Source organism: Neomonachus schauinslandi, chromosome 15 (genome assembly GCF_002201575.2).
Source record: "Neomonachus schauinslandi chromosome 15, ASM220157v2, whole genome shotgun sequence".
In the NCBI taxonomy this organism is placed as follows: Eukaryota; Metazoa; Chordata; class Mammalia; order Carnivora; family Phocidae; genus Neomonachus; species Neomonachus schauinslandi.
Window position 1 is genome coordinate 44,057,975 of NC_058417.1, and position 144,179 is coordinate 44,202,153.

Below are 144,179 nucleotides of genomic sequence, written 5' to 3' on the forward strand. Positions count from 1 at the left end.
AGAGAAAAAGGCACAAAAAACTCCACTTGAAGTACTCGCTTACCCCCTGGAAAAGTTCAAGGCTGTTTGTTGTTCATTGTCTGAATTTTCCCCTTGTGAATCACTTGTATTCCTTAAATCATCTTTAGGCGTCAGAGCAAAATACAAAGTTGAGTATTTGCATTGAAGTCTGTGTCCTGGCTCCTAGGAGTCGGTTAGAATGGGCTTTTTTTTTTCTCCTTTGGTGCTGCTGGGTGATCAGAGTGGGCGCCTCTTCCTATGCAGGAGGCCCTCCTTGCTGCAGGGGCTACTGCGCACCAGAGCTCATCCCTTCCTATTTCTCATTCCTCAGCAGCCGTCCTGTGAGGGGCAGGCCTGTATTTTCCATTCCAGTACTTACCCGCAGGTCCCGCTAAGTACCTAGGAGGGCCGTGGTTTGTTTGTTTTTTTTTTTATCAGAGATGGAAATGGAACCTCCCCCCTGGGTGCCCGGGGTGTCCCTTTGGGGTAGCGCCCCCCCTTCCGGAGGGCAGCATCCCGGCGGGGTTGGGGGCTCAGCTTTGATCCCAGGGCACCTTTTGTCCCTAGAGGCGCCCTCTGCCAGCCAGGTATGTGGAGGGAAAGTGGCTGTCCGCTTTCCAGGGCGGCCGGTGTGGGTTTGGGGAGCCGGACGGTCCCTGTGGAGAGTGGCGGGGCGTGCGAGAAGCCAACGCGGTGGGCACCGCGAACTCACTAACTGGGCGTCTCCGAGGAAGTTCGGGCGGGGTCCGCCGGCTCACGGGCTTTCTTCCTCTAAAATCCATCCCTGGGCAGAGCAAGCCCACTTCTCACCCAAACTCGTGGAGACGAGGGACTAGGCGGGCGCGGGTTTCGGCGAGGCGGATCGGGGAGCGCCCGGCCCAGGCGGCGAGGCCCCTCCAGCGCCGGTCCGCGGCCCAGGGCGCCGGCTCAACCGCCTTGGCCGGGCCGGTCCCGCGGGTGGGGGCCGGTTACACACGGACGGCGGCGGGGGCTCCGGGACTCGGGCCCGGGTCGGGCTCGAGGCGGCCCGTCGCCGGCGCCGCCCGGCGAGGCGGCGGCCTCGTCCGCCGGCGCGGGGTCCCCTGGTTAACCCCTGCCCGCCAGCCTGGCCGCTGATTGGAGGAGGCGGGGCGCCGGGGCAGCGGGGACCCCCCCACCTTCCTCGTCCCCTCCCCCTCCTCCCCCACTGTCGGCTCTTCCCCCACCCCCCCAGGACCCCCCCTGCCTCCCAGCCGTGCAAATCTCGCGAGGAAACACGCGGTTTCACTAGTGTGTTTACACCGATCACTACTAATCCGGACCGAACCGATCCGGATTAAGGGGCCGGAGGCGGGTCCTGGGCACCAGCGGTTCCGACCCCCCCCCCCACCCCCCGCGCCGCACCCGAGTGGCCCCCAGCCGAGCGGGCCCCCACCTCCCGGCCGGGCCTGGGCCCTCCTGCGCCTCCCTTGGCCTTTGTCCGGCGCCAGGAGGCCGGTCCCGCGCCCCCCGCGGCCGCCCCGGCCCGGGCCCGCGTCAGGCGCCTGGCTCTGTACGCGAGCCCGGGGATCTGCGGCCTCCGCGGCCCCCCTCCCCCGCCCGCCCTCTCGTGGAGCCCGGCGCCGGCGGCAGCTGCCCGGGCGGGGGGTTGCGGCGCTCAGGAGAGGCCCCGGCTCCGCCCCGGGCCTGCCCAGGGGGAGAGCGGAGCGGTCCGCGACCGGGTCGGGTCGGGGCCCCTCCCGGGAGGAGCGTGGAGCGGCGGCGGCGGCAGGTGAGAGGCTGAGCTCCGGGCGGGGGAGGGCGCCGGGCCTGGGGCATTAACCGTCCGGGGGACCCCCTCAGCTGAGGAGGCTGCGGCCCGGGCCCACCCGGGGACCGGCTCCGGGCCGCAGCTCCTCGGCGCTGAGGCGGGAGGGGCTCCCCGAGGGCTGCGGGTCGCCGAGGGGCCGGGCTGAAGATGGGGGAGGCCCAGGCGGCCCCGGCCTGGGAGTGGGGCCGGCGGCCGCCAGGGCGAAGGGGACGCCCCGGCAGCTGGAGGCCCCGGCAGCCTCCCGGGCGCCCCCGAGAGCCGGCCCGCCCTCCCTCCGTGACAGGTGGGCCTGGAGTTGGGGAAAGTTTGGAGCCGGCGGGAGGCGAGGGGCGCCGGGACCAGGCCCCATCGGTTCTGCTTCCCGGCTGTAGGGAGGGCTGCAGGGAGGATCCCAGTCCAAGGCCCCGCTGGAATGAGACAGAGTGGAGATTTCCTTAACATGAGTTGACATTAAATGGAATAACCGCTGGGGCGTCATTTTCCGGCCCAGGCCTGGGGATGGAGGTTTAGGAAATGTTCCGAGAGACCCTTGGGTGTGAGGGAGGCTGCAACCTCTGCCATTCCGGCCTTGATTAGGGCAGGGCGAGACGCGAGGAAGGCCACTTAGGAGAAGCACTCTCTCTCAATCCCCTTTTTCCTTTCTTTTTCTTTTTTAAGATGCCTTTCTGCCTTTTCGAGAATTTCCTTATTCCCTCGCTAACCTGCACTTGTTTGTGTGGGTGAAACTTTAATTTGTCACCCTTTCATTCCCCTTTGCCCCAGGCTCTCAATCCAGGAAGGGAAATGAAACTGGAGGACTGGTAGGGGTTGTTACAGTTAATGTGGAGTTGTTAGATTGCAGAGGAGAATGTTTAATTCATGTTCTCAGTGAACTTTTAAATCATGCCAATCGTTCCAGTAGCTGTTTAATAATATGCTCAAAAGGGTTCTGTGTAATGGTGTATGCTCCTATTCCACTTTTAATATTAGAGAGGTTTCCAATGGATTCTACAGGAGTTGATCTCTTGCAGTGGATGGACATATTTGCTGAAAGTAGCCTGTGCATTTATTGGTCGTGGAAGGAGTTTAAAAATGGTGTCCTCCTGTCCTTCCCTGCTTGAAAGAAGTGCTCAGAGCAGATGTCTAGAGAAACCTACTGCTCCAGGGAGTGGTCAGAAAAAGATTTTGTAAAGGGATGGTTATGGAGCTCTACTGATTTCCTGAGTGAATGCTGGTTGATGGTTTTACCATGGGTTCTCTATTAAATTTAAAATAATTAATTCCTTTTTTCGTGAGCTCTTCAGAGCAAGGAGCTATATAATAGAGTTATTTGAAGTTATTTGTAGCTTCTGATTCATGCTACATTATTTTTAAGTTATTATTAACGATTCATATTTTTAGTTTGAGAACTAGTTCCCATGGGTTTTGGAAACAAATATCCAAAAGTACTTAGTTAAATTTAAAGGTTGATAGAAGGATTTTGTTGTTGTTGTTGTTTTGCAAGTTAGTCCTTGCTCAACTTTTACTGAGATTATATGAAGGGTTGGAGGTTTTTTGCTGTTAAAATCAGACCAGAACTAGACAAGGGTAAGTAGCCCTCGGAAGAGGACTTCTGAGCCATTTTTGACTTTCAGTGTGTTGCTGTTTGAGGCAGCACATTGTAGTTTATCACTTGTATGCTGTGTTTACTTGAGGTTTACCTGTGTGTGACCATTCAGTGAAATAATTACTGCATTTTGTTGTATCTAAAAATTGGTACCTCCTGTTTTTAGCTTTTATGGTCTTACAACTTACTTTGTCTTTTTCAGTAGAAATGATGGAAGAATTGCATAGCCTGGACCCTCGACGGCAGGAATTATTAGAGGCCAGGTTTACAGGAGTTGGTGTTAGTAAGGTGAGTAAAATGCTGATAGTGAACACTGTTCATAGACTAATTGAAACACATTTAGAAAACAATTAAGATCAGTTTGGGTGGGCCATGCTGATAGATTGCTGGGGAGATCAGCTCATGGTTCCAGTGAACTTTTCTTAGGTCCTACCAGTTACTCCCCTAACTTAACAGTATTGAAGGGATTCTGAGTGGGAGTATATGCTTCTCTTTCCCCTCTAATGTGGGAGAGGTTTCCCATGGGTCTTGTTGCAAGGATACTGATGGGGTGTATATCTGGATTTTGTGCCATATTTTGTCAAAACTCCTCAGTCATTCAAAAAAAAACAAAAGCTGTTAACAAAAAGATATTGGCATAGATTCATTACATGGCTTTTTTTTTTGGATAGTTACATGCTAGAGTTTTGAAAAATCTGCTTCTGTTAAGTTTGTCATTCTCCCAGTCTGCAGTTCAACAGATTCCTCCTGGTTGCACCCCCAGACTGCCTTCTCTCTCCTCCTGTTTTTCCTTTTTACTCACTCTTCATTTTTGTTCTGGGAGCATAAAGTAAGATCAAGCCCCCATTTAATGGTCAGGTGGTTAAGTTAAGCAACGTTATGGCTTCCTGTGCGTCCTCATGTCGTTCACCCCTCTGCTTTCATAAGATGGTTTTAGTGCAATATATTTATGATTTTAATACAACATGTAAAATATATTTGTGAGGTCTTATTTCAAAGCTTCACCAATCCGAGATTGTTGCATTACTTGGGCTTGAGACTTGTGAATTTTTGATCTTTGACTTCATGCGATACATTTCTTTCTGTGCTATTTCTTACGGTGACCTAAATGTTAGTCTCAGGCTTTGGTTAGTAGCTTCTTAAAGGTGAAGGTGTTGGCAAGGTTTAGTGGGAAAAACTGGCTGCTTTGAGGGGTCTCATAGTTTTGGTGAGCTGAACAGCTTGATAGTTTTTTGGTTCATTCAACAGCTGTTAAGTGCCTGCTGTGTAGGAGGCCTTGTGGAGGGTGTCAGGAAGGACAGCTCAGTGCCTCCAAGCCTCCGTTGTGGAGAACGTGAGAGGGAGATGATACTTTGGTGAGATTTGTATTAGAACTGTGACCAGGTGCCATGGGAACACAGGATTCGTTACATATTTTGTAGTTCCTGGTTTCTTTGGCCACTTTTATTAAATGATTGACTTGTGGCACTTTGGAGTGGCTATACCGACTGTCAACATATATTAAAGACACTGTACGTATAAATATGAGTTCTCTGATCTAGGAGAAGTAGCTTCAGCTGGAAGTGAGCAGTTTATTTGAGTATTAGATTGATCTCTGATTCAGTTGATTACCTAATAATGTCCTTTGACGTGTCTTTTAATTTGGGAACTCAGCAGAAGGTTCATATCCAAATCTTCTGTCTCTGCAGGTGGGCACCTATGGAATAAAAGTAAGTTTGTATTCACATTGTATGTTGTTTAAATTCATTGGGTTTTGTTGTTAGCATGCCTTTCTTTTCTTCAGTTTTTTAAGGTCATGATAGCTATATCCAAGTATACTTCTGATGGAGTAGGGCATGAGTGATGGGGATAATTGACATTGTGAATCTTGCTGCCCGGGCCCAACTTAAAATCATGTAATTAAGGTGTCAGAAAACTTAATCTGCCTGTTTAATAGGAAGTTCTTCCTTTTATATATGAAGAAGTTTATTTATATCTAAATGTTTTAATGTCACTGATTGTATGTTATTTTGATGTTTTTAGTCATAGTAAGTATACTGATTACACTAAATGTTGTTCAAGGACCAGCAAGCGATTGATTTTTTCCCATAGCAAAGAAACGTGGCGGGGGTGGGGGGAAGCAAGTAAATTTTTCTGTAGTTTGGAGTCAGGAAGAAGAAAAAAAAAATCTCCATTTTGTATGACTTCTTTTGCCTACAAAATATGGTATCCCTCAGACCACTGATTTGAAATAGGACTGGGGAGGAGGAGGCCATGCTACTGGGAGGGAAGGTGCTTTGAGAAAAACTCCTCCTTCTAGCTTTGAATTCCTCATTATGGGTCATAATTTCCCAACGAGGATGTCATTGAATTGGTAGTTTTCAGTTTTGCAAAGATCAAGAGGCTTTCAGCCCTTGCGCCAAATGGGAGAACCGAGTGCCTTTCCTGTGATAGTGCCATCTAGTGGGACTGGTGTAGCCCTCAGGGGCCGTCTTTTGAGTCTCTCCTAACTATTCATATCATTTTCCGTACTTTTTGATGTCCATAGAAGGAAGAAAGTTAGTGCCACTGTGGATTCTTTCCTAGTGGACAAGAGTGTTTTAAGTAGCTGCGGTGTTTGAACTTCTGGTTGTTAATAGATCTTCTGTCATCTTGCTTCAAGTTTTTTACACCTGCAAATTAGATAACTGCGTTACAAAACTTAGGCAAAAACAAAATGGTAAAGCCACCACATTTATCATTTATGTTTCATTTGCTCTTCACTGATGTATAGGATTTTAATTCACAAGTTTTAAATTTTCTTGCATATTGCATTTATATACATTCAGTTTCTGTTAGCGTATTTAATTTATAATTGGTTAACCAAAAGTTTGTGCCTTGGGATGCACTGCATGGATTTTTTTTTGAGATTGGTGTTTTCTGTCACTAGTGAGTTAATGATAGAGGAAAGTAGCCTAATGTGCACTGAGAAAATACAGCTGGTTTTCCATCTCTGTCTAGTGCCACTTTTTAGGAGGGCATGTAACCATCCTCTTAGCATTTTTGAGGTGAGGAGGTTAAATTGGGTTGTGAACCTACTTTTTCATTTCTTGTTGACCTGATATGTGAGCTAGCCTACTTCTTTTTTTAAGATCTCCTCCCTTAAGTACTGGATAATCCACTTGTAGTTATGTGAAACTGACTCTGCCTTATATTCATGTTTTCAGTGAGGACCTATTGCAGTTTCTATTCCCTACTCTGTTCTCTCTCTTTTTTTTTTAACATTTTATTTTTTTAAGTGATCTCTGTACTCAACGTGGGGCTCGAACTCACAACCCCAAGACCAAAAGTAGCATTCCCCACCGACTGAGCCAGCCAGGAACCCCATTTTGACAATTTAAGTACAGGTTGTCTCTGTGACTCCAGCGGCTGTGTAAAGTAGGTAGAATTCCACCGTTGCATGCACTATATCTGTAGCTAGTTTAGGGTTTCTTTTTGTTTTTGTTTTTTAAAGATTTATTTATTTATTTAGAGAGCATGTGAGAGTCAGAAGAGGGGCAGAGGGAGAGAATCTTCAAGCAGACTCCCTGCTAAGCATAGAGCCTGATGCCAGGCTCGATACCAAGACCCTGAGATCATGACCTGAGCTGAAACCAAGAGCTGGATGCTTAACTGACAGCCATCCAGGCCCCCCTAGTTTTTTTGGGTTTTTTTTTTTTTTTTTAAGTTTGTGTATTTATTTATTTATTTAAATAATCTCTATACCCAATGTGGGGCTCAAACTCATGAGATCAAGAGTCGCATGCTCTTCCTATTGAGCCAGCCAGGCACCCCTGTAGCTAGTTTAGTTTTAACGCTAATATAGTAGCAAATACTTAGATAGTACTTCCTATGTGCCAGGTACTGTTCCAAGTACAATAGAAGCAGTAAGAAGTGATTTTAAATCTTTTGTAACAGGGATGCTAGTCTTAATAAATTGTGTTCTCTTTTTGTAAGACATACTGTTGCCCATTGGTTGGATCACATTATGACAACTTGCACTTGTAATATAATTATATAATTTAATATAAAATTTTGTAAGCCAAAGAAAAATAACTAAAATGTAAAAATTGTTGATTCTGTGAAAACTAAGTTAACTGCCTTGGAAAGACTATAAGGTGAGCCAATAAGGAGATACCTATAGATGTTTACAAATTTTTTTTTTTTTGTAATCTGGAAGAATTCTTCATTTAGATCCTTGGCAAGTATTTTTAAGTCTCGCTTCACTTTTAAAGAAATTGAAACTAGAAATTGTGGACGATGCATTATGGGTGTGGTTTGTGTGAGACTGGAACTATAGTCAGTGGATCTACAACTCAAAAGGCCTGCGTCAGAAGACTGGCAACAGGGGCGCCTGGGTGGCTCAGTTGGTTAAGCGACTACCTTCGGCTCAGGTCATGATCCCAGGGTCCTGGGATCGAGTCCCACATCGGGCTCCCGGCTCAGCGGGGAGCCTGCTTCTCCCTCTGACCCTCTCCTCTCTCATGCTGTTTCTCTCTCGCTCGCTCTCTAATAAATAAATAAATAAAATCTTAAAAAAAAAAAAAAAAGACTGGCAACAGAATATACATTTATAGGTTTGAAGTTCAAAGAAAATGTTAAAGGTGTAATTTTATTTTTGTAGATTCCCCTTTGCAATCTACTGTTTTGATTAATATCATTAGTTTCAGTTGCATTGAATAAAAAGGATTATGTAGTATGTGATGGTATTGAAAAGAAGAATAAAATGACAAGCCATGAAAGTGGGACGGTCTGTTCTAACACAAGAACCTTCGCTTTGTAGAGCCTGAAGTAAGACCAAAGACTTTTAAGTAGTATCACATAGTAGATTTTTGATGTCTTAAAGAAAAATGATCTATTTTTCTACTTGTATAAATTTGTGTTACATGAGCACCTTTTTTTTTTTTCTTTTTAAGATTTTGCCTATTTTGAGAGAGCGTGTGCACGTGAGCAGCGGGAGGGGCAGAGGCAGAGGGAGAGAGAGAATCTCAAGCAGACTACACGCTGAGCGCTGAGTGCAGGGCCCCATATTGGGCTCAGTCTCATGACCCTGAGATCACAACCTGAGCTGAAATCAAGAGTCAGATGTTTAACCGACTGAGCCACCCAGGCGCCCTGTGATCACCTTATTTAAAAATTTTATTTTTATTTTTTTCTGATACATGATCATTTTAAATGATCAAATTTGACTTTTTTTTTTTAATCAAATTTGTCTTCTGAAAAGATGTTTAACCAACTTACACTTTTTCTCCTGTCATTTAATTAATTGCATCAATTAGAAGGTACAGTTATGGGGGGCGCCTGGGTGGCTCAGTTGGTAAAGTGCCTGATTTTTAATTTCAGCCCAGGTCATGATCTCAGGGTCATGAGTTTGAGCCTGGTGTTATGCTCTGCACTGGGCGTGGAGCCTGCTTAAGATTCTCCCTCTCAGGGCGCCTGGGTGGCTCAGTCGATTAAGCATCTGCCTTCAGCTCAGGTCGTGATCCCGGGGTCCTGGGATTGAGCCCCACATTGGGCTCTGCTTAGTGGGGTGTCTGCTGCTCCCTCTACGTCTGCCCTGCCCCACCCCCCCCATGCTCGTGTGTGCGCCCTCTCTCTCTCAAAAAAATAAATAAAATCTAAAAAAAAAAATTCTCCCTCTGCCCCTCCCTTAAAAAAAGGTGTTAGTTATGGATATCTAGTGTTAGTTATTTTACATACCAATCCAGTAATTTAAAAAAATGTATGTTTTGGTGTTTTGCATTTAATTCATAGTTAGTGCTCAATAAGCATAAATTCAGAGAAATAGTCTACACTTACACCATTGAATTTTAAAGCACTGTTAAATTTATTATTATGTTTGGCTTTATGTTGTCTTCTCCCTTTCATTTACTTAGTATTTGTTTAATTTTCCTCTCATTTCACATGTAGTCAAGTATCAACTCATGTCTCTTCTTTCTCTGAAATTTCTCAAGCAGTTGTCTGTCCTGACTGCTTTCTCAGTCCTTCCTCATTCATAACTATAGTAGCCAGTCTCTCCTGCCCCATTTATCTTTCCGTAAACTGTCCCCAGTTAGATTTCTAAAAATAGGGGTGCCTGGGTGGCTCAGTAGGTTGGGTGTCTAACTCTTGGTTTTGGCTCAGGTCATGACCTCATGGGCAGTAGGATTGAGCCTTGCATGGAGCTCCATGCTCAACGGCGAGTGTGCTTGAGGATTCTTTCCCTCTGCCCCTCCCCCCCACCCACTTGTTCTCTCTCTCTCTAAAATTAAAAAATATATATTTCTAAATATACCAGCATTATTGTTTTACTCCCTTGTTCAAAGGCTCCCATTGCCTGTTGGACAGAGCTAAAACTCCTATCCTAATTTTTCTACTTCATTGACAGTTGTGTTCTCTCTCTCTGGTATATTCTGCTCCCTTAAACCATGACTGATCTCCTAACCTGTAATATTAGCAAACAGGCTCACACTTTCTCCTTTACCTTTCCTTTTTTATTTGCCTGATGAACTTTCAGCTTGTTCTTCAAAGTGTAATCTAGATATGTCACCTTTATAGCTTTTCCAGATACCTGCACTATTCTAGTTGCATTATTTTATTAGCATTTGAAAACCTTTTATTATAACATATGATTTGTTTCCCTTATTAGTCTCCTTGGGAACACATATGATATCTTTATCTCTGACTATTGAAATGCTCAGCACACTGTGTACATTGAATGGAAAAGAGTATTGAGAAGATCAAAGTAGAGTTAGTTGTCATCCATATAGGCATGGTCTGCTCTAGCTTATTGTTTTACTCCAGTCTCAAAATTCTTTTTTTTTTTTTAAAGATTTTATTTATTTATTTGACACAGCAAGCGAGAGAGACAGAGACAGAGACAGAGAGCAAGCACAGGCAGGGGGAGTGGCAGGCAGGGGAGAAGCAGGCTGCCCGCTGAAAAGGAGCCCGATGCGGGGCTTGATCCCAGGACCCTGGGATCATGACCTGAGCTGAAGGCAGTCGCTTAATCGACTGAGCCACCCAGGCGCCCCTCCAATCTCAAAATTCTTGTCTTTCAATTAGAAGATTTAGTTCATTTACATTTAATGCGATGACATATTTAGGCTTTAATCTTCCTGGTGTTTCTTTTTAAATCTTTCTTACGCCTTTTTTACCTTCTTTTGAAATGATTTTTTTTTCATTAATTTTCTGCTATGAAAGATAGAGAAATAAGCACTTCCTACTTTTTCTTTCCCCTACCTTCAAATTTTTGTCAGTTATCTTATTATTTATTTATTTATTTATTTTTTAAAGATTTTATTTATTTATTTGAGACAGAGAGAATGAGAGACAGAGAGCATGAGAGGGGGGAGGGTCAGAGGGAGAAGCAGACTCCCTGCCGAGCAGGGAGCCCGATGCGGGACTCGATCCCGGGACTCCAGGATCATGACCTGAGCCGAAGGCAGTCGCTTAACCAACTGAGTCACCCAGGCGCCCCAGTCTTATTATTTATTTTTAACATGCCATTTTTCCATCTTCTAGTTTGAAAGTTATGCACCCTTTAATCGGTTACCACAGAAATTACAAAATGTTATCAACTGTCAAAGGTTAATGTTAATCAGCACCTTTGTCCTGTTCTTTATCAGTACAAGGGGCTTGAAGATTTAACTCCATTATTCCTCTTCCAACTCACATGCTATTCCATATTTAATTATACATATATTTTTAATTATAAACTTTACTTTTTAGAACAGTTTTAGGTTTATAGAAAATTGAGCAGATAGTACCAAGTTTTCATATACTTCCTCCCTGCCTCTCTAGTTTCTGCCCACTTTTTTTTTTTCTTTTTTTTTTAAAGTAAGCTCCATGCCCAACCTGGGCTTGAACTCATGACCCTGAGATTAAGAGTTACATGCTCTATGGACTGAGCCAGCCAGGCACCCCTAGTTTTCCCCCACTATTAATACTTTATATTAGTGTGGTAGATTTGTTACAACTGATGAACCAATATTGTTACGTTATTATTAACCAAAGTCTATAGTTTAACATTAAGGTTTACACTTTGTGTTGCACAGTTTTATGGATTTTGATAATTGCAAGAAATGTCATGTACCCACTATTTGTATATATATATATATTTTTTTTTAAGATTTTATTTATTTATTTGACAGAGACAGAGACAGTGAGAGCAGGAACACAAGCAGGGGGAGTGGGAGAGGGAGAAGCAGGCTTCCCGCTGAGCCGGGAGCCCGATGTGGGACTCGATCCCAGGACCCTGGGATCATGACCTGAGCCAAAGGCAGTTGCTTAACCAACTGAGCCACCCAGGCGCCCTTGTATATATATTTTTAAGACTCACATTATTATTGAATTTGTTTATGTAGTCATTGTTATTTTAGCCTAACCTACATAGGTAAACCTGTGTTTACCACTTTGTTCTTCATTCCTTTTTGTGTCTCTGACATTTTATCTGGAACACTTTTTCTTCTAAGATATTATAAATATTTACATATAAATATAATTCCTAAAATACGTCCTTTGGAACTAATGTGGGTCTACCAGTGATTGTCTCCCCATTTCATCTGCTTTAAAATATCTGGGTTTTTTGCTTCATTCTTTTTTTTAATGGGGAGGGAGGGGGGAGGAAGAGAGAGGGAATCTTAAGCAGGCTCCACGCCCAGCGTGGAGTACGACGCCGGGCTCTGTCTCACAACCCTGAGATCATGACCTGAGCCGAAATCAAGAGTTGGGCACTTAACTGACTGAGCCACCCAGTTGCCCCTTTGCTTTATTCTTTGATGGTATTTTTGTTAAGTTTGAAATTCTAGGTTGGCTATTATTTTCTTTCAGTACATTGTTCACTGTTGTCTACTGGCTTCCATTATACCCTTTTTATTTTTAGTCTCATTGCTGTCCTGTTGAAGGTAATCTATCTTTTCCTTGTCCATTTTTGAGATTTTCTCTTTGTCTTTGATTTTCTGTATTATAAAGTGGGAATGGGTGATATGTATAGGCTGGATTATTTTTTTTCCTTTATTATTTTTCCATGCTTTATTTACATTTGAATATTTTTTGGGAACCTGAGCATACACTTAAAAAAATAGATTTTACTTTTTTTTTTTTAAGGATTTTATTTATTTATTTGGGAGAGAGAGAATGAGAGAGAGCACACGAGAGGGCAGAGGGTCAGAGGGAGAAGCAGACTCCCTGCCGAGCAGGGAGCCCGATGCGGGACTCGATCCAGGGACTCCAGGATCATGACCTGAGCTGAAGGCAGTCGCCCAACCAACTGAGCCACCCAGGTGCCCTAGATTTTACTTTTTAGAGGAGTTTTAGGCTCAGGGCAAAATTGAGTGGAGAGTGCCTAGATTTTTCATATACTCTTTGACCCACACATGCATCGCCTGCCACAGTATCAACATCTCCCACAAGAGTGGTACATTTGTCACAATTGATGAATCTATATTGACACATCATTATCACCCAAAGTCCATAGTTTACATTAGGGTTCAGTCTTGGTGTCATACAGTCTATGGATTTGGTCAAATGTATAAGGATCTTTCTCTATTATAGTATCACACACAGTAGTTCTACTACCCTAAAAATCCTCTGTGCTTCCTTCCTTCCCCTAAGCCTTGGCAACTACTGATCTTTTTACTGTCGCCGTAGTTTTATCATTTATGGAATGTCATATAGTTGGAATCACACAGTATGTAGTCTTTCATACTGGCTTCTTTCACTTCGTAATATTTAAGTTTACTCCATGGCTTTTCATAATTTGTTAGCCCATTTCTTTTTAGCACTGAATAATATTCCATTGTCTAGATGTACCACAGTTTATTATCCATCCAGCTTCTGAAGGGTATCTTGGTTGTGTTCAAGTTTTAGCAATTATGAAGAAAGCTGCTGTAAACATCTATGTGCAGATTTTTGTGAATGGTTGAATTACTTTTATTTATTCTGTTGGGATTCATTGGGATTCTTGAATCTATGGATTGCTGGTTTTAATCAGTTCTAGAATATTCTCAGCCATTGTCTCCTCATATATTGCCTCTGCCTTATTCTCTGTCTTCTCCTTCTTGCCCTCTGTTTAAACATATTAGACCTTCGTACTGTATTTTCTCTGCCTCCTACTCTGTTTTCTGGATTGCTGGTCTTTATTTCCCAGGGCTGTATGCTGGGTAGTTTCTTCTGACCTACCTTCCACTTCTTTATTTTTTTTAATTTGTCTAATCTGCATAAACCTATCCATTGAGTTTCCATGAAGGCTGGTTTGTTTCTGGGTCACTCTTGTCCTGTAAAGGTAGCCCTGTGGTCCTTGTTTAAAATATGGGGTGGATTTCCTAGACTCCCCTCATTGGGAATGGCCCAGGCTTTGAACTTCATTCTCTCCCCACACCCTCGGGCATCCTCAAGTTACAGCTCATTTTCAGTTTTACTTTGGAATTAAATCAGCAAATGACCTCAAATAGAAATAAATTTTTTTTTGAGTGCTGAGCTTACCTTTCTGAGTTTTTGTCTTCTCATGGATTTTGGTACAGTAATTCCTCATTTCACTTTTTTTACAGTCAGTAATACAAGCCTATTTAACACTTACAAAGTGTGCATGGACTCTTTCTTGTGCCATAGTGGGTAAGAATCCATACCTAGGTTTCTCCCTTGTGAGTTTTCACTTCTCATCTGCTTACTTACTTCCTAGGTGAGGTATTGTCATTGTCATCATTCCTGGCCATTAGAGTCATTTTGCTATTTCTTATTCTCTGTTTACTTTTAGTTAAAAATAAAGCTGAATTGAAATATTCCCTAAAACTGTTTTTAAAAAGGCAAGGTGAAGGGGAATATATATTATCAGTGATTTTGTATTTCATCGCTGAGTCTAGGGATGATTTGGCTTGGTCAGTCTTGTTCTTCTTTCTCTACCTTGTCTGGGTCTCAAATTGCTAGGTCCCTCTTGGTGGTAGGTTTCACTTGGCCCTCACTACTACTAGATGTGATGGGATTGGATTAGTGTAAATCTGCTTCCTACTGTGTTAGCCATGTTAAGTGCTTCTTGGGCTATTCTTTTTTACAGTGCAGTTGCCCAGTTTCCCTAGCCCAGAAAGAAACTTTACTTTTTCTAGTCCCAGATAATCCTTCCTTAGACTTAAGACATACTAAAAATAAAATCATTCCTGGAGTATTTGGTAACTTTGCCCTACAGAGTGGTTTGCCTTCCCATCTCTCTGTTCTCTTTGGTTCATTTGAGGGTAGTCTTTTGGCTTCGTGTGGGGCCACAGAGCTTCTATTGTAGGGTTATTTGTCTTAGCACCTGCCTGCCCCCAGTCAGCTTTTTTGCCCTTACAGAGACTTTCATAGGAAATCTTGTTTCATAACTTGGACTGTTCTTTTTTTTTTTTAATTTTTAATTTTAATTCCACCATAATTAACAGTGTTACATTAGTTTCAGGTGTATAATATAGCGATTCAGCAATTCTCCACATTACTCAGTGCTCATCATAAGTGTACTTTTTTTTTCTTTTTAAAGTAAACTCTGCCCCCAATGTGGGGCTCAAACTCATGACCCCAAGATCAGGAGTCGAATGCTCTACCAACTGAGCCAGCCACGCACCCCATGATAAGTGTACTCTTCATGGACTGTTCTTGTGTTCTGCCCAAGGAACACTCCTTTGCAGATTAGAGCAGTCTAGAGGATCTGGAGTACCAGTGGGTGCTCTTCTCCATTTGGCTTATGAGTTTTGCCTGTTTTCCAAGGTTCTCATGACTATATCAGCCTTTTTGCTTTCCTAAATTTCTTGGTCATTAAACTTTACTTTTTTTCTTATTGTGGTAAATGCACATAACATAAAATTTACCATTCTGATCATTCTTGAACGTATAGTAACATTAAGTATATTCACTTTTTTGTGCAGCCATCACTACCATCTCTCTCAAGAACCTTTTCATCTTGCAAAAATAAAACTCGGTACTCATTGAACAATAACTCCCCATTTATCCCTCCCCTCAATCCCTGGCAACTACTATTCTGTTTTCTGTTTCTGTGAATCTGACTACTTTTTTTTTTCTTAAGACTTTATTTGAGACAGATACAGTAAGCATGAGCGGGGAGGGGGTGGTAGGGGCAGAGGGAGAAGCAGACTCCCTGTTGAGCAGGGAGCCTGATGTGGGGCTCGATCCCAGGACCCTGAGATCATGACCTGAGCTAAAGGCAGACGCTTAACCAACTGAGCCACCCAGGCGCCCCTGAATTTGACTACGTTAGAAATCTCATCTAAGCAGATTCAAAAAGTATTTGTCTTTTTGTGATTGGCTTATTTCACTTAGTATAGTATCCTCAAGGTTCATCCATGTTGTAGCATGTGTCAGAATTTCGTTCCTTTTTTAAAGTTGAATAATACTCCATTATATGTACCACATTTTATTTATGTTTATCTGTCATTGAACACTTGGGTTGCTTCTTCCTTTTGGCTAGTGTGAATACTGCTGCTGTGAACATGGGTGCACAGATGTCTGTTTGATTCCCTGCTTTCATCTCTTTTGGGTACATATGCAGAAGTGGAATGACTGGATCATATTAAACTTCATTATTTTGTTGGAGTTTGACCCCCTCAGCCCTTATAATCGACAAAGGGCAGACAAAAATGGTGATTCTTTTTCTTTTAGTTCATATCCAGCAAAAGCCTGCAAAGTCTTAGCAATTTCATTAACATCTGTAGAAGAACTAGTAATAATACTCAAACTGCCGTTTTTGCAAATCATACTGTTGGCCTGGGAAATGGAAGAACTAAGCTGTCATGTAATTTGGTGAGTTATATAGGATAGCCTTTTATTTGAACCAATTTTATTTTATTTTATTTATTTATTTTTAAAAAGATTTTATTTTATTTATTTGTCAGAGAGCACAAGCAGGGGGAGTGGCAGGCAGTGGGAGAGGGAGAAGCAGGCTCCCCGCGGAGCAAGGAAGCCCGATGCAGGTCTCGATCCCAGGATCCTGGGATCATGACCTGAGCCGAAGGCAGACGCTTAACCGACTGAGCCACCCAGGCGTCCCTATTTTAGCCAGTTATAGAAAAATAATAGCAAGCTATCCAAATTTGGCGTTCTCAGTTTTATTTTAACCAGTATTGCCTTAAGTATTAAGTCCTATGAAGACTGTTAATGTTGCCCACATAAAGATAACAAGATGTTGGCATCTGCTGTAATGGATGCGACCTGTATGACTGATAACTGCTTCTCTGAAGAATAAATATGTGACTTATCCCATAAACTGCTGCCAGAGTTGGTGTTAATTTAGTTTCTGTTTTGCCTGACTCCAGAGGAATACTAAGGATTAATTGTGGAATTAAAATGTAATCTGAAGGGCCGCTGATCTCAGGAGATGGTGCCTCCAGTTCAGGATATCTTCTGTTAATTAACTCTAATAGACAGACTTAATGTTCAAATTTAGCAGAAGCTACTAGCATCAAACCAAAACTAACTTATCCAGTCTGTGTTACATTACCAATTGACCAGCGAGAACCAAGACACAAAATATTCCATCAATATCTTATGAACCATTTGAACCACTTGTATGCTAATCTGGATAAGATGAAGGAAAAGAGACATAATAGCTATATTGAAATTTTAATATTCAAATTTTTCAGCGACTGAGTTCAACCAACTTTTATTGAATCTGTACTATGTCTAGGTATTACTGAGGATTTAAAAAAAAAAAAGTCAGCAAGATGCACTGTATTCTCTTGAGGCACTTATAATCAGGCAGACATGGACCCAGACGTATAGGGCACACAGCTGAGGGTGGATATAGAGATGTGAAAAGTACCGTGAGCCTAAAAGAAGGTAGTGTAATTTGCTCAGGAGTCAGATTGTGTGTGGAGAAGATGAGACTTTTTCTGTGTTGCTCAGAAAGGTCACGTAGGATACACTATAAATAAACAACCTAAGAAACATTCTGATAAAATATCATTACAGAATAAGTCACAGAATGATGGTACAGATCAGCTTGGTTTTATTTTTATTTATTTATTTCTTTTAAAGATCTTATTTATTTATTCGACAGAGAGAGGGAACACAAGGAGGGGGAGTGGGAGAGGGAGAAGCGGGCTTCCCGCTGAACAGGGAGCCCGACGCTCGGGGCTCAATCCCAGGACCCTGGGATCATGACCCGAGCCGAAAGCAGGCGCTTAATGACTGAGCCACCCAGGCACCCCTAGATCAGCTTGGTTTTGAAGCTTAACAAAACTGCTTAGCGTCCAGGGTAGAGGTTCTTTTTTAAATAATTAATTTAGATTAAGCAATATATTCAGTTAATACAAAATTCAAAAGATTTCAGAGATGTACAGTGAAACATCTCTTTGATCCCTTTCCCATGTCCATCTGGTTTCCCTCCCTAGAGACAGCGATTAGTAGCAGTTTCTTTTATTTATATGTGTGATGATATATGTGATACAAATCATATATATTTGACATATATGTGCGTGCGTGCACGCAAATACATTGGTATATTAGTCCCCTCCGTTTTTAAAAAACACAGTGACAAGTATATTATATACAGTATTGTATGTTTTGCTTTTTGTGCTTAAAATCTTAGAAATTGTTTTATAGTAGTATATGTAGAGCTTCCTTGTCCTTTTATCCAAAGGCTGCTTAATATTCCATTGTACAGCTGAACCATAATATAACCAATTTCCTTTTGATGGACACCTAAATGGAAAACAGGATTTTGTTGATATAAGCAGTGCTGTAGTGAATAGCCTTGTGCATAATGACATTTTACACATGTTCATATATGTTTACAGGATACATCTCTAGAAGTGGAATTGCTGGGTCAAGGGATGAGAGCATTTGTAATGTTGGTAATTATAGGCACATTCCTCTCCATAGAGAGGAGGAATATATTTTTATTATCTGTCCATCAATCAGTCAATCCGAGTATGTATCAGTGAATGAAAACATTGGTTTCTTCATGGTCAGTTAATGGCAAGGGAGTCCATGGACAGGTGTTAAGGTTTTTGATTCTCATAAAATGGTAGGCAAGGGGTGCCTGGGAGGCTCAGTCGGTTAAGCGTCTGCCTTCAGCTCAGGTCATGATCCCAGGGTCCTGGGATCGAGCCCCGCATTGGGCTCCCTGCTCAGCAGGAAGCCTGCTTCTCCCTCTCCCGCTCCCCCTGCTTGTATTTCCTCTCTCGCTGTGCCTCTCTGTGTCAAATAAATAAATAAATAAATAACAAATCTTAAAAAAAAAAAAATGACAGGTAAAATTTGTATATACTTATGGATGTATCTTAGGTAAAATTTAAATGTATTTACTGATGTATCTTTTTTGGGAGGTAAGAGTTCCATGGTTTTCATACATTCTTAAACAGTTTTGTGACTCACAGTAGGGTTAAAAAATACTATCTAGCATTTAGTTACCTCAAATTAGAACACATATTTGTCCTTTACAGGAAGTATTTGAGCATGTGTAGTTATTAGAGATGTTGTATGCGGAGTTACTATACAGGAGACTTGCCTCTAATTCCCAACCTTTTATTAGTCTTCCCTTTACTCCCAGGGAGACCATGTTTTAAAAGGTCTTTTTTTCTTTTAAACTGAGTCTATTAAGCAATATTTTGTTTCCTTAATTTTATTTATTTATTTTTTTAAGATTTTATTTATTTATTTGAGAGAGAGAGAACGAGAGAGAGAGAGCATGAGAGGGAGGAGGGTCAGAGGAAGAAGCAGACTCCCTGCCAAGCAGGGAGCCCGATGCGGGACTCGATCCCGGGACTCCAGGATCATGACCTGAGCCGAAGGCAGTCGCTTAACCAACTGAGCCACCCAGGCGCCCCTCCTTAATTTTATTAATCAGCACTTTTGAGAAGTATGTGATGAGTTTTACTGCAAGGATTTGAAATTCATCTATATGGAGTTGATAAAATTTTAGCTAATGTCAAGTCAGTTTGGCATTTCATTTATTTATTTGTAAAAGATTTTATTTATATATTCGAGAGAAAGAGTGCACATGAGCAAGGGGGAGGAGGAGAAGTGGACTCCCCTCTGAGTGGGGGGCCCCCGATGCTGGTAGGTCCCAGGACCCTGAGATCATGACCTGAGCTGAAGTCAGATGCTCAACTGATTGAGCCACCCAAGCGCCCCTCAATTTGGCATTTTATTTTTAATTTAAATTTAATTTATTTGGGAGAGCGAGAACGCACAAGCAGGGGGAGGGGCAGGCAGAGGGAGAGGGAGAAGCAGGCTGCCTGCTGAGCAGGGAGCCTGATGCAGTGCTTGATCCCAGGATCCTGGGATCATGACCTGAGCCAAAGGCAGACGCTCAACAACTGAGCCACCCAGGCGTCCCAATTTGGCCTTTTAAATAGACTGTGTAGGTAGATGGTAGTTCAGAGACCCTGTTGGGGAATCTAAGGAACAGGCCTCTACCAGATAACCTCCAAGGCTCTTAGGAGTTCTGTGTGTATATGTGTCAATAATATGTATTTTGTGATTTATTTTTATTTTTAAAGATTCTATTTGTTTATTTGATAGAGAGAGAGAGCAAAAGCAGGGGGAGCAGCAGGCAGAGGGAGAAGGAGTGGGAGAAGCAGGCTCCCTGCTCAGGGAGCCTGATGTGGGGCTCCATCCCAGGGTCCTAGGATCATGACCTGAGCCGAAGGCAGACACTCAACTGACTGAGCCACCCAGGCACCCCTGTTCTGTGGTTTAGATGAGGACCCATATTAATTTCTGCTCTAAGCACTATTACAGATCAACTCTCACCATAACAAATTCTATAGTGCTTTCATGGTTTGGGATAATGGAATTAATTGGCGATATGCATAGTATTGCAAGTCATAATTCTGTAAGTCCTGGAGAGAAAACAGAAGCTCCATGTAATGAATTAGAAAGTTAAGAGATTTTATTTATTTAAAGTAGGCTCCATACCCAGTTAAGTAGGGCTAGAACTCATGACCCTGAGATCAAGAGTTGGATGCTTTACTGACTGAGCCATCCAGGTGCCCTGAGATTTAATTTATTTAGACCTAGTTGATGGTGTTATATAAAAGCTCTCCTTTTTAATACTGCATTGTTATTTGGTGGGTAATCTTGAAGGAGGATTTTTCTAGAGATGATTTGGAATATTTTATGTGAGGTGAGCATGTATGTCATGCTAGATACTGGAGCAAAACTAAAAGGTCTTAGCTGTTAATAGAACTCAGTAAGGAAAATTTTTAAAAATTGTGACATATTCTGGAACAGAACTGATGGAACATTTGTTATACAGAATTATTTGTGGTAGATAACTTATTTTTATTTTTTAAAAAGATTTATTTGAGAGAGAGAGCGGGAGTGGGGGTAGCAGAGGAAGAGGGACAAGCAGACTCTGTGCTGAGAATGGAGCCAGAGCCCCGATGTGGGGCTTGATCCCATGACCCTGAGATCATGACCTGAGCCGAAACCAAAGAATCGGGCACTCAACCGACTGAGCCACCCAGGTGCCATGGTAGATAAGTTGTTTTAACTAGTTCTCCAAAGTTTTATTTATTTCTGAAATACAAGCTTAGAACAAAATTCTTATTATGGGGTATCCTTGTAGAATTTTTTTTTTTTTAAGTTTTTTATTTAAGTAATGTCTGCACCCAGCATGGGGTTCAAATGCACAACCCTGATATCAAGAGTCACATGCTTTTCCAACTGAGCCAGCCAGGTGTCCCCTAAAACTTTTTTTTTTTTTTTTTAAAGATTTTATTTATTTATTTGAGAGGGAGAGAATGAGAGAGCACATGAGAGGGGGGAGGGTCAGAGGGAGAAGCAGGCTCCCCGCCGAGCAGGGAGCCCGATGCGGGACTCGATCCCGGGACTCCAGGATCATGACCTGAGCCGAAGGCAGTCGCTTAACCAACTGAGCCACCCAGGCGCCCCTCCCCTAAAACTTTTTATAGTGACATTTGCTATAATGGGATTCTGCTTTTACTACCAAACCTTTGATTACAGTGAATTTCTCCCTCCCTCCCTTCCTTCCTTTCTTTTTTTTTTTTGAAGATTTTATTTATTTGAGAGAGTAAGTGAGCAAGAGAGAGAGCACGAGTGGGGGCAGAGGGAGAGGGAGAAGCAGACTCCCCTGCTGAGCAGGGAGCCTGACATGGAGCTTGATCCCAGGACCTTGAGATCGTGACCTGAACTGAAGGCAGATGTTTAACCAACTGAGCCACCTAGGGCCCCTACAGTGAATTTCTAAGATCTGGTCTATGTTATTAATTTCAGATAATATTATTTCTGGTTATTTGAACGTAAACTATGATAAGTTAAATACCACTAAAAAAAATAAGGCAACAAAGAGGTAATAGCTAATAATCCCTCAGTGGAGATAAAGTGGAATACTTGAAAAAGAATACGCCTCAGTCTTAAGGAAGGTAGAGAGGGAAAAGAAACAAGAAGATGTGACAAATAAGGAGAAAATTAGCAATATGGCAGATTTAAATCCAAATATATTGATATTAAAGAAATTGTTAATGGTCTAGCACTCCATTTAGAAGGGAATGTCAGGTTAGGTCACTGTTATATGACCCATCTGTATGCTGTCTACAAGAAAGTCACTTTATTATCAGACAAATTAGATTTTATTTTATTTTTTATTTATTTATTTATTTTTAAAAAAGATTTATTTATTTGAGAGAGCGAGAATGAGAGAGAGAGAGTACATGAGAGGGGGTAGGGTTAGAGGGAGAAGCAGGCTCCTCGCCGAGCAGGGAGCCCGATGCGGGACTCGATCCAGGGACTCCAGGATCATGACCTGAGCCGAAGGCAGTCGCTCAACCAACTGAGCCACCCAGGCACCGCAGACAAATTAGATTTTAAACCAAAGACTATAATAAGAGATGAGGAAGGACACTACATCATACTTAAAGGGTCTATCCAATAAGATCTAACAGATCTAACATATGCCCCTAACATGGGAGCAGCCAATTATATAAGCCAGTTAATAACAAAATCAAAGGAACACATTGACAACAATACAATAATAGTAGGCGACTTTAACACGCCCCTCCATCAAATGGACAGATTATCTAAGCAAAAGATCAACAAGGAAATAAAGGCTTTAAATGACACACTGGACCAGATGGACTTCACAGATATATTCAGAACATTCCATCCCAAAGCAACAGAATACACATTCTTTTTTTTTTTTTTTAAGATTTTTATTTATTTGACAGAGAGAGACACAGCGAGAGAGGGGACACAAGCAGGGGGAGTGGGAGAGGGAGAAGCAGGCTTCCTGCAGAGCAGAGAACCTGATGCGGGCCTCAATCCCAGGACCCTGGGATCATGACCTGAGCTGAAGGTAGACGCTTAACGACTGAGCCACTCAGGCGCCCCAGAATACACATTCTTCTCGAGTGCGCATGGAACATTCTCCAGGATAGATCACATCCTGGGTCACAAATCAGGTCTCAACCAGTACCAAAAGATTGGTATCATTCCCTGCATACTTTCGGACCACAATGCTTTGAAACTAGAACTCAATCACAAGAGGCAAGTTGGAAAGAACTCAAATACATGGAGGCTAAAAAGCATCCTACTAAAGAATGAATGGGTCAATTTATTAATTCTTAAAGAAGAATTAAAAAAATTCATGGAAACCAGTGAAAATGAAAACACACCTGTTCAAAATCTTTGAGATGCAGCAAAGATGGTCCTAAGAGGAAAGTATATAGCAATACAAGCCTTTCTCAAGAAACAAGAAAGGTCTCAAATACACAACCTAACCCTATACCTAAAGGAGCTGGAGAAAGAACAAATAAAGCCTAAACCCAGCAGGAGAAAAGAAATAATAAAGATCAGAGCAGAAATCAGTGAAATAGAAACCAAAAGAACAGTGGTACAGATCAACGAAACTAGGAGCTGGTTCTTTGAAAGAATTAATAAGATTGATAAACCCCTGTCCAGACTTATCAGAAAGAAAAGAGAAAGGACCCAAATAAATAAAATCGTGAATGAAAGTGGAGAGATCACAACCAACACCAAAGAAATACAAAGTTATAAGAACATACTATGAGCAACTATATGCCAGCAAATTAGATAATCTGGAAGAAATGGATGCATTCCGAGAGATGTATCAACAACCAAAACTGAACCAGGAAGAAATAGAAAACCTGAACAGACCTATAACCACTAAGGAAATCAAAGCAGTCATCAAAAATCTCCCAAAAAACAAAAGCCCAGGGCCAGATGGCTTCCCAGGGGAATTCTACCAAACATTTAAAGAAGAATTAATACCTATTCTTCTGAAACTGTTCCAAAAAATAGAAATGGAAGGAAAACTTCCAAACTCATTTTATGAGGCCAGCATTACCTTGATCCCCAAACCAGACAAAGACCCCATCAAAAAGGAGAATTACAGACCAATATCCCTGATGAACATGGATGCAAAAATTCTCACCAAAATACTAACCAGTAGGATCCAACAGTACATTAAAAGGATTATTCACGACAACCAAGTGGGATTTATCCCTGGGCTGCAAGGTTGGTTCAGCATCCGCAAATCAATCAATGTGATACAATACATGAATGAAAGAAAGAACAAGAACCATGTGATCCTCTCAATAGATGCAGAAAAAGCATTTGACAAAGTACGGCATCTTTTCTTGATCAAAAGTCTTCAGGGATAGAGGGTACATATCTCAATATCATAAAAGCCATCTATGAAAAACCCACAGTGAATATCCTTCTCAATGGGGAAAAACGGAGAGCTTTTCCCCTAAGGTCAGGAACACAGCAAGGGATGTCCACTATCCCCAGTGTTGTTCATCATAGTACTAGAAGTCCCAGCCACAACAATCAGACAACAAAAAGAAATGAAAGGCATCCAAATCGGCAAAGAAGAAGTCAAACTGTCACTCTTTGCAGATGATATGATACTTTATGTGGAAAACCCAAAAGACTCCACCCCAAAACTGCTAGAACTCATACAGAAATTCAGTAAAGTGGCAGGATATAAAATCAATGCACAGAAATCAGTTGCATTTCTATGTACCAACAAGACAGAAGAAAGAGAAATTAAGGAGTTGATCCCATTTACAATTGCACCCAAAACCATAAGATACCTAGGAATAAATCTAACCAAAGTGGCAAAGGATCTATACTCAGAAAACTATAGAATAGTCCTGAAAGAAATTGAGGAAGACACAAAGAAATGGAAAAACGTTCCATGCTCATGGACTGGAAGAACAAATATTGTGAAGATGTCAATGCTACCTAGAGCAATCTACACATTCAGTGCAATCCCTATCAAAGTACCATCAACTTTTTTCAAAGAAATGGAGCAAATAATCCTAAGATTTGTATGGAACCAGAAAAGACCCCGAATAGCCAGAGGAATGTTGAAAAAGAAAAGCAAAGCTGGCGGCATCACAATTCTGGACTTCAAGCTCTATTACAAAGCTGTAATCATCAAGACAGTATCCTGCTGGCACAAAAACAGACACATAGATCAGTGGAACAGAGTAGAGAACCCAGAAATGGACCCTCAACTTTATGGTCAACTAATCTTCGACAAAGCAGGAAAGAATGTCCAATGGGAAAAAGACAGTCTCTTCAACAAATGGTGTTGCGCCACATGCAGTCTCTTCAACAAATGGACAGCCACAGGCAGAAGAATGAAACTGGACCATTTCCTTACACCATGCACAAAAATAGGCTGAAAATGGATGAAAGACCTAAATGTGAGACAGGAATCCATCAAAATCCTTGAGGAGAACACAGGCAGCAACCTCTTCGACCTCAGCCACAGCAACTTCTTCTTAGAAACATCACCAAAGTCAAGGGAAGCAAGGGCAAAAATGAACTATTGGGACTTCATCGAGATAAAAAGCTTTTACACAGCAAAAGAAACAGTCCACAAAACCAAAAGACAACCGACAGAATGGGAGAAGATATTTGCAAATGACATACCAGATAAAGGGCTAGTATCCAAAATCTATAAAGAACTTATGAAACTCAACACCGAAAGAACAAATAATCCAATCAAGAAGTAGGCAGAAGACATGAACAGGCATTTCTGCAAAGAAGACATCCAGATGGCCAACAGACACATGAAAAATTGCTCAACATCACTTGGCATCAGGGAAATGTAAGTCAAAACCACAATGAGATACCACCTCACACCAGTCAGAATGGCTAAAATTAACAAGTCAGGGAACGACAGATGTTGGCGAATATGTGGAGAAAGGGGAACCCTCCTATGCTGTTGGTGAGAATGCAAGCTGGTGCAGCCACTCTGGAAAACAGTATGGAGGTTCCTCAAAAAGTTGAAAATAGAGCTACCTTACAACCCAGCAACTGCACTACTGGGTATTTATCCCAAAGATATAAATGTTGTGATCCAAAGGGGCACATGCACCCCAATGTTTATAGCAGCACTGTTCACAATAGCCAAACTATGGAAAGAGCCTAGATGTCCATCAACAGATGAATGGATAAAGAAGATATGGTGTATATATACAATGGAATATTATGCAGCTATCAAAAAAAAAAAAAGAAATCTTGCCATTTGTAACAATGTGGTTGGAACTAGAGGATATTATGCTAAGCGAAATAAGTCAGAGAAGGACAAGTATGATATGATCTCACTGATATGAGGAATTTGAGAAACAAGACAGAGGCTCATAGGGGAAGGGAGGGAAAATGAAACAAGACGAAACCGGAGAGGGAGACAAACCATAAGAGCCTCTTAATCTCAGGACACAAACTGAGGGTTGCTGGAATGGAGGGGGGTTGGAGGGATGGGTGGCTGGGTGATGGACATTGGGGAGTGTAGGTACTATGGTGAGTGCTGGGAACTTTGTAAGACTGATGAATCACAGACCTGTACCCCTGCAACAAACAATACATTATATGTTAATGAAAAAATTTTAAAAAAAGGGGCACCTGGATGGCTCAGTCAGTTGAGCATCTGCCTTCGGCTCGGGTCATGATCCCGGGGTCCTGGGATCGAGCCCAGCGTTGGTCTCTCCTCGGCGGGAGGCCTGCTTCTCCCTCTCCCGCTCCCCTGCTGTGTTCCCTCTCTCGCTCTCTCTCTGTCAAGTAAATAAATAAAATGTTTTTTAAAAAAAGAAACTCACTTTATTTTTAACCTGTATCTTTGTAATTAAAAGTATGGGAAAAGGTACTATATAAACACTGAGAAGGCTGGAGTGACTATGTATTAGATAAAGGGGACTTCAGAACAAGGAAAATATTACAAGGGATAAGAAAGTACATTTTATAATAAAAAAAGGATCAATTCATTGGGAAGACCCAGCAATCCTGAATGTGTGTTCATCCAATGCTAGAGCAAAACAAAAACTGACAGCTGAAAGGAGCAATAGACAAATCCATAATGGTAGTTGGAAATTGCAACAGTCTCTTTAATAACTGATAGAACAAGCAAGCAAAAAAATCAGCAGACATGACTATCAATGGACTGTACCTAATTGACATTTATAAAATACCATGCCCATATTCCTTTCAAGTGCACAAGTAACATTTATCAAAATGGGCTATATGCTGGGCTATAAAACGTGTTTCAACAAATTTAAAAGGATTTAAATTATAAGGAGTCCTTTGACTAAAATGGAATTAAATAAAAAGAAAAAGAAATCTGGAAAATTGCTGAATATTTGAAAGTTAAATAACATACTTCTAAATAAACGTAGGTCAAAGATGAATTCATAAGGGAAAAAAAAGGAATTCACAAGGGAAATTAAGAAATATTTTGAACTAAATGAAAATGAAAACATAGTATATCAAAATTTGTGGGATGCAGCTAAAGCAGTGTTTTAGAGGGAAAGCTTAAAGCTTCAAAAGAAAGCTCTAGGGCACCTGGGTGGCTCAGTTGGTTAAGCATCTGCCTTTGGCTCAGGTCATGATCCCAGGGTCTTGGGATCGAGCCACACATCGGGCTCCCTGCTCAGTGGGGAGTCTGCTTCTCCTACCCACCATGCCCCCACCCCCCCACTCATGTGTGCTTTCCCTCTCTTTCTGTGTCAAATAAATAAATAAAATCTTAAAAAAAAAAAAAGGTCTAAAATCAATTACCCCAAGTCTGCCTTTAGAAACTAGAAAAAGATCACACTAAGTAGAAGGAGAGAAATAAAAAGCTGGGATGAAATAGCAAATCTGAGTAACCCTGTATTTATTTTTTTAATTGGATTTATAGTTAAAAGCCTTTCCGCAAAGAAAAGTCTAGACTCACATGGCTTTATTGGTGAATTCTATTGAACATTTAAGGAAGGAATAGTAACAAAATTTTCACAAATTTCAGAAAACTTACGAGGACAACATTATCTTGATATCAAACCAGGCAAAGACATGAGGAAAAAAGAAAGTATAGCTCAGTATCCCTCATGAATATATACTCAGAATCATTAAATATTATTAGCAAATTGAATCTACACACACACACACGCACATACACACACGCGCACACACACACGATAATACATCATGACTAATTGGTTTAATCCCAATTGCAAGGTTGATTTAACATTAAAGTCAGTGTAATTCACTATATTAATAAAGCAGAAAAGCCAAATGACCTTGTAACAGATGCATGAAAAGCATTTAAACAAAGTTTACTAATTTGTGATAAAAGCTCTCAGTTAACTAGGAATAGAAGGACACTTCCTCAGTCTGATAAAGGGAACTTCCTCAATCTTATAAAAGGCATCTGTGAAGAACCTATGGGTGAACCTCATGCTTAATGGTAAAGATTGGATGCTTTCAATTTAATGTCCAGAACAAGTCAAAGATATTTATATCACAACTTCTGTTTAACCTGTTCTGAAGATCCTAGCTGATGTATTAAGGCAAATAAAAGGGATAAGCTCACAGAAAGGAAAAGTAAAATTATGTTTATTTTTTAGATGTCTTATAAATGACATGATTGCACATGTAGAAAGTTCTACTTCTAAGCTGCATCCCGCAAATTTTGATAAAAAAAGCTACTAGAGTTTAAGTTTAGCTAGGATACAAGATCAGTTTATGAAAACCTGTTGTATTTCTGTATACTAACAATACATAGTTGGCAGTTGAAATTTGAAAAGCAATACCATTTGTCGTAGCATCAAGTAATATAAAAACATTCCCCAAGAACAGAAGAGTGAGAGTATTTGTTAGAATTCCTTGTGTTTTTTCCCACTTTATTTTTTATTTTTTTAATGTTTTAAATTTAAATTCAATTAATTAACATATAATGTATTATTTGTTTCAGGGGTACAGGTCTGTGATTCATTGGTCCTACATAATACCCAGTGCTCATTACAACACATACCCTCCCCAATGTCCATCATCCAGTTACCCCATCCCTCTACCCACCCCACCCCCCAGCAACCCTCAGATTGTAAAAATATGGAACACTTCATGAATTTGCTTGTCATCCTTGTGCAGAGGCCATGCTAATCTTCTCTGTATTGTTCCAATTTTAGTATATTTCCAATTTTAGTATATGTGCTGCTGAAGTGAGCACTAGAACTCTTTGTAATAGAAGTTACCTTGTATTCTCATTTCATTGGTGAGGGCTTTGGAGTACAAAGGATTATAGTACATTCATTTGTTTAAGTAATCTTGATACCCAACCTGTGGCTCAAACTCACAACCCCAAGATCAAGAGTTGCATGTTCTGCTCACTGAGCCAGCCAGGGCCCCTGGTTTAGCATTTCTAAATTAAACTCTACACCCAGTGTGGGGCTTGAGCTCATGACCCCGAGATCAAGAGTCATATGCTTTACCAACTGAGCCAGGCAGGCACCCTGCATTTTTAATTTAGGTGAATGGTTCAAAGTCTTTACCTTTTAGTTATATCTGAAATATTGCAACTTGCTGAATAATCTGACCTTTGTGTGAGGCAAACCATTTTATTGTAATACAGGCTTGACAGTTTAAAGGGTGATTAAAACTGGAATGCAGTTGGTCATTGTGGAAAAGAGTATGGAGGTTCCTCAAAAATTAAAACTAGAACTACCCTGTGATACAGGAATTGCACTACTGGGTATTTACCTGAAAAATAAAAAAACATGAATTCAGAGGGATACATGCACCCCTGTGTTTATTGCAGCATTATTTACAATAGCCAGTCTATGGAAGTATCCCAAGTATCCATCAGTAGATGAATGGATAAAGAAGATATGGTGTATAGATATAAAGGAATTCAGTCATAAAAAAGAATGAAATCTTGCCATTTGCAACAACATGGATGGAGCTAGAGAGTATAATGCTAAGCGAAATAAGCAGTCAGAGAAAGACAAATACCACATGCAGAACAAATGAGCAAAGGAAAAAAAGAGGGAGAGAGAGATAAACCAAAAAACAGACTCTTAACTATGGAGAACAAACTGATGGTTACCAGAGGGGAGGTGGGTTAACAGGTGGGGGAAATAGAGAATAGAGATTAAAGAGTACACATATCATGATTTTAAAAAAAGGAGGGGCGCCTGGGTGGCTCAGGTGTTAAGTGTCTGCCTTCAGCTCAGGTCATGATCCCAGGGTCCTGGGATCGAGCCCCACATCTGGCTCCATGCTCCGCGGGAAGCCTGCTACTCCCTCTCCCACTTCCCCTGCTTGTGTTCCCTCTCTAGCTGTGTCTCTCTGCCAAATAAATAAAAAATCTTAAAAAAAAATTTAAAAAAAGGATGTACACCTTTGTCCTAGCGATGAGTCCTTTTTACAGTGCTACTGGGATAGACATTAAGTTGTGCAAAACTGATAGCAATGTGAAGAAAAAAAACCCCACAAAACTGGTTGGTTTAGTTGGCTAAAGTTTCATGTTAAAGATGTACCTTAAATATCCTCCTGAACTCTCAGAGAGGGGGAAAGCAATAACTAATCTTCATCGAGTACACCTATATTTCAGGCATTGTTTTCCTCCCTCCCCAATATATAGTAGTATTTTATTTAATCCTTGCAGTATCCCTAAGGTGGGTCTTCTTTTTTATCACAGTTGAGAAGACCAGAGCTCATATGTCATAGAGTGATTTGCCTTGTTTCATACAGTGACTCAGTGATTCAGTCCCACACCTATCTGATTTTAAACTGTTGGTACCAGCTGTTCTCAATAATTTTTCTATTGCTCACGCTCCTGGGCCATCCCATTCTTTCCCATTCAGGAAATGCAAGTAAGTGAGATTAATTTTTCCAGTGCTAACTTTGAATTCCTTATTTTAACAGTAAATCACAGTAAATCACTCAGAAAAAAAAGTCAGGGATGTAATTTGTGATACTCCTCACAGCTGATATGTTAAGACATTAGTTTGTTTTTTTTTAAAGTTTTTATTTATTTATTTGACAGAGAGAGACCAGCGAGAGAGGGAACACAAGCAGGGGGGTGGGAGAGGGAGAAGCAGGCTTCCCGCGGAGCAGGGAGCCCTATGCGGGGCTCGATCCCAGGACCCTGGGATCGTGACCTGAGCAGAAGGCAGACGCTTAACGACTGAGCCACCCAGGTGCCCTGTTTTTTTGTTTTAAGTAAGCTCCACACCCAGTATGGAGCCCAGTGCGGGACTTAAACTCACGACCCTGAGATTGAGACCTGAGCTGAGATCAAGAGTTGGACGCTTAACCACATGAGCCACCCAGGTGTACCCCAAGACACCAGTTTTATGTTTTTTAATTGCTGTGCTTAACTCTGAGCCATGAGCCATCATGTGCCTTAGGAAATAATGTGCTTTAGGGGTCTAAGTAACAGTGACCTAGCTAAGAGTATTTACATGGATTATACCAAATGTACCTACCATCTTGATGATAGGTTAGTAGTGTAATTTTTGGAATTGGAATTGGAGGGTGAGTAAATGAGATTGCCACGCCTTAGTGGAAAATCTCTGAATTATCTTTCCCAGACTAGATAGGTAGAAACTGGGAATGGCTAAGATGTATATGTAGGAGGTAGAGTCATGGATTATATAAACTTAAAAATTACTGTGTTAAATTCTAGCTTTTGAAGGGGCAGAGAGGTGCATTAGGGTTATCTGCCTGGCTTTTTCTTTTTTTTTCTTTTTGGTCTGCCTGGCTTTTTACAGATGAGTAAATTGAGGCTCAGAGAGAGCAGTTGACTTGCTAAAGGTTGTGCCACAATCAATATACCAATATATTGGGCTCTGCAATGGAAATTTTGTTATAGTTTCCTCTAGGAGATGGTAGTAGGTTTGTTTCTTACAGATTAATTAATGATCTCTTCAAAACAGTAAAAGCCAGGAACTTAAACTTACTGATCATCAAACTTTCTTCAGGGTTATGTACTTCTTGGATATTTGAAATCTGGATTATAGTGATCTTTATATTTTTGTTCTTAAGACCATTTCTTCTGTGTTGTCTTTACTATGAATGTGCCCCCAGGATTTTCTACAGAACTTCTCCTTTCTGTCTAAATATTGAATTTGTAGTTTTTATTTCTTAATTTTTTAAAGATTTTATTTGAGAGAGACAGAGAGAGAGAGCACGAGCCGGGCAGAGGGAGAGGGGCAGGCAGAGGGAGAGGGACAAGCAGACTCCCCGCTGAACAGGGAGCCTGATGTGGGACTCAGTCCCAGGACCCTGGGATCATGACCTGGGCCGAAGGCAGACACTTAACCGACTGAGCCACCCAGGCGCCCCTGAACTTGTAGTTTGTTTATTTGTTTTTAAAGATTTATTTATTTCTTTGACAGAGACACAGCGAGAGAGGGAACACAAGCAGGGGGAGTGGGAGAGGGAGAAGCAGGCTTCCCGCTGAGCAGGGAGCCGGATGCGGGGCTCGATCCCAGGACCTTGGGATCATGACCTGAGCTGAAGGCAGACGCTTAACGACTGAGCCACCCAGGCACCCCTGAACTTGTAGTTTTTAATCTATAAAGGATTTTCCAAGCATAAGGAGAAAGGCTGAAGCTAAATTGCAAGCTTTATAATGAAATACATCGTAGTCCATATGATTGTTGCTTCTACATATGTTGAAGTCATATTCCTTTCCCTTATATTTAGTTTTTTAATGATTAATTTTTAGTTATATAAGGAATGCATGCATACTTTTGTAATAATGAGAACTGTAATTGCTCTGAGAAGTTTGAGATGTATCTATCTAGATTTTTTTAAATACTGTATTTATCCACTTTCATATATATTTATGCATAGAAAACATTACTGATTTTTGTGTGTAATTTTTACAGAAATTGAATCATACTATTATTGTTCTGCAACTTGTTTATTTTTCATGCAACAGGTGATTTTGAGATCTACCATTTAGGTGTGGCTACATGTTCTTTAAACAATCATCCTATAGGGCGCCTGGGTGGCTCAGTTGTTAAGCGACTGCCTTCGGCTCAGGTCATGATCCTGGAGTCCTGGGATCGAGTCCCACATCGGGCTCCCTGCTCAGCAGGGAGTCTGCTTCTCCCCCTTACCCTCCCCACTCTCATGCTCTCTGTCTCTCATTCTCTCTCTCAAATAAATAAATAAAATCTTAAAAAAAAAAAATCATCCTATAAACACATATGTTAGGACAGTGCTTTGTCCCTTATTTAAAGAAATATGAGGGGGCGTCTGGCTGGTTCAGCCAGTGGAACATGGGACTCTTGATCTCAGGGTCATGAGTTCAAGCCCCACACTGGGCATGGAGCCTACTTAAAAAAAAAAAATAGGGGCACCTGGGTGGCTCAGTGGGTTCAGTGTCTGACTCTTGGTTTCTGCTCAGGTCAGGTCGTGATCTTACAGTCATTAGATTGAGTGGGGAGTCTGGTTGCAAAGAGTCTCTCTCCCTCTTCCCCTGCCCCTGCTTGCCCGTGCCCTCTCTCTCTGGAATAAATAAATAAATCTTTTTAAAAAATTTAAAAATATATGAAATGAGGTAAAGGATTTGAAAATTAGAGGGAGAAAACCTAATCCTTTCCATAGATGATCAGGAAGCTCTGGAGGGCAGGATTATGTTTGATGCTCTTCTCTGTCTACCATAGTCGCGGTACCTCCCATGGTTGTAAGTACTTCCTGTATCTAGCAGAATTGCACTGGATTTTTTTTTTTTTTTTTAACATCCTTATAGAGATACGATTCACACAACATACACTTCATCAGTTAAAGTGTACAATTCAGGGCGCCTGGGTGGCTCAGTCGGTAAACGTCTGCCTTCGGCTCAGGTTGTGATCTCAGGATCCTGGGATCAAGTCCTCCCGAATCAGGCTCCCTGCTCAGCAGGGAGCCTGCTTCTCCCTCTGCTCATGTGCTCTCTTTCTCTCTCTTTCAAATAAATAAATAAAATATTAAAAAAATAAAAAATAAAAATAAAGCATACAATTCAGTGGGTCAGTATATTCAAAAATTGTGCAACCATTACCATAATCAGTTTTAGAACATTTTATCACCTCGAAGAGAAACCTTTATGCCTTAGATGTCACCCTCAAAACCCCCATCCCTCTCAAATCTAGTCAACCACCAGTCCATTTTTTGTCTCTGTTTGCATATTCTGAGCATTTCACGTAAATGGAATCATACAGTATGTGGCCCTTTGTGAGTGGCTTCTTTCATTTAGCATCATTTTCCGTTTCCAAGGTTCATTCATGTTATAGCATGTATCAGTAATTTGTCTTTTTATTGCCAAATAATGCTTCACTGTATGGATATGCCATGTATTTTTTTTTTTTACCCATTCTTCAGTTTGATGGACATTTGGGTTTTTTCCCATTTTTTGGCTATTATGAATAATGATGCTGTGAATATTCATGTATGTATTTCTGGGTGCACATATGTTTTCATTTCTCTTGGCTGTATTCCTAGGGGTGGAATTGCAGGATCTTATGGTTAAGAGATACTCTGTTAAAGGCTGGAGCTAATGTAAAACTTGAAGGATCTTTTGTTTCAGTTATTCATTTAACCAATTTAAGAGCTGCCAGACTTTTCCATTGTGGCTGCACCATTTTATATCCCCACCAGCAGTGCATGAGAGATATCCTTGCTGACACGTTATTATCTGGTTTTTTTTTCTTTTTGTTATATGCATCAGATCTGGAGTGAATTGTCCAGGAGAGAAGACAGTTAAAGGATTTTTTGTTTTTCTTCTTACTGTTGAGCTTGCTTGTTGTCTGGAAATGGATATTATTAAATTACATGATAAGGATTTGGCATGACTAAATATTACTAAAAATCATTAATATTAATTAAGGATTTTCTTGACAGTGTATTGTAATATTTTTGTTTCCTTACTAAAACATAATTATTATTTAAAATAACTTTTGGGGGGGGGTTAAAGGCTGCCTTTGTTGTTTTGACCTCGTATATTCACTATAAATTTCAGTTAATCTGATTTTTCATTTGGGAGGAGGTTGGGTTTTTTTATTAAGTTTTTAATTCCACAATATAGTTAACATAGTGTTATATTAATTTCAGGTGTACAATTGGTGATTCAACAGTTCTGTATATTACTCAGTGTTCATCATAAGTGTACGCTTAATGAAGGCTTTTTTTAATGAGTTGTAATTGACAGACAACATTATATTAGTTTCGGCTATACAATAAAATCACCCCACTTTGGTCATAATTAAATGGAAGTAAAAAATGAACGTCATTGTACTTATGCTACCCAAGTATGTTTGCTACAGTTATTATTAGAGTTAAGCCAGTTGATTCACTTGAACATTTTTTTCTGGTTTTCTAGATTAGATAGCTTCACTTGGAATTGAGATTGATTATTATAGTAAAGGAGCTACCTCAGTTTCCTCGGCTTATAGTTATAAAAGTTATATTGGAATAGATTGAAATGGTGCCGCCAGTTTTTAAATACATAAAATTGATTTTGTTCTTTAAAAAATTTTTCTTGAGAGTGTTGCTGAAGATAATTTTATAAGTTAAAAGGGTACGGTGCTCCCTGCTAACTTGGGAACATTCTGGAAGTAATGGGATTCTGCCAGTTGCTGAGTATGTTTATTCTAATTATGCATTCTCAACCTGGGGAAATAACCATATCAGTGTTCATGACCCACTGTTAGGTGGACCTGAACTAAGATTCCACTGATCAGCTGACATCTATAAGCCCCTCTTCTGACTGGTGGACCACAGTGATGTTTTGGGTTTTCTGGAATTAGTGTCTGTTCAGAGACAGAGCCAGTGTCTCGTAATGCTCAAAGAGTCTTTCGATTATTTCATTTTCCCCCATGCAGAATCACCTTGGTAAATGGCAGTGGTAGTCCTTTTGGGGAAAGCTTTCGGGGAGAAAGATTAAGGTGTGAAGTTGTGGTGGTATAGTGGGATCCTTCCTCAAGGAGACCCCTTCATTCACTGGTTCTGGGTCTATAAAGTGACTCAAATGTTGGGATTGATTTAGGGGCCCTGGCTCTGTGTTTTTAATGATTGAAGTTATGCTTTTGTTCACTTGACTTAGACTCTCCTGCTTATACCGATCAGGTAAGAATTTAGCAGACTTCCCATCTATTTAACTGCTAGGAACACTGATCAACTAGTCAGTGCCCGAGGTCTCTGGGAGTCTGACTGTTCAGATTGCTGCCTTGACTCTGCTATGGTATGAAAAGGTGGTGCTACTAATGACTAAAAAAAAGTACGGAGACCCTTAGTTTTTATTTTTTCCTTCCAAGTTTTTATTTAAATTCAGATTAGTTAATATATAGTGTAGTATTGGGTTCAGGAGTAGAATTTAGTGATTTGTCACTTACATATAACACCCAGTGCTCATTGCAACAAGTGTACTCCTTAATGCCCATCACCCATTTAGCCCATCCCCCTCCCCCTGCCCCCACCATCTTCCAATAACCCTCAGCTTGTTCCCTGTGGTTGAGAGTCTCTTATGGGGCCCCTGGGTGGCTTAGTCGGTTAAGCGTCTGACTTCAGCTCGGGTCATGATCCTGGGGTCCTGGGATCAAGCCTTATGTCTGGCTCCCTGCTCAGTGGGGAGCCTGCTTCTCCAACTCCCTCCTACTCTCCCTGCTTGTGCTCTCTCTCTGTCAAATAAATAAATAAAATCTTTTTTAAAAAGTCTCTTATGGTTTGCCTCCCTCTCTGTTAATTTTATTTTTCTTTCCCTTCCCCTGTGTTCACCTGTTTTGTTTCTTAAATTCCACATGAGTGAAATCATATGGTATTTGTCTTTCTCTGACTAATTTCACTTAGCATAATACATAATACACTCTAGTTCCATCCACATAGTTGCAAATGGCAAGATTTCATTCTTTTGATGGCTGAGTAGTACTGTGTGTGTGTGTGTGTATATGTGTGTGTGTCTACACACACACACATCTTCTTTATCCATTCATCAGTTGATGGACACTTGGGTTCTTTACATACTTTGGCTATTGTTGATAATGCTACTAAAAACATTGGGGTGCATGTACCCCTTCGAATCTGTATTTTTGTATCCTTTGGGTAAATACCTAGTAGTGCAACTGCTACGTGGTAGGGTAGTTCCATTTCTGACTTTTTGAGGAATTTCCAGAGTGGCTCACCAGTTTGCATTCCCACCAACCATGCAAGAGGGTTCCCCTTTGGAGACCCTTAGTTTTAATTTCCATTAGGTATAGCCTTTAATGGATTATCTTTACTACCTCAGGTAGTTTGACCCTTTCATCAGCTGTGTTCCTCTATACTTAATCAAGTTTAACTTTTGTCTGCTGTTCTCAATTCCTAATTCCTTTTAACATGCCAGTTTAGTCCAAGGAGGAAATGAGAACTTTAGAAACTCAACAAATGTTGACATTTTAAATTTTTACTGGAGTGAAAAGATTAACCTTTGGTCCCTACTTCTACAAGTTTTTCTTAGTTTACATGGGCTTTATTCTTGTGCTAAAAGCTGGTTGTCAACATTTGTATCTTAATCTCAATTTTCATGGTTTTATAATTTAAAAACGAAGTTTTTTTTAGGCTTGTAACTAAAGTATTTTTTAAGCCCCCCCCAAAAGTACATTTTTAAGTATATTAGAAATGAGTTTTATTTTGTTTTTGGAAACCATACTTCTTTTAAAACAAGAAAATTATCTATTTTTTAAAACTTCCATTTGGTTTTTTACTTTGAAAAAAGGATTAGTAGCAGGGCACAGGGGTAAATAGTTTAAATGTTGGCATAGAAAATGGGGCTTTTGCTAAGGAGTCTTATTATCATACATTGTTAAAAAAAATTATTTCTAGGGGCGGGGCGCCTGGGTGGCTCAGTTGTTAAGCGTCTGCCTTCGGCTCAGGTCATGATCCCAGGGTCCTGGGATCGAGCCCCGCATCGGGGGGGCTCAGTGGAGAGCCTGCTTCTCCCTCTCCCGCTCCCCCTGCTTGTGTTCCCTCTCTCGCTGTGTCTCTCTGTGTCAAATAAATTAATTTAAAAAAAAATTATTTCTAGCTTCTCTTTGAGCCTGAGATGACTCTTTGGACAGTTTTCCCTCCCCAGTGACTTGGATGTTAGTAAGTGTTCTTCTCAGCTATTGTATATCAAATATCAAGTGACAGACTGTTTTACTTAGAAAATAAGTGAGAAATATGATGTAGTTATTAAAGTTAACCTAATGTGGATGAAAACATACTTAACATACAAGAGTATGAGTTTACCGTTAGAATTTAAGGCTTCAGAAAAATTTTAAAAAAGAAACAGAGAACAAAATAAAATATATTCCAAAACAGAAGACTAGGAATTAATCCAGAGTTGGAAAATTGGGGAACAGCAGGAAAAATTGAGGGAAAAAATTGGGTATAACAAAAGATACCTACTAAGTGAGGACCTACAAAGTGAAAAAACTGGAAATGGATGCGTTATATCCTATTAATATGAAAGTCTCAGCAGAGTAAATAATTTCATTCAGAGTAGGCATTCATGTTGACAAAATAAGATGTAAAAATCAGGATAGATTCCGGGGCACCTGGGTGGCTCAGTTGGTTAAGCGGCTGCCTTCGGCTCAGGTCATGATCCTGGGGTCCTGGAATCGAGCTCCGCATCGGGTTCCCTGCTCAGCAGAGAGCCTGCTTCTCCCGCTCCCTCTGCCTGCCTCTCTGCCTACTTGTGCTCTCTCTCTCTCTGTCAAATAAATAAATAAAATCTTTTAAAAAAAAAATCAGGATAGATTCCTATAACCAAGGAAAAATCAAGATTATAAAATGATTTTTTCCTCCCTGTCTTATTCTTTGAAGTAGGGCAAAAATCCACTACCTAGTTATTGGTGGTCTATCCTATTCTATCCTATCCTATCCTAGATAGTTTTCATGTTAAATAATAACATAGAAGTAATAAACTCCAGTAGCAAAATCTGACAAATATGAGGAATTAAAAGTATAGCCTAATCTCATTTATAAATATATAGATGTTTAAATTCAAATAAAACTACTAGCACATGGCTAGGAGATAATTCCTTTTTTTTATGTTTCAGGTAGTTTATCCTAAAAATGCCAGACAGGTTCGTTATTTTAAGAATTGATTAATATGCTAGAGTTAGTATAGCTCAAAGGCTAGTAGTACATATTTTGAATAAGCCACATTGCTTAGGTCTAGATCCTGGCTCTGCTTTTTTTATTTTATTTTTTAAAGATTTTATTTACTTGACTGAGAAAGAGAGAGAGCATGAGTAAGGGGAGGGGAAGAGGGAGACGCAGATTCCCCCTGAGCACGGAGTCCGACGTGGGGCTCTATCCCAGGACCCTGGGATCATGACCTGAGCCGAAGGCAGACGCTTAACCGACTGAGCCACCCAGGCGCCCCTCCTGTCTCTGCTTCTTACCAGCTGTGTGATATTGGGGGATTCACTAAGTTTTCTTACAGTTTTTTCATCTATAAATAAGAGTAATTGTAGCAGCAATCTTACAAGGTTGTGCATTAGTTTGCTAGGGCTGCCCTAATGGACTGGGTGGTTTAAAAAACAGAAAATTATTTTTCACTATTCTGGAGGCTAGAAGTCCAAGATCAAGGTTTTAGCTGGGCTGGGTTTTTTTTGTTTTGTTTTGTTTTGTTTGAGACTTTCCCTCCTTGGCTTACAGATGGCCACCTTTTCACTGTGTTCTCAATATGAGCTTTCCTCAGTGTGTTTGCATGTTTGGTGTCTCTGTGTCCTATCAGTTATATTGGATTAGGGCCCACCCTAACAATCCTATTTTAACCTAATTACTTCTTTAAAGGCCCTATTCTCCAAATACATTCTGATGTACTGGGGGTTAGGGCTTCAACAGAAATTTGAGGTGGACAGAGTTGAGCCCGTAACAGGTTACCAGGATTAAATGTGCTATAGAATGCTTTGCCTATGTAGCAATTGTTAGCTAACTATTGTTTATCATTATTACTTAACTATAGCAAGTAAATAATACATAAAAAGTAAAAACTCATAAAAACTTTTTATTTCAAAATAATTACAGATACAAAGGGAATTGCAAAAATTGTACAGGGAGGTTTCATGTATTCTTCTTCCGCCATTGTAACCATCTTGCATAATTATGGTACGGTACCAAAACCAGGAAATTGACATTGGTAAAATCCACACAACTCATTCAGATTTCACATGATACACCGACCATTTGTGTATGTGAATGTGCACATCTATGTACTTTTATCATTTGTGTAGCTTCTTGTAACCACAGTCAAGGTGCAGAACTGTTCCATCACAAGGCTCTCTTGCTACTCCTTTGTATTCACCCCTACCTACTCTTCCTTGAAATCCTAACTCCTGACAACCACTAATCTGTTTCATCCCTATAAATTCATTATTTCAGGAAGTACATATATGTATATGTATAATATAAAATATAAAAATGGAATCATAAAGTATATATTCTTTGGAGATCGGGTTTTTTTTAAGATTTTATTTATTTGAGAGAGCGAGCAAGAGAGAACATGAGTGGGGGAGGGAGAGGGAGAAGCAGACTCCTCTACTGAGCAGGGAGCCCAACATGGGGCTCAATGCCAGGACCCTGGGACTGTGACCTTAGCCAAAGGCAGACGCTTAACCAACTGAGCCACCCAGGTGCCCCAGAGGGATTGGCTTTTTTTTACTTGGCGTAATTTCCTTGAAGTCCATCTAAGTTGTTGCATGTACAAATAGTTCATTCCTTTTTATTGCTGAGTAGTATTCCATGGTGTGGATATACCACAATTGTTTAACCATTTACCCATTGAAGGGCATTTGATTTCTTTCCAGGTTTTGGTTATCACGGGTGTTGGTTTTGTAAGTTCTTTGTAGATTTGGTTACTAACCCTTTATCTAATATGTCATTTGCAAATATCTTCTCCCCTCCTGCCCATTTCTTAACGGATTATTTGGTTTTGGGGTGTTGAGTTTGATGAGTTCTTTATAGATTTTGAGGTTTTGGCTATTAAGAATAAAATCATTATGAACATTTGTGTACAGGCTTTTACATCAACATTATTTCTCTGGAACAAATGTCCAGTAGTATACAGTTCCTGGGATATGATATGTACATTTTATGTTTTAGTACATTTTTTATTTTAAAAGAAACTGGCAAATAATTTTCCAATTGACTGTACCTTTTTACATTCTCACCAGCAGTATATGAGTGATTCAGTTTTTCTGTGTAGTTGCCAGCATTTAGTCTTGTCACTATATTTTATTTTAGTATTCTGATAGGTGTATAAAAAATTTAATTGTGGTTTGAATTTGTATATCCCTAGTGGCTAATGATGTTGAACATCTTTCTCATGCTTATTAGCCCACCTTTATATGTTTGTCAGTGAAATGGCTGTTCATGTCTTTTGCCCGTTTTCTAATTGGATTAAAAATTTATTGAGTTTTGAGTTTTTTATATAGTCTAATTTTAAGCCCTTTGCCTGATATGTGGTCAGGAAATACTTTCTTTTAGTCTATGATTTTTCTCTTTGTCCTACAAGGTCTTTTGCTGCGTAAAAGTTTTTCATTTTGAGGAGGCTTCATATATTAACTTTTCCTTTTATAGATCGAGATTTTGGTGTCAAGTCTAAGACCTTTTCACCTAGTCCTGTGTTGTGAAGATTTTCTCCCATTTTTTTCCCTAAACATTTTATGATTTTGTTTTACATATAAGTTCTTTTTTTAAAGTTTATTTATTTTTATTTGTTTTTAAGATTTTATTTATTTACTTGACAGAGAGAGACACAGTGAGAGAGGGAACACAAGCAGAGGGAGCGGGAGAGGGAGAAGCAGGCTCCCTGCTTGGAAGCAGGGAGCCTGATGCGAGACTCGATCCCAGGGCCCTGGGATCATGACCTGAGCCAAAGGCAGATGCTTAACTGACTGAGCCACCCACATGGCCCTACATTTAAGTTCTTGATCTCGTTTGAGTTAATTTTTTAAATAAGTTATGAGGTTTAAGTTGAGGTTCATATTTTTGTCTGTGTATGGCTGATTGCTCCAGCACCAGTTTGTTGAAAAGTCTATCAAATTGTTTTTGTGCTTTTGTCAAAAATTTGTTGGGCATATTTGTGTGGGTCTGTTTTTATCAGTCATGAGAATTAAATGTGCTAATATAGAATGCCCAGCCCCTACGAGAGCTGTGTAAGTGTTGGCTATTACTATTCTTACAATGGCAAATACGTAATAACTCTTAAAAAAGCATTTGGATAAACTCAGTAACCATCCCAGCTTTCTAATTTAAAAAACAATACGGTTATTTATTTATTTATTTATTTATTTTTAAAGATTTTTTTTTTATTATTTATTTATTTGAGACAGAGAGAATGAGCGACAGAGAGCATGAGAGGGAGGAGGGTCAGAGGGAGAAGCAGACTCCCTGCCGAGCAGGGAGCCCGATGTGGGACTCGATCCCGGGACTCCAGGATCATGACCTGAGCCGAAGGCAGTCGCTTAACCAACTGAGCCACCCAGGCGCCCAAACAATACGGGTTTTTAAAAATATTTATTTATTTATTAGAGAGAGAACGTGAGTCCACACACACATGAGCTGGGGTAGGGGCAGAGGGGGAGAGAATCTCATGCAGGCTCTGTGCTCGATCCCACGACCCTGAGATCATGAGCTGGGCTGAAACCAAGAATCAGACACTTAACCAGCTGAGCCACCCAGGCGCCCTAATGCAGTGTTTTAAAACAGTTTTAATTGTGGTAAAATACATCTAAAATTTACCATTTTACATTCTAACTAAGAGTGCACAAAGGTTCCAATTTATCCACATCCTTGCTAGCACTCATTACTTTCCTTTTTTTTGGATAGTAGCCATCCTAATGGGTGCATGGTGGTATGGTATTTCGTTGTAATTTTGATTTGCATTTCCCTAATGATTAGTGGCATCTCTTAATGTGCTTGTTGGCCCTTTTGTGTATCTTTGGAGAAATGTCTATTCAAGTCCTTTGTCCTTTTCTTTATTTTATTTTTTAAGTAAATTCTATCCCCAACATGGGACTAGAACTCACGACCCTAAGATCAAGAGTAGCAAGCTCTACCAACTGAGCCAGCAGGTGCCCCTGCCCAGTTTTTAATCACATTGTTGTGTTCCTATTGATTGGTAGGAATTCTTTGTCTGTTCTGGATATTAACCCCTTATCATAGGCTATATGATTTGCAAATATTTTCTCCCATTCTGTGGGTTACCTCTTTACTCTGTTGATCATGTTCTTTGATGCACAGAGGTTTTTAATTTTGGTATAGTCCAATTTGTCTGTTTTTTGGTGGTGTTGCCTGTGCTTTTGGGGTCCTCAATTTTGAGTTAATTTCTGTATGTGGTATAAGGTAAGGGTCCAGCTTCATTCTTTTGCATGTGGATATCCAGTTTTCCTAACACCATTTGTTGAGAAGATTGTTCTTTCACCGTTGAATGGTCTTGGCACCCTTGTTGAAAATCATCTTATATCAAGTCATTATGCATTACACCTTAAATTTACACATAGCTATGTATCAATTATATCTCAGTAAAAGTGAAAAAAAAATCCGCAAAGAAAAAATTGGCCGAGGGGGAACCATTTGACCATATATGCAAGGGTTTATTTCGGGGCTTTCAGTTTTATTCCATTTGTCTGTATGTCTATCTTTTTTTTTTTTTTTTTAAGATTTTATTTATTTATTTGACAGAGAGAGACGCAGCAAGAGAGGAAACACAAGCAGGGGGAGTGGGAGAGGGAGAAGCAGGCTTCCTGCCAAGCAGGGAGCCTGATGTGGGGCTCGATCCCAGGACCCTGGGATCATGACCTGAGCCGAAGGCAGATGCTTAATGACCGAGCCACCCAGGCGCCCCTGTATGTCTGTCTTTATGCCAGTGCCATCTTGTTTTGATTATTACAGTTTTATAGTAAGTTTTGAAATCAGAAAGTGGGAGAACCCTACCTTTGTTCTTTTACAGGATTATTTTGGCTATCAGAGAGGTCTTAATACAGCTTTTAATGGTGTAAAGCACTAGCGGAGTTATGTTGAAAAAGAACAAAACAATATTCTTTATGCTTATTATTTCTGTTGTTTTATTCGGTTCAGTAAAATGTGAAACAAGATATATAAATTGTGGAAAAGAAGATACAAACTTACTATTTTTAAATGCTGTGATTTTATATCTAGACAACTAAATCAAAAGGAACAAACTTAATGGATGATTAGAAAGAATAATAATTCAGTGAAGTGACTGATTGAATGAAATACATGAAAATTACATAATTCCTGAATGTCAGCAGTATAAGAAAAATCAGAAAAATTGAGTCCCGGTTATTATAGCTTCATATATATGACAATGTTACAGTGGTGGAATGGGAGTTAAACTTGATGGTCCATAAGCTTTTATGCCTTGGGGTTTAATTTACCCCTGGGGATGGTAATTGAGGCCAAAGGCCTGAACTGGATCTGTGTAAAGCTGGGAATTGGGAAGGGGTAAGCTTTGCCTATGAACTAGGACTGGTAAAACTGCCCACTGGCCCAGGACGTAGGACAGAAGTGAGCCACTTATATTTGGATTGTTGTTAAAGCCACCTGCAGGAAATGGGGTGCTTGACTGGCTCACTTGGTAGAACATGCGACTCTTGATCTCAGGGTCATGAGTTCGAGTCCCATATTGGGTGTAGAGAATACTTTAAAAAGAAAGAGAAGGGGCGCCTGGGTGGCTCAGTCGTTGAGCGTCTGACTTTGGCTCGGGTCATGGTCCCGGGGTCCTGGGATCGAGCCCCACATCAGGCTCCCTGCTCGGTGGGAGGCCTGCTTCTCCCTCTCCCATTCCCCCTGCTTGTGTTCCTGTTCTCGCTAACTCTCTCTCTGTCAAATAAATAAATAAAATCTTTAAAAAAAAAATAAAAAGAAAGAGAAAAAATTTAAAAGCCACCTGCAAGAAATGGAAAACTTCAACCTTGTGTGGAAATCTTGGGTAAGGCAACTAATGTATAAATGTTTTGGGAACTAATGAATGTTATAGGCCACTGGCAGAGGCAAACATTAAACTGTTTTTGGGACTGCTCCTTAACCTCTGAAATCTGGAAGACTCTCCCAAAGCTGAGCATGAACTCATACAAAACTTAAAAAGCACCTTATTACAGGAGTGCCTGGGTGGCTCAGTTGGTTAAGCGATTGCCTTCGCTCAGGTCATGATCCTGGAGTCCCGGGATCGAGTCCCGCGTCGTGCTCCCTGCTCAGCGGGGAGTCTGCTTCTCCCTCTGACCCTCCTCCCTCTCATGCTCTCTGTCTCTCATTCTCTCTCTCACAAATAAATAAAATCTTTAAAAAAAAACAAAAACAAAGCACCTTATTACAAAGATGCATCAAATGGGAAAATTAACCATTGAGGAACTGATACTAATAGACCAGTTTGTAAAAGCATTTGATTAATATATAGTCCATATTCAGTTTCTGCCTTTTTCCCAATAATGCCCTTTTTAGCTGTTTGGTTTTGCCTTGTTTTGATATTCAGGGTCAAATCAAAGGTCATTCATTTTAATTTAGACATACCTTTATCCTCTTTTAACTTAGTTGAGTTTCCCCTGCCATTTTTGTTTGTTTTTTAGTGAGAGTGACATTTTTGAAAAATAACATTGTTTGCCTAAAACCTTTTGGTTAGCTCTCTTACTAGACAGTAAGCTGTTTTAGAACAGGGAATATTTGTCATTTATCCCTGCTAATTAAATTTAATCTAAAGATTTTATGATAATTTGGGATGCTGTGCTTCAGAAAAGGACAGTAAAAGGGAGGACTCAGTAATTCTTTTTTTTTTTTTTTTAGATTTTATTTATTTATTCATGAGAGACAGAGAGAGAGAGAGAGGCAGAGGGAGAAGCAGGCTCCCAAGGAGCAGGGAGCCCGATGCGGGACTCGATCCCAGGACCCTGAGATCATGACCTGAGCCGAAGGCAGACGCTTAACCATCTGAGCCACCCAGGCGCCCCTGACTCAGTAATTCTTAATCCTTTTTTCTTTCGGTTAGACAAACATACCCAAGGAACCATAAGGATCCTTGGGCCTCTTGTGTGACATTTCAGATAATACAGTGTCCATCGCTGTTATGGGCACTTTATAGTTTTTCATTATCAGTAATTGTGAGTAAAACACTAGGTTCTTCAGTTCTGTCTTGTTTGTAGAGTTAAAATATAGTATATGGTTTTATTACTATCCAAGGGGGAAAATGGTTCATAATGGTTACAATAAAGGTAATTCATGAACAGAATATTTTTAAAATTTGGGCGTAGGAATATTCAATTTAAATTATTGTAGAATTCTTATGCAAATAAAACTTTTCTCATTCAAAACATCGTGCAACTCTGTATCATTATAGGATTAAGACTTTTGTTGAGTCATCACTGGGAATCACATGATTTGTTCTCCCTAGTTTCACTTTATTAATTTTCTTTTTTCTTTTTTTAAAAAGATTTTATTTATTTGGCAGAGAGCACAAGCAGGGGAAGTGGCAGAGGGAGAGGGAGAAGCAGGCTCCCCACTAAGCAGGGAGCCAGATGCGGGGCTTAATCCCAGGACCCTGAGATCATGACCTGAGCCGAAGGCAGATGCTTAACCAACTGAGCCACCCAGGTGCCCCTCACTTTATTATTTTTCTTTGCAGCTTCACAAGTATCTCACTATGAAGCTCTCTGTTACTGTGTGTTAATTATACTTTAAAAGTAGCGCTTTAAGAATATGGTGAAAGGAATACTTAATACACACTAGTAGGAATGCAAACTGTTTCTGAACTGAGCCTAGTAACTTTTTTAACAGCTTTATTGAGATATAATTCGTTTACTGTGCAATTTACCCCTTTAAAAATGTGCAGTTCATTGGTTTTTTTTTTAGTATATTCATGGATACATACAACCATCAGCACAGTTGTAGAACATTTTTTATCACCTCAAAAAAACCCCAATATTCTTTAGCTGTCACCCCCATTCCCCCTCTCCCCCCCCACCCAACCCTAAGCAACCACTAATTTACTTTGTCTTAGCTTTCCCTAGTCTAGATTTTCATATGAATGGAATCATTTGATATGTGCTCTGTTGTGACTTTTTTACTTAGCAAATGTTTTCAAGCTTCATCTGTACTGTAGCATGTATCAATGCTTCTTTTTTATGGCCAAGTAATATTCCATTGTATGAATATACCACATTTTGTTTATCCATTTATCATTTGGATATTTGGGTTGTTTCTACCTTTTGACTTTTGTGAATAATGCTGCTATACATTATTGTGTCCAAGTTTTTGTGTATATTCATTTTTCTACATTATATACCAAGGAGTAGTGTTCTGGGTCATATACTAATTGTGTGTAATTGTTTGAGGAACTGCTTGTTTTTGAAAGCATCTGCACCATTTTATGTTCTCACCAGTATTATATGAGGGTTCCGATTTCTCCACTTTCTTGCCATCACTTTTTTTAAAAATCAGGTATAATTAACACAGTGTTATATTGGTTTCAGGTATATAATGATTCAGCAATTCTGTACATTTCTCAGTGCTCATTGCCAGCACGTTCTTCTGTCTTTGTTAATATAGCCATCCTAGTAGGTGAGAAGTGGTGTCTCATTTTGGTTCTGATTTGTATTTCCCCATTAGCTAATGATGTTGAACTTCTTTTCATGTGCTTATTGACCATTTGTGTATATAGTCTTTGAAGAAATGTCTGTTCAGATCTTTTGCCCATTTTTAAATTATTTTTGCTCAGAAGTCAGCTGTTAATCTTATTGGGATTCCCTTGTAAGTGATGCGTTATATTTCTGCTTTCAAGATTTTCTCCTGGGCGCCTGGGTGGCTCAGTTGGTTAAGCGACTGCCTTCGGCTCAGGTCATGATCCTGGAGTCTCGGGATCGAGTCCCGCATCAAGCTCCCTGCTCGGCAGGGAGTCTGCTGCTCCCTCTGACCCTCCTCCCTCTCATGCTCTCTGTCTCTCATTCTCTCTCTCTCAAATAAATAAATAAAATCTTAAAAAAAAAAAATGATTCAAGATTTTCTCCTGTCTTTTTGCCTTTGAGCAGTTTTCCTGTGATGTGTCTGTTTGTGGGTCTCTGTGTTTATCCTGCTTGGAATTTATTAATCTTCCTGGATGAGTAAGTTATTGCTTTGAATAAATTTGAGAAGTTTTCAGCCATTATTTCTTTGAATTTTTTTTTTTTCTGCTCCTTTCCTGCTCTCCTCTCTCTCTGGTACCCCAGTTATGTGCATGGTGATGTACTTAACAGTTTCCCACATTTCTCTGAAGCTGTTTATTTTTTCTTCCATTTTCTCTCTGGTTTTCAGCTTGCATAATTTCTATTGGTCTGTCTTCAGATTTGCTAATTATTTCTTCTGACAACTTCACTTCTACTCTTGAACCTCTCTAGTGCATTTTTTAAAAAATTATTTATTTATTTGAGAGAGAGAGAGAGAGAGAATGCCCGCATGTGCCCATGAGCGGGAGGGGCAGAGGGAAAGGGAGAGAGAATCCCAAGTAAACTGGCTCAATCCCAGGATCCCAATACAGGGCTTGATCGCAGGTTCCTGAGATCACAACTTGAGCCAAAACAAAGAGGCAGACGCCCAACCGACTGCACCACCCAGGCGCCCCCATTTTTTATTTCGGTTATTGTGGTTTTCAAATCCAGAATTCCTTTTTTAAAATGTATATGATTTCTGTTTTTCTATTGATATTCTCTGTTTGATGCAACATTGTCATTCACACCTTTCTTACTGCTTTAATTATGGTTTCCTTTGGCTCTGTGAACATATTTATAATGGCTATTTTGAAGTATTTTTCTGTTAAATTCAACCTCTGGTCACTCTCAGGCAGTTTCTTTTGCCTGCTTTTTTCTTTTTCCTGGTATGTGGGTCATACATTTCTATTTCTTTGCACGCCTCATGATTTTTTGTTGGAAACTGGTCATTTTAGATAATATATTGTACCAACTCTGGATACTGATTTTTCATCGCAGTCTTGGGACTTGTTACTGCTATTTGCTTGTTTATTTGTTTGGTGACTGACTGGATTATTTTAGTGAAGTCTGTTCTTTCTTTCCATTCCTCCAGCATCAAGCCTCTGGTGGTGGCTTTAAGGGAGACACAGCTTTAAGTCTGTAGTCACCCTGGGATGGCTGGTACTAATAGGGCCTTCTTTCCCTGACCAACCCAGCTGTTAAATTCCACTAATTGCCCAGATTGCTCTATTGTTTTCAACAATACCCCGAGGCTTAAATTCCTCCACAAACTAATCAGATCAAATTGGGGCTCCTTGGAAGGAAGAGTTTCTGAGGTCAGTGTTTGCTATTTTGTTCTGACCCCAGGAGGACTTCTCCCAAATGTCTTACTCTTGGGTTCTTTTCTGCAAACTAGCTGGCTTGCAGTGTAAGCTGTATGTTTATTACCTTCACAAATCTTCTAATTGCCTTTTACCACAACTTCCACTGTTCTTGAGAATACCTTAGAGTTAAACTTATCCCTGCTCTTTGGGAATATGAAGTCAAGTCTTTTGGGAGGAGATTTGGTAGCATGTGTTCTTGCCTTTTTCCTGAGGCAAAATGTGAGTCAGGGTTCTGGAGCTGGGGATGGGGACAATGGCAATCTTTTCTGAGTGACATTCTGGATCTGGGAGCTGAGTGCTGGAGGGGGTGGGGGGATGGGAGTAGGGTGGGAATGAGGTGCATGCAGCAGCTTGCTTCTGGTATGGAACTACCATCGTCTCATAAGCTGGGCAGAAGAGCTGTTTGGGGCCCCGCTGTTCTCAGTGTGCCACACTTGAGGTATAGCTTGTGTTCCACAAGTGGGGGTTGTACACGGGGGAGCCCCTGCTTTTGATGTACTTGCCTGGGACTTAGTACGGGGCTGGGGACAGTCCTGCTCCTTGCAGGAAGAAAGCTCTTGGACTGAGAGTTGGGGGAAGAGGGAGCATGTGTTCTTGGCCACAGCAAGAACTGGAACCTTGCTGATATGGGAGAGGGGAGGAGTGAGAGTGGTCTTGGTTCAAATACCACAGACTTTGACCTTTCAGTCTGAATTTTCATAGATTTTTATTGAATAGTTGTTTTCTTCATTTACTGTTTCCCCTCAGGGACCATTTTCAGAGGCTTTGAATGGTTGTTTTTTAAAATAATTTTCACCAGTTTCACTGAGGAGCGGGGCCAGAGAGCTCCTTGTACTGTGAGGCTAGGAGTCAATCTCTTGTAATTTTTTTTTTTTTTTGAGCTAGTGGTCATGTCTCCTTAAAGCATGACTCAGAAAAGCATTTCCTTCATTATGATCCCTGACCACTCTTCATAAGAAACCCTTAACATGCTCCTGAACATACCAACTTTCAGACGATGCCTGTATGATACAGGAGACCGAGAGAATTTATTTCCCCTGCTGTTTTCCTTAAAAAATGAATTCACTACATGTGGAAGTACTCTAGAAGGGAAAATTTGCACATGACTACAGAGTTGGTGAAGGAAAGGAAAATTAGTAGTAACTAGAGAATTTTCTTTTTTAAGATTTTATTTTTTACACTTCTTTTTTTTTTTTTTAAGATTTTATCTTTTTTTTGGCAGAGAGAGACAGAGAGCACATGAGCAGGAGGAGGGACAGAGGGAGAGGGAGAAGCAGACTCACTGCTGAGCAGGGAGCCCAACTGAGGGCTCGATCCCAGGATCCCAAGATCATGACCTGAGCTGAAGGCAGACGCTTAACCAACTGAGCCACCCAGGCGCCCATTTAAGATTTTATTCTTAAGTAATCTCTACACCCACCATGGGGCTTGAACCTACAGCCCTGAGATCAAGGGTCGCATGCTCTACCCACTGAGCCTAGAGAATTTTAACATGAGGGCACCATAGTATAGTTGATTGAATTCTTTTCAAGTTGACTTGCACGTGTTACAGTTAATTCTTGATTTCTTTGACCTGACTTACACATCATAACCAGCAGGCCCTTCCTCAGTTTTGCTGTCATCTTAAATTAGTTTCCTTTCATTCCCTTTTTTTTTTTCCCTTTCCAGGGGCCGCTCAATAGTGAGTCTTCCAACCAGAGCTTGTGCAGCGTGGGGTCCTTGAGTGATAAAGAAGTAGAGGTAAGAGGCCACATCCACTGTGAGACTTTACATATTCCCACACTTCCAGTCTGGGTTCAAGGACGGCACTGCGTAACTCCAGGACACACTGATTTAGGATTTGTCTGTGCCTTGTATTGCCTTTTAAGTTCAATATTTTGTACATACTCTCTAATTTTCATAATGTGAAAAATTTAACAAAATGCTAATTGTGATGTATATGGTATTTAACAGACTCCTGAGAAAAAACAGAATGACCAGCGAAACCGGAAAAGAAAAGCTGAACCATATGAAACTAGCCAAGGTAGTAATAATTTCACACCAATAAAAATATTAAATTCTTATGTACTTAGAATTTTCCGACTCACAGTAAATAATTAGTTCAGATACAGGGATTCCTAACAAAGGAGATTTGTGTACCTTAAGGGAATACCAGGCTGTTTATTATAGACTTGCCATTTGATATACACCTGACAAAAGTGTCAATTCTCTGGGGACTCTCGTTTTCCCTGTTGTAAGTTAGCGATCTTCTCACCACAGGTTTTTCTTCAGACTAAGCATGTATTATACAGAAAAGAGGTTACATTGGCATTTTAACCATATCTTGCATTAGCTCAGTGATTTGTTAATAATAGGTAACCAGAAATGGTTTTATTTACATGGCTGTCTCTACCTCTTTTTCTTCTGTGGCAATTATTTAGTTGAACATTGGCACCCAGTGGGATAAATCTGTAAATATGATGGTTCTGATGCCAAATATCCGTATATAATTGAGGGAATAAGTGGTTTGCTTCATCCACCCCTCTGAGGAATGGAAGTCGTAGTCTTTTTTTTTTGCATTTTTCTTGTTTTTTTAATCTACAAATTATTTTTATTTTTGAGAAAAAATTCTCCCAAAGTGACATGGTCACAGAGTTTTTTGTGATACAGAGTAAACCCTCTAGTTCTGATGAGTTTGTTTTGAATTCTATGTTCTCTTAATTGAGGGCATGGACTATAAATTAGTTTTATTTTGATTCACAGTTGTAGCATAGATTTGTTAGTGTATTATAAAAGAAAGATTAGCAAATCTTAAAAGAAGGCAATCTCAGAAAAAGTCTTCTTTTCACTGCTTATTAAGTCTTTTATTAGATGAGGAAACTGTCTCTGTTCTTACGATACAGGTAATTTGGCTTACTTGTTAAAAGTGAAGCCAACACTTGAATCTATGATAACGTATACAGTTACTGAATACATAGTACATTTTAGTGAATGATGGTTTACGTATGTTATTGGAAAAACTATACTTACTTTGGTTTCATTTTCAGGGAAAGGCACTCCTAGGGGACATAAAATTAGTGATTACTTTGAGGTAAGTTAAATTTTTGGAAAAAAAAAATCTGTAGTGATTTTTACAAAACTAAATCCTTGCATTCATTTAAGGCTTTAGAAAGCAATATTTTGTCTTTACTGTGCTCTCCTTCCCTTCCTCCCCATCTTCATCAATCTGATGTTGCCCCATCTCTCTATTAAGAGGAAACTGCTGCTGACTTCCTAAATTTAAATGTGTTTATGATGTGTCTTGTCTGTGATGATATAAAAATTCACAAATGAGGTGATTTTTTCTCTCGGCTAGACTAGGTTTCGGGTCTTACAAAGATTGAAATGGAGTGACTTGGACTCTTCTTTTGTCCTCTTCCCTTTAGTGCAGTGGGACACATAGTGAGCTCACTGACCCATCGTTAGTGGTTCCTAAAGAAGACACTAACATCCACTATACCACTGTATTCCTGCTTTCGGGTATTTTGAGACAAGAAGGGAAAACATTCTTCTCTGATGTCCTTTCAAAACCATGTGTACCTTCAGCTTTCTAGCCATGTTTTCTTTATATCTTGGTACATTTCTGCTGGAGCTCCTTCTTAAAATCTCATTGAAAAGATAGCAAAATTTGACTTACATGGCATTTTCTCTTTAGCATAAGATGTATTGACTTATTAAAGGGTCCATATAATTAAGACCTGTTTGTGTGTTAATCTTTTACTCTCCTTATCTGAAGCATAGTACTGTTTTGAATTATTCATATCCATTTCTCCCTGTTGGCCAGTTTGCTGGGGGAAGCGGGCCAGGAACCAGCCCTGGCAGAAGTGTTCCACCAGTTGCACGATCCTCACCGCAACATTCCTTATCCAATCCCTTACCGGTAAGCATTCACCTGGAGAAATTTGACACCTGTTGTAGGAGACGAGAAGCCCAGGAACACTCAAGCAGTTTCTCTTCCATTAATCACCCAAGGGGAATGAGGCATTAAGGAGAAACATTCACAGTATTACCTGTGAACTACTTAGATTCAAGTCTGTATCTATAAATTTATGTTTTACAAGAGCTAACCCTGTTTCTCAGTATAATAAGTTATCTCTAAGCCTACAGCTCAGGGTCCTGTCAAGGAAATAATTGCCAGTTCAAATACTAGGTTTTTATCCTTGCCAAGCTTATATAGTCCTATAATTCTGTTTTTAAAAAAATTTGGTCAGCTCCTGGCATTTGATTGATTTTTCAAGGCTTTCTCAGTGATGTGGTAGAGAAGCTAATGTTAACACAAATATGAGATAGGTTTGTTTCCTTTTTTTTTTTTTTAAGATTTTTTATTTTTAAATAATCTCTACACTCAACGTGGGGCTTGAAGTCACAACCCTGAGATCAAGAGTCGCAGGCCCTACCAAATGAGCCAGCCAGCCCCCTCCCCCTCCCACCCCATTTTCCTTCCATTAAGTGAGAGTTGAAGGTCCTAAAAAACATTTTAGCCAGGTAGTGGTTCTCAGCTGGGGGTAGTTTTGCCTCTCAGGGGATGTGGGGCAATGTTGGAGTAATTTTTGATCACAACTAGAGGATCGGAGGAGGGAGCTGTGGGCATCTAGTAGGCAGAGACCAGAGATGCTGGTAAACATCTTAAAAGGTATACAACAGGCCTCACAATACATTTACCTGCTCCAGATGTCACTGGTGCCAAGGTTGCGACTCCCTGAGCTAGCTAGCGCATACGGGATTTTGTGTTAATTTACTTGAGTGTCGTGGGATAATTTGTTGATACCATACAAGATCTTTGTACTCAAGAGTATGTTCTGGCCACTGATGCCTCAGGTATTGCTTTGGGATCTTGGAGAAAAGGGGTCTCCCTGAGATCAGTTTCTTTTTAGGAACATTGTTGGACTCTGCTGCCTCAGCAGAGTTGGGTAATAGTGCTCTTTCCCTAAGTGAGTCTTCTGCGTTAAAGTATTGAGCATGCACTTCTTCCTCTCTCCTGTCTCATAAAGTCATGCATTCGTTAGGATGACTACAATTATTAAAGCACTTAGGAAAATGTATTCAACTTGAAAATTTGGCTATTTTGTCATCCTTGTCATATTTAAACATGTTAGAAATATTTGATGTGCAGAACTGTTTGGTTAGATTGAGGTTTTTTTGGTAACTGTCGAGAAGGCTTGTGTCTTTATTTTTCTTAATATATGTTTATTTATTTATATAATTAAAAAAATTTTTTAAGTAATCTCTACACCCAACGTGGGGCTCAAATTTACAACCCCAGAGATCAAGAGTTGCATGCTCCACTGACTGAGCCAGCCAGGTGCCCGTATTTTTCGTAACTTTAAAACCAGTTAAAGTGTTTAAAATATTCCAACACAAAAAGGAAATATTACCAGCTCCCCCTCCCCAAACCCCCTTATGCTCCCTGCCAGTTATTAGCCCCCTCCCTGCCATTGAGGACAGGCACTATCCTGACTTCTAATAGCATAGATGTTTTTTTTTTTCTGTTTTTGTACTTTGTATGAAAGGAATCATACAATATGTAATCTTACGCCTGGCTGCTCTCATTCAACATTTCTTCTATGAGATGCATCCATGTTGTATGTTGTTGTAGATCATTCACTGTCATTGGTGTGTGGTACAATTTTAATATTTTTATTTAATAATAATATATTTTAATCTTTAACTATATGGTTAATCTGTTGCCCATCTTCTTCCACTAGAATGTTAATGCCTTGAGAGCAGGGACTTTGCTTTGTTGTTTATTGCTGTTTCCATCTCTCAGTATTTATTATATAAAGGTATACTTTTTTTTTTTTTTTTTTTTACTATTTCTTCGACTTGACATAACGAGATAATATCTTGTTCAATTTTCAATCTCTGACACCCAAAAGAGTGCTTGGCACAAATGGTAGACGTTCAGAACTGTTGAAAGGAAAAATTGATGGATAAAGAATTACTTTATCTTTTTTTCCCCTAAGTGGTTCTTTGTATTTTTTGTTGAAAACAAAAAAGGACCTAGACATGAGCCTTTTAATGCAGGAGTTTGGTAAACTACAGCCCACAGCTGGCAAGCTAAAAATGACTTTTAGATTTTTCAAGAGTTGTAGAGACAAAGCAGAATATATCGCAGACATGATATGTGGCCTAAAAAGCCTGAAATATTTGTCTAGCCCTTCACAAAAAAACGTTTCCAGGAAATCATTATAAAGTTAACTCCATGTAATCATTACTTAGGTCAAGAAGTAAAATATTTCCAGTACCCTGGAATCCTGTGTGCTCTTCTGATTATAACTCTCTCCCTCTACCCTGGAAACAACCAACCACTGTTCTAATTTTTGTGATTATAATTTGCTATTTCTTACCATTTGACCATGTATGCATCCCTAAACAAAATAGTTTCATTTTGTCATTAAGTCAATTTTGTTAATTGTGGCGTTTAATCACAGTGTTTAAATTTTCTATATTCTGATTTTGGGCTCTTTGTTCTAGCAATTACCAAGAGAGGTATATTCATATCTCTCATGGTTGTGGGAGTTGTTTGTTTCTTCCTGTATTTATATTTTTGCTTTGTGCGTTATTAAGTGACTCTCTTCATTTCTTGTGATACTTTTTGCTCTAAATGCATTATATTTGATACTCAGTATATCCAAATCATTGTATGGTATAGGTATTTCCATTTTTATACTATCAACTTTTCATTATTATTTCATTATGTTTCAATATACCTGAAAAAAAATAGTTGAATTATTTGTTTTTTTCAGTCAAAATTATTTTTTTAACTTTAGCATTTATTTTATTTACTATATTGGGTTTAAATATACCATCTTTTAATGTGTTTTCTACTTATCCTGCGTGTTCTCTGTTCCTTTTTCTTTCATTTCTTGCTTTTATTTGGGTCAGGTTTTTTGGGGGGTGGTGGGAATCATTTCGTATTCTCATCCTCCGCTAGTAGCTAGGTCCTATCCTGTGTTTCTCTTAGAAATTACCACATGTATCTTCAGTATGCCTAGGTTTGATGTTAATAGTATCTTTATCCTCCTCTCAAAGAAAGGATGATGTCAGAACATTAACTCCATTTACTTGCAGCTAACTTGGTGGTGGTGGTATATGTTTGTATTTTTTGTTTTTAGCCTCATACAACATTATTTTATGCTGTCAGTGTTCATTTACCTCTTTCTTTGTACTTCTTTCCTTTTTGTATCTTACACCTTCCACCTAGGGTCACTTTCCCTCTGCTTGAAGTACTCCTTTAGTATTCTTTTATATGTATCTGCTGGGGAGTTAACTCTCTGGGTTTTTGTTTGTTTAAATAACTTTATTTTGCTTTTATCCTTGAAAGATATTTTTGCTGTGTATATTAGTTTGGCATTTTTATTTCTCTTAACGATTGAATGTATTATTACCATCTTCTGGCTCCCATTGTTACTATCGAGAAAACAGTTTTCATTTACTTCTTTTTTTTTTATTTTTTATTTTTATTTATTTATTTATTTATTTATTTATTTATTTAAAGATTTTATTTATTTATTTGAGAGAGAGAGAATGAGAGACAGAGAGCATGAGAGGGAGGAGGGTCAGAGGGAGAAGCAGACTCCCCGCTGAGCAGGGAGCCCGACGTGGGACTCGATCCCGGGACTCCAGGATCATGACCTGAGCCGAAGGCAGTTGCTTAACCAACTGAGCCACCCAGGTGCCCCTACTTCTTTTTTTTTTTTAAGATTTTATTTATTTATTTGACAGAGAGAGAGAGAGAACAAGTAGGCAGAGAAGCAGGCAAAGGGAGGGGGAGAAGCAGGCTCCCCGCCGAGCAGGGAGCCCGATGTGGGGCTCGATCCCAGGACCCTGGGATCATGACCTGAGCCGAAGGCAGCCGCCCAACCAACCAAGCCACCCAGGCGCCCCTTTCATTTACTTCTTATTTCTATGAAAGTATCTATTCTTTTTTTCTCCTGGCTGCTTTAAAAATCTTTATCCGTGGTGTTCTGTAGTTTCACTATGATGCATCCTTTTATTTCTCTTGCTTGTGATTTGTTGGGCTTCTTTGTTGGGTCTTGTACCAGTTCTGGATAATTATTAGCCATTGTCTCTTCAGATACTATTTCTGCCCTGTTCTCTTTTTCTTCTTCCTATGAAATTCCAATTAATTGTATGTTAGACCATCTCACCTTATCATCTTGCTTTTTAACATTTTTTTTCTATTTTCTTTTTGTCGCCATTTGCTCCATTCTGGATAGTTTCTTGCCTTCCAGTTCCAGATTCTCTGTTTTGTTGTATCTAATTTGCTGTTAACTCCACTGAATTCTTAATTTTTGTTATTTTATGTTCCCGGCTGATAGTTTCAAGCTTGTCTTCTCTTATTATTTTTTTGTAACCTGGTAGACCTTGTTTTATAATCTGTATTTGATAATTCTGGCATTTGAAGTTTTTGTGAATCTGTTTGTTGTCTCTTTTATGAATCTGTTTGTTTTTCCTAGCTGTTGCTCCAGGCTTTATTTCTTTTATGCTTCGTATTATTTTTTGACTGTGTGCTGTTCATTGTTCCTGAAATATTGTTTGTGAAATTTCTTTGAGATCTAAGACAAAGATGTATTCCTCCAGGGAAAATTTTTATTTGCTTCTTCCAAGTGCCTAGAGATTTCACCCATCCAGTACTACTTTCAGCTACTGAATTTGTGGCTTTTATTTTGTTTGTTTGTTTCATCTACCCATTCAGTATTGATCTGGATTGTGTTAACATTTCTCAGGGGAGCTCCTGCCTCCTGCATTGCCAAGGCAACTTGCTTGTAGTTCCCTGAGGGTGGAGGAAATTTTTCTTCTGGTTTTCATTTTCCCTGAGAGTATAACCTTTGGGAAGCCCTGGAAGCTTGATGTGTGAAGGGTTTCCTGTTGAACCCCTGCCCCCAGTGGACTTTGTTTGGTTGGTGATTATCTGCTTGGCACCATGTGTCCTGGAAATAGAGATTCAAGATCTGCAGGTACCTTTAGGGCAGGTGTGACTTTGGTACTTCATTTATGTGTCTTGTGTTCCTATTTCCCTTAGTTTTGCCCTGGCAGATCCCTACTACCCCCTATTATCAACTCTTCAGTGCTTTTAGTATCTTTTTTTTCCTATTTTGCCCTATTTTTATGATTAATCCTAGCCTGCTGTATTTCCAGAAATACTCAAAAATCTTTCAGCCCTTGGCAAATACTTATTGAGTACATAACAGAATGATTAATTTTAGTATCGTGGCTTCAGAGATAGAATCTTCCAAGTAGTGCAAATATCGTTGTGACTGGGTATCACGAATGCTCTGGAGCCTGAATTTAAATAATTGCATTTGGTTGGGGTAGGAGTGTTGGTCTCAAGGAGGTGGATTCTGCTTACAGATTAAAAAACTAAATTCCTTTGTCAGGATTATTTTGGTTAGTTTATTTTACTTCTATTTTCTAAAAGGAAAATGTTAAGGAGTTTTCCTGATGAAGGGATACATGTTGACTATGAAAGTCCAACTCAGAAGTGGTAAAATAGAAAGTCTCCTCCAGAAGAACTATTATTCAAGAGTTTAGTGGGCATAAACATATACATGTATGTTCTCATATAATGGATTTTCTCATTTCTTTGTTTATTTATTTAACCAATATCATGTAAACACTTTTGTGTCTTATAAATAGTGCTGTAATGAATGTCCTTGTATATATATCTGTACTTAGGCATTTCTTTTCCTTTGGATAAATTTCCGAACTATGATTCCCGAGTCAAAGAATATGCTTACTTTAAAATGTCATCACTTAATTGCTAGCGGATTATCAGCAGTTTGTGGGTCCCAGTTTCTGCGTACCCTCCTCTAATACTAAAGCTTAGCTTTGTAGTCTTTGTCAGTGAGAAGAATACCTTGTTTTACCTGCATTTCTTCATTAGTGATATTAAACATCTTAAGTTTAATGGCCTTTTGGATTTCTCTTTTAATACTTATTTAGGCTCTTTGCCATTTATTTATTGGAGTATTTGTTTTTTTCTTCCTGATGGGTAGGAACACATTATTTTTTAAAATTGTTAACTCATTGTCATTTATATGGTAAACATTTTTGCCTGTTTGAGTTTTATCTTTTAACTTTATGTTGACTTTTGCCATTTGGGTAAAAAAATTTGGAGTCAAATTTATCAATGTTTTTCCTTTATGTCTTAGTGGTTTTGTGTTATTCTAAGATGGTCCTATATGGTTTATATTTTTAATGTCATGCCTAAAAAGTCCTTCACCACTAGAAAGTCATAAAAGTATTTGTTTATATTTTCTTGTAATTTTTATGTATAAGAAAGCAGTCTACTTTTCCCTTTTTTCTAATACCTACACAAATATCCTACCATCTTTTTAATAAGTTCCCACTAATCTGAAATACACTTTAATCGTAACTTATATATCTGTATTATAGGGGTCTGCTTCTGAGTTTTTTATTCTGTGCCACTGATTGATGGGTCTGCTCATGTACCAGTATTATACCAATATAGTTATGTTGTTTTGTAGTATGTTTTAATAACTAGTCAGGTTTCCCTGCTATTCTTTATCAAAACTTATATTGCTAATCATGACTATTTTTCCAAGTGAACCTCAATTACTGTGTGAAATTCCACAAAAACAACCCCCTAAAAGAAAGCAAGAGAACCTCTGTGATCGCTACACCACCATAACACTCTCTCCTGCAGAAAAAAAAAAAAAGTAAACAAAAAGCCTTAAGCATTGGCTTTTAGAAAAATTTGACATTTATAAAATTTGAATGCAGGAGCATAGTATCATTATGTAGGTCATGTTTTACATCTGTCAGTGAAGCTGTGGTTTTTCTTTATAGGTAACCCCCATATTTCTTAAGTTCTAAACTTATTTCTATTTTATAGATTTTTAAAAATTTTGAATCTGCTTTTTCTTCCATTACATATTCTGATAATAATAAATTATTTGTATATGGGGTAGCTATTGATTTTTGTATGTTTACTTTATATTCAGCCATCTTACCGAACTCTTATTTGTTGTTTTTCAATTGATTCGCTTAGTTTCCTTTGTGAATAGTTATATCATCCAAAAATGACACTTTTTAATCTTTTTAATATTTTCCAGTGTTTATACCTCATTTTCCCACCCTTATCATGTTGGCTAAAACTTCTGTAATAATGTTGAGATGATTGTGATATTAATATGTTATCCCCTGTCTAGTTTTCCTAACTCTGATGAAAGTGTCTCTGGTATGGCACCATTGATTTATGTTGATTTCTGAAAAAATACTCTGTTGTATTAAAGATGGATAATTTCCAGTGTTTTTTTGTTTCTGTTTTTTAAGAGTTGCCCAACAATGTGCAAATCCTTTTTGACACCTAAAGGGAAGAATCTTGATTCCCCTTCCCCCACCATTAATGTACTGAATTAATCAGTAGATTTGCTAATAATGAACTATTTTCACATTTCTGAAATAATCCATACATAATTGTGTTATATTATTTTTTTAGTGTTGGAACTTGTTTTGCTTGTATTTATTTTCGATTTTTGCATCTAAGTATAGCATGGTGAGGATAGAATTGAGAGTGAAGTAAATTCTACCTGTAAATTTGGGGACAAATGTCTTAATCTTCATTTACGTACAGGGAAGAAATAACATTTCTTTTGTAGGTTTGAGGCTATTTTGAAGTTGATTTGTTGAACTCTACAAAGTAAACTGCAAATGCAGTTATGCAAATGTAGAACAATGAAGATATAATTTTACAGAACTCGAGTAAGATATTAACTCAGATTTATAGATAGGTTATAATCCATGATGCTGTTATTATGCTTTCCACATTTGTTTTCTGAAAAGGTGTTTTTTCAAAAATACCCTTATTTTCAATAACCGTGTTTTAATCTGTTAGACGTTTTGGCAAGTTTCAGGTTTTCTTTCTCACGTAATGTGTGTGTTTTCGCTCATGTTTTCCAGCGGCGAGTAGAACAGCCCCTGTACGGCTTAGATGGAGCTGCAAAGGAGGTGCCAGAGGAGCAGTCCGCGCTGCCCACCCTCATGTCAGTGATGCTAGCAAAACCTCGGCTTGACACCGAGCAGTTGGCACAGAGGGGCGCCGGCCTCTGCTTCACGTTCGTTTCAGTGAGTACCGAGGCTCAGTTGCTTGCAGATCCTTGTTGCCCTGGAGCTCCTTGATGAAGTTTGAGTAATTATTTTGGTGAAGAGATGATGACGTTTCTAACTATGTGACTTCTAAAGGTAGTGTGGTTTTACTCCGTCTCCCTTGGTACGAGGGGGCTGATAGAGACTGCTTTCCTTCAGTCTGAGCACTTCTGGGGTGCCTGGGTGGCTCAGTCGGTTGGGCATCTGACTCCGGTTTCGGCTCAGGTCATGATCTCAGGGTCGTGGGATTGAGCCCCATGTTGGGCTTCGCACTCAGGGCTCAGCCTGCTTGCCCCTCTTTCTCCTCCCTACAGGTGCTCGCTCGCTCTCTCAGATAAATAAATAAAATCTTTTTTTTTTTTTCTTTTTAAAGAAGCAGATAAACCTTTAAAAAAAAAAAAGTCTGAGCACATCAAGGGAAAGAAAATATGGTTTTAGGTTGACAGAGAAGTAAAGGAAGTACAGAACAAATTCCATTACAGCCGAAGTATGTGTCTAATAAAAAAAAAAAATCTCCAAACTCCAGGCATCACTTATTTGAAGCAGTATTCAGGTCAGTAAAATTTTAGCACGTAGGCAGGCATTCTGTAGCATGTTTGCCAGTCATTTCCCCTCTGTGGTATTTGGATGACCTGTATGCTTGCTTTTTCTCACCTCTTCACAGTTACTTTTTCCAGGAATATTTGGTTACCCGTTGGCTGCTTTCATCTTGCTTCTTTCTCTCTCCTTGAAGAACCAAGAATTTGAGTATTACGATAATTTGACCCCATCTGTATTTGCCAAATTATAATGCAGTTTGACTCAAAAGGTTTTTTTTGTTGTTGTTTTTTTTTTTTGGTTTCTGTGGCCAACTATGGATGGTGTAAGCCAAAAGAAAGCCCCATTGCCCTGTTCTTCCATTCAGAGCTTCCATTATGTGCCCTTGCCCATTCTTCCATTCAGAGCTGACATCACCACTGATCCAAACTCTTTCTCTTCTGCTGGTTCATTTTCTCCACTTACAACCTAAATTTCCTCTTATTTGCTTTGTGGACTCTGAGTCATTAATCCACATGCAGTTGTGTATTCAAAAAGGCCATGAGAACAGTGAGTGCCTTAAGGAAAGGAAATAAAAATTATGAAATAATTAGATAGGGAGCCATTGTGTACCATTTGGAATACTTTCCTACAGTTATTGCTTTTCCTCAAGAAAGAAATATTACAAGTTTTAAACTTACAGAATTTTTTAATTATCAAAAGAATGGAGAGACATCTTGCTTGAAGGCAGTAAAATTTATCTGTGGGTGGCAAAAGAAACACAACATAAAATGGGAGAATTGACCAGTATAATCCTGTGGGTGGGCCTCAGCAGTATGCCATAGTTTGTATGAGAATATCGTGGTTCTCTGTGGTATTGTTCTAGAGAATGTGTCTGTCTGTGTGTATATATAAATTACATTGTGTGTTTACTATTCACGGACTATTAAATCTTCATCTTAGATCTAACTTTCTCAGGCAAAACTTGGATAATCAGAGGTTTATTTGTCCTTACGTTCTTTTATTGCCTTAAAAGCTACCTCCATTTCCCCTGAAGGGAGTTCCCTTTATTCATTGCACAAATACTTACTGGATGCCCACTATGTGACAGGCATATAATTAAGTACACAGGAGGGGCGCCTGGGTGGCTCAGTCAGTTAAGCGTCTGCCTTTGGCTCAGGTCATGATCTCGGGGTCCTGGGATTGAGCCCCACATTGGCCTCCCTGCTCAGCGAGGAGTCTGCTTCTCCCTCAGCCTCTGCCTTTCCCCACCGCTTGTGTTCTCTCTCTTCCTTTCTCTCACTCTCTCTTGCTCTCTCAAATAAATAAATAAAATGTTAAAGAAAAAGAAGTACGCAGGATTTTGATCAGCAAAACTCCGTCCCCTAATGTGAGCGAGCCTTCCATAAAAGGTATGGGCATGCAGGCTTGGGATGGGTGCACATGGATAACCACCTGCTCAGTCCTATCAGCTAGTACACTCAGGCTGTCAGAGGAGTTGCAGATGCTACAGCCAGATTGTTCTCATGTAGAAGAGAGATGGCAGAGAATAGTAAGAAAATGAACATGTCCGTAGAAGGAACAGGGAGATAGTACGAAAAGCAAAGGCCTAAGTGGTTTGGTACAGTTCTGAATCTCTTTTGCTTCTCTGTAGTTCCAGCCAGGATATAAGCTTAGTAATATAGAGAAAGAAGAAAGCAAAAGAGTTAACATTAATGTATAAGAAATGCTTTGAATCAATAAAGATAAGCAGTTTCCCAAAAAAATAGGCAAAGGCTATGAGCAGACAGTTTCACAGGGGGGATATAGGACAAATGATGAGTAACATGAAAAATGCTTAACTTTAGCCGTGGAGAAATGCAGAATATAACAAGGTAACACTTTTGACCTATCAAAAGTGTCAAGGATTGTTTCATTTGATAATTCTCAGTGTAGGTTATAGTTTAGACACATGCAAGTTTCATACTGACCCTGAGTTGGTACAGTCACTTGGACAAATTGGTAATGTAGCTGAGTGTTAAATTTACATACCCTGGAGTCCAGAAACTGTATTCCCATAAAACTATACAAAGATGTTTATTGTTTATAACTGCAGAAATCGGAAGCATTTTCCCTTCACCAGTGTTTCAGAGGAACTTGGAACGAGGGTATCTGTGACCTCCACACTGCTAACCCCAGTGATCATTCTCAGAACTTACTGTCTAGCATGATTCATAAGCCACAGTTGATGACTCCCTTCTCCAAGCACATGCTCTTCTCTTGGCTTCCATTCTTTTGGTTCTTCCTCATTTCCCAGACCACTAAACAGTGGAGTGCCCCTGAGCTCCGTCTTCAGACTTTTGTCTACCTTTATTCTCTATGTAATCTCATTTAGTTTCTTTGCTCTAATTATCACCCATGTGCAGAGCATTTCCAAGTTTGTATCTCCAGCCCAGAGCCCTGCCCTGAATTCCAAACCTATATAGTCAGTTGGCACTAGTCTTCTCTTTATGTCTTTTTTTTTTTAAGATTTCATTTATTTATTTGACAGAGAGAGAGAGCGGGCACACGAGCAGGGAGATCAGCAGAGGGAGAGGGAGAAGCAGGCTCCCCGCTGAACAGAGAGCCCAACGTGGGGCTTGATCCCAGGACCCTGGGATCATGACCTGAGCCGAAGGCAGACTCTTAAACAACTGAGCCACCCAGGCACCCCTCTTTATGTCTAATAAGCATATCAGATCTAATATGTCCAAAACTGAATTCTTCATTTTGTCCCCTTGCTCTAAACCCATTTCTTCCATAGTCTACCACATCTCAGTAACTGTCAATTCTCCTTCTAATTGTTTAAAAACCATGGAGTCATTCTTGTCTCTTCTATCTATTTTATATCCCAATTACAAATCCATCAGCAGATCTTCCTGTTGAGAATATGTCCAGAATTCTACCGCTTCTAACCCCTTCACTTACTTGAACTAAACCATGTTCTCCCACTGAAGTTACGGTACTAGCCTCTCAGCTGGATTCTTTTCTCCAACTTTTGTTTCCTTTTAATTTGTTCTCAACAGATCAGAGTAATGCAGTCATGCCCATTCAGTCAAAGGTGCTGAAAATGGCACATAAAGCCTTGCATGGCCTGTTTCTCCCCATTGTGCCATCTCTTACTGCCCTCTCCCTTCCCTACTGGATTCCATCTACACTGGCTACCTTGCCTCCTCAAATGCTACCTGGCATGTTCTCACCTCAGGGCCTTTGCACTTGGTGTTGCCTATGCCTTAACATTCTTCTCCCACATAGTAAGTAACCATGCCTTGTTCCCTCAGTTCTCTAGTCTCTGCTTCAGTTTACCCTGTTAGAGAGGCATATCCTGACTATACTGTAGAGAAGAGCAACTCCTCCCTGCCCACCCCACACAGTGTCTAGCTCCTGTGTCCTACTGTTTCTCCTTAGTCTTATCTCCAGCTGACCTGCTATAATTTACTTCTTTGTCTGACTCCTCCCTACCTGCCCCCCCCCCCATGTAAACTCATCAGGTCAAGGACTTTGCTTTGTTCACTTTGTATCTCCAACAGATCTTCTCTAACAGAAATCCGGGGCAATTCTATGTTGCATGAATTGATAAGACATCCTTCACATATGTCTAGTGGAATGCTACACAGTTGACAGAAGAAGTGAGATAGGTATATATAGTTTGTTTTTTTTTTAAGGTTTTATTTATTTAAGAGAGAGTGCGTTCCCATGAGTGGGGCAGGGCACGTAGAATAAGAGAGTGAGGGAGAAGCAGACTCCCCACCGAGCAGGAAGCCTGATACAGGGCTCAATCCCAGAATCCAGAGATCATGACCTAAGCCAAAGGCAGATCCTTAACCAACTGAGCCACCCAGGCGCCCCTAGGTATATATAGCTGACCCTTGAACGACACGGGGTTAGGGCACCAATACCCCCCATGCAGTCAAAAATCATGCAGTATAATTTTTGACTTCCTAAAACTTAACTCCCCAAACTTTACTAATAGCCTACTGTTGACCAGAAACCTTGCTGATAACATAAACAGCTGGTCAACACATATTTTGTATGTTAATTATATTATATATGGTATTCCAAAAGTAAGCTAGAGAAAAAATGTTACTGAGAAAATCATAGGAGAGGTCACTTTGGGTGGCTCAGTCGGTTAAGTGTCTGCCTTTGGCTCAGGTCATGATCCCAGGGTCCTGGGATCGAGCCCACTATCAGGATCCCTGCTCATCGGGGTGTCTGCTTCTCCCTCTCCCTCTGCCCCTACCCCCCACTTGTGCTCTCTCTCTCTCTCAAATAAATAAAAATAAAATCTTCAAAAAAAAATCATAGTAGGGGCGCCTGGGTGGCTCAGTTGGTTAAGCGACTGCCTTCAGCTCAGGTCATGATCCTGGAGTCCCAGGATCGAGTCCCGCATCGGGCTCCCTGCTCGGCAGGGAGTCTGCTTCTCCCTCTGACCTTCCTCCCTCTCATGCTCTCTGTCTCAAATAAATAAATAAAATCTTAAAAAAAAATCATAGGAGAGGGGTGCCTGGGTGGCTCAGTCAGTGAAGCATCTGACTTCAGCTCAAGTCATGATTGCATGGTCTTCGGCTTGAGCTCAGCTTCCATCTCTGCGCTCAGCTGGGAATCTGCTTGTCCCTGTCCCCCTCTCACTCTGCCCCTCCCCCTGCTCATGCTCTCTCTCTTTCAAATAAATAAAATCTTAAAAAAAAATCATAGGAGAAAATACATTTGCATTACTGTACTTATCAAAAAAATCCACATGTAAGTGGACCTGTGCAGTTCAAAGCCCTGTTATTCCAGGGTTGACTGTATATGCTAACAATGAAAGATGTCTCCATGTGTGTTGATAGATAAAAATAGCAGGTGGCAGAATATTGAGTTTGATTCTTTAAATGTTTAAAATTACATTGCTAACATAATTATATGTGGTTTTTTATGAGGGCAAGGAGGGGCAGAGGGAAAATCTTGAGCAGGCTCCATGCCCAGTGTGAGCCCAGTGCAGGGCTTGATCTCATGTCCTGAGCTGAAATCAAGAGTTGGTCACTTAACCAACTGAGCCACCCACGTGCCCCAGTTTTGTATGTTTTAACACAGGAAATTTGATTTCTTTTTCTTTTTTTTATTGAAGTATACTTAACATACAGGAAGTTTGATTTTTTTAAATTAAAAGTTAATTTTCTAAATTGTAAAATAGTACATAGATATGGCCCACAAAAAATTAAAAGTGGGGGCGCCTGGGTGGCTCAGTCGTTAAGCGTCTGCCTTCGGCTCAGGTCATGATCCCAGGGTCCTGGGATCGAGTCCCACATCGGGCTCCCTGCTCGGCAAGAAGCCTGGTTCTCCCTCTCCCATTCCCCCTGCTTGTGTTACTACTCTCGCTATCTCTCTCTCTGTCAAATAAATAAATAAAATCTTTAAAAAAAAAAAAAAGAATTATTAACATTTTCCTAGATTGTTGAATTAACATTATCACATTTACCTTTTATTGGTGTCTATTCTTATGTAAAATAGAACTTTCCTCTCATCATCTGGCCCTATTTGGCTACACTGACATAGAGTTCCTCTAGAAAGGCAGGTTAAATGCTTAGTTCTTACCTTTTAATTACCAATTTTAATTTTTTAAATAAAATTTTAGGTTTTTTTTTTTTTTTTTTAGATTTTATTTATTTGAGAGAGAGAGCATGAGAGGGGGGAGGGTCAGAGGGAGAAGCAGACTCCCCGCTGAGCAGGGAGCCCGATGGGGACAGTATCCTGGGACTCCAGGATCATGACCTGAGCCGAAGGCAGTCGCTTAACCAACTGAGCCACCCAGGCGCTCCTAAATAAAATTTTAATTTTTAAAGTAAGGAGTAGTAGCTGTATGAAATGGTGACAAATAACTTCCTCTTCTTTGATTATTATTCTGGCCTAGTGGGTTTTCATGGGTGTGTATCCAAAGGTATAATCAGTCCTCCTGGTGTTCAGTGGGTCACAGCCTTTTTTACCCTTTCATCAGTTGATGAACGTTTGTGTTGTTTCCACTTTTTGGCTATTATGAATAATACTGCTGTGAACATTCATGTCCAAGTTTTTGTATAGGCATATATTGTCATTCTTTTAGGTATATACTGAAGAGTGGGGTTGTTGGGTCATATAGTAACTATTTCTGAGGAACTGCCAAACTGTTTTTCAGAGTGGGTGTACCATTTTACACACCCAGCAGCAGTGTGTCACGTCCTTGTCAACGCTTGTTGTTGTCTGTCGTTTCGATTCTAGCCATCCTAGTCGGTGTGAAGTGACATCTCATTGTGGTTTTGATTTGCATTTCCTGAATACTAACGATATTGAGCATTTTTTTCATTTGCTTATGACCATGTGTATATCTTCTTTGGAAAAATGTCTATATAAATCCTTTGCCCATTTTTAAATTGGGTTGTCTTTTATTGTTGAGTTGTAAGGGTTTGATTTTAATTTTGAAGAAGTCCAGTTTATCTCTTTTTTCTTTTGTTACTTAGGCTTTTAGTGTTGTAGCTAAGAAGGCTTTACCTAACATAAGGTCATGAAACTCTCCTCCTGTACTTTCTTCTCAATGTCCTTTTAGCCCTTATATTTAGGTCTGTGATCCATTTTGTATTATTTTTTTATGTATGGTATCAGGAGTGGGGTCCAACTTTATTCTTTTGCGTGTGGATATCCGGTTGTCCCAGCACCATTGGTGTGAAAAGACTGTTCTTTCTCCATTGAATTGTCTTGGCACCCTTGTCAGAAATCAGTTGACCATAAATGTAAGGGGTTTATTTCTGGACTCTCAGTTCTCCTCTATCGATCTGTAAGCCTATGCTTATTATGTCAGGATCTTGTAGCTTTGTAGTAATTAAGTTTTGAAATCAGGCAATGTAATTCCTTCAACTTTGTTCTTTTTCAGGATTGTTTTGGCTGTGGGATCTCTTGCATTTCCGTAAGAATTTTAGGATCAGCTTTTCAGTTTCTACAAACAAACCACCTGGGATTTATAGCAGTTATGCTGAATCTGTTGATCAATTTCGGGAGTATTGCCGTCTTAAGTCTTTCATCCCATGAACATGAGAGAACTGTCCATTTATTTAGGTCCCTTTGTTTTCTTTTAATAATGTTTGCAGTTTTCAGTGTATAGATGTTACCCTTTTATTAAAATTATTTTTAAGTATTTATTCTTTCTGATGCTATTGCAAATACAAGTTTTCTTAATTTTATTTTATTTTCAGATTGCCCATTGCTAGAGAAATAGTTAATTTTTATATATTGGTCTTACATCCTGCAATCTTGTTGAGCTTGTGTTTTAGTTCTAATAATTTTAATGTAGGATTTTCTGTATATAGCATCATGTCTTCTGCAAATAGAGATAGTTTTACTTCTTCTTTTCCAATCTGGATGACTTTTATTTTCTTGCCTCATTGCCCTCTAATACAATGTTGAATAGAAGTGGTTCAAGTGGACATCCTGTCTTGTCTTGTTCTTGATCGTAGGGGGAAAGCACATGATCTTTGACAGTGTTATGTTAGCTGTATGTTTTTTTTCAGAGATGCCTTTTTGGGGGTCGAAAAAGTTCCCTTCTATTCTGAGTTTGTTGAGTGTCTTTATCATTAAAGAGTGCTGGATCAGGGAAATACAAATCAAAACCACAGTGAGATACCACCTCACACCAGTCAGAATGGCTAAAATTAACAAGTCAGGAAATGATAGATATTGGCGAGGATGTGGAGAAAGGGGAACTGTCTTGCACTGTTGGCGGGAATGCAAGCTGGAAAGCCACTCTGGAAAACAGTATGGAGGTTCCTCAAAAAGTTGAAAATAGAGCTACCCAATGACCCAGCAATTACACTACTAGGGATTTACCCCAAAGATGTAAATGTAGTGGTCTGAAGGGGCTCCTGCACTCCAGTGTTTATAGCAACAATGTGCACAATAGCCAAACTATGGAAAGAGCCCAGATGTCCATTGAGAGATGAATGGATTAAGAAAATGTGGTGTGTGTGTGTGTGTGTGTGTGTATAGATGTGGTATATATACATACACATACAAACATACAATGGAATATTACTCAGCCATCAAAAAAAAAAAAAGAAATCTTGCCATTTGCAAGGACATGGATGGAACTAGAAGGTATTATACTGAGCAAAATAAGAGAAAAACAATTATATGATTTCACTCATACGGAATTTAAGAAACAAAACAGGAGCATAGGGGAAGGGAGAGAAAAATAAAACAAGATGAAATCAGAGAGGGAGACAAACCATAAGAGACTCTTAATCATAGGAAATAAACTGAGGGTTGCTGGAGGGGAAGGGATTGGGGGAATGGGGTAACTGGGTGATGGACATTAAGGAGGGCACAAGATGTAATGAGCACTGGGTGTTATATAAGACTGATGAATCACTGAACTCTGCCTCTGAAACTAATAATATACTATGTGTTAATTGAATTTAAATTTTAAAAAAATGAGAGTGTGCTGGGTGCTTTTTCTGTATCAGTTGAGATAATCATGTGGTATCTTTTTGTTCTTGAAGTCTCTCCACTACTTTTTTCTCCATTAATGTTGCTTGTTCTAGTAGGCTTTTTTACTCTTAAAACATACCTTTTTACCTCAGAAATTTTTATTTTACTGTTCCTTGATTATTTCTTTCTCTTTGTTCTTTTCCTCTGGAAAGTCTAATAGATTGTTTTGGAACCTCTGTGTTGTTCATGTTTCTTAACTTTTCTTTCCTGCTTTGACTTTCTCTTTTATCTTCTGGGAGATTTTCTTGACATTGTCTTCCAGATGACTGATTCTGTATTCAACTATGTTCATTTTATTATTTAGCTAATCTATATTCAGTTTTCAAATTTTTAATAATCTATTTTGTTAAGTTTATTTTTCACGTTCTTTGCTGTTTCATCATTTTTATAGTTGTAGTATCCTTTGGCCCCCTTTGAACTTTTTAGTTTTAAAGTTGTTTTTATTGAATTATCTGTTTTCTCTTGGATCTTTTGTCTTTTCATGTTGGATCTTCCCTTTTGTGCTGTTGGTTTCTTGAAAATGTGTGTTTGGGGACGCCTGGGTGGCTCAGTCAGTTAAGAGTCTGCCTTCGGCTCAGGTCATGATCCCAGGGTCCTGGGATCGAGCCCCACATCGGGCTCACTGTTCTGCGGGAAGCCTGCTTCTCCCTCTCCAACTCCCCCTGCTTGTGTTCCCTCTCTCGCTGTGTCTCTCTCTGTCAAATAAAGAAATAAAATCTTAAAAACAAAACAAAAAAAAGCTTTGCTGCATCATAGAAAGAGTAAAGAACATTTTCAGTTATTTGGACTTCGCTGCAGCCGGCTCTAATCACAGCTCTAGCACTTACAGGCTGTGCATGTTGCTCGACCTCTTTGAGACTGATTTCACATTTTTTACTTCTTTGACACCCACATCAGTCTTCTCCCTTCCCCTTGTGTTCACCTATACATTCTCTCCCAGAAATGATCTGATCATCTGCTCTCCTTGACTGCTTATTTCCTTCAAATCTTAACCCTGATACCACTTTCACGAGGAATTCATCCCTGACTCTAGATTAGATTATGTGCCCTGTTGTATACTTTTATAGCACTTATCCCAGTTGGAATTTTGTGTTTATTATATGATTATTTAACAGTTTCTTTCAATAAATATTTACTGAGTGCTTAATAAATCTTTTCCGGGGGATGCCTGGGTGGCTCAGTTCATTAAGCGACTGCCTTCGGCACAGGTCATGATCCTGGAGTCCCTGGATCGAGTCCCGCATCGGGCTCCCTGCTCGGCAGGGAGTCTGCTTCTCCCTCTGATCCTAACCCCTCTCATGTGCTCTCTCTCATTCTCTCTCAAATAAATAAATAAAATCTTAAAAAAAAAAAAATCTTTTCCGGGATTGTAAGCTTTCTGAAGGCAGAATAAAGACTGGGCCTGTGGGTTTTATGTCTGTTTTACTTGGTCATTGTGTCCCTAACACCCAACATAGCGCTCAGACATAGGGAGTGAGCAGTTGCTGAATGAATAAATACAGATGGAGATAATACTGCCTACCCTACTTACAAGGCTGTTGTGAGCCTTCAGAATGATTATGTGTATGAAGTGCTTATTAGCTTGCTTGTGGCCTGGTTGGGACAGTATCCCTAATTGTTAATGGGAGCTAGTCAGTCTGCTGTGGCTTGTGAGAGTGGTTCTTGTGGATACAGGTAGCCCTTAATTCATGCTCTCCCATTTACTAGCTCTCTGACCCTGCAGAGGTGCTTAATATCTCTGATTTGCATTTTCTTTATAAATGGAAATAATAATAACTATTTTATAGGGTTTTGTAGGGATTGGCCTGTGACCATCATAGTCAAGCAGTTAGCAGACAGTACTCAGTAGGTAGTGGGCATAGCATTGGTCCAATGTTAATGAATAAGAGAAATAGGGCGCCTGGATGACTCAGTTGGTTAAGCGACTGCCTTCGGCTCAGGTCGTGATCCCGGAGTCCTGGGATCAAGTCCCACATCGGGCTCCCAGCTCAGCGGGGAGCCCGCTTCTCCCTCTGACCCTCTACCCCTCATGCTCTTTCTCACTCTCTCTCTCTCTCTCTCTCAAATAAATAAATAAAATCTTTTTAAAAAAATAAGAGAAATAGTGGGCACCTGGGTGGCTCAGTTGGTTAAGCGACTGCCTTCGGCTCAGGTCATGATCCTGGAGTCCCTGGATCGAGTCCCGCATCGGGCTCCCTGCTCAGTGGGGAGTCTCCTTCTCCCTCTGACCCTCCCCCCTCTCATGTACTCCCTCTCTCTCATTCTCTCTCTCTCAAATAAAAATAAATAAAATCTTTAAAAAAAAAAAATAAGAGAAATAGTTAAGGAATATATAGAAAGTATCAGAAAATTCACATATGTGGAAACACTACATTCTCTGATAGATGGTAACAGTAGATGTATTGCCATTAGCCCATAATCCTCAGAATATCCAGTATTTCCTAATTATGTCTGTGATGGGTTGTATCATGTTAAGTTTAGTCTTGTTTTTAAGAGGACTTTGGGGGTGATACGCTTGGGTGGAACAGTCAGTTAAGTGTCTGACGTCGGCTCAGGTCATGATCTTGGGGTCCTGGGATCAAGCCCCACATCTGGTTCTACATTCAGCAGGGAGTCTGCTTGTCCCTCTCCCTCTGCCTCTGCCCCGTGCACCCCCACCCATCATTCTCTCTCTCTCAAATGAATAAAATCTTAAAAAAGTAAAACAACTTTTGGGAGTATGATTATATATTCCTAAATAGTTGAATTCTTTTGAGACTTAAGCCTTCTAAATTTTAAGATGCCTTAGAATGCCCTATCACTTGTGTATAAAAGTTATGATCATCCAAGTGACAGTGTTGGAAATCATCCTGGATTTTTGGACGACTGTGTGTTTATGGATAATGTGTGTGGATTTAGAAGATTATCCTGAATAGTAGTTCACAGTTCTTTCTGCCCAGAGTTCCAGGCATCCCCCGGGCATTGGATGCTTCACCAGCCTTTTCTGACAAAGGCATGTTGCCATATAAGTGAAAAGGACATGTTATTACAGGAATAACTTTTAATTTTCTCTAATTTACATATTTAAAAATTCGTTTGGGCGCATTTGATACTTAAGACTATTTACAGGGACATGATCCATGCTATCATGTTAAACCTTGTTTCTCATTTAAATTGTTTTACTTTCATCTTGGCTATATGGCCCTGACTTCTGACTTTCATCAGAAGGAGTTTGTTTTGTATAATTGTTTGCATTCATACAAGCGTTTGTGGAGGGGGATGCTTGGCTGGCTCAGTTGGTGGAACATGTGACTCTTGATCCCAGGTTTGTGAGTTCGAGCCCCACGTTGGGTATAGAGATTACTTTAAAAAAAAATAAAAAATCTAAAAAACAAAACGAAACAGCAAATGCCTGTGGAGAAAGATGCAAAACTTTCTAGTGATTGGTTGATGTACCTTTATTACAGGCTCAGCAAAACAGTCCCTCCTCTACGGGATCTGGCAACACAGAGCATTCCGGCAGCTCCCAAAAACAGATCTCCATCCAGCACAGACAGACCCAGGTAGGTTGGTGACCAATATACAGAGGAAAAGATGTGCTTAGGAGTAAATGCTAACCACATACAAAATCTGTGAGTCCTCTCTTTGTCTTTCCTTTATTTCTCCGACTTTACCTCATTATTTGTGTGTATTTTACTCAGAACTTGTATTTTGTGTATTAAAGTCTTTTGGAAGGTGCTTTAACTTTTTGAGGTGTTTCTTTACCATTCTGATGTGTTGCAGAGAAATGCTTATACTGTAGCATGGTATTGAAAAAGCACTTACTTTGGAGACCTCTAGGGCTGGGTTCAAATCCTGCCTCTACAACTTACACTATCTTTTTGGGCCTCAGTTCTTGAATACAAATCATCTGTAAAATGTGGTTGATTCTAGTTCTCTCAGACAGTGTATGCAAAATGCTTATTAGGGCAAGCCTTTTAATACACTTCAGTGAATGTTAATTCCCTACTTTATGAAAGTAGTTAATTTATTCCTTGTACCTGCTTATTTGACAAGACCTAACTAGACTCCTTTAACATGTGGCACACGAACATAATTTCCTCTGTAAAGTTTTCAGAAACACTTTTTAATTTAGGGAATGTTGTGAACATTCAAAGTTAGTATCTGAAAAGGATAGTGGATACATCCTCCATTCTGTAGTGTTGAGCTAGCCAAATAGTACACTGTGTTTTCTTGAAGCCTCTTGGCAGTGTGTTACCTTCAAGACGAGATGCTTGGCAATTTAAGAGAATTTCTTAAATCTTAAGAGCCTTACAGTCGTCAGGAGTAGATTTTAATTTTATTTGAATGAGCAGCTTTTGGACAGTTAAACCAGACTTTTGATTCAGAAAACTTCATTTCTCCCCTTCTGATTGTTCTTTGTTTCCACTAGGTGGCATGTTAGTTCTTTAGAGATTTGGTTCCTCTCTCCTCTGAACTCCTTTTCTATTCACAGTTTCATTTCTAGAGTAGTATGTTTCTGTATTGCTCAGTGCACAATCATTTGAGAATTCAATTCATATATTTGATACCAGAGTTAACATTGAAGTGCAGGTGTAGCAAAATATAAGGCTTAAAGAATGGGTTGAGAAAAGCAGATTTAATTTCTTTAGCCATGTGATTCCAGGCTGTGTTAGCAAGTGCTTTTTTTCCCCAGAAAAGTAATGAGAAAAGTATGATGACATGTAGTATTTTGAGACTAATCTTAATTTGTTTTCTCTTTGTATAGTCTGACCTCACAATAGAAAAAATATCTGCACTAGAAAACAGTAAGAATTCTGACTTAGAAAAGAAGGAGGGAAGAATAGATGATTTGTTAAGAGTAAGTATTAAAATGTGGTAAGATATTTTATAACAAGCACTGATTGATACTATGTATATTTGGATTATGCACATATCATAATTACTGTCAACCAAATAACAAATAATAAACTTTTGGATATTTTCCTTTAATCTGAGGGAATCTGAGTAGGAACTAGGATCAAACCTATATTCTAAGCTTTATCTTTAAATTGGAAATCTTATGATGTTGTAGGATTTTAATATTTAAATATATACTAGAGAAATAGATACATGGAGTATGTGTTTCATCTGGAACTGTGAGAAACAACATAAAATACTGTTTCTATTCCAGAGAAGTTTTTGTAATATTCTTGAATTTTTAAAACTATTTCATAAGTACTTTTCAGCCCTGCTTTTGCATTTTGTCTTTTTTTTTTTTTTTTAAGATTTTATTTATTTATTTGACAGAGACAACAGTGAGAGAGAAAACACAAACAGGGGGAGTGGGAGAGGAAGAAGCAGGCTTCCCGCTGAGCAGGGAGCCCGATGCGGGGCTTGATTCCAGGACCCTGGGATCATGACTTGAGCTGAAGGCAGCTGTTTAACGACTGAGCCACCCAGGCACCCTAGCATTTTGTGTCTTTTATATCAGTATTTGTCTAAAGGTTTTTGTGCTTACAAGAGAAACTTCAAAATTACCTAATCTGGAATTTAAAAGATACTTTTAGGAAATACACCATGATATTTTAAAAAGATATTTTTCATATGCAATTTAGCATATTGACTGACCCCTTCTTTAAAAAACTTTGTTGGGGCGCCTGGGTGGCTCAGTCGTTAAGTGTCTTCCTTTGGCTCAGGTCATGATCCCAGGGTCCTGGGATCGAGCCCCGCATCGGGCTCCCTGCTCAGCGGGAAGCCTGCTTCTCCCTCTCCCACTCCCCCTGCTTTTGTTCCCTCTCTCGCTGTGTCTCTCTGTGTAAAGTAAATAAAATCTTTAAAAAAAAAATAAAAAAATAAAACACTTTTTTTTATTATAAAAGCAGTATATGCTCTTTATAAATTTAGAGAATACTGAAAAATATGACACCCATAATTCCATTAACCAAGTAAAACATTTGGTACATTTCCTTCAGTAATTTTGAGCCATTTGTAGTGTGTGTATATATACACATATATAAATGCATATATAAATAAGTCTTACTGATGTATAAATAAAATGATTAATAATTTTATCTTCTCCAGTGATTTAGAAGGTATAGGTTTGATCATCATTTGTACTAATGCAGTAGTTTTCCAGCTGGCTCCATGGGGCCCTGAAGGTTCTGTTGGAGGAACCTCCAGGGCTCCCATGACACAGATGGGTGGGGATCTGCAGTTTTTCTTTATTATTGGGTAAGATGGTTTGAAGAAAGGGTTTTTTGTTTATTAACAATAATAGTAATGTTTATTAATAAAGATAATAAAAGTTACTGTGATTATCTCCTTCTAGAAGATTTTACCTCTAGTCCGTAATTATCAAAATCAAAATCAAAAAGTAGTGTATTTGACTCCCTCCTGTATAAAACCTGGAATTGAGCACATATCTAAACCATAAGCCCGGGGGCGCCTGGATGGCACAGTCATTAAGCGTCTGCCTTCGGCTCAGGTCATGATCCCAGGGTCCTAGGATCAAGCCCCGCTTCGGGCTCCCTGCTCGGCGGGAGGCCTGCTTCTCCCTCTCCGACTCCCCCTGCTTGTGTTCCCTCTCTAGCTGTCTCTCTCTCTGTCAAATAAATAAAATATTTAAAAAAATAAAAATAAACCATAAGCCCTGTCTGAATAACATCTGATGTTTTTAGGCTATTACTACTAAATTATTTTAACATTTTATATAAGAATAATTCTTATATTACAAGCAGTTTTATGACCTAATTTACAATAATTAGTTACACATGTTTGTTAAACTCATTGGCAGTATATTTTTTAAATCATAGTTTTTGTCTTCTTACTTTTAGTTGACTGGAATACATTTTAAGTAGTTTTCAAGAAGGATATATCAGTGTTAAGTTTTTTGTTTCCTTGTAGATCTGAGAATTCTCTCTCTTGCCTTCCCATATGAAAGGTATTTTGTGAACAAAACCCAGACTCAGAACAATAAAGTAAATTCCATACTCCCCACCCCCCAAAAAAAGGTATTTTGTGTCATAACCTGTTAGCCTTCTCCTCTCACCGCCTTATTATAAGACACACATACATACATGTGTGTGCACCTTTTACTTTTTTTTTTTTTTTTAGCATTTACTATTTCTGAGAAGACCGTGACCAAAGGAACAAACACTGTAATCTGTTTTCTGTGTTGATTATAGGTACTCTCTCCCCTTATTTTTGTATTTCAAAAAATTTTGCCAGGGTACATCTGTACATGGGTCTCTAAATTTTTATTCTGGAAATGTGTGGTTGTGCTTAATTTTTGCCTCTTTCTGTCTTACGTTGGCCTCTTCCTTGGTTTCTAGCTTGAACCCCTGATCTCTTCCCCTTATTTCTATCACTTCAAGTCTTATTTAATAAGATTGACCTTCTTTTCTCTATCTCATTAAACATTAGTTTATCTTATATTTTCTGCTGTTTACTGTATATTTTGTCAGTTTTGATTCTGTTATTTACATTTTTAGTTTACTTTTTCCCCTTATCTAATTCACTTAAGATTCTTAGTCCACCCTGTACATTCTTTATGGTTTTTGGCTCTGATTTCATAGACACCATGTCTTTTTGTGTTTTATGGAATATGACAAGCTGTATTCTAAAATGTTCTTTTGATTCTTTAGGGAGATCATTTTCATCATTCTCAAGCTGATGTTCTTTTCCTTACTCAGAAATATTTTTACTTAGGTCTGTGTTTTGGTTGTTTCCTTTGCTCCAGCTTTCAGCGAGGAGAGGCATATTTAGACTCAGTACCTACCTTCCGTCTTCCCTCGTTAGCAGATGTGTTTGCTTGAGGTTGCTCTTATGCCTGTTTTTGTTCATATGGGTGCTGCTTGAATTGCCAGGGTTTTAATTAGGTAGACTGGGGGTTTAAAAAGCTCCTAGCCCAGTTTCAGGACTGATAGGGTTTTGTCCAGAGAAGCTCTGCTGGACTGAAAAAGGATCATGGGCTCATCTCTTTTCTTCAGTCGACTTTTAAGATTGAGAAGATGGAGTATATGAAAAACTTGAATCCTGACTTAGTACTCTTTTTGAATTTTAAAAAAATGACTGCTTTCATTTTCTAGGAAACAGTATGTTCCCTTTACTCACCATTACCCACCTTTTACTCCCTTGTTTTCTGAAGGTTGTAGTCTTTTCTTTGGCTGTAGAACAATACCAAAGAAATGGAGGCGTCAAAAAGGAAGACACCGAAAACGGCTGCCACATTTTCCAAGTTGATTAGAATTTGTGTTTCTGATCTGGAGGGGCAGGGAATGAGCGCTCCTTACGTCTCCCTTCAGGCAGGCATGGTTGGTTCGTTGGGTTTTTCCATTTTGGTGAGATGTTGGATAAGGCTGCATCAGGAGGCTATAGGCAGGTGCTGTTTTAAACCTGAATACAAAGTTGTTCGTGCTAGAAAACCACAAAAATTTAGAGTTGTTAAAATTTTATTGTATTTTGGTACATCTAGGTGGCTCAGTCAGTTAAGTGTCTGCCTTCGGCTCAGGTCTTGATCTCAGGGTTCTGGGCTTGGGTCCCACATTGGGCGCTCTACTCAGCGGGGAGTCTGCTTCTCCCCCTCACTTTCCCTCTGTGCTCTCCCTCTCCCTCCCTCTCTCTCTCTCTCTATCAAATTTATTTTATTGTATTTTATTTTGTTATTTCTTTATTGAAGTCTTTAAGAGAGAGAGAGCTTGCGCAGGAGTATGTGTGCACACAAGCAGAGGTGGGGGGGGCGGGGTGGGTAGAGGGAAAGGGAGGGAGAGAGGGAATCTTAAGCAGGCTCCATGCCCAGTGCGGAGCCTGACACGGGACTTAATCTCACAACCCTGAGATCATGACTTGAGCTGAAATCAGGAGTCAGACCCTCAACCGACTGAGCCAGCCAGTTGCCCCTTAAAATTTAAATTTTTTTTTTAAAGTAAGCTCTGCACCCAACGTGGGGCTTGAATTCACGTCCCCGAGATCAAGAGTTGTCGCATGCTCTACCGACTGAGCCAGCCAGGCTCCCCTGGAGTTCTTAAAAGTTTAAATAAGCTGCCAGAGTTTGATTCCATACATTTGATTATAGATTTTAAGGGAATCCTCACCTTCCAAAAGGAGATTGAATTTTATGTAAACATTACATAGTCTTTGTCTTACAGATTCTTTTTTTTTTTTTTTTAAGATTTTATTTTTAAGTGATCTCTACACCCAACATGGGGCTTGAACTCACAACCCTGAGATCAGGTATCGCAGGCTCTACCAAACTGAGCCAGCCAGGGACCCTGTAGATTCTTTATTATGAATTAGTCACATCTACCCAAATGTACTTACACTTTGCCTTTGATAGAGTGGTCCATAGAACTCTGTAAGAACTGATAGAAATTATACATATGAGTAGAAATTGGAGCTGGAAGCTGTTGTACATGGGCCACTTTAAAAATGAAGCTGTGAAGTTTCAGAAATTGCGTGTGCTGTAATATCTTCCATTTGTGCTTTTTAGTGTTTCAGAAACACTTCTATCATTTGATTGGGAAATGCCAGATCTTTTTTCACAACTCAAGCACATTATTATAAAGTAGCATTTATTTCCTGAAAGAGTAGAGATCTTTTGTTAATACAAGAATAAGTTTAGGGCGCCTGGGTGGCTCAGTTGGTTAAGCGACTGCCTTCGGCTCAGGTCGTGATCCTGGAGTCCTGGGATCGAGTCCCGCATCGGGCTCCCGGCTCGGCGGGGAGCCTGCTTCTCCCTCTGACCCTATCCCCTCTCATGCTGTTTCTCTCTCTCTCTCTCTCAAATAAATAAATAAAGTCTTTAAAAAAAAAAAAAAAAGAAGTTTAAAAATTGCAAGTCAAAATTGACCTTGGGTTAGTGGTTCTTCCCTTCTCTGTTATTGTAGGAGGTTTGACTTTTTCAAAGTATTTAGCCCATTCTCCTGACCACAGCTAAATTAACTGTGTATTTACATTCTGGCATTCTTGAGAACCAGGACTTCGTATTCATCTTGTTTGTTAGTTCTGTCTTATGCGGGCATGGGTGTGCCTGGCTTCTTTGGTAAGAAACATTTATGTAAATTCATGTCTCTTTCTTTGGAAACAAGAATAGAAAAAGAACAATTGAACATAAGAACATTATGTGGTTTTTTTAAAAATTCTGTAATTTTTTTATGTTTAATTATCCTTTGTAAGTATTTTGTGAGTGCTATAAAGTGCTTAATCACCTTTTGAATGTATTTTAAACATCTCATTAATTGTAGGTTTTTTTATTTTGCGACAGTTTAGGTATATGTGATGTACTAGATTTACCTGCAACTGCCTTTTGAGAGGAGTAAAATATGATCAGTAGAAAAACGTGCCCACTTGTAGAAACAGTTCATCTTTACTAAATAGATAAGTTTATGAAGAGAGACTAAAGGAATGAAGTATATGTTTTTTAAATCTGGTTACTCTTAGCTCTTTGAACCTTAATTTTGCTTTTGATTGAGCAATAAGAAATTATGTTTGGACTCCCTAAAAGCTGCTGATGTATTAATCTGTCTTCCTTGGAGCTAATTTAAAAAATGTTTTCCCCTTGAAGGCCAACTGTGATTTGAGGCGGCAGATTGATGAGCAGCAAAAGATGCTAGAAAAGTACAAAGAACGATTAAATCGATGTGTGACAATGAGCAAGAAACTCCTTATAGAAAAGGTGAGTGTTGGGGTGGCCTGAGCCCTGCATCCCCGGATGCTCAGGGTGTGGCATTGCTGTAGCTCCTCACTCCTTACCTGAGATGAAAACATTTTGAAGTAGGGCTTTTTAGGAGAAGACTCCTTATGATTTGACAGAATTCTTTCTTAATGGACACTGGCCCAAGCATCCAGAGTGATAATTTGGGGCATTGTTTTTGGTTGTGCCTTGCTTGGAATGGAATGTTGATTGGACAGGGACAGCTTGGCCTAGTTGAATTTATTTGCAGTGTCGCTTTCCTCCATTCGTACATTCATCCGATCATTTGAACGCATATCCTGTTACTCTTGCAAACCTTTAGTAATAGTTACTCTTCCATTTTAGAGATGGTAATTAGAGTAACTTACATATATAATAATGTGATAATTTGTGCCTTAAAAAAGTTAAGTTGACATACACTTGTATGCAACTGCTTTAATTGGCTGTTGTTTCCTTTATTAGAGTAATTGATTAGCTGTGACTTGACTTTAATAGTTATTAGTAACTATTTCTTGAAAAATTTATTATATCCCTAGTACTTATTTATAGTCTATTGAAAGATATCAGTACTGCTAATGAAATAAATTATTACAAACTAGAGGTTTCTAACAGATTGGTGATTGCTTCTGCTGAAGTCTTTGGAATGCTGTTAAAAAGACAGGGAGCACTGACAAAAGGGAAGTAGGTTATTTTATTGATGTCAAAGATACTGAGGAGAATGTTGTTTTAGCTTTTAATTCATTAATTTTATAGAAAGGAAACCACTTTTTTCCATTAATACAGAGAATTTATTTAAAGTTTTAGGGTACTTCCTGAAGACCATGTAGAGTCAGCCAGTTACTAAACTTTGATCAGTATAGTGCGGAAAGTAAACACCATGCTATATCTGAGTTCTCATCAGAGAATAAAGTTCTTTTCTATTTGTCCTTTCCCCTAAGTCAAAACAAGAGAAGATGGCGTGTAGAGATAAGAGCATGCAAGACCGCTTGAGATTGGGCCACTTTACCACCGTTCGACATGGGGCTTCTTTTACTGAACAATGGACAGATGGTTATGCTTTCCAGAACCTTATCAAGTAAGTGAACTGCAGTGATTAAATTGCAGTTGAAAAGTTGCTTTAAGGGGTGCCTGGGTGGCTTAGTCGGTTAAGCAACTGCCTTTAGCTCAGGTCATGATCCCACGGTCCTGGGATCAAGTCCCACATTAGGCTCCTTGCTCCGCGGGGAGCCTGCTTCTCCCTCTCCCACTCCCCCTGCTGTGTTCCCTCTCTCGCTATGTCTCTCTCTGTCAAATAAATAAATAAAATCTTTTAAAAAAAAAAAAGTTGCTTTAAGTTTTCTGTAATTGTAGTAATTAAAAATTCTAGCCATGGTAGTCATCTTTTCATTCAGCTTTAGTCCCTACATGTGTAAAGAAACGTAGGGAATGAGGTGAAGTCCTAGAAAAAATGACAAAAGTAATCAGAGAAATAGTAAATGTTCTACATTAAAGTTTAAAAGAATCAGAATTTGGGGCACCTGGGTGGCTCAGTCGGTGAAAGGTCTGTCTTCGGCTCAAGTCATGACCCTGGAGTCCTGGGATCGAGTCCCGCATCAGGCTCCCTGCTCAGCAGGGAGTCTGCTTCGCTCCCTCCCTCCGTCCCTCCCTCCCTCCCTCCCTCTCTCTCAAATAAATCAATAAATTAAATCTTAAAAAAAAAAAGAATCAATTGCTGAAGTTAAGGAAGAGAAATCGAGGACTTGACTTATCTTTTTAATTATGTAATGAATTTTCACGAGGAGTCAGTAAGCATGTTGATTCTGGGTCCATAGAAAAATGAAATGGGCAAGGACCTGAGGAAGAACGTCCTGAGTTAGGTATAAAACAAAATAAAACCCTAGAAGAACCTTACAGGATATGCCCCTGAGGCCCTTTAAGGAGACGGTGTCCAGTCATTAGAGAGTGGCTCCCTTAAAGGCAGGGGCTCAGGCTGGGGGCCAGCCACAGTGTGTATCTGTCAGCAACTTGGAATCTTAAGCACTCTTTCACTTTATCATAACTTTGGTTTGAAACATTCAAGTATTTACTTCAAGGAGGAAATTAACATTTATAATCCTAAAATTCCAACTATGTAAATAGCTAAGATTAGCTCTGGACTTAAAAAATATATATATCTTTAGGTTATAGTATCTTTTGGTATATCTTATTTCTTTGTCTTTATCTGTTAGATTATTTTCATCTGAGCCTGGGGGGAGGGCATTGTGTTTTTAACTGTGGGCTCTCAGACATTTGATCTATAGGTCACCGTGAGTTGGAGGGTTCCATAGACTGCTTTTCCTTTTTTCCTTCCTGAAGTAACTTACTGAGCAGTAATTGGAGAGTGTGGGACTCCTTTAATAGTAATGAAACATAAAGAAACAACAAATTTATAACTGAAATAAAGTACAGATACTGATCTTATTAATAATACTAACTCTGGATTGCACATTAGCAGTCACTTTTATATGTGATACATTACCCTCCATTTGGCTTAGGTATGTCTTTGCCTCACACATGTACCTTGAGTATGTGTAATTTGGTGTGATAAGAGGTTAGCTATTGAGTCAAAGATACATTACCCAGGAAGAAAAACAAAGCCTTTTGAGTGAGGGCAGGTGCCAGAGGCTCAGAACAACATCCACTCCGAGTGCTAAGCATAGGTGGCTGGGGAGAGCAGAAATGCACCAGGGCAGTGGAAATGGCTGTACGCCAAGGCATGACACCCTGACCAGGGCCTGCAAATTGCCCCGAAAGTGGAACACCAGTTTCATTAGAATGGGACCGGAAGCTATATCCCCAATACTGGCCAAAGCCACCTAGTGCTCAGACTGAGTCCTAGATGTGATGGTGACTCCTGACAGTGGTTACTCTTTAGATGGCTGTCTCTAAAATGTCTAAAGACTTTGAAAATAAAGTGTGTTTGTATAGAGATACAAAATGTAATTAATTTTCTTTTTGAGAAGTGCTCACAGTTTTAGCTGATAGCAGTATTTTATCTTTTTACTCTGTAAACAGCTGCCCTGAGGCCCAGAAGGTTCTGGAAATCTTTCACAGAGTACAAAATGGTGACTTTGTGTAGAGCCATCAGAGCAGTTAGGACTGTCTAAATTAGATCCTTAACTAGGGATTGTTCCTCCTAGGTGGATAGCATTTTTTCATGGTTTTAGGTCATATAAATGACAGAATATCCATCTCTTTTCTTGGGCAACTGTTTCTGGCTGTTGTCTACTAATTACAGGTATTTTATTTTCTAGTTTCACTTTAATAAATTAATTCCCTTTCAGTTTTAATGCAGAAATTGAGATTCTTCATTTGTAAAGGCTATATTTGGTATCCTCATAAATGATTATTCTCTGTATATAAGAAACTCCATGATACATAATTTGGTTAAAATGATGTCTAAAAATATGTGCATTTGTTTTTTAATACCTCTGTCACTGGTTATGTATAGTATGGTTGGAGTCTGGAATACAGTTTTACTGTTGAAGGTGCCTGTATTCATTTCCTAGGGCTACTGTAACAAAATGCCATAAATTAGGTGGTTTGAAACAACGTAAGTTTATTCTTTCACAGTCCAGGCCAGAAATCCCAACCCAAGGTGTTAACAGACCATACTTCCTCTGAAGCCTCTAGGGAGGATCATTCTTTGGCATTCTGTGCCTTGAGGCAGCATAGCTTCAATCTCTGCCTCCCATCTTCACACGGTGTTCCCCCGTGTGTCTCTGTGTCTTCTCTCCCTTTGTAAGGGCACCAGTCATATTGAATTAAGGGCCTACCCTACTCCAGTATGACCTCATTTTAACTAATGACATCTTCGATGACCCTATCTCCAAAGGTTATAATCTGAAGTCCTGGGGGTTGGAACTTTAACATATCTTTTTAGGTGACCTACTTCAGCCTGTAATGGGGCCTAAGGCTGATTGTCTTTTGTTTTCTTTTAGAGGTAATGGCTTTTTAAATAGGGTTATTTAGATTGGAGTGAGACGGATTTATCAGATCATCAATACCTCTGTAAAAGATAGTGGAAGTACTCTCTTTCTATGGGTGATAAATGGCAATCATTCTCTAAAATTGATGCAGCGCAAGGATTTAAGGATCAACTCTAAAAGGCACTGTCATATGTGTTGGAGGTATAAGGCTTGATAAGACATGGTTCTTTTCTAAGAGAAGTTACCGTTTACTGATGTAATTCCCAACTGTACTCCCAAAATAAACCTAAATGAAGTATCACTGATGGGACTATCTTTAGATGATTTTTATTTGCAAGTATAAATAGCTAAATCATTTCAAGAATATCAAGAATTAATGTAGGAATCGTTTTTATATGTAATCGTGATCTCTGGTGCATCCTTTTTTATGTTCAAGCAAGTGTTCTCATTCTCAGAATATGCAGTTTAAGATTTCCCCAAGTTTTTAGCATCATTTTTCCCTGTCTTTATGCTTTATATATATGATGGTTGTGGGGCCCCTTTCTTGGTGGGTCTCTGCAGATCAAATTTTTGGATTCTTACTAGAAACAATAGTAGATTAGTTTTATTTTATGCTTAATAAAGGTGATTGCTAAAAATCTCAATTTTCCAAAGCAACTGATCTTCAAAAACAAAACACTATTGCACTCCGCTAGCCCACTATAGTTTATAGCTTAAACTATATGTTGTATGGTTATCTCCAGAGAGCTCACTGTGCTTTGCACTCACGTGGTCCATGAAAGGATAGAAAAGGAGGCAAAGATATTTTACCAGTTTTTTGATTGGGAAACTCCTCTTGAGAGACAGTTCTGAGACATTGTTTTCCTTGAAGCATTCACTGAGTCAGAGAGAGGATTGTGATTTTACCTAAGGATTCTAGTCTCAATCCAGAATTCTTTCAAGCCATATACATGTATTTTGGTGGGGAGGCATATCTTTAATGATAGTTGAGAGGTTTTTTTCAGACAAAAACTCTTTTGAGTTATGATTCCATTCTGCTGTTAAATTGACATTAGTGACCAGCTCATCCTGATCCCAGTGGGATTGTATTATCAGATGAATGGTTTTTTATTTACAATGCTTTGATTAGGTTAATCTTGCTCACAGTATTGTCCTTACAGATATGGGAGCATAAACTGTGGGCATCTACCTTGGAATTTTTTTGGTTGCCATTCTTCCAAGAAAAATACACTGAGTGTAGGGAAGGTCAAGAGACTGACTACTGCAGTGTTCGTTTAGGGAAGAGGGTTGAATAGATCTCATTTGAAAACAGGTTAACAACTTAGATTCCATTATTCCGGGGCGCCTGGGTGGCTCAATCGTTGGGTGTCTGCCTTCGGCTCGGGTCATGATCCCGGGGTCCTGGGATCGGGCCCCCGCATCGGGCTCCCTGCTTGGCAGGAAGCCTGCTTCTCCCTCTCCCACTCCCCCTGCATGTGTTCCTGCTCTCGCTATCTCTCTCTCTGTCAAATAAATAAATAAAATCTTAAAAAAAAAACAACTTAGATTCCATTATTCTGCAGAAATGAAGATGGGATCAATAAAGGAGGTGGGAGAAGCATGGTAGAGAGAGAAGGAGAAGGGAGCTAGCATTTGATTCTCAACTAGGGTAGGTGATTTAAAGATTTTAGTCTTTTAAATGGTTAATCCTAAATCTTGGTATATTTTTAATATGCCAGCTCTCCAAACCTAAATATCTGTTAGGCATACATGAGAGAAAGTGGTTTTCTTAGATTGATATTTTTACTGACTCCTAATTTGCAAATGGGTTTATTATAGAAAGTTCAGACTTCTTTTTTTTTTTTTTTTTTTTTTTAATTTTTATTTATTTATTTGAGAGAGAGAGAACACCTGAAAGGGGATAGGGTCAGAGGACGAAGCAGACTCCCCGCCGAGCAGGAAGCCCGATGCGGGACTCGATCCAGGGACTCCAGGATCATGACCTGAGCCGAAGGCAGTCGCCCAACCAACTGAGCCACCCAGGCACCCGAAAGTTCAGACTTCTTATTAGGAAATCCTCTAATGGTGATGGTGTTAGATATCTGAAGAATCTTTATATATGTTTTTTGTGAATTCATTTTATGTCCCATTCCCTAAGGAGTTTTTACGAGTTGCAAGGCCTCATTGTGCTTTCTCTGAACGTACTTGTTTTTGAGAACCTTAGTTTAGGGGTGCCTGGGTGGCTCAGTTGGTTAAGGGTCCTGGGATCGAGTCCCACATCAGGCTTCTTGCTCACTGGGGAGCCTACTTCTCCTTCTCCCTCTGCAGCTCCCCCTGCTTGTGCTCTCTTGCTCTCTCTCTCTCTCTCTGACAAATAAATCTTTAAAAGAAAGTAAGAGAGAGAGAGAAAAAAATTCTTCCTTGAGTCAGAAAATAAGGTCACAGTGAAAATTGGATATTGTTCCTGCCTACTTTCCTGTTCTGAGAATAATCATAACTACTGTCTTAAAGCACAGACTCATTCCAAAAAAAATCTTTGTCGTCGGTTATTTGACTCTTCCAACCTGAAGTTAAAATCAAATCTTTACTTGATTTAAAGGGGCTTATTTTTTTGAAGTTTATCAAAATCTGTGGGTACCAAGATATTTGTGTGTATTCTGCAGCTGTCTTACAATTTTTTTGACCTTCTATGCAACATCTTTTATATCTCCAGGCAGCAGGAAAGGATAAATTCACAGAGGGAAGAGATAGAAAGACAACGGAAAATGTTAGCGAAGCGGAAACCTCCTGCCATGGGACAAGCCCCTCCAGCAACCAATGAGCAGAAACAGAGGAAAAGCAAGACCAACGGAGCTGAAAATGAAACGTATGTTCTTTATTCACGTGAACTGTGAGGTACCACATTCTCCCCCAAAATACTGATATCCTGTTAAGTGCCACTGGACAAAATGATAAATTATGGGGATTTCTAGAGCATTAGCTTTCTTTTTAGTTACATTAATGGATTTACTCACAACTTATATATAAAAACCATGTAAAATTAATTCATTTTCTTAGTCCTGATGTTATTTAGGTATTTTCGAATGAGTGGGAGAAATAATGTCACTTAACTTGACGTCATGGTCTTTGGCCACTCTTGTAACAAATGTAATGTCATCATGGTAGTCAAATGACATAGTTGCTTATGTGTGGTTCTGGGTTATAGTGCTTTGGTACCATCTTGTGGGAATTACCTATATATTACTATATATTACTTACTTAAAATACGTCTTTTGCCTTTATGTTTTCATATCAGGTCTCAAAAACATATTAACCCATAATCCACCTCAAGTATAATGGTATTTGTACTATATCATTAAAAGCCCATGACATCCCATTCTAGTGAGAACGATGGCTTAACTTAATGCCAGTACTCACTCCATACATACCTGATGTGTTGAGGAGCCTTTTCCTTGACATTCATTTAATAAATCTGTGTTAAATGCTTATTATACACTTGGCCCTGTTCTGGAGACTGGGGATACAGAGCTAAAGGATACAGCCCCAGCCGTAGGAGCTCACAGTTTATTTAGGGGAAATGAACAGATGAATAAACTAATAGTTACATTGAGTGTAGTGATAAAAATACACACAGTGAATAAGCTTGGGAAACATCTTCATTCTTATAAATAAATATTTTAAAACTAGATTCTATATTTGAAATATTTCCTTTCAGAAAGTCCAAGTAGGAGCCCAGATTTGAGAGTTTCTGGGCACATGTTGTACACATTAATCTGATCATTGTCTTCTTTTGCTATCACTCCCATATTTTGTGAAGGGACTCTCCCTCCAGTATTACTTGAAAATTATTAAATGCTAGTGCTTAAGACCATTGGCTTAGGAGTAGTAGAAGGCATAGGCTGTTTCCTAGCCATAGAACAATAATTAGAATTCAGTCCAGGCCAGTGGTGTGTCAGTAAGCAGTTGCCATCTGGAGTCCTGTGTCAAATCCAAGCTGGAAGGCTTTCAGTCCAGTTTTTAATTAGAGTATCTGTAACTTGGCTCATTTCCTTTGGCCAGAAGCCAAAAACATTCCTCTGGAGCCTTAGAGTGAGTCACATTATCATTCCTGGTATTGAACCTATTTTAGGCAGGGAGAGTCCCTAGCTATGATTTTTCATTTCTCCCTTTTTTACTGGTGTGATATGGATTAATGGATGTAAGTATGTCTGCCACTGTGAAGAGACAGGTGTAACAGCCCTAGTGGATACATTTCTTCTTGTTATTCTTTTAATTTTATTTTAGTCAGACCTCAGAGACTATTTTGTAGCCCTACCTGGTTGATAGGATAGCTGTTTCTCCTGCTATTTAGAATATATCTAAATAATGACATCTGAAACTTAGAAGTATATGTGTGTACTTCTAGAGTATGAAGAGAGTAAAGTTGGAGGAGTAAGCTGTCACTTCTTCTTTTTTTTTTTTTTTTAAAGATTTTATTTATTTATTTGAGAGAGAGAATGAGAGACAGAGAGCATGAGAGGGAAGAGGGTCAGAGGGAGAAGCAGACCCCCCGCTGAGCAGGGAGCCCGACGTGGGACTCGATCCCGGGACTCCAGGATCATGACCCAAGCCGAAGGCAGTGGCTCAACCAACTCAGCCACCCAGGCGCCCCAAGCTGTCACTTCTTAAGGGCTCATTCTTTTTTTTTTTTTTTTTTTTTAAATTTTTTTTTTTTTATCTGAGAGAGAGAATGGGAGAGAGCATGAGAGGGGAGAAGGTCAGAGGGAGAAGCAGACTCCCCGGTGAGCTGGGAGCCCAGTGTGGGACTTGATCCCGGGACTCCAGAATCATGACCTGAGCCGAAGGCAGTTGCTTAACCAACTGAGCCATCTAGGCACCCTTAAAGGCTCATTCTTACGATGTAAGGGTTCGATTGGGGTAGGTGGAACACAGAATAAGTGATCAGCCATCAAGTCAGCTCTTTGAGAATTGTGTTTAAATACCTTTTTACAATTTATGGATTATTTCACATTCTCATTTAATAGGCACAGCAGCTTTGTTAGATGGGGATCATTGCTTGCTGCATTTTTAAGAAACTAAGACTTAAATTAAAGTTCATTGTCCAAGGTCCCATGGCCAGTGGCCTGAGTTGCACTTTGAACCCTAGACCTCAGACTCCAAATCCTGGACTCTTCCACTGTGTCATTCTTCTCCTTGTTATTATAGTAGCAGAGTCTAAGAGTTATCAGAAATAATCAAATCCATTGCCTTACTATTTTCCCTTCAAAAAAGAAAACAAACCTAGGCATGTAACTTTTGGCTACCTCTCCCAGTGGATTTTCATCTGAGATTGTATGGACAAAACTCATTTCATAAATAACATAAAAATATAGCTCATTTATTTTCTCATTTTTTACAAATTAGTCTTCTGGCTTTGCAGTCCTTTCTTCATGTCATATCTGATAAATCAAAGAAGTTTTCTCTTGTCAAAGGATTGCAAGATAATCTGTCTTAGTTATTTTAACAGAGAGACTGAATATACTGTACAACATGCTTTGGCATTTGTCTTTTAATAGGCACACTACGATTTCAAATAATTTACTGGGATTTCTACCATTATCTTCCAGGTTAACATTAGCAGAATACCATGAACAAGAAGAAATCTTCAAACTTAGATTAGGTCATCTTAAAAAGGTAAGTGTAATGAGAAAAATATGTCTGGAGAAATTAGTTTACATGTGGTATTGGAGCAGATGTCATGGTTTGACATACCTGCAGAAATTTTGAGTAGTTGTGCTCACTATCACATCTTGTATTTAATTTTTTTTGAGATTTTATTTGTTTGTTTCAGAGAGAGTGCATGCACAAGCAGGGGGGAGGAGCTGAAAGAGAGAGAATCTCAGGGAGACTCCCTGCTGAGCATAGAGCCCGACTAAGGGCTCAATCTCAGGATCCTGAGATCATGACCTGAGCCGAAATCAAGAGGCAGAGGCTCAACCGGCTAAGCCACCCAGGCACCCCGCCCCTTTTGTATTTCTAATGATGAAATGTCTTTCAATTTTTGAGTCAACTCCAGCCACCCAGTGGGAGCACTTTTTCAACCAATGATATACCAATAGATAATTCTGTATATGTCATAAAGCTTCATAAGTAGTTATCCTTATAGTAAAAATTAAATACAATATGAGTAGGTGGTTCAGATTTGATATGAAAACTCTTAGGATATTTTATTTTATTTACTTATTTTTTTTAAAGATTTTATTTATTTGAGAGAGTGCATGTGCGCATGCACACGCGCACACGCGAGAGAGAGAGAGAGGGAGAGAGAGCACAAGCAGGGGGAGCGGGAGAAGGAGAAGCAGACTCCCCGCTGAGCAGGGAGCCTGACACGGGACTCAGTCCCAGGACCCTGGGATCATGACCTGAGCCGAAGGCAGACACTTAACCAACTGAGGCACCCAGGCACCCAAAAACCCTTAGGATATTTTAAATCACATAGTAGCTCTTATCTCTTGCCTAAACTGGCTAAGAAGAGAAGGTCTTGTACAAGCCATATTGTAACACGAAGGCACCCACATAAAAATTGTTGACAGTGTTCACAGAGGCATCTTGGTTGTAGTTGCTCATCTCCTAAATTTAACAGCCCATACATTTTTGGTAGATGCCACTTACAGTGATGATGGTCAATAAGCATTTAATAAACTGCTCTTGGTGTGTGTTTGTTTTTCCCCACTGGGTTCTCAGATCTTGTTAAATCAGTGGAACTTAAGGCACCAAGCATGATCCATACTTACAGAGCAGAACCAGATAGAGAATCTGATTTTTGTTTAAAGAAAAATGTGTGTGCCTATATGTAAAAACAGAGAACATTTCTGGAAATTTACACAAGACACTTAAAAGCAGTTACATATGGGGAATGGGCATAATAGAGAGGAGGACTTGGGAGCAGAGGGCTTTTTTCTTACTTGTGTTCTCCTTTGTATGGTTTGAATTTTTTTATTATTTGCTGTGGGCTTGTTTTTTATGATTATCTTAAAAACTTTTTCAGTTCGAAAGAAACATTTTCCTTTAGTTTTTCAAAAGAGAAATGTCTGCTGTTTTTGAAATGAGATTCTGAAAAGGTGGTGTCCTGTGTTCTGAGCTATTTCTTTCCTTTTCACTTTAGGAAGAAGCAGAGATCCAGGCAGAGCTGGAAAGGCTAGAAAGGGTTAGAAATCTACATATCAGGGAACTAAAAAGGATACATAATGAAGATAATTCACAGTAAGCAACTTGGGGGTATGTTGGGTTGGAGATTGCTGAACACTTTCTGACATGAATGGTCAAGAATGATGTTTCTGCGTATTATAAATTGGGTAAATGATTCCACAGTGTATTTAGCTCTGTTGCAAGGTTATAATACAGGTTTGTGAACATAACTATGATGTGCTTTAGTTTAAATATATGTAAATATATTAGATTTATATGTTAATATCTATACATGTATTACAGCACTTTGACACAGTAGAGGTCACTAAAACAATATAGCTTTGCAGTTGTACGTAGTTGGGATACACTGTATATTTAGATTCCTGCAGAACCTTGCTAAATGGAAGCATGGGTGACAGTGTGGTGTCGTGGAATGATACCGGGTTGAGATGGCACTGGTTTTGCAATGACCTTTAAGGGCCATTTGGGTGTTGAGATTTTAAACAAGACTCTCTTAAGTTCAGTGCATTAATTGTAGATGAATGCCCACCTTTGTTTATAAGTCATTTAAAGGATTGCAACTGAAAAGTAGATTAAAGTGGGAAGTAGCTTCAGTCCAGAATCTGTTCCTTCCCTTCTCTTGTTTTTCTGACTCTGGACCATCAATTTTTGGGGCATAGCTGTAGCTTGTGTATTTTTGTTTGGCCAGTGTGAGCCATGGGCTTTCCTTTCTGTGAAGTGTCAGGCACCACAGTTCCCATGACTGAGCTCTCTTTGTGTGTCCGGCACAGTGCCTCGTGCCCTGATGCTGTCAGCTCATCTTCGCAGTAGCCCAGTGAAACTCAAGTCAGCCTGATCAGGGACCCATACCTGTGCGACTGAACAGCTCCAGAGCTGACCGCCCCACGGTCACGTCGCCTCTCTCTGCAGGCATGTCAGTGTCTCCAAATGAAAATAATTTCAGGATTAATAGTGGGGCTATTTAAGATCCAGAATTAGGTAGAAATATTTATGAAGTTACTTTTGTCAGCATCTCTCCTATCTTTGTATACTTATTGTTAGAAAACAACACGGTGGAGTCCTCTGTGGGGAAAACAGTTATATCATGAAACTGTCTTAAAGAGAGAATATGAATGCACATAGAACATGTGACTTCCTTAGTAGATCCATTTTTAAGGCCCTGGGAAATATCTTGGAACTTTATTATATTAGTTTGGGAATGGTGGGAATACTTTGGAGGAAATGGGTAGCACAGTTTGAAAATCCCTGATCTGGTGGAGTCTGTACCCCCCCTCACCTTAGAGCAGGTGGATAGTATTGGGAGTTGCACAGCTACCTTTCAGAAGGGGAGGAAGGTCAACAAAGGTTACAGGTCCAGTTGTGGCTACGCTGAGGCTGGCACCTATGGCTTACGGTTCTCTACGGCCAGTGCTGTTCACTGTCATTAGGCGGTCTCCTTGAACCGTAGAGCTTATTACTTCATGTTCACAACTAGCCGTGTCAGTGTTGCTACCAAACTAGCAGCAGCAGCTATAATCATGTGTATAGCATGTGAGGTGTTCTGGGAATTTTGCCAGCATGGAAGATTGTGTAGTCCTTAAACTCAGGATGTTCTGTATTTTCTGTTTCCACAGATTTAAAGATCATCCAACGCTAAATGACAGATATTTGTTGTTACATCTTTTGGGTAGAGGAGGTTTCAGTGAAGTTTACAAGGTAAGTGTAAGAAACTGGGTACAAAGACTAAGCATTGAATTCTTGGTTATTAACAACTTGGAGAACATTAAGAATAGTGATAATTGCAGGTTGATGTCTATTTGTTGAAATTCAGAAACTCTAAGAACCTGTATCTTTAGAAGAACTGCTTCCAGTAAACCTAAGTGACTAAGGCAGGATACAGTAGTTTGCCATATTTTCAAGTTTGAAAAATAAAAAAAACAGGAAGGAAAAACATTTTCTGGGTAGTGAAATTGCGGTGATTTTTATTCTGGTTCTATACTTTCTGCCTCACTTACGTTTGTTAGAAAAAAGTATGTGTTACTTTTATTTTTATAAATTTTTTTAGCAAAATAGATGTGTTAAAGTTAATTCTTACTTGAAAACTTGCTTTTTGTTTTTAAAATGTTCTCGTCTTCTGAGTCTGAGCGTTTAGTAACTCTGGCGTTCCGAAGAAGCATCCTGGCTTCGGCCAGGCCAGTGAAGTTCAGACCACTGTGCCTCCAGTTGGTCAATTGTACTAAATGAGAAATTCACCTGGTTTTCAGGCTAACTGCAGATCCAATAACATGTTCACTGGTCACCACCTCCTTCAGTTTCTAGGTGTTTCTAGCACCAGGCTTTTACATGCAGAATCCGTTTATTAAATGGTCTTTACTACATGGCCCTGTGAAGTCCCTCTTCCCGAGATGCGGCCTTCACTGTTGGGATTTACGTTATGCCCTATGAATTTATATATGGGAAATCTTTTGGACAAAATAATTAGTTTTCATTTCAGGTAAAAACTAGTTCTACCCCCCATCTTTTTTTTTTTTAATATATTTTTTTAAGATTTTATTTATCAGAGAGAGAGAGAGACAGAGGCAGGCAGAGGGAAAAGCAGGCTCCTTGCTGAGCAAGGAACCCGATGTGGGACTCGATCCCAGGACCCTGGGATCATGACCTGAGCCAAAGGCAGAGGCTTAATCGACTGAACCACCCAGGTGTCCCTTTTTTTTTTTTTTTTTTAGATTTTATTTATTTGAGAGAGAAAGCACAAGCAGGGGCAGAGGCAGAGGTAGAAGCAGACTCCCCGCTGAGCAGGGATTCTGATAGTTGGCTTGATCCCAGGGCCCTGAGATCATGACCTGAACCAAAGGCAGACATTTAACTAACTGAGCAACCTAGGCGTCCCATCCTCCACCTTTTATTGTTATAAAAAATAACTGTATTTTCCAAAACCATTAGTGCCTGTGTATGTGTGTGTATTTTTTAATCGAAGTGTAGTTGGCACACGATGTTATATTAGTTTCAGGTGTACAACATGATGATTCAGCAGTTTTCCTTTTTTTAATGTTAATTTTTTACTGTGGTGATATATACATAAAATTTGCCATTTTAACCATTTTAAGTGTACAGTTCAGTTGCATTAAGTATATTCATAATGTGCAGCTACCATCACAATCCACTTCCAGAACTAGAATATTATTTTTATTTATTTACTTCTAATTTTTATTGTTATATGTTAATCACCATACATTACATCATTAGTTTTTGATGTAGTGTTCCATGATTCACTGTTTGTGCATAACACCCAGTGCTCCGTGCAGAACGTGCCCTCTTTAATACCCATCACCAGGCTAACCCATCCTCCCACCCCCCTCCCCTCTAGAACCCTCAGTTTGTTTTTCAGAGTCCATCATCTCTCATGGTTCGTCTCCCCCTCCGATTTCTGCCCCCTTCATTCTTTTTAATGTACTGTTGGGCTTGATTTTCTAGTTTATTGTATTTTGTTACCTATGTTTGTAAGTGGGACTGGCCCATAGTTATCCTTTGTGTATAGGCAGCATTGTCTAGCTTCTGTGTCCTAGCTTATCCAGAATAAGTTGTGCCTATGTATATATTTTTCCCCCATGCCCTGGAATGCATTGTATAGGAATTGTTGGCTTCTTGAAAGTTAGAGCAGACTCAGAATCCTGTGGGGGGATATCATTATACAGGTAAACTTTTTGACCACCTTTTTAAGTTCCTTCTACAACTATTGATTTATTCACATTTTCTCTCTCTTCTTCTCCCTCTCTTTTGATAATTTAATTTTTCTGGAAAATCTTCTGTTTCACCTTGATTTAAAAATATCCATACCTTAGTTATTTCTCTTTTTTTTAATGAAATGTTTATTTTTGTATCTCGACTGATAGGTCAGAGAGGTTAGTCAGTGTTTTTTTTTTTTCCCCCTGTAAGAATCAGCTTTTTATCTTATTGATCAAGTCTACTGTTTAATTTGGGTTTTTCTTTTCATTAACTTTTGCTTTTAGTCTTTCCTTCCTTTTACTTTCTTGGTTTTTATTTTCATTCTTGAATCATACACTTGGTTTATTTTTTATTTTTGATAAACTTTTTCAGTTGTGGTAAAAAAACAAAATTTACCATCATTAACCATTTTTAAATGTACAGTTCAGTAGCATTAGGTATGTTTATGTTGTTGTGAAACAGATCTCCAGAACTTTCTCATCTTAGAAAACTGAAACTTTATCCATTAATCAACAGCTCTCCCATTGCCCTCCCACAGCCCCTGCGAACCACTGTTCTGCTTTCCGTTTCTATGAATTAGACTACTGTCAGATACCTGTATAAGTGAAATCACAATAGTCTCTTAGTGACTGGCTCAGTCCACTTAGCATAATGTTCTCAGAGTTCATCCATGTTGAAGCTGGTGATAGGATTTCCTTCTTTTAAGGCTGAATAACATTCCATTGTATGCACATGCTTCATTTGCTTTATCCATTTATCTGGCAGTGGACATTGGGGCTGCTTCCTCTTCTTGTCTGTTGTGAATAGCGCTGCTTTGAACATGTGTGTGCAGAGATCTCTTGGAGACCTTGCTTTTAATTCTTTTGGCTATAAACCCACAAGTGAGACAACTCCTTCTTTAAAACATCAAAATTTGTTCTTGGTGCTTCCCAGTTGCTAGTTAGTGATTTCTTCATCCTGTTTTTTTTTTTCCTAGTGTGTTCCTTAAACCTTTTAACATTCCTGAAATGTAGGTGCTTCCTCCAGCATTGTGTGCATTCCGTGTAGTTCTTCTTTTGCTTTTCTCCACTCCCCAGAGGCCCTTCTTAAAATCAGTGGTGGATCATAGTGTCTTGGATTCAGAAATACAGTATGGTAGGTGGAGAAAAAGACACTTGTATATCATTAGTGCTCTTATAAATTAGGTGCTATTTGATCTGGCTTTTAATGGCTTGGAACGGTTCTCTACCGTAAAGCCAAGATGGTATACAAGCTTGCAGGTAGACTTTAGAGTCTGTAAGAATTTCCATTTCTGTGAAATAAGATATTCTGTTTGAATTGTGTGGTTTCTATATTTTAAAAACTACTGGTTTAAATTTAGTATAAATTGGAAGTTTCTTTTATAAGCAGCCCTCTCTTGCATTTAGTGCTTTCCTGAGGTAGCTTACAGTTTAAAAAATTCGTTGAACAGTAATCATCACTATTCATGGACTCTTCCTGTGCCTGTTACCTTCGTCTGTTCATACACTTGTGGAAACTGGCAGATGGGTGGTAATAGTGTTGGAACTCAAGTATTAAGTTTCTCATCTGAACTTTAAAAACTAAGAAAAACTATTCATTCCAAAAGAATTGCTCAGTAAATCTTTTTTTTTTTTTTTAAAGATTTTATTTATTTATTTGAGACAGAGAGAATGAGAGACAGAGAGCATGAGAGGGAGGAGGGTCAGAGGGAGAAGCAGACTCCCCACCGAGCAGGGAGCCCGATGCGGAACTCGATCCAGGGACTCCAGGATCATGACCTGAGCCGAAGGCAGTCGCTTAACCAACTGAGCCACCCAGGCGCCCAGTAAATCTTTTGTATAAGAGAAATTTCCTATTATATTAAAATACTACTCACTTTATCAAATTGTGATTTACACCCAGCATCCTCAAAAACCCACCTGTTTCCCTTCTTCCCTCTATGACACAGCACTACCTAAGCTGTTGGAGGACTTGGTCAGTAGTGGTGGTCTTTGGGGAAAGTCTGTCCCTTTCTTTGGACAGTGCTAGAGAAGTGACCTGGTGTGACTAACTTTAGACATTGCTGGGATCAAAAACTGCCTTTTACCATCATATATGGATAGGACTGTTTTTTGTTTCTGTTTGTGTTTTAATAAACACAGTATAACAAATTACGAGGTTATTTTCTAACAAACATAGTGAAAAGGAATATCTGGAGGGGCTATTTCTCACGGAGCAGGTAGTCTGTGTCCCCAGCATTTCAAAAGCGGCAGGACTTGCTAGGGAAGCATATGCCAAGTCTCAGTGTCAGCAGAGGGGTGAGATACAGCCCAGGGGAGCAGGTCCCCAGAGAGGGTGGGTGGTGTCCACCGAGAAACTGCTTGGAAGGGACTGGTAAGGCACAGGCTGACTTGCTGCTTGTGGTGTCTGCTGGGTTGTTTTCTAAGCCCCTTGGTGCCAGTGCATCTGGAGACTTCTAAATTATCTGGTCGCAAGTTTTAAGAAGATGGTTGTAACTCTGAAACAAGTACGTGATGTGTTGTCCTCCATGGCTGTTTGTATTTAATAATGCATTTTGGGTTTTGACTACATCCATGTGTTAAATAGAATCTTCAGATCCGTTACTTGCCTGTAATTCTTGTTAGCTTTTATCAAGAATATAACTTACTCCTTTTCTTTGTAGGCATTTGATCTAACAGAACAAAGATATGTAGCTGTGAAAATTCACCAGTTAAATAAAAACTGGAGAGATGAGAAAAAGGAGAATTACCACAAGTAAGTGACGCCAGAGTGTGTGATTTGTCAGAATTCAGTCATGGTGGCTGTAGTGTGAGCCTGTGTTACCAGCAGTACGTGTCTTGCTGTGGGGATGTCCTTTACTCCTCCTCACTGTCCTAGCAGACTGAGTAACTGTTCCATCTTACTGATGAGCAAACTGAAACTGAACAGAATTCAAGTCATAGTTAAAAAATGGCTGAGCTGGTATTTAAATCTAGACTTCCCTCAATCCCAAACCCATGCTCTTTAACCTCCCTTTCCATTGTGTGTCTAACATTAGCTACAATAAACAGGCAAAGCCTCAGAAACCATCTTGCTTGTCTGTAGAGAGCAGATAATAGTGCCCTGGGGATCCCGGGGAGCTTGGGGAGGGACTTTTTTTCTGCTGTTTCAGTCATTTCATCCTGAAGGAGACGGTGGGGGTATGTGGGATGCGTCAGTGGTGCTTGTTTGACTCCTTCAGCTCCTCAGTGCTTCGCTCACCTCGCCCTCACGGTTTCCCCTCTGAGAATTCTCCGTGTTCGGTGTCCTGCTTACTGTGCTTGCCCATCTTCTGCAAGTCGCTAGTGGTGGTCCTCCGCCGTATTTAGGGAGAGTGACTTCTTTAGAAGGAATGATTATTACATGTACAGGTGTGAATTTCTTAGATCCACTAATATCAGGTTTTCCTTGTTTCCCCCACCCTGAGCTTCAGAACATAGGAATTCGTGGCTCATTTGGTTTGGAAGCCACGCATACTTAATTTGCTTTTAGGATCCCTCCGTGGGCTTAGTATTGTTTCCTTGTTACAGGTACAAGCCCTGAGTTAGAAATGCCCTAACCCTGAAGTGAGAAGACAGCCCCCCCCCCTTTTTTTTTTTTTTTTTTTAAGATTTTGTTTATTTGACAGAGAGTGAGAGAGCACAAGCAGGGGGAGCGGCAGGGAGAGGGAGAAGCAGCTCCCCACTGAGCAGGGAGCCCGAACGCGGGACTCGGTCCCAGGACCCTGGGATCATGACCTGAGCCGAAGGCAGACCTTCCCAAGACAGCCCTTTTTGACATAAACAACCCACCTCCTTTCTATTAAAAGCAGTTGTTTTTTTTTTTCTTATAAATAATAATACTTTGGAGGGGAAAAAAGCAGTGGACTTTGAAGTAACCATTTTTTAATTGGCTGCTAAATCTCATTTCTACATCATCAACTGGTTCTTGGGGCATGGACCAGGGCAACTCTTACTGTACCCGTTACTTACGGGGGGGGTCCAGGAACTCTTCCTTTCCGTGCAGATTGGCAGTGGCACTCAGCCCTGGAGAGGTGGGGGTTCCTGTGCATTAAGGGAAGTAGGGCTTAGCAGAGGTAGGCAAAGGGATGATGTGTGGTTTATGCATGGCATCCTGCATGTGTATCCTACGTGACAGGCAGCTGCAGTCCAGATGCTTCTGAGGAGCAGTTACTTTATTAGAAGTGCATTCCAGTGACTTGGCGTGCGGGGACGAATGGCATACCACAGTGAACGCCAGGAGCACTGCAGAGAAGGAAACCACATGTTGTTCTGACCAGTTATAAATGAGAAATGTCCCCATTACATTGAGACTCTCAGTACATAAGGGTGTTAGAACTATACATGCTTCTCTTTAAAAATGCTCTTCAGCTCTCCTTGGAGGCTGTTCTCTATCTTATGTGTGCATTGACCACTCTAAACCACTTGACTTCACAAGGGGCCAGCCTTGGTCAACCTTGAGAAAATGGTTCCTGTGTTGGGATTGACCCATACTTTGCCTGGTCTCAGTGTCCAGCTTTTAGGCTGGCCCGAAAGAGAACTCTGGAAGGAACACTGTGGTAACTGTAGGAGGGGTGCTGCTTGCCTTAGCCTTTTGCAACAGTGAGGGATTGAAGCCGGGACTGTATGCCTCCGCGACACATTTGGCAAGCTGTTTCAAGTGCTAGCGGGTAGAGATTGGGGATCTGTCTCACATTTCTCTACCAGGCGGAGTCATAGCGCAAGTGAAGGGGGTTGTCTCATTTTTCTAAGCTCTCGACTGGTCCAGCTGCAGTCTCACAGTGGTGCCGTCCTACCTCTGTTTCCTCACTGGAGGTGGGAATCATGGCAACCAAGTACCTTCTATGGAGCTGTCTCTGCAGGGGCCATTTCCTAGCCAAAAAACACATGGGGGAGGGGGTGTGCAGAGTTCTTGTGACTTCCATTCACGCCTGGGGAGAAATTCATAAGCACTCCACCTTGCTTTGAAAGCTTTTGCTTGATATGAAATCATACTGATGAATACAGGCTATATAGATAATAGTGAATTAGCAAAATGTCATTAATGCCTTTGAACTTAAAGAAGGCTTATATCAAGCTCATAACAGATTTTAGAGGGTGCTTTAAAAATTCCGTATTAAACTAAAAAGTGGTTCACTTCAGTGTTGTGGTAACATTATAAAATATGAAAATGGTACTATTCTTCTGCATAGTAGTGTCTTTGCTTTTCCTGTCATGGGAGTGACTTCCCAGTCCCATCTGGAATCAAGACATTTATTTGGGTAAAAAGGAAGGAAGAACTCAAAATTAAAGGTTGTTGTTTTGTTTAATTTTGAGTTCTCTTCTGCACCTCCTTTCCTCTCCTTCCCCCACAAACAAAAAGCAAATTGTTTTACTTTTGCATTATTAAAGCATTAGTATCACAGGATTTCTTTAACTCCCCCAAACAACATATTAAAAACTCCACAGTAGGAAGCATTTCATATAAAGCTGTCCACAGAAATAATTGTATCTGAATTAGTTAGTATACTCTTGTGTATGATACTCTTCTAATTTTTTAGGACGGAATCATTTTGGAAGCCTAAATATACATCCATTTACAGGAGAGTAAAAAACTAACACGTTAGTGGATACATTTCTTCCAGTTTCTAATTACAGTTTCTGTATTTGTAGTGCATTAATCCCTCGGATGCTAAATTACAAGTTGAACATAGGAGGGATGTGGCAGAGCTCCTGGCTTGCCTGATGAAGCACGAGAAGCGGGCTTAGGGCCTGACATGATGTTGAGGGAGGGCTTTCAGTGTTCACAGCAAATGCCCTTGGTTGACAGGACTTTGAATGACCCTCCCTTTGGTTCTTAATGTTTGCCTCCTTTAGTTTCCTCTATTTTCTGTACCTTGATAGAGAAATTGGTCTCTGTTCTGAAACGTACGACAAAATCAAAAAGTTTAAACAGAATGGCAGAGAACTATACATTTTTAGCGTGCCTAGCGTAAGAAATGACTTGAATGGTTATCTAGTTAGTCCCTAACTTTCTAAACTTGGTTTTTGTGAACAGCGTCACCTTAATTTTACTGAATGAATTATTACACGGAATCTTGATATTTGAAAAAGACAGGTGTGACGCTGCTTAGGTGGGATGTGGGGTTGGGCCACAGTTACATTTGCTCAGCATCTGCACAGGGGGCTCCGGAGGCCTGGATCTCCAGGAAGCATCCTTTGAAACCTCCAGTCCTGTGCAGCCATGGGGAAGCCCCGAAAAGCGATGTCACAGAGCTGGGACTCGGGGCCAGGTTTCCAGGTCCCAGTGTAGTGGGTGTCCTAACACTGCTCTGCCTAAGTGCTGGCAGGTCTTTTCTTTTCAGAAAGACATAAAGATGATGAAATGAAGTATTAGAAGAAGCAAAAAAACTGTAAAAAGTGGCAGCTTGAAAAAATAAGCTTAGTCAAACACAGTTTCTACCCGGGAAAAACATGTTTAATTAATTTTAGATTCTTATTCCTCTCTCCTCCTTCTCCTGCTTGTTTCCTCAGCTTTTCTTTAGTTGAGTACTTTCTGTGCATCTTTGACATACTGGAATACACCAGTTTCAGAAAACATCATCTTAGTTTTATTTTACCATACTCTGGAAAGTTTCTCTTTTCTGACTCTTTGCCTTATAAGAAAATACCCCAAACTAAATGGTGGTAGCTTACTTAAAATAGAAAAATTTTCTGTTGCTCTCTTCGTAAATAAGAACTAAATACTTCAGGGCGCCTGGGTGGCTCAGATGGTTAAGCGTCTGCCTTCGGCTCAGGTCATGATCCCAGGGTCCTGGGATCGAGTCCCACATCGGGCTCCCTGCTCCTTGGGAGCCTGCTTCTCCCTCTGCCTCTCTCTCTCTGTCTCTCATGAATAAATAAATAAAATCTTTAAAAAAAAAAAAAAAAAAAAGAACTAAATACTTCAAAAATTATTGGTAATTATATTGAATAAATTTGTTCTGTAATTCTTTTAAAATTCAGTGAATATGTGAAATTATATAATTTGTTTTGTTCCTAATCTTATTAAATGACTTTAAATTGGAAAAGCACTAAAAAAAAAAAAAGATGTTAATATGTATATGTAAACTCTCATTCCAAGAAAACTAGGGTTCAGTAATTTTCTTTTTTTTAAAGATTTGTTTATTTGAGAGAGAGTGTGTGCACGCACACGCACACACATGCATGCACGCACATGCCGAGGGGGAGGGGCAGAGGGAGAGAGAATCCCAAGCCGACTCCTCGCTGTGCATGGCTTGATCTCACTACCCTGAGATCATGATCTGAGCTGAAATCAAGAGTTGGACCCTTAACGAACTGAGCCACCTAGGCCCCAGGTTCCATAATTTTTTTTATCAGTTTCATATTTTCTTAGAAGAAAGTAAAGCTGAGAGCCCTTTAAATTCTTTTTGTAAGGAGAATTCTAGAACAAACAAATACAAAGCACTGCTAATTGCCTTATATAATCTGTAATCCTTTTACCCAAGCAGTTTATTGCCAAAATTGATCTCCTTGATGTAGCCCCAGGATATAAACATTTATAGATATGAAGTATCAGCTTTTGAAGGGAGAGAAAAAACTGTCTTTATAATTTTTAAAGCTTTGCTATTGGGTATAAATATCAAAGAGGTGAGATTGTGATAGAATGAACTTGAAAGGGATAAAAAGTTGGCATCTAGTCATTCAACAAATATTTGAGCACCTGCTATTTTCTCAACAACTTGGTAGACACCAGTAGTAAAAATAGGATGAGGAAAGATAGGGGGGCCAGCCAACCTGAATGGAATGCATAGGCAGAAATAAGGAGCAATGAGAGAATATGTAGGCGTAGCCGTGAAGAGGTCTGAAAGACCGTCCAAAATACGAAATGTTAATTTTCCACTTTGTTTACAGGCATGCATGTAGGGAATACCGGATTCACAAAGAACTGGATCATCCCAGGATAGTTAAGCTGTATGATTACTTTTCACTGGACACTGACTCGTAAGTGCTGTGCTGTTTTAGCTTAGCAGTTGATACTGGTCTCTTGCAGTGTGTTGACTACTCATGGATTAGAGTTTCAATCTGGGTCAAGGAAATAACCTCTGAGGGAACCAAGTGCATTTATTTCTGGGCAGATGATCCTGTGTGAATTCACATTTGGGCCAGCAATACATCTCTTAGCCACAGGATATGTGTAATGGTGTGCTGGTAAATGTTTAACAACCAGCTCGGTGGGGAGGGGATAGGGCTAATTCATAGTATTCAACAGTTTCTGTGATTAATGAATTTCTCAACACGTCTGGTTTCATGCTACTAACTTAAAAAAATATACATCCAGCTTTATTGAGATATAATTTAAATACCATATAGTTCACCCATTTAAAGTACACAATTCAAGGCTTGTAGTATATTTACAGATATGTGCAATCATCGCCATAGTCATTTTTAGAACGTTTTCACTAGCTCAGAAAGAAACCCCATATTTTTTGCTATCACTCCCCTATTCTCCCCCTGCCCTGACCCCAGCCCTAAGCAGCCACTAATTTTTTTTTTTTTTTTTGCTTCTATAGATTTCCTATTCTGGACTTTCATATGAATGACTCATAGTATATGGACTTTTATGACTGGCTTCTTTCATTTAACAAGATGTGTTTTCAAGGTTCATCCTTACTGTAGCATGTTACCAGTACTTCATTCCTTTTTAGGACCAAATATATTCCATTGTATGACTATACCACCTTTTGTTTGTCCATTCATCCTACCAGTGGCTTAGTGATTTAACTGTTGGCTCTTGGTAACTGTCGCAAGTTGGTGCCAGCTACCTCTGACACTCACCAGTGAGTGTGAACTATACAAGAGTCTCTGCCCCAGCTGGAGATTCTGATGAACAGTGATGGATCTTTCAAGGAAGGACCAGCAATGTGATTTTATCATAGCACAAATGAAGGCGTAACCCAGTGCTGCCCATGAAATCGAGCCTCACAGGCATGTAGGAGGTTAGAGGTGGGAGGGATCTCAGTTCAGCCTTCCCACCGTAGAGATGGAAATTTGTGGACCAGGGAAGTTAAAGGACTTGCTTGAGATCTTTAGTACTCTTAGGCATTGTTGTATTTCATTACCTGGTATAGATGAGCTCTATCACCTTTGGGTTTATCCAGGGGTTTAGAAATATTTCAGCATTTGGAAACGTTTTCTCTGTAGGAGTCTGAGCTGAGGAGAACATACTGTAGGGTCTGGCCAGCAGGTGTTTCTCTTCGCCTTGCAGGGTGATTCTAGGCGTTTTGGCCTATTCCAGACAGCAGCTGTCTCAGAGATTGCTCTGCCGAGAACTTTCCCACATTTAGAAATGTTTCGAAAAGGGGGAGACCTTAACTCCCTTTGGAAATGTGAACAATCCCTTCTTCCACCTGCTCAGGGATGTACCCTTTCCAGAAGGGTGGTCCTCAAACCTGGCATAGTCAGTGTGTGGTTAGCATGGATGGGGTTCAGATGAATATCTAGGTACAGAACAGGTCTTCACAGGGTGGTCTTACCTTTTTGCTTTGAGTAAATTCCTTGAATACTAAGTAGACTGCCCCCCCCCCGCCACCACCACCCCTCAAAATGTAAGTACAAAAAAAATCTCAAAAATAAATATGACTTGGGTTATTTGCAGTTTTGAATTGTGTATACACTTTTAACTAATCTGAGGAATTGACTTGGTTGTGTGCTATTCTTGAATTTATTTTGTTCCTCCTGTTGTATGTATGGTGAATTTTCACCATCATTTTAGAAAATCTTCTGAGAGTTGTTTGGGTATTAAAGTGAGATTTTATTTTAAGCTTGCACTTGGGCCAAAGAATACATCGACTAAGCACGAGAGTCTGTTTCTCAGATCAGAGAATCTATAAGTTTTTGATATTTATCCTCAAATAGGGTGCTAGCATGCCCTTGTATGTTTCGTAAGAAACATAAGCTGTTCAGGTCAGGCATCCCACAGAGCTATGTATGTGCACCTTTCATTGCGGTGCTTTTTGAAGGCCTCAAACTGCCCAGGGGCCATAGTGCTAGTCCTGAGCCTGTTTGCTCTCAGGTCTGCTCCTCACCCTTCTCCTGCTCTGCATCTTAGGTGAGTTGACCCTTGTCATCTGTTTGACCAGGCTCCTGTGTCAGTTGTTGTTCAGCTGGGGTCAGCCACTGCGGAGACAGAGATAGTGGGAGGTAGACACACACACACACACACACACCCGCCCCCACTGTGATTCCAGTCTCTCTCGGTGACCCTCCATTCTGGTTGCACCATCTCCGTCATCTGGCCCTCTGGCCCTAGGGTGCTAATGGCTTCCTGTCTAGATGATCTCTGGGGTGCCTCACTGGCCAGTTTACCCTCTCAGCTCTTCCATCATTCATGTGATCAGTGCCCTGAATTAAAACCTCTCTGTTTTATTTATTTTTATTTTTATTTTTTTTAAGATTTTATTTATTTATTTGACAGAGAGAGACACAGTGAGAGAGGGAATACAAGCAGGGGGAGTGGGAGAGGGAGAAGCAGGCTTCCTGCCAAGCAGAGAGCCCGATGTGGGGTCGATCCCAGGACCCTGGGATCATGACCTGAGCCGAAGGCAGACGCTTAACGACTGAGCCACCCAGGCGCCCCAAAACCTCTCTGTTTTAAATACTCAGGTGATTTTTATTTCCTGACTAGACCCTGAGTGATAACACGCACATTGTCACAGCTTAGGATAGTTTAAAAGGTCTTCATCTCTCAGGAATACTCAAACAATTCAGGAAGCCTTACTTTGGTTTACAACTGCCTTGGAAGCTAGACGCATGACCCTTAATGCTACAAATGGTATGTAGTTTTAAATTTGGGTCGTATATGTATTGATAAAAGTGGAGGAAAAAACTCATACTATGTAATAACACATTTGTTAGAACCACAGATACTGTGCTTTTATTTTTTTAAAGATTTTATTCATTTATTTGACAGGGAGAGAGAGAGTACACAAGCAGGGGGAGCAGCAAGCAGAGGGAAGGGGGGAAGCAGGCTCCCCACTGAGCAGAGAGCCCAACTCGGGGGTCGATCCTAGGACCCTGGGGTCATGACCTGAGCCGAAGGCAGATGCTTAACCGACTGAGCCACCCAGGCATCCCAATACTGTGCTTTTAGAACTTCTTTTACACCTTGTATTTAGCAAGGAGAGATTATAGTACAGTATTGTGCCAAATTGCCATGAGATATGACATGAAACCAATTCTTGGGACCTGAGCAAACCCTAGATTCTTTCTTACTGTCAGCACTCGGGGTAATATGAAATGTTTGCATTGAGAATTGTGTACTTGACCACAATATGCTTGTTTAGAACTGGAGCACGGCATGTGTGGGAGACCCTTCTGAAAAGATCCCTAGCTTAGGTACATTACAGTTCTTGTCCGTTTTCGTATAGTCTGGAATGTCATGGGTACACTGTAGCACAACAGATTCTGGTGTGGAGGGTGTGAAGGCTCTTCACCAGGGGAGAATGCAGTTTCCTTCCCGTCAGCCACTCAGGTAGCTACTACTGAATAAAGAATAGAACACTACTTTAAGGAATGAAGAAGAACAGAGCAAGAAGCTAATTACCTGAAGTTTTCACTGGGGCTGGTTTAAGAAGTCTTAATCTGCTTGCTCTTTCCCACAGTCAGATGTCGTTTTATTTGTCTTTAGGTTTTGTACAGTATTAGAATACTGTGAGGGAAATGATCTGGACTTCTACCTGAAACAGCACAAATTAATGTCGGAGAAAGAGGCCCGATCCATTATCATGCAGATTGTGAATGCTTTAAAGTACTTAAATGAAATAAAACCTCCCATCATACACTATGACCTCAAACCAGGTATGTCTGACTTTTAGGTGACTGTATTGATGGCTTTTCTCTGATCTTTGAAGTGACTTGTAATTTTACAAAGTTAGAGAATGTGAGGGAGCCTGAAAGCCTGGTAGTGTCTGGCTCTGCCCGGGCAGGTGTGGGAACAGAGTCCTGGCCCCACAGTGCTGGGCTTGAGAAGGGGCGTCGGATTAAATACTCAGAAGAAACAATGCCCTTGTCTTTAGAGCCAGGGCAGTTCATGATGTCAGCCGATTTAGAAAGAACTGCTCTGGCAAGCTCAGCTTTGTTTTTTTCCCATTACTCACACTGCGTAGCCGTTCCTCTCCTCCAGGTCTCCTTGATAAGTGCCCCCAGATGAACAAGTTATTTTGTAGGTACACCTCCTGTTTCATTAAATCCCAATAGTTTTTCATCTTTTTGTATGGTTACTATGTAAACTTCAGTAGACCTTAGCGAACAGTAGAGGGCGGTTAAACTTCTTACCTCTGTTTTTATTGTCGTCATTGTGGGCTGGTTTTCCAGAAGTCTGTGTATGTTCTCTGTAGATAGCTGGCACCAGCTTGGCTGGGGTGTTCGGAAGATGGTTCCCACTTACCGCCTGGTGGGCGCCGTTGTTAACTCTGCTTTCCTCTCCTGGTAGCTGCATGTTAAATCTCACTATTTATACTATTCTTTAATGTTCTAATACAGTTCAAATGACTAAAAAATTCATTACAACAAAGTGATTTTTAAAACGATGGCCATTGTGTGATTGGGTTTTCCATCGCTGAATCCAGTACATCTTCCTGGTGTAGGAGCTGTAGGTGGCACTGTGGTACTAGCTTTGATTCCCTTGTATATTTTTGTGTTTTTTGTGTTTTGTGTTTTTTGTTTTTTGTTGGTTTTTTTTTTTGTCCTGAAACGACTGTTCTAAACAGGGTGGTTTGGAGAGTGTTACTGAAAGTTCAGATGAAACTTTCCCACCATTTTTAACCAACTGTCCAAGTGATATTTTACTTTGGCGAGTTACTATTTTTTTCCCACTGCTCATAGTGGTGGTTTTGGCACATCTAGCAGGTGATTCTTGGAAAATGCAAGTTTGCAGCCAGACACTGAGGACTCTCCTCCAGCATCCAGAGTCCAGATCATTTTATTCCAGGAATTTAGATGTTTGCTATTATGTATAAGAGTTTGAGTTCAGTTGTCCCCTTCTTGTCTGTTATTACCTTGAACTTTTCTCTTAATTAGTAAGTCTCTTTTTATTCATGAAGGTTTTCATCTTTTTAGGTAATATTCTTTTAGTAAATGGTACAGCATGTGGAGAGATAAAAATCACAGATTTTGGTCTTTCCAAGATCATGGATGATGATAGCTACAATTCAGTGGATGGCATGGAGCTAACATCACAAGGTGCTGGTACTTACTGGTAGGTATTTGGGAGATCTGCTAGGTTGGCTGGTGGAGATAAGGCTATGCTATACTGAAATATTGATAATTGATAATTAATATCTACATCCTGTCTTAGGCAAAAATGCTGTAAACCAAAGTAGACTTTCCTCCCCAAATATTACTGTCTTTCTGGCAGTTCGACTCTGTATTTAATTAATTTTTCTTTCCTTTTTTAGAAACCATTGAGAGAGGTTATATGTGGCAAGGCGTTGGAGTTGTGTGTTTCTTCCTAGGGCTTGCCTTACGGAGTAGGAAGAGAATGAGATTGCTCATGTGTATTTAAAGAATGGCCCTAAATTATTTTCAATACAAATGCAGCTCTCTCTCTCTCTTTTCCCAAAAGAGGGGGAGAGAGGGAGAGAAAGAGAGAGAATCTTAAGCGGCTCTATACCCTGCGCGGAGCCTGATGCGCGGGGCTCAGTCCCACAACCCTGAGATCACGACCTGAGCTGAAATCAAGAGTTGGACGCTTAACCGACTGAGCCATCCAGGTGCCCCATTGCAGGTCTCTTCCTATGCATCAATGGGATGAGGGATTAATCTCTAGAGTTGCCTGAGGATGATGGACTGTCGAGAACTAAGGAGTTGTGAAAGATCAATATGTAAAGTAACCACAGCATCCCTTGAAATCTAAACAGGAAAAAAGTACAGTTTGCCAGGAAAATTATCCATCTCCTCAGCCATGCTCTAAACGGTTTTGGGCCACCTATCTTCCATCTGTTGTCACTCATCTCCCTGCAACCACCCTACCCCAGCTAGCTCTATGACCTCTCCTACTTCTGCCTAGTATTCCTTTCGACAGTGAGAACCGTAAAAGATACCTGCAGCCCAAGCATTTAACTTGGTGATTGTAAAGGCGTGTTAACAGAGCTTCCGGCATGTTAACAGAGCTTCCCTTTCACTTCTGAGGTGGTAATACAAAGCTACATATTGGACATGTGATTCCAACATGGAGAAAGACTCCAGCAGCACTCAGGGAGGGGTCATACATGCTGTTAAATCCCAGGGTCTGTTGGTCAGTCTCTTATCTTTGAGACTGGAGGGCCCTGGGCTTTAGCAGAATAGTGACTGCCTGGGAATGAGGGTGTGGGTTGGAAGCAGACAGAGAAGGGGGAGTTCGTTCACAACCCACAAGATGAGCTCTTTGCTCATTGGTCTGATCATATGTAAGTTATGTATGTTAGAGAAACCGTCACATCCTGAGAAAAACACCATGTGCACAAAATTTCTACTTCTCATTGCTCCTTATTTTTTGTGGCGATGGTACCTATAGTGAAAATCAGTCCCTAAATTAAAACTTTGAGATTCTAGGTTTAAAATAGAAGCTACATTTACAGTGTTTATTTACTATGGTGGTTATTGTGGGTTAGTGTTCCTGTCTCTAAATGATACAAAAATCTCTGTTGTTGGAAATTCTGGAAACAGATCTATACCTCTGCTATATAAATTCACTAGAACTTAGATTTTAGCTTTTTTTTTTTTATAGTTCTTTTTAAAAAGTGAAGCTAAATAACGTTTAAATTAGTTTTCTCATTGCCACCTATTGCTATATTTGCTAAGCTATTAAAAATTTAGTGTTTGAAGGCGCCTGGGTGGCTCAGTTGGTTAAGCGACTGCCTTCGGCTCAGGTCATGATCCTGGAGTATCGGGATCGAGTCCCGCATCGGGCTCCCTGCTCGGCAGGGAGTCTGCTTCTCCCTCTGACCCTCCTCCCTCTCATGCTCTCTGTCTCTCATTCTCTCTGTCTCAAATAAATAAATAAAATCTTTAAAAAAAAAAAAAAATTTAGTGTTTGAAATTTAAACAAAAATTATGTTTGGGATTTGCTTCAAAGTAATGTTTGGTGGGGGAGGGGCACATGAACAAAGATTGGCCCCATGTTGATACTTACTGAAACTGGGTGATGGTTACTTGGGTGTTAGTTTTACTGTCTACTTCAGATTATATTTGAATATTGGTTTCATAATAAAAGGTGTGGTAGAGAGGGAGGCTACTGAGAAAATTTAATTCCATGGGTTCCTATGAAGGTTTATAGAGTCTCCGTGTTGTTAGAAGCATTATCATAATTACCCTCCTCATATGTCATCCTCTTGTGATGTCTGCAGAGATATAAACAGGATGGGAAGACAACAAAGTCTAGGTGACTGCAGTATTTTGGTTGTTGCAGTATTTGGTAGAATTCTTCTACATTGAATACTACTTTTAAGATTTTATTTTTAAGTAATCTCTACACCCAACATGGGAATCGAATGCACGCCCCTGAGATCAAGAGTCACGTGCTCTGTGACGCCTGGGTGGCTCAGTTGATTAAGCAGCCTACTCTTGATCTCAGCTCAGGTCTTGATCTCAGGGTTGTGAGTTCAAGCCCCACATCAGGCTCCACACTTAAAAAAAAAAAAAAAAAGTCACATGCTCCACCGACTGAGCCAGTCAGGCACCCTGAATACTGCTAAATAAATGACCTGTAGGCTAGGCCTTGAGAATCTTCCCTATGACGATTTTATCATGATGGAATATGCAACTTGTTTTTTAAACACAATTTATTGCAATGTCTTAGAACTGTCTTTTCTCTCCTGAAGTCCTCGATAGGGAATTAGAGCGCTTATTATTTTCAGTATTATTTGGATGAAGAACTAGTTTATTTCTCCATTTACACATGGGAAAACTGAGACCTAGAAAGTGATTTTCCAGATTGGTACTATCCAGTGGCAGTGTCTTTTTTTTTTTTTTTTAATCAATTTCTTTTGTACTCTGAATATTTGGGTAAATTATTACTCAGCATTTGGATAAGTTCAACAATTTCTGTCCTTCCCTAACACCTCCACAAAAGAGTTGTAAATATTAAATGATCATTTTGGAATCAAGTTTCTATTTTTATTTATCCAACATCATATTTAAATTATGTATGTTGAAGAATCAAGAACTATGAAAAGTCGGGTTCAGAGAGGTTTTAGTGGCATTTGGGAGAGCTGTTCTTTTTATTCTTTTTCCTTTATTTTTATTTCTTTGCTTTTTTTTTCCCTCTTCATAAGTTCAGTGTGTGTTTTGGCTAACAGTTTTCATTGTGAAACAATAATGTAGGTCAGTGGTCTTAATCATCCCAAAATGTCTGTTAAAAATAATAAATAAGAAACAACATGAGACTAAACTTCTTTAAAAAAAGAAAAAAGCCCATCATCAAATATTTTCTTCCTCTCAATTCTTGTGGCCCCCTTCAAGTTGTAAGTTTAGATTTTTATACCAGAAGCACAGCAGGGTCTAAAATAATTTTTTCACAGAATTGATTTTACCAGCATGAAATCTGTAGAAATCAATCTGTTTTCTTCAGAATGCTGCCTTCCAGCTGCGCCATGGCTAAGACCCCAGGCAATGAGTGGAAGCATATTTGTTGGGTTTCCTAAATGCAAAGAGGCCCTTACCTTCCACACTATACAATTTGGTGTGGTTGGCTGCCCAGCTAGTCTTTTTCAGAGGCCAGGGGTGGGTGGGGAGGGAAGGAATTCAGATGAGGATTGAGTTGTGCTAACTACTAGTTTGTTTGGCTTTTTCTCCCCTACTTGTTAGACTTCCAGTAAGCCCCTGATCGTCCTTCGAGTGGGAAATGTAAAATACCTTTGATAATTTGGACTGTAATATCACCATTTATTATAGGTTTTAGGTACTCCCAGTCTAGAGTTTGCAAAGAGGCTACTTTAAGAAGGCAGACAGTCGGTCCTCTCAGAGATTTATACGGGGTCCTGAATTCATTCGGACTTTGAAGATAGTTATTTTAGAGAGTCATCTTTTTTAGCCAACATGAAAGCAAACCCACACCACTTCGAATTCTATCTGGATGTTTGTTGCTGCAGCTCATAAAAGTTGGAATGCGCTTCTTTTGTGTTGTCCCTCCTTTTTGGAACTTGTTGAATGACACTTATATTAGGGCACAACCCTGGGAAAGGATGCTGGGGTGGGTGAAGCAGGGACTAGGGGGAATATTTGCCCCTCTCAGTGAATTGAGAAGTGTATTTTAAGGCTTTTAGGACATGACTGCCTCCTTAAGTTAGAGTATCTTCTCGCTGACTTTACCCAGCTAGGCCCAGTTGCTTTTTTGGCAAAATTTCAGTTAAAATTCAGGTAGTTTTTATTTCCCATAAGGTCTCCTACTTTGCCTTTTTGTACATGTCCTAGATTTATACAGTCATTTTTCTAAGAATTTTTATTTTCCTTTTGTCCCAGGTATTTACCACCAGAGTGTTTTGTGGTTGGGAAAGAGCCACCAAAGATCTCAAATAAAGTTGACGTCTGGTCAGTGGGTGTGATCTTCTACCAGTGTCTTTATGGAAGGAAGGTAAGGAAGAAGGTCAGATGTGGTGGCTTGACGTCTGTCTTGGGCTGCATGTACACACTGGCATGGTGTCGATTATTCTCTTGGAATTAATCATTTGGTTATACAGAATGGAATCCTGAAAGTTGTGGTTTGAAGAAAATACAGACAGTAATAAAAGCTTTATGCATAAGCAGAACTTTTCAACCCTAGAGTACTTAATGAATTCCACTGGGCTATTGAAAACATGCGTTTTTGCTGTTTTCAATTAGATCCAGGGTATGTTTTGTTTCTGATAATATATACAAGGAATTATATGAAAAAGTTTATTTAAAGTATACAGTCATTCCAGGAGCCATTCTTTAAGGTCCCAAGAACTGAAACTTGAAATATCTACAGGGCTCTTTATTCCCAGCCATCCCATTAGTTAAAGCTATTATTAATAAAAGCATGCTTTCTATTTTCTGTACTAGGGAGGTGTAGTGTTAGAAAGTATTCACTGTCTGTTACCTCTGGATCAAGGTGATAGATCATTTGGACACATAATAACCTAGGTAGTAAACTATACCTAATGAATTTTCACGTTTGTGTTTTCCTTATGAGCCTACTACCTTATAAATAAACATACATACTAGGATCCGGTGTGTGTATACTCAAATTCTTGCTGTCAGTGTGTTATAAATAACTGAAGTTTGTTGGTGGTCCTGACAGTGTAGGTTGTGGGTATAAGCCATTTGGGAGTTCTGCAACTCCCTCGGACTCTTAATATTTTTTTTTTTTTTTTTTTTTTTTTTAAAGATTTTTTTTATTTATTTGACAGAGAGAGATACAGCGAGAGAGGGAACACAAGCAGCGGGAGAGGGAGAGGGAGAAGCAGGCTTCCCGCGGAGCAGGGAGCCCAATGTGGGGCTCGATCCCAGGACCCTGGGATCAGGACCTGAGCTGAAGGCAGACGCTTAACGACTGAGCCACCCAGGCGCCCCGGACTCTTAATATTTTTATTACAGTCCCCAAACCAAGCTCTTCGTTCAGATTTCATCTTCCTCTTTAACTTCTCCTTGGTCTTTGTTTCTTTATCTTACCTCTCTAATATGGGGAAATGATTCAGAACCAGCCATAGGGGCTAATTATTATTATTTTTAAGTAATCCCTACACTCAGTATGGGGCTCGAACGCACAACCCTGAGATCTAGTTGCGTGCTCTACTGACTGAGCCAGGGAGGCGCCCCCGGAGGAGTTAATTATTACTTATTCTCTGATAATGTGGAAGTGCTGCTGATAATGTTGGTAGGGGTTATGTACAAGCACTGAAGAGATGACACGAGGCTTGAACTTGTATTTTAAGACTTTATTAGAAAATTGGGGTTCCTGGGTGGCGCAGTCGGTTAAGCATCTGATTCTTGATTTTGGCTCAGGTCATGATCTCAGGGTCGTGAGATGGATCCCCCCATCAGGCTCTTCGCTCAGCGAGGAAGCTGCTGAAGATTCCCCACCCCCCACCCTCACACGCTCATAAAATCTTTGGGGGGCCAAAAGAAAAGAAAACGGCACATTGGGGTACAGATGAAGCTGTTAAATAGCCCCAGCCCCCCCCCTTTGTACTTACTCCTTCTCTTTTACTTCCTTTTCCATCTCTCTTTACCTGTGTCTTGGGTCTGCCAGTGGCATGCATATGTATTACTTAAGCCTACAGGTATCACTCAGGGGAGAAGAGGTTGCTGGTTCCTTCTGGAATGTTCTTTTTCTTGGCTGTAAGCAAAGCTGAACAGAGGTGTCGTGATATCACAGATGCTGCTTCCCGTCCCAGTTCTGCCTTAACCTTGATGTTGTCCTGTGAGCATGTTATTAAGTTCTGAGCCTTTCTACCCCTCACCTATAAAGAGAGAGAGTTAGAGGAGACCATCTCCAAAGTTCTTTTTTTTTTTTTAAGATTTTATTTACTCATTTGAGAGAGAATGAGAGCACGAGAGGGAAGAGGGTCAGAGGGAGAAGCAGACTGCCTGCGGAGCAGGGAGCGTGATGTGGGACTCGATCCCGGGACTCCAGGATCATGACCTGAGCCGAAGGCAGTCACTTAACCAACTGAGCCACCCAGGCGCCCCTCCAAAGTTCTTTCTAGCAGTTCTCACTGAGGCATGTTTTCTTTCCCTTCCTTAAGGTTTTGAATTGTGTTCTCTTTAATTTTAACCAGAGGCCCACCTTTGTTTTGTTTTTGTATGATAGCCTTTTGGCCACAACCAGTCCCAGCAAGACATTCTACAAGAAAATACTATTCTTAAAGCTACTGAAGTGCAGTTCCCGCCAAAGCCAGTAGTAACACCAGAAGCAAAGGTAAGTTGTGACCCACTGGCCAGCAGGAAATGACTGTATTATTTCTCTGGGTAATAGTGGATGGATTATCAGTATAAAAGTCAGGAGTCATTCAAAACCTCCTCATTCTGAATCCTGTTCTCCCCTCTCCTCCTCCAATAACTGCTTCGGGTGCCTGGTGAGAACTAGGCCCTGTCTAGGTGGCAGAGAGGGAATAATGGCGAGTGTGTAGCAATGAACTACAGATGGGGTCCCTGCCTGTTAGGAGTTTCTGTTCCAGCAGGTGAGAACTCCTTTTATGATGGCCTGGTCAGGGACGGCCTCAGTGGTGAAGTGACCAATGAGCAATCTTGAGTGATGTGAAGGTGGGAGCCATGTGTAGATTTGGAAGAAGAATAGTCCAAGCAGAGAAGTGCGTGCAGCTGAGATGTAAGTGCAAGCTTAGCAGATCCACAGAGCAGAGAGCGGAGGGGAGGGTGGTCAGTGGGAGAGGCAGCAGGACAGATGGGAAACACTCGAAGGTTTTACTCAGGGCAGCTGTGTGATCTGATCCCTGTTTCAAAAGCCTGCCCTGGCGGCTGTGTGGAGAGAAAAATCAAGGTGGAATTATTTGACCAGTAACTATGCTGTCCAACTCGAGGTAACCCATTTAACTCCCATGTCATATCTCACTGAGAAAGGTTCGTTTTTAAAGGCCAAGGATTATTAAGTTTATTTTTGTGAGTTTGTTTTTATCTTCCAAATACTTCAATCAGGCAGCTACCTATAGATGTGTTTGATTTTGGAAAACCAGGATTGTTGCTGTACTTTTGGTTTTTATTAATTAAACATGGAAAAAGAAAATCATTACATCTTGTTTTAGGTGTTTTGTGGGGTTTTTTTTAAGAGACTTTGTTAGACTATATTTTTATTTTTTTAAAGATTGGTTTTTCTTTTTTTTTTTTTAAGATTTTATTTATTTATTTGACAGAGACACAGCGAGAGTGGGAACACAAGTGAGGGAGAGGGAGAAGCAGGTTTCCCTCCAAGCAGGGAGCCCGATGTGAGACTCGATCCCAGGACCCCAGGATCATGACCTGAGCTGAAGGCAGACGCTTATCGACTGAGCCACCCAGGCGCCCCTGGGCTATATTTTTTAGAGCAGTTTTAGACTCACAGCAACATTGAGCAGAAAGTAGAGAGTTTCCATGTATTCCCCATTCCTGCACATGCACAGCCTCCTGCACCAGAGTGGGACATTTGTTATAATCGATGGACCTACATTGCGACATTATCATCACCCAAATGTAAAGTATGGCCTGAGGGTGATAATGACATTTTAGATTTTTAAAAATCAATTTATTTATTTAAATAATTACATTACAAGACTCTGATTAAATAGGTCTGGTTAAAAAATAGGAAAAGATAGATCATCTGTTTAAGGGCCTTTGTGATAAGAATTGTAGAAACTGAGCCTGTGTAGCCCTTCATACCTAGCACAAAGGAAACTTCCATGGTGGTAGTACATTAGGATTCTGAATGAAACCCAACTCAACAGTATGATTCTATGTCTGCAGTACTCTTGGGGAGACAAGTCCTGTTCAGGTTTTCCTTTACTACTTAGGTGTGTGCCTGATCATTGCAAGGAAGAGTGAGATACACGGGAAGCATTTACCTATCTGTGACACACTGTAGTGTTAGTAAGTGTGGGTCTCCTCACCCTGCCTGTGGTGGTGGCCTGTCATCGCAGTTTTCACTTCCTCAGGAAGTAGAAAGTTCACGTGAGGCCATGGTTTGTACACGCAGGACTGTGAAGATAGACGTGCCCGGGTAAACCGGCCAAGGCAGAGAGAGAGAGTGGTTTTTGTGTTGGTCTTTGTGCTCTGGGGGCAGAGGTATTTAGAGGTCGGGTCATGCCCCATTCCCCCTCAGGAATGGCTTGGCCGCCTCCTTCGGGGAAATAGTCCGTGGCCAGAGAGAGGTGCGACTGCCCACGCGTCTCCTTGCCTGGTCCTGTCTGGGTGTGCCCGGGGATTTCTGGGAAGGGCCCTGAGCCCCTTCTCTGTAGAAGACATTTGCTCCGGGGCTGGGCCTTGGCAGCCACTACAGAGCCTCAGGGTTCCCTCTGGGGGCACCAGGATGATCTGCCTCAGGCTTCTTCAAGAACCTTTCCTTTCAGGCGTTTATTCGACGATGCTTAGCCTACCGAAAGGAGGACCGCATCGATGTCCAGCAGCTGGCCTGTGACCCCTACTTGCTGCCTCACATCCGAAAGTCGGTCTCCACGAGTAGCCCTGCTGGAGCTGCTATTGCATCGACCTCGGGGGCGTCCAATAACAGTTCTTCGAATTGAGACCCACTCCTAGGCCGCGAACTGTTCAGCACACACAAAGTGGACAAATGGCATTCAGCAGCGGGTTTGGGACATAGCGAATCCGAATGGATCTCATGAAACCTGTACCAGGTGCTTTTATTTTCTTGCTTTTTTCCCATCCATAGAGCATGACAGCATCGATTCTCATTGAGGAGAAACCTTGGGCAGCTCTGGCCAGGCCTCGTAGGAAAAGGCCCCGCCCGAGGTTCCGGCGTCAACGGCCACTGCGTGTGGCTGCTCTGAGTGAGGAAAAAATTAAAAAGAAAAACTGGTTCCATGTACTGTGAACTTGAAAACATGCAGACTCAGGGGGGGTCCCTGATGCAGTGCTTCAGATGAAGAATGTGGACTTGAAAATACAGACTGGGCTAGTCCAGTGTCTATATTTAAACTTGTTCTTTTCTTTTAATAAAGTTTAGGTAACATCTCCTGAAAAGCTTGTAGCACAAAGGCTCAGCTGGGGATGGTGTTTGACTTCGGAGGAAAAAAGTTGCTATTGCCCGTTAAAGGCACTAGAGTTAGTGTTTTATCCCTAAATAATTTCAATTTTTAAAAACATGCAGCTTCCCTCCCCCCCTTTTTTATTTTCGAAAGAATACATTTGGTCATAAAGTGAAACCCGTATTAGCAAGTACGTGGCAATGTTCATTCCAGTCAGATGCAGCTTTCTCCTCCGTCCGGTCTCCTGTTTGCAATCGCTTCCCTCATCTCAGCAGGGAAGGTGTCAAGTGGGAGGACTGAGGTGTGTGGGGCTTTGCCGTCGGACAAAGAACGAGGTTAGAAGCCCGCAGCTTGGAGTCTCTAGGTTTTCAACTCTTTCTTCACAATTTGAACACTTGACGGTTGTCCCTTTTAATTTATTTGAAGTGCTATTTTTTTAAATAAAGGTTCATCTGTCCATGCAGTCCTCTTGGATTCTCTGAATGTAGTAACTATCAAAAACTGTTCCAGAGGTAGGCAGAAAATAGGCCGGGGAGCCAAACGCTCTAGGGATCGGAAGGTCCTCCCCGTGGTCTCTGTGTGCTTGCTAAATGGTGTATCTTTCTTGTTAACCGCAATATTAAAACTTGATCAGCTCATAAGCTTTCCTCTGTTAGATCTTTTGGCAGGAAACAACTTCCAGCCCTCTACATTTCGTGGGTGTGTGCTGGTGTGTGTGTCTGTGTGTGCATGTGCACACACACTTTGTCTCACTTCAATAGATGGATCAAGTGGAGTTAAAAAAAAAATCCCAGGGAGATAGGTATTTCGAATATGAACATTCTTTTGGAACTCTTTTTTCCCCCCTTACATTTGGTTGTTTCTGAGATGTGTGATCAACTGAAGACGGAGCTGAAATGGGAGATGCGTGGCCCCACCATGCCCTTGAAGCAGCAGAGCACTCGACAGTAGAGAGGGGAGAAGGCCAGAGCCTGAGCATGTGGTAGCCAGCTTGGAATGTTACTGACATATGTGGCAAGAGGGCTGAGCCAGAAATATTTAAAGATGCAGCATCCAGGCATGTGAGTCCCCTGGGCAGGGGGAGGGAAGTCAGGAAGGCTAGAGAGCTCTCACAGAACTCAGAGTCTTTCTTTCACGCGTGAAACATATCACTGGGGACACTTTTGCTGGCACCTGTGTTGGTTTTGTGCCCCCGCCCTGCCCTACTCCCCTCGGTACCAGGTGCTCTTAGGGGAAGATGTAGTTGGATCCCAGTTGGAGAGATGATGGTGGGGAGGTACCGTCTTGCGGAACTCTGGATGGAAGGAAGTCAGCCTGGGAGCCGTCGGTGCGCCCAGCTTTCCAAGTTGTTACAGATAAATTTTTTCTTCCAGATTTCCATTTTATCGCAAGTGTTTATACACACGTTAACACGTGACATACGTGTGTATGTATGTGTATGGTACCTTTTTCTAACCATGACTTTCAGGCTAGGAAGCAGAGAGTCCCTATGGGTCTCAAAGGTTGAGCGCCCTGGAAGGATGGTGTGTGGCATGCGTGAAGAGATGGATGAGTCGAGACTGACTCAGAGTATTAAGTTCTATTCCTTGTTTTCTCTTCTCATTCAGTGATCTTGCAAGACCTTTTTTTTTTCCCCAACTTTTCTTTTTTTTAAGATTGAAAGAATGCTGCATCTTTAAGCCTTCCCTCTAACTTCCTGCCTCCTCCCCCTGGGCTTGTAAGTGGAGCCGCAGGACTTTATCTGTTGATCTACCTTCTCTGCCCCCCTGAAGAAGGGATGCCCTCTCTCCTCGCTTCCCTTGGGTCTAGGACCTGGTTGGAGCTGACTGGACTTGCTTTAGTCTGGGCAAGGCCTCCTTCCACTACATGGACTAGCCCCAGAGAACATACAGAATGCTGACTTTTTCTAGATTTTTAAACAGCCAATGAAATCACTAAGTGGGGTTCTTCCATGACATATTTTGTTAATATGGGTTTCACTTTTTCCAAGGATAATCCCTTATTGCCACAATTGATTTACTTTAAACAATGACAAAAAATGTGTATTAATTTGTAATTGAACCCAGCCAGACTGTTTTCAACTTTCCCAACTTGGGGTGGGGGGGGGCGGGGAGGATATTAAAATAAGTTTTAAGAAGTGAATCTCCCAGCCTCTTGATTTTACTGTAGTTCTTCAGCTTCAGATAGGGCTCTGAGCATCTAGGGGGCGGGTAGGTAGGGAAATCCTGCCGCTGACTGAGTCCCAGCGGACACTGCAGGCATGTTGGCAACATGCCGATTCATACAACACCTTTTGTACCTCCGATGTGCTGATAACTAATGCTTGGTGCGAAGACAGCAGTGAGCAGGGTAGGGAAGGCCCAGCCGTCGGCTCACAGTCCAGGGGTGAAGGCTCTGGGCCCCAGGAAGGGAAGGGAAGGAATTGGGCTCTGATTTCTCCATCCAAAGATGGGCAGCTTTACATGGAGACTTGCTCTTGAGAGCCCGTGTGCACCCCATTTCTGTGGCTGACCCGGGCACCCCTGAGCACTGCCTTACGAGGGTTTGCTGACCGCCTTCCTCTAGCGCTGTGAGGACAGGTTTTCCTTCAGCTGAGAAGATGAGCAGACAAGGAGCGCCTGTGTTTCTTAATTTAGAAAATAATTCTCTTTAAAAGTAGTCATCTCTTAGAATCTTAGAGCTAGAAATAAGCATTGGGTCCAGCTCCTCGCTTCTGAGAAGGTGAAGTTTACAACTAGCTTGACCCACCTTGGTGAGTTCTGCTTTCTGAGAATCTCTGCCCCTCCCCCCTCCCACTTACTCATCATTCTACTTGCCCAAGCTAGCTGTCTGTAATTAAAATCAGCCCCGGGGTAAGTGGGGGAGGGACATGGTACACACACTAGTTGAGGTATGGGGAGTCTCTGCTTCCTAAAATTAACTGTTCTGGTGTCATTTCTTAAGGCAGAATCACCTGGAGGTTAAGAGCCTGGGCTTTAGAAGTAGGTCTGGTTCAGATCCTACCTCTGCAAGTTTCAGGGATAGCTCCTTGCATGGTTGTAAGGAGTGGAAATAGTAGGTACAATAAAGTGCCTCGCACACGAGAGGGGAGACAAAAAGTGATCTTTCTGTAAGAGAAAGATCACAAGATCCAGTAAGTAGGACGGCTGGGCCTGGACCCCGCCCCCTCAAGTGTGCTGGTGGCGATTCAGAGCGCTTCTACTTGCCAGGTGGTCAGGAGATCCTTTGGCCTGGGGGAAGTGATGCAAACCTCTCAGGAGCCTTCCCCTTTGACTTGAGATTCCCTATCAACCTTTGTCCTGTGAGGTCAGCGGTCTCCTCTTACCCGGATCCACGACTGCTTCTGGCTGAATCTGGGAGGACCATCTTATAGGCCAGTGTAGCTCCCAGGCCTGGGGCATCAGCATCACCTGGAACCCGTTCCCCTCCCCCAGTCCGTCTCCCAGGTGGCTTGAGCCCTGAGCAACACAAGTCAGCTGCGGCAATAAGGGTAGGGCAGTTGGAGGGGGTGGCCGGCCATAGGGCCTTGTCTAAAACTTGGCGAGCTGAAAACAGAGGAATCGGTTTTATTTTCTGTGTTAGGGATAAAAATCTATCTTAAGCTCTGGCCTGTTCTAGGACCAGTGTCATGCGTAGGTTCCTGTATGGGGAGCGTCAGGAGTGTCCGTACAACATATCCCTTATACCGGTGCCTTGGGACCTAACAGTACATTCAGTAGTCATTCACTCCTTTGGGCAAAGCTTCTCACCCTTGGCCTTCTTTAAAATACATTATCAACCCACCGGTACCTTATTGTGAATTGACTTAGCACATTTTTTTTTTACCTGAAGGGTCCAGGGCTGCGGGAGAGAGCTGCCACCTGGGTCGGACCTGGGTGGGCTTGAGAATACAGCCAGGCACTCTGAGTCAGGGGTGAGGGGAGCCTGGGACTGAGCTCTTCGGAAGGGATGAGGGTGGAGAGAGCGGAGGGATTGCAAGAAGAGGGTTAAGGAGGGAGTGGTGAGGAACTCTGGCTGCTGTGGAGCTCTGCGGGTGGGTTGGGGGAACCTGCCAGAGGCTGGGACCTGGTAGGGGTAGGGAATACAAGAGCCCTATTGTGCTGGGGTTGCTCAGCAGGGGCCCGAGACAGGCTGGAGTCAGCAAAGGGGGGTGTGTGTGTGTGTCATTGGGCAGGAGACCCCCATGGTGTGAAGGGGTCAGAACGGCTGGCTGGTCTAGAGGGAAGTGCTTAGCTAGAGAACTGGGGTAACCCCAGCCCTCAGTAGCCTCCGGGCACCTACAGTTGGGGGCACAGGGCACAGTGTCAGAGTGAAGGGAAGGGCTCTAGCACTGGTGCTTTGTAGGGAAGTTTCGGCTGTGTTGCTTCACGGCCTCGGGGTAGACAAGGTAGGAGTATCTCACTGATTCTGCAGATGAGGAAACTGAGTCCCAGAGAGATTTGGTAACTGGTAGTAGGTGGAGCAGGATTGAATGGGGAGGGACTATAAGCTTGAAAATTTTGTGGAGTCTCTGAGTGCAGTCCTTGGGCAGCCTGCTGTGGGTGAGGCTGCGCCTTGGTTCCCAGTTGGAAGCTACCTTGCAGTAGTCTAGGGCTCCGCTCTCTCAGACTCCCTCACGGCCAGCCTTAGAAGTCTAGATACCCAGCGGGAGACCCAGGTGGCCTGGGCCGCAGCCCTGCTTCTGCAGTCCTGGGCCAGGACTGAACTTAGGGAAGTGGGGTCATGGCTTCACAGAACAGTCATTCCTCAGCTCCCTGCACAGTCGGATCGTGCCATCTTCTTTACAGATGAGGAAATGAAAATCCTGCCCTACCCCAGCCGTGGCCATCTCTGTCTTCCTGTCCCTCAGTGTCCTAATGGGCAGGCAGGAATGGCCCCCTCTGCCTTGGCTGCCTCAAGTTGCTATAAGGCTTGGAGAGTTGGGAGACGTGAAGGTGTTTTTGGCAACTGAAAAAAGTAAAAGGCAGAGGGTGTTGCTAGATGCTGCCTCCATGTCACAGGTCCCCCAGTAAGGGCCTTGGCCTATTCTAGAAGGAACCTGTTCCAGAGCCAGGCCTGAGCCCTTCAGCCCTTCCCAGCAGCCACTGGGAAACATGGGAAGGAAGGTCTTTCCCTACAAATTAATTTCAGGAGCCATTGGTTCTTGACATCTACAGACTCTTTCAGAGCCCTGCTCACAACGTTAACACTAACCCTGCTCCTCATCTCCACATTAACTAGACAGAACTGTATCCAGAACAAGGTAACAGGAGAGCCCCAAGTGCGGACTGTGTTTGAGGTCGTAACTCTGAACATGCTGCGTGGTTAGTGGTTAGGCTGGGTGCTCACACTCTGAGCTGCGATCGGTTCTGTAAGCTTCATGCACCTACTCAAAACACACTGAGAGCCTTCTGTTTAGAATATGCTGGGCTAGGTGCTGTGGCAGGTAAAAAGGTACATCAGACTCGGCTCCTGCTTTAAGGAAGGTTATAATTGAGAAGCTAAATGTAATAAATGAAAGCTGGGAGCTGGTAAATTCTGTAAGAGCAAGATGGGGTCTCTGAGGAGTTGGGAAATGAAGCTGAGATGGGCTTTGGAAGCTGGCAGAATTAAAGAGAATGAGAAGGGGTGGGGGTTTGCCACACAGGGTCCTTCACACTTTCTGGGCTCTCCCATAGAGCATGTTTGCCCCTCCAACACCTCTCCCCCCACCCCCATGCTCTCTCACACCTCCAGGCCTTTGCAAATACTGTTCACTTGCCTTGGCTGTCTGACCCTCTTTGAAAACTCAGCTCAGGTGTCCCCTGCAGCCTGCCTGTCTCTGGACCGTCACCTCACTTTGTACACGTCTCCCTTATCTCCTGCCTCGTCACGTGTGTGTGCTCAGTTGGCATCAGGAGAACCGGCCCCTCAGTGAGCCTAGGGCCTGTTGAAAGAACAAGTAGTTTGGTCTGTTGAAGCATGGGGCCCAGGAGGGGAAGGGATAGGGCTGCACTGGTGGTGGTGAGGGACCTCAGATGTGAGACCCTAGGAAGAAGTTGGGGCTGGTCCGGGAGTGAGCAGATCAGAGCTGGGCAGGGGCAGCTGGGGAGCCTATGTAGCCAGCCAGGCACCCCAAATATTTTTGTTTAATTTGTTTGATGGCAACCCACAGTAAGAAACCCTTAACATCTCAACCCAGTACATATTTCACAGAATAGAAGTTAGCTCATGTGCAATATACTCTGATATTTTCTGTTTAATTTCATTTTTAAAATGCTGGTCACCACCCATTGGAGCCTAGTCCCCTTATTGCTATGTCACTTGGGGCTCTGGAAGTTCAGGCTATCCTCTTGGAGCTGGGGTGGGATGGTGGGTCAGCTGGATGCAGCCACCTAGCTTCTTTTCTGGTCAGCGGCTCTCTTCCACCAGGGCCTCGGGTGGAAAGGATGGATTGGGGAGGTTCCGCGTATGCAAAGCCACCTCCCACCTGTTCTGCTTCCAGGCCAGAATCAGTGAAAGCCACAGAAGGCTGTTGGCTGGGACTGGGCCCCATCTTGCTTTTGGAGGGTCCAGTCTGACACTAGAGAAAACCTCTGCCCGTTCTTCCTGAGTTGGGGAGAGGGAGTTAGGGACCAGGAAACAGCATCAGATGACATCTTGAAGAGGGAGATGCAGAAGCCAGAGCCCTGGACCAGGGTAGGCCTCACTGGCTCAGCCCCACCCTCAGTGCAAGGCTAGGCTCAGAGGAACTGCACCTTCAGGTTGGGAGAGGCCCCTGAGAGCAGACAGGAAGATGTGGCATCCTTCTCCCCCTGGCTCTGGCACCAGCCGGGTAAGGCAGCAGAGGGTTCTGGGAACTAGATCCCACCCAGTTGCAGCTGGTTCTTCAGTGCCGGCCCCACTTCCTTGTGGTCCCTCAGTCTCACCTCTGCTCCTCTCTGGACTCCCTTGGCCAGCTTGCTCCTGACCTGCTAAAGCCTCCCAAGTCGAGACCGGAGCCAGCGAGGATCCTAGAGACATTGGATTTGTGGCCTGGGCTGCAGCCTACAACCTGGACTCGGTTCAGTCCTGAGCTCGCTCTGAGCTTAGTCCAAGGCCCTGCTGACGGCTGCGGGCCTTCCGTGGTAACTCCACCCGGGAGAAAACAGCTCCTGGCGAGGGAGTCTGCACAGCCTGCTTCTCTGGAGGGGTCATGAGGTGATTGTCTCTGAAGGAAGGGAAGGAAAGGCTGGGACTTGGAGTCCTTTTAAAGGAACGGTCTCTTCTGATACAGGTGTTGGCCTGAAAGCAAGTGGATTCAAACTCAGTGGCCCTCCGGGGAGCAGGGGGGGCCCTCCTTGGTGTTCTCCAACAGAAGGAACCAAACCTTGAACCTTGGGTCTGTCTGAATCCCAAGCCTGCCTTCTTCCTTCCTTCTTCAGCCCATTCCCTTCTGAGATCTTCTGTGCTGCGGACAAGCGGGTAGCTTGTCTTACAAGGACTCAAAGGGCGGATTGCCCGAGTGGAGACCCAAGAGTTTGAGCTGCGGGCGGAGCCCAGGGAGAGGGGAGAGGTGGTGGGAACAGCAGAGATCAGCCCCTGGCTTGGAAAGGCTCAGGGTGAGGAAAATCTCAGATGCCCCTATGGGTTCACACCCCCTTCTCTAGGTCAGGACTGACCACATCTTTCTATCCTCCTATCCTACATGGCCATCCAATTGCATTCTTCTTGTCTTGTGTTCTCCTTTCGTAAGTTTTCGTTGTAGGCCTGGCCTGCTGGAGGTGTCCACAGCCTCCACCCCCCTGGGTGCCCTCCGGCTGCAGAGGCTGCTGAGCCCCAGAATCAGGGAAGAGGAGACTAAAGCAAGAGGAGCCTGAAGCGCAGTGAGTAATGACACCAAAACGTGCAAATCCTGAGGCTCCAGGCCTCCGAAGGGAAGTGACTTGCTCAGGGACACGTAGTGAGAAATGACAACGGGAATTCCAATCCAGCTGCAGCCCCCAGGCCTGGACTCATCCCATCACTCCATGCTTGGCCGTTTATGGGCATGCATTTATGAGCCGGCCTGAGTAAGCACTGAGCTGCTTCTATCTGGATTGGTTAAACTCCAGAATACCAATTTTGTATATCATTGAATATGAGATGTTCAGACAGGGAGGAAGGTTGTATTGTTCTCTCCGGCAAAGGAAAGCACCCAGTGTTGCAGTCCTGATCAAACTGACGTGTGCACCTCTCATGGACAGTGGGGTACTGGGCAAGTAGAGGGGCAGGCAGGCTGGGGGGGAATAAGAAGTAAGGGAGAGACAGCCTGATGTTCAAGTGGCAAAGGAAGGTGGGAAGCAGGGAAGGGATGAACAGTCCCTGAGCATCTTTATCCAGGGGCTGTGCCTTCCCTTTATACATAACATTTAATTCTCAGAACAAGGTAGGAATTGTTGCCCTAAACTGGTTGTGAGGAACTCCATAAACCCACAGTGCCTCTTGCTGGCTAACAGGGTCTGAAGGAGAGCCATTCCTCAGTATCGACTCTACCACAGCAGCTACCAGCCTGGCAAAACTCTCCCAGACCAGGTCACAGACCGTACCAGCTCCCGGCACCTAGCCTGATGCCTGGCTGTTCAGCTGAGCTTTAACAGGAATGGTGAGGAAGCTGTAGGCACAGAGGACACTTGCACTCTGTGGAAGTAGATGAGGGCCTGGGTGCTAGTGAAGGGTCCCTCCGAAAGCCCCAGCCCTCTCAGGACACCCACCACTCCCGCAGACTGGGACCATGTCCCCTTGACAGCTGCTGGTGTGCAGGACCTTTAAGCAGTGGGGGAATGACTGGATTCTCCAGGGAGAATGGCCCAGACATGGCCCAGCTCTCTGCCCTGCGAGCTCAAGATCTAAGACAGATGGTGGCCGCAGATGTGGGCCCGACAGTCAGCAGAAGACTGTGTAACCCTGACACGCTGGAGCAGGAAGTCTCACGCTCGCTCGGCAGAGACTAGGCTAGGGCCTCAGAGACTTGGACAGACATCTGTCCCTGAGAGTGCAATGCACTTGCGCTCCTCAGCCCGAGGGGCCATCTTCTCTGCCTGGAATATGGCAAAAATTGGGTCAGATTTTCCCCACTACATAAAACTCTTCTAGGGCTATGAGTGTTTGCTCACTTTGTTTCCCCAGCAGCTAGCACAGGGCTAGCCATCAGTGGTTGCTGAGTGGGTGAACGAAGAAATGAGAGAGCACCTCCTGTGTACTGGGGGCTCTGTGTACTGTGTAGACCACACAGTAGTGGACTCTGGACCCACGTGATTCACTGGTGATGTCAGGTAGTTGGCTTCTGCCCTGCCGGTGGGAGGAAATGGTGGGGAAGGGAGGTCCAATCCTGTTTCAGAACCTGGAGGGCTCCTTGGGTATCTTGCCTGAGTTCCCTTTCAGAGGAAAGGGGGCCCCTTGGTGAGGACGGTGGCCAGCACATCCAGAGATAAGTGAGCAGAGGGAAGCCTATAAGATGACTTCGAGAAGCATCATCCTGTGATTTGGGCTCTCAAGACGGCAAAAGAGCACTTAGTGAAGCTGGCCAGTTCTCAAACCCTGTAGGTAACAGGACTGTGAGAAAGGAGAGGCCAAGAGGATGGTCTGCGAGCCCACCCCAGCACGGCCAGTCACCCACAGAGCACTGGGATCCTGGGACATGCCACACCAAGATGTGTCCCATAGGGCAATGAAGCCACAGTGAGTCACCAGAAGGGACTTGGTTCTGTCAGACTGGCCCGGGCCAGCTGTGCATTGTCAGGGCCTTCCGTGGCCTGGCTCCTAACCATTTTTTAGGGCCAAAGTATGGCTAGTAGGGATCTTTTCCAGGGGTGGACTGTAGGAGATTTCAGTGGGTGCTCACTGCAGCGCCCTGCAGCCTCTGGACTGACATTTGCCAAGAATCTCAGACCAGTAAAGATAGATAGAGCTAAATGAGCATCTCAGGCCCCCGTACCCTTTTTTTTTTTTTTTTTAACATTTTATTTATTTATTTGACAGAGACACAGCGAAATAGGGAACACAAGCAGGGGAGGTGGGAGAGGGAGACGCAGGCTTCCTGCACCTTCCAATGCGGGGCTCTATGCAGGGCTGGGCTAGATGTGGGGCTCGATCCCAGGACCCTGGGGTCATGACCTGAGCGGAAGGCAGACGCTTAACAACTGAGCCACTCAGGTGCCCCTCAGGCCCCTGTATGCTTATTGCAGAGATGGGGAAAAGATTTATCCAAGGCAAGGGTCATTACAAAGGAGGGGAAAAAATTGAGTTTGTTATTTCCAAAAATAACACCGAGGGGGACAGCACAGGAAACAATAAAAGTTGTATTACCGTTTCATAGTGTTTTTTATTTGATTACTCGTGGTGGGAGAACGTGAATCTCCTTTGTATTTAGGGTCTCTAAATGTCGCAGTCGGGCTCTGAGCCTATAGATCTCAAGTGACTTTTCCAGAGCCGCTCAGGGAATCAGAGGTAGAGCTGGGGCTAGATTCCAACATCCTGACTCGCAGTCCAGTGCTCTGCACTGCGGTGACCTGTTGCATAATACGGAATAACTGTGGACTGTCTTCCCTTTCAAGAAATTTTCATTTGGTTCTTTGCGACCGGCCAGCAGTACGGTTGCTGGCGAGAGTGAGGATGTCTGCCTGCTGGGACGTTCAGTGCACAGATTTTCCCTTGGATTCTGGATACAGCCCCAACTAGCAAAAGCACTGCACCCCTTTGCGCCAGGGACGCTGGCCCCGGGGTTACGCAAATGCTCAAACAAGACGTGCAAGTGTTTGCGCTCGGCACATGGCAGGGGCCCTTGCCTCCCCCTCCCCCAATCTTCGCCCTGGTGGCCGAGCCCTGGGCTCCGCCCCTCTCCCCCCAGACCGGGGGAGGGGTCCTCCTAGGCGTGGAGGTGGCGGATGCTCGCCGGCTGCAGACGTCCGCAGAAAGGCGGGATACAGGGGGCGCCCGCGGCCCGAGTCTGGCCGCCTGGGTCGGCCGCGCGCCTCCGCCCCACCGGGCCTCGCAACCCAGGTCCCGCCACGCCGAAGTTTGCGGAAACTTTTGCAGTTGCTTCCCCACCCGCGCCAGCCGGGGAGTTGTGACGCAGCGTCTGGGGCTCCAAGCCCGGACTGAGAAGAGAGGGAAGGCGGGGAGAGGGAGGGCGACGGAGAGCGAGAGAAAGAGCGCACGCCGGGGTCGTCCTCGACCCCGCAGATCCTCCTCTCCGCCTCCCCTTTCTTTCCCCCCTTGGCGCTCTCTCTGCGGCCGCGGCCCCGGCCCCGCGCCTCCTCCCCTTCCCCTCCCACGCTGCCCGCTTCCCTTCCCCTCTGCCCCTCAAACCCTCCTCCCGGGTTCTGCGCTCCTCCCTCCGCCCTCCCTCCGCCCGGCCAGCCTCCTTCCCTCCTCCCCTCTTCTCCCCGGGAGGCATCACTTCGTCCCGACCGGAGGAAGACGCGAGCCCCTCGCGGGCGGTCATCAGAGCCCCGCGCCCGGGCTGCCACCGCGCGCCCCGCCCGTGCGCCCTCGGTCCCCGCGTTCCCCAGCGCGGCGCCGCGCCGCGGGCATGGGGCCCCGACGGCCGGCCCCCGCGCCCTGGCCTCGTCACCTGCTGCGCTGCGTCCTGCTCCTCGGGGGTCTGCACCTCGGCCGCCCCGGCGCCCCCGGGGATGCCGCCGCCGCCGCCCTCCCGGGTAAGGCGCTGCCAACTTGGCCAACTTCGGGGGCCGGGCGGGGCGGGGGGACGCGCCGGGGAGCGGGCCGCTCTCGACTTTTCCCTCCTTTTTTTTCCCAGAAGCGCGTGTGCGTGCGTGTGTGTGTGTGTGCATGTGTGTGTGTGTGTGTGTGTGTGTGTGAGTGAGACTGGGTTTTTAAAGATCGTCTGCGCTTTTCTGGAAGCGGGGTTGGGGGGAGAGGGGAGGAGGAGCGCGCCTGGAGGTGGGGGAGGACCTGAGTGGAACCAGATGTGGCAGGCGGCGGGGGAGGGGAGCCCGGGGGTCTCGAGCCGCCTCGGAGGAAGAGGGCGGGCTCCGCGAGGACCCCCGCCCCCGCCCCCGGACCACCCGGCGCCCTCGCTGCGCTGGGCCCGGAGACCTGCGTCCGGGGAAACCAGAGGCTCCGTCCGTCCAGGATCTCCCTCCAGGCCGCTCTCCTTGCTTTGCCTCAGGACCCCTGCGTTATGACCGTTTTCGAATTATTCGTCAGGGCTTGTTTGCCCTTCCTGGCATCTCGGGGATGTTTATATTTTCCACACTCGGCCTTCAAGGACAGCTTGTGGCATGTGGCAGCCGCGCTGTTTGAAGGGAGCTCTGTGGGGCAATTTCGTGCCCCCAGGATGCAGCGACAAGCTGGGCGCTGTGTGTGTGTGTGTGTGTGGTGGTGTGTGGGTGGCTCTGACCGAACTGGCACCCCTCCAGTGTAGACAGACCTTGGGCCCCAAAAGAGCTGCTAAAGATGCAAAAATCCAACCAACAAAACAAAAAACCGAAGTTGTGCCTTCTCTTTCTGCTCTTTCAGAGGGTGACAGTGACGTGTGGGGACAGACAGACCCCTCAGCAGGAATCTGAGAGCTAAAGGGAAAGATCCACTTCCGGAGGGGGGGCTGTTGCAGGAGTCAAAGCTGGAACCGCCAGGGAGTGTAGTTATTACAGCCCCAGCGCTGGGCCCAGCTTTGTCTCGCTGGATGTTTAATTTGGGGACGGGGGTGAGTGAAAGGGGACAGTCAGTGCAGTGTTTGCAGTTTTGAGCAAAACCCAAACAGCCCCCTGGAGGGTCCGGGCTCTCTAGCCATGGCCGATGCTCACTCACTTGGCCCGCCCGGCGTGACGTAGAGGACCAAGACACGTATTTGCCCGATTGTGCGGATGGGAGTGGTGGGGTCTGGAGGGACCCATATTCACATCAAGTAGGCGCTCTCCCCCGCTGAACTCCAGACCCACCTGGAGTTGAATGTGAGATGCAAACCAGGCAGCCTCGCCCTGCCCTCCTCAGGTCAAGGCACACCGGCTGTCCCCCTCCTCCCAGCCCTCCTCCTGTGTCTTCTCCTCTGTGAAGGAACTCAGCAGACAGGCAGGGCGGGAGGGCTGGAGGAGGATGGCCATTCCAAGAGCCCCAGAGCACATTTTAAAGCCAGGCCAGGCCCTGGGAGAGTCGTGGCTAGAGTGCTGACTCGGCCCTTTCCCCCATGGAGCTTTTGACAGAGGGAGCTGGAAATGCGTGGTGAGGGGCCCCATCCGGGAGGACGCCTGGAGTGCCCCCTCTGCCTTCTGATTCCCCCCTCTCCTGGCTTCCCCCTCGGGCTGCGTCTCAGGACTTGTAGCCCCCACAGCCTCGGAGGGGGCCCCTTTTCGCAGTGGTATTGCTTTGATCACCCCCATCAGAAGCTTAGGTATGGGCAGGGAGGAAGGCTAGGGGTGCGGCGGTGGGAGGATGGCTCCCCACAGCAGCTGTTGAGTAGCAGGAGTGAGAAGTTGCTACCAGTGCAGTCCCTGCACATCATTGTCCCCTCTGCCCTGAATGCTCCTCCTCGAGGCCGAATTCCTTCCTCGATGCCCCTGTACCTGATGAATTTGGTAGTCCCCGGGAACAGTTTACTGGATCTTAACAGTCCGGGAAACGCTTGCGGGCGATGGGTTGGGCTTGGCAGGCCAGCGCTGCTGGGGCAGAACTTACCCTGGGGCCTGGGGTGTCTGCAGGTGGCTCTCTGACCACCAGCAGCGGAGGCCCGTGGGATGAGAGTAGGAGGCACCACGGCGCCCCTTGGGGGCGGGGAGGCAGCAGGTTGGCAGCTCCTTGTTTGTGTGTGATGGCAGCATCCATCTCTTCTCCACCTCCATAGGGTGCCCCACAAAGTGTGGCTGGAAGACGTCTTTGTTAACTGCCGCGTTGGTGCTCAAGGCTGAACCAAGTACTTGGGGAGGGTGGAAGTGTAAGCCATATCCTTGGAGAAATGAAACTTGTGTTGGAGGCAGGAGAAAGTGTGTGGGGGACAAAGGGTCACTAGGGCTCTCTGGAGGGAGGTTGGGTGGGACCAGGCTTTGCAGAGGCAGGGACGGGAGCAGAGAGGGAGACCCGGAAGGTGGGCTGGGCTGTCTGGAAATGATGTGGAAGCTTGCTGGGCTGGGGTGGAGAATTCTTGAGTGGGACGGAGGAGAAGCTCGAGTGAAAGGGGAAGCCGGCCAAGTGCCTGGGAGGCCAAAATGGGGGAGCCACTTGCTGGCTGGTGGTGGGGAACCCTTGGGGTTACTGGACAGAGGACTGAGGGGCAGATTGGAAGGAGGGTTGCTGGGAGCCCTCAAGGGATCAGGTATCCAGGTTGAGGAGCGAAAAACTTTGGGAGATCTTCCTGTGGGGACAGATCCTGCTGTCTAGAGGACAGGGAGGGAGGTGTTCCATTTGAAAGGCAGCTGGTACTTGCTGCCCCTGCCAGTCAGCCAGACACATCGCCTGCACTTCCGGCCCAGCCCCTGGTGAGTCACGGAGTTCAGAGCCTTCTTACTTTCCCCACCCCCAAAACCCGGTCTTCCTTGCTCCAACCCTCTTGTCTTCTGTGGGCTGCTGGGGCCAGGGTGGTGGCTGGCTGAGCTGTGGTTGGCGCTGGGAGCCTGGCCTCCCCCCAGGTTCCCCTGGACAAGGTGAGGGTGCAGGCAGGGGAAGAGGAAGCCCGGGTCTTCGTTCCCATCTGTTCTCACGAGAGACATATTGCCTTTCTGATGCTTGCATGGTACAGTGATTTGGGCCGATGAGATGATTTCAGAAATACCATGAAAGTCTCAGAAGAGGATTCGTGTGGGTTCACCACTCATTTAAGCCCTGTTGCCCCCTGCGAAGGGATGAAGTGGTAACAGCAGTGGCCACCATTATTCCTGTGCCAGGCCCCGGGGCCGAGTGCCCCACGGCAACAGCTCTTGTATCTCACAACCCTGGGAGGAGGCCCTTACCACCCATTTTACACACTGGCACTCAGCAGATGCGAGACGTCAAGTCACTTGCTCAAGGCCACACTGCCATACCACTAGAAGGTAAAAGCAAGATTTGAACTCAGGGGCGGCTCCCGAGCCCAAACCCCTCAGTACCAGACCATGCTGCATCTCTGTGACTTAAACAGTGCGAGGGGATGTGTTCGGAAAGGCTGGAAAATCCCGCTTGATGGATTTTTCTCCAATAGCTCTAAGCCCTCTAGAACATCCTCTCGATGTGTCCTCCTCAAAGGAACCCTAGGAAAGGGTAGAGTGGGCAACCCTCAGTTTATACCCTGGCTGTCAGGGTGCTTGTCTCTGCCCCGGTCCCACTGGGCCCAGGACGCAGGGACCAAGCCCCGTTCAGCGTCCTCAGGATATCTGAGGTGCCCCCTCTGAGGGGGCATCCATAAGCTGGTGACTGAAGGGTGGAGGAGGAGCCAGCCCCGGCTCCGCCCCCCAGCATCCATAAGCTGGTGACTGAAGGATGGAGGAGGAGCCAGCTCCGGCTCCGCCCCCCAGCATCCATAAGCTGGTGACTGAAGGATGGAGGAGGAGCCAGCCCCGGCTCCGCCCCCCAGCTTCCCAAAGGGCAGGGATTCATAGGTTCATTCATTTGGTTTGATGAGCCTGCCCCGCACTGGACAGCAGGGATGATGGTGGCCTGTTCTGAGCCCACCGCCTGCCTACACCTCCAGTAGGGGGTGGTCCCTGGACTCGGAGGGCCTGGGCATTGCTGACAGGAAGTGTCCCTTCCTGTTCGGTCCTTGGTGAGATGGGAGGGGCCGCTTCCCATGACTGGATCCTATAAATCTGGGCGGGGTGGGCCATGGCAGTGGTGACGCAGCTCTTGGATCTCACCCTGGGCACTGCCGATCCCCGTTACTCCTCAGCTAGGGGTGGTGTCCGTAAACAGGCAGGCTGGATGAAGGCCGCATCGTGGCATCTGTGACCCCAGGGACCTGCCAGCATCAGCCAGCTAGCTCCAGTCACTTAGAGGACAGATGGGGTTGGCCCCCAAACGTCATGCGTGGGGCCTGATTGGGAACTCCGGGGGTTAGTTCCTTTCCTGCCCTTCTCTGTCCTCTCCTGGCCCCTTTACAGTGCAGAGACCCCTCCCATCCTGCTTGGCAGGACCCGCGCTCTCGGCTTCACCTCAGCCCTGCCCTACCCTCCCCCCGCTTGGTTCCTCTGGTTCTGTTGCTAGATGATGGCTTTGAAATCTCAGCTTCTTTCCAGTTCCCCTGGCCCCCACTCCTTCCCCCGGTCCTCCTTTAGCATGCTCTGCCCCATCTCCCCTGAACCTTCCCTGCTGGCCCCCCCAGCCCAGGCCTTTGCACACAACTTCCTCTGCCTGGGATGCCCTTCCCTTTTTCCTCAGTGGCCGTCGCTGCCCCTCTTTCCAAGACTCAGGATCCTGAGAAGGATGCAGAGGAGTCCCGGTCACTGCCTCGGGCTCACCTGAGCTAAGGGGACACAGATACCCAGACGCTGCGTTTAGGGATAAACCCCAGCCTGGAGGAGGGGCCTTCTCTTTATCTCTCTCTCTCTGGGATCACCTCGAGGAGGACAGTGACCAGCTTTTGTCCTGAACTTGGACAAGCACCTTCCTATAGGGAAAAGCAATAAGCCAGTTTCCCATCCTTTCAACTGGCATCCTCAGCAAGCGTTTGGAAAGGGAAGCGGTTGTGGTGCTCCCCAGTGTAGACTGAGGCAGGAGCGTGGTGTGGCCAGGAATGTTCCCACCTCCCCTCTGTCCTCCAGAAATGTAAATCAGGACTGAGGTAATGCCACTCACCAGCTGTGTGACCTCGGGCAGAGACTCAATTTTCTTCATTTGTAAAATGGGAAGAATAAAACAATACCCCCTCCTTAGGGATATTGTAAGAATTACACGAAAATGAGATAATATGTGTATGAGATGCATGTCTGGTACAGAGTCATTTTTTAGCAAATAATATTAAATCGTTGCTATTTTTTATTATTATTAGGAAGAGAGAACATGAATTTCAAGGGACTTAAATGTGAAAAAACAGTCCTCAACATACAAAATCCTAACTACAGCAGTTTTGTTGTTTTTTATTTTATTTTATTTATTTTTTTGTAACCAGGTTTTATTGTTTTTTGTTTGTTTGTTTTTAATTTATTTGTTTGTCAGAGAGTGAGAGAGAGAAAGCATAGCAGGGGAAGCTGCAGGCAGAGGGAGAAGCAGGCTCCCTGCTGAGCAAGGAACCTGATGTGGGGCTCGATCCCAGGACCCCGGGATCATGACCTGAGCCGGAGGCAGACGCTTAACCGACTGAGCCACCCAGGCATCCCTGTTGTTTTTTATTTTAATCGAAGCAGGTCTAACCCCATTACATCTTGGTGACACTTTGTTAACTACTTTAAGTGCCTAAAAATAACCATACTTCTTCCTTTTTCTGAACGTCAATTTAAATCCTAAAGAAAAAATAAAAACCTGTCCTCCACTGTTCTTGCTCCTAAAACCCCTCAACTCCGCACCCTCCCTCTTCACTTCCCTTCATCGTGAAGCTTCTCTAGCTGACCTTCACATGGGAACTGAGCAGTTTCCTAGCCTCTGGACTGTCAGTGTGAAAGCCCAGACGGTTCCAGGCAAACCGTCCAGGCAAACCTGGGCTGCTCCCTGACCGCTGGTCACTGTGGGGTGCTGCCTCCCCCTGGTCGCGGTAGCTAGGCTCCCTAATTACTAATTTCAGTGACCCTCCTCAGGCCTCACCTTGCAGCATGGCGGCTGCTGTTGCTAACCTCAGTGTGAAGAACGCTTGCTCAGCGGAAAACAGACCATATAGAAGTAAAGTGTAAGCAGTTTGAGGTCCTCCCTCCCCTCAGCCCCGGGCTTGTAGTAACCCCTGTCAGTTATTCATGACATCGTCTCCTGTTTTTTATAATAGGCACACACACACACACAAACACTCCTTTTACACAGAGGGGACCCCATTTTATTCTGTATAATGTGATAAGATAATTTTTATTTTGTTTTTTTAAAAAAGATTTTATTTATTATTATTTTTTTAAGATTTTATTTATTTATTTGAGAGAGAGAGAATGAGAGAGAGCAAGCACATGAGAGGGGGGAGGGTCAGAGGGAGAAGCAGACTCCCTGCCGAGCAGGGAGCCCGATGCGGGACTCGATCCAGGGACTCCAGGATCATGACCTGAGCCGAAGGCAGTCGCTTAACCAACTGAGCCACCCAGACGCCCAAAGATTTTATTTATTTGAGAGAGCGAGCATGGGGACTGGGGAGCAGAGGGAGAGGGAGAAGCAGGCCTCCCGCAGAGCAGGGAGCCCGATGTGGGGCTCGATCCCCGGACCCTGGGATCATGACCTGAACCGAAGGCAGACGCTTAACTGACTGAGCCACCCAGGCGCCCCCAAATAATTTTTATTTTATAATATTCCTGCATATCTTTCCATGGCAGGCTATAGAGCTGCCGCATCCTTAATAGCACTCAGGATCCCACTGTACGGCTGTACACACATCTGCTTTCCTAAGGATGGGCACTTTTTTGAAAATTCTCTCTTCCTCTGGCCTTTGTTGCTCATTTTGTGTATGTGGTCTCTGCCTCCTGTCTTCCCTCCATCCTCAGTCCAGAGCCCGCATTGCCGCCCCATTGGCTCCTAAAAGGCAGCTTTCATCCTCCCCAGAACAAAGTCTGAACTTACAGAATTGGGAATTCGAGGCCTTCCGAGTTCGGGTTTGGCCCAGCGAAGCCTCTGCTCATGCTTTTCTCCGGGCCAGGAGCACCTGGTCCCACAGGTCCGAGTCTTAGCTCAGACCTGAGTCCTTCCAGTTGCCCTCAGCTGGAAGAATCCTTGCTTTCCAGAGCGCCTGTCGTCACGGCCACCTGCCAGGTGCAGCCACTTCCTCTCTTCCTAGACTCCAGGACAGGCATTTTTTTTTTTTTAAAGATTTTATTTATTTATTTGACAGAGATAGACAGAAGAGCACAAGCAGAGGGAGTGGCAGAGGGAGAGGGAGAAGCAGGCTCTGCACTGAGCAGGGAACCCGATGCGGGACTCGATCCCAGGACCCTGAGATCATGACCTGAGCCGAAGGCAGACGCTTAACCATCTGAGCCACCCAGGCACCCAGGACAGGCATTTACAGCCCTGCACTGGCCCAGCACAGCGCCTTGGACACAGTGGTATTAGTAAGTACTTATGGAAACAAAAAAAGAGGAAAGAAAGAGCGAGCAAACAAGTGTTCCAAAGAGCACCCCTCCCACCCAGTTTTATTGCGGTATAATTGACATATAACATTATATTAGTTCAAGATATACAGCATAATGATTTGAAATACATATACATTGGAAATGATTGCCCCACTAAGTTCAGTTAACATCCATTACCTCACATGGCTACAGAGTTTTTTTTCTTATGATGCAAATTTTTTTTTGTAGTAGAAAGGCAATAAGAGTTATCCTTCCAGAGTTTTAGATGATGTCATGATCATGAAAAACATATGCCACTGAATTAAAATAAACAGGAAAAAAGTCCAGTGAACTGGAATAAATTCCAGAAGTAGATTTAAACTCATTATAAGAACCTAATGGAAGACAAAACCAGGAACAACACACTAACAAGGAAAACAATCTTTACTTTTAAATGTCACTGGACAACTGGATTACAATTAAAAATTTAATTTCAATTCGTAGCTGATCACAGTGGAGGAACTTCAGATGGCAAGTTGTCGCGTGGAAAGTGCCAAGATCACGAGAAATTGAAGAAATTAACTTTCTTTAAATATGTAATTAAACTAGCAAAACGAGAACACCTAATCTCGGCAGAGCTATGGAGAAACCAATATGTATAACTAGCACACTCTAAATTATAAATTGGTTCAGGGGCACCTGGGTGGCTCAGTCGTTAAGCGTCTGCCTTCGGCTCAGGTCATGATCCCAGGGTCCTGGGTTTGAGCCCCGCATCGGGCTCCCTACTCAGCAGGAAGCCTGCTTCTCCCTCTCCCACTCCCCCTGCTTGTGTTCCCTCTCTTGCTGTGTCTCTGTCAAATACATAAATTAAAAAAAAAAATCTTAAAAAAAAATTATAAATTGTTTCAGTTTTTCAGGATTCAGTCTTTCAGACATTATGTAAGAAACTATACAAGACTTCATATCCTTTGACCTCGTAATTCCATTTTGGGGAATTTATAAGGCATTAATCCCAAGGAGAAAAAAATGCTCATAGTAGTGCTATTTATAGTAGCAAAACAAGCTGGAAACCATTTAAATGCCAGATGATAAGATTATGGCTAAGCAAACTAAGATATCTTAACACGACGGACAATTTATGTAGCTCTACGCGACAAATACACAGCTAATGTCAGTACACAGAAATAAGTCTAACTAGGCAAATTCTCATGACCACAAGGCAATCTTACAAAATCATATACACACACCAGTAACAAGTGGAGAGGCATGCCTGACACAGACATTCATCTTTTCATTCATTCATTTAACTGTTTTGGTTCTGTTTTCCTGAGCACCGAAGTGTGCCAGGCATAGTATAGTATTTGGTGCTGAGGATGCCGTGGTGAACATGGCTTCTGCCTTCCCGAAGCTTGTATTTTGAAAGGAATTCCCCCAAAATAGGGAGCAGCAGAAATAGAGTCAAATGTTCACTGATTCCATTTTAGGTGTAATTTTTAAGTTCATTAAAAGAAAGATGGGAGGGGCGCCTGGGTGGCTCAGTGGCTTAAGTGTCTGCCTTCGGCTCAGGTTACGATCCCGGGGTCCTGGGATCGAGCCCCACATTGGCCTCCCTGCTCAGCGAGGAGTCTGCTTCTCCCTCTGCTCCTCCCTCCTGCTTGTGCTTGTGCACTCGCGCTCTCTCTCTCTGACAAATAAATAAATAAAATCTTAAAAAAAAAAGACCCTCTGCCTCTCCACCCCCCACTCTCTCTCTAAAATAAATAAACAAATCTTAAAAAAAAAAAAAAAAAGGATGGAAGCCATAGACATCTCTGAAATCTCAGACATGGGATCGGGAACCTGTCTGAGAGGAGAGAGAATAGCCCCGAGTGAGACCAGCCTGGGCAAGTAGGAATTCAACTGGAAACAGCCTTATAAGTCAGTCTTGGTCCCCGAGGAAGGATTTTCTGGTATAACCCCAGAGATGCTTAACCTAACTTCTGAAGGCTCTGAGGATATAAGAGCAATGGTGGTTTAGAAAGAGCCTGGAAGCACTGTTTATAATAGCCAAAACAAAAACAAAATGTGCATTGAAAGAAATATGGATGGGGCGCCTGGGTGGCTCAGTTGGTTGAGCGTCCGACTTTCGATTTTGGCTCAGGTCATGATCTCAGGATGGTCAGATCTAGTCCTGCGTTGGGCTCTGAGTCTGCTTGAGATTCTCTCCCTCTGCCCCTCCCCCGCTGTACTCTCCCTCTCTCTAAAATTAATAAGTAAATCTTAAAAAAAAAGAAAGAAATATAGATAAATTACAGGGTGAAATATAATGCAGCAGTGAAACCAGTGAACCTCAGCTACATGTATTATCATGGGTGAATCTTAGAGATATAATATTGAGTGGGGGAAAAAAAATCCCAGAGTACTACTTTGGTATCATACTCTTTATCAAACCATTGGAAAAGCTGAAAAAATAGTGAGCACTCAAATACTCTTACCTAGAGGCACCACCTGTTAACATTTTGCCACATTTGCTTTACCTCACTGTGTGTGTGTGTGTGTGTGTTTCTGTCTGTCTGGTGAAGCTTTGAGTGACATTTCACACCTAAATACTTCATCATGTATCAACTAAAAATGAAGACATTCTCCTTTATAACCATAGTACCATAATGACATTCAAGAAATACAGCATACAACAATTCTTTTTCTAATATGCAGTCCATGTTTGGATTTCTCTAGTTGTCCCAATAATACCCCTTTTCAGCTGTTTTTTGTTTTTGTTTTTGTTTTTGTTTTGTTAAGGTCCAGGATCCAATTCAGTGGCCTGTCTTTTCAATCTCCTTTATTTTACAATAGTTACTTGGTCTTTTTGTCTTTTACAGTATTGCATTTTTGATGACTTCAGGCCAGTTGTTTTGTAGAATGTCCACAGTCTATATTTGTCTGATGTTCACTCAATACATTCATGTTAAACATTTTTGGAAAGAAACGTACATGGGTGATGCTGTGTCCTTTCCATTGTATCACATTAAGTAGGTTTGTTCCCCTATTGGTAATGCTAACTTGGTCACTTGGTTCAGGTTGTTTACCAGATCTCTCCACTAAAAAGATAAAAGATACCTTTTCCCCTTTGTATTTAGTAGATAATCTAAGGAATTTCAACTAAACCAAGGAAAGGAACACCTAAAAAGCAAAGTTGTTCACAGCAGCATTATTCCTAATGACCCCGAACTGAAATCCAGCCCCAACTGAAAACTACTCAAATGCCCATCAATAGTAGAAGGGATAAATTATGGTAGCTCCAGCCAAGTGACTAGTATAGAGCAATGAGGGGTGCCTGGGTGGCTCAGTCAGTTAAAATGTTGGCCCTCAGCAGACTCCTTGATCCTGGAGTCCCAGGATAGAGCCCCACCTCCCGCTCCCTGCTCAGTAGGGAGTCTGCTTCTCCCTCTCCCTCTGCCCCTCCCCCCACTCATGCGCGCAGTCTCTCGCTCTCTCTCAAATAATTAAATAAAAATAAAATCTTTCGAGCAATGAATGAGAATGAACAATCCACAACTACATGCAACAATGTGGATGAAGCTCACAAACACTGAGCCAGATGCAAGGGAGCTCATGCCATATTATCCCATCAATATAAAATATAAGAAAGAGGCAAAACTGATCTATTCTGTTCGAAATCAGGAGAATGGTTACCATTAGCGAGAGAAGTTGTGACCAGAAAGGGTCTTAAATAGAATTTAAAAAGAACAATGACCAGGGAAGAGAGATCTGTTAATGTATATGGCAAGAAGCTCATGTAAGCCAATGAGGAAAAACACATTTTCAGGCATCTGAAATCAGAATAGGTAAGACCGCAAAGGCTGTGAGCAGAGTTCACAAAGAAGACGAGTAGCAATGTCTAATAAGCCTATGGAACATGTTTAAAATTCCACGCCTGACAATAGTGCCAACAAAGACTGATGTAACAACATCTTTAATATAACATTATTTATCATTATGGAAATCTCTTTATAAGTTGAAGGCTATTAATAATGAATAAATGAAATGTGGTATATCGCCACATGGAATATCATACAGCCATTAAAATGGTTTTTACAAGTTTTTGGAGACAGAAAAATCCTTTTGCTGAAATATTAAGTACAAGAACAAGATTCAAAAACGTGTGTATAGATGTGTGATGTATCTGCATATATAATATGTACATGTATACATATGTATATTTATATTATATACCTATACATGAACACGTATTTTGATTGTATAGACATTGTTAGAAAAGTTACATCAAAATTTAACAGAAGTTATAGGTCATATTCTACTGTGCTATACTACATTGTGTTAAATAATATCTAACAGGGCGCCTGGGTGGCTCAGTTGGTTAAGCGACTGCCTTTGGCTCAGGTCATGATCCTGGAGTCCCGGGATCGAGTCCCGCATCGGGCTCCCTGCTCGGCGGGGAGTCTGCTTCTCCCTCTGACCCTCCCCCCTCTCATGTGCTTGCTCTCTCTCATTCTCTCTCTCTCAAATAAATAAATAAAATCTTTAAAAAAAAAAAAAAAATAATATCTAACAGGGGTGATTATAGATAAGGCCTTTTTTTCTTTGAACACGGCTGCATTTTCAGCAATGGAGAGACCGGGCAACTTTCTCCTCACCTAACCACGTGACGCCAGCAGCACTTCCCCCCCCCCCCCCCCCCCCGCCGCCCCGACTCCCATCACGTAACTGGTCCGAGCCCGCGGCACGTGACTCGACGGAGCCAATCAGAGGCTCCGGGGGCAGTCCTTTCCCGGCGGCCGGGCGCCAAGGGAGTTCTGTGGGGCTGCTGTTCGCCGGGCGGAGATTGCCTGGCTCTGACAGGCGGGAGGGAAGCTGGGGAGCGGGGTGCGCGGCCCTGGGGACTGAGACCCTGGCTGCAGTTCTCCCCCGCCGCTGCTCGCACGCCCCTCCCCCCCCTTTTTTAAGCGACAGTTTGGAGTCGGGCCTTCGCACTTTGCGGGCGGAGAGGGCTGGCGGGCGGGGGAGCCTCGGCCTCAGGGCGGGTTTTCCAAGGACGCGGGCAGGTTGCCTCCGCCCCAGCAGGGTCGCGGTGCGGCGGTAGGGAGCCATCTCGACGCTCTTCTCGTCCGCAACCCTCCAAACGCGAGCCTGCGCCTCTTCCCCTTGCACTTAGCCGTCGGGTGTTTACAGAAGGGGCAGGGGCAGAGAGAACTTACTGAAGAGCGGGACACAGAATTCTATAAGCGCCCAGTAGGAATACGTATGTCCCAGACTGGAGAGCAGATCAGAAAGGCGCCTAAGGTAGGGGACAGGCTTTTGGAAGGGTTTCTGCTTTTTAAAAATTTTTCTGCTTTTTAAAATGTTTCTATATAACTGCAACAAATGGAGACCACACTAATATTTGCTAAGCGCATAAAGTCTGTCAGAGTCAGTGTTGGGCAATTCCACGAATACTCTTAAGCCTCCCATTCCTCCTTTTCACAGATAAGGAAATTGAGCCAGAGAAACTTAGAGCCAGGATTACATAGATGGTGAGTGGCAACGCCAGGGATGCAATGCGGGCCTGTTTGGTTCCCTCCATGGTCTTCTTTTGTTTTATAAATAAATAAGTATTGATTAAAATATAATGAACATTTGTGAACCCACCACCTAATCCAAGACAGAACAGTCCAATTCTTCTATCTAGCTACGTGCTTCTCCTGTCTTCCTCCTCCTTCCCACCAACCCAATCTCTGTCCTGAATCTTGTTTATCAAGCCCTTGTTTTTAAGATTTTTAATTCTTTTTTTTTAAAGATTTTATTCATTTATTTGACAGAGACACAGTGAGAGAGGGAACACAAGCAGGGGGAGTGGGAGAGGGAGAAGCAGGCTTCCTATGGAGCAGGGAACCTGATGCCGGGCTCGATCCCAGGACGCTGGGACCATGACCTGAGCCGAAGGCAGACACTTAAAGACTGAGCCACCCAGGCGCCCCTAATTCTTTTTTTCTTTTTTAAGATTTTATTTATTTATTTGAGAAAGTGAGAGAGCACAAACAGAGGGAGAATGATAGGGGGAGAGGGAGAAGCAGACTCCCTGCTGTGCAAGGAGCCTGATGCAGGATTCCATCCCAGGGTCCTGGGATCGTTACCAGAGCCGAAGGCAGATGCCCAACTGACTGAGCCACCCAGGCACCCATAAAATTTTTAATTCTTTAAATATAAGTACAGGAAAATAAACATATGAATGTTCAGTTCAATGAGTTTTCACAAACTGAACACACCCATGTAACCAGGGCTCAGATCCAGCAAATAAGAACATTACCAGTGTTCCAAGTGCTTTTAAGATGTTCCATAGCCTAATTAGACATGGATTGTGTGTGTGTGTGTGTGTGAACTGTGTTCATATCCTTGATCATCTTATCTCTTCAGATCTTAGTGGTTTAAAATTATCGGGGTTTCTTTTTTTTTTTTAAGATTTTATTTATTTATTTGAGAGAGAGAGAATGAGAGAGAGCACATGAGAGGGTGGAGGGTCAGAGGGAGAAGCAGACTCCCTGCCGAGCGGGGAGCCCGATGTGGGACTCGATCCAGGGACTCCAGGATCATGACCTGAGCCGAAGGCAGTCGCTTAACCAGCTGAGCCACCCAGGCGCCCAAAATTATCGGGGTTTCTATATTTTTCTTATTGATTTATATAAGCTTTTTTTTTTTTTTCTTCAAAGATTTTATTTATTTATTTGAGAGAGAGAGAATGAGAGACAGAGAGCAGGAGAGGGAGGAGGGTCAGAGGGAGAAGCAGACTCCCTGCCGAGCAGGGAGCCCGATGCGGGACTCGATCCCGGGACTCCAGGATCATGACCTGAGCCGAAGGCAGTCGCTTAACCAACTGA

At 42.1% G+C, this 144,179-nt stretch overlaps 2 protein-coding genes and 1 non-coding gene across 5 annotated transcripts in view; 2 read left to right on the forward strand and 1 right to left on the reverse strand.

Moving 5' to 3' along the window:
* Positions 1-1,382: 1,382 nt before the first annotated feature.
* Positions 1,383-120,350, forward strand: TLK2 (tousled like kinase 2). Of its 3 annotated transcripts, XM_044921888.1 has the most exons (24): positions 2,033-2,072; positions 3,577-3,662; positions 50,608-50,679; positions 50,893-50,962; positions 51,966-52,009; positions 52,742-52,837; positions 60,883-61,047; positions 73,542-73,637; positions 74,843-74,935; positions 80,618-80,728; positions 81,685-81,821; positions 87,386-87,538; positions 87,730-87,736; positions 88,186-88,241; positions 90,276-90,345; positions 91,817-91,914; positions 93,474-93,555; positions 98,228-98,319; positions 103,476-103,565; positions 107,251-107,420; positions 108,681-108,819; positions 113,061-113,172; positions 115,372-115,479; positions 117,617-120,350. In XM_044921888.1, the coding sequence occupies exons 2-24, from the start codon at positions 3,582-3,584 to the stop codon at positions 117,788-117,790; spliced, it is 2,316 nt and encodes a 771-aa protein (XP_044777823.1). In that variant the 5' UTR covers positions 2,033-2,072; positions 3,577-3,581; the 3' UTR covers positions 117,791-120,350. The 3 variants fall into 3 exon arrangements, with proteins under 3 accessions (XP_021534164.1, XP_044777824.1, XP_044777823.1); XM_021678489.1 differs by lacking the exons at positions 2,033-2,072; positions 87,730-87,736; positions 88,186-88,241 and adding an exon at positions 1,383-1,750 and having other exon boundaries at positions 90,279-90,345; XM_044921889.1 differs by lacking the exons at positions 52,742-52,837; positions 87,730-87,736; positions 88,186-88,241 and having other exon boundaries at positions 1,937-2,072; positions 3,580-3,662; positions 90,279-90,345.
* On the reverse strand, positions 28,689-28,790 carry LOC123326829. Its single transcript, XR_006541360.1, has one exon. It is a non-coding gene; the product is annotated as a U6 spliceosomal RNA (small nuclear RNA).
* A 9,259-nt stretch (positions 120,351-129,609) lies between the features above and the next one.
* MRC2 (mannose receptor C type 2) overlaps positions 129,610-144,179 on the forward strand; it is a 56,625-nt gene continuing 42,055 nt past the window's right edge. The window contains exon 1 of the mRNA XM_044921496.1: positions 129,610-129,888. Within this exon, the coding sequence (XP_044777431.1) occupies positions 129,762-129,888 (127 nt within the window). The 5' untranslated portion in view covers positions 129,610-129,761. The remainder of the gene's footprint in view (positions 129,889-144,179) is intronic.

Bases quoted from the DNA above. Each gene is read 5' to 3' on its own strand.
- TLK2 (XM_044921888.1), top strand. From the start codon at position 3,582: ATGATGGAAGAATTGCATAGCCTGGACCCTCGACGGCAGGAATTATTA. The intron at 81,822-87,385 runs GTAAGTGAACTG...TTATATCTCCAG, and splicing joins GCTTTCCAGAACCTTATCAA to GCAGCAGGAAAGGATAAATT. The intron at 113,173-115,371 runs GTAAGGAAGAAG...TTTGTATGATAG, and splicing joins AGTGTCTTTATGGAAGGAAG to CCTTTTGGCCACAACCAGTC.